Below are 139,092 nucleotides of genomic sequence, written 5' to 3'. Positions count from 1 at the left end.
TTGGAATGGTATTACTAGCATCGCTCATACCTCAGTCACTTTCATACTGTCAAAGCCAAGGATGAGAATGAGACAAGTCAATGAAAGTAACAAATTTATTCTAGCCCATACCAGAAGACATACTGCACTGTAAACACTACATCTCGCCAATAGGCTCAGTAATAACAGCGGACAATAAAACCTCTGTGGAAATACAAGAAAGGTTAACAAGTGGGAACCGATGCTTTTACATCTTGCAAAATATGTTTAAATCCAGGAATGTCAGCAGGAATACAAAAATAAAAATATACACAACAGTACTAAGACCTATAGTGATGTACAGCTCATAATGCTGGGTGATGACCACCAAAGAAGAACAGTGACTGTTATGGTGGGAGAGGAAGATATTGAGAATGATATTTGGAGCAGTTAGAGATCAGGATGGATGGAGAATGAGAACAAATGTAGAGTTGCAAGGATTGTTTGGCCAGCCAGATATTGTAGTTAAAATCAAGCAAGGAAGAATTAGGTTGGCAGGTCACGTCCAGAGAATGGAAGAAACCTGTACTCATAGGTTATAAACTTCATGGTTCTGATCCATATTGAATTGTAATTACAATATAATTATTTGGTGATGAACTACGGGATCAACATTTACCAGTTCCTGTTTACTATTGAATTATTAAAGATTAGCAGTATTAGAACTAACAGTTCTGTGTATATAAATTAATACATGAAGGAGTCTCAATGATGAGCATACTCAAGATGTTAGAACCTAGTTATTTTCAAATTTAATCATAATTTCATCCCAGTTTTTAATGTCAATTTGTATATATTTATTTCATTTGTTTTATGTCAATTGTGTGCATGTACATTTGTTTAGTTATTAGATGTTTTACATTAAGGCTGAAGATGGCCAGCCACAGCCAAAACTAGTCCCTAATTAATATAATTTAGAATATTGCATATTATATAGTATTGAAAGGTGGACTACTACCACATTAATTTAATAATAATATTGAAACTTGTACTGTCAAAAAGGTCTTTATAGGAAAACTTGAAGGAAGAAGGAGGACAGAAAGGCCCAGAAAAAGATGGATTGATGATGTTGAGGACGGCCTTAGAAAGATGAGACTTACATGATGGAGAAGGAAAGCTGAGTACCGAGATGCCAAGGACCTACATGGACTGTAGCGCTGACCAGTAAGTAGTAGGAGTAATCAGTGCTTGTATTAATCATCATCATCATATGCAGTTTCCAGTTGTTGACCAGGTCTACTTGGAACATAAGCCTCTCCATCTCCTCTTGTCTTCCCACCACTTCTCCCTTGTCACTCTTGCCCAGTCCTCTCCTTTTCTCTGTAAACACTCTTCCACGCCTTTTATCCACCTGTCTCTTGGTCATTTTCCCGTTATCTCCATTTCATGCAAACTCCTCTATATCCCTTCCTCTGTCATTCCCTTCATGTGTCCATACCATCTAAGTCTAGATGCCTTTATCCAGTTCTGTAGCAGATCTTTTACTATATCTCTTTTCTCATTTTATCTATTCTTCTCACTCCTATCCTGCTTCTCTGAAATTTCATTTCCCTTGCCTGTATTCTAGTCACAGCTCTCTGCCTCATTACCCAAGTTTCTGCTGCGTAAGTCAGAATAGTCCTTGCTCCAAACCAGGCTTCTGACACTTTTCAGGAATGCTCCTGCTTGTCTTCCATGCTTGATTAATTCCTTAATTTCTTCCACTTTTCTCTATGATACTTCCCAGGTACTTGAAACTCTCTACCTTCCTAAGTTGTTCCTCTTGAAGCATTATCCCTCTCATAGCTCTCTCCTCCTTTCTAGTTATGATCACTATCTCGCTCTTTTTGGCATTAAATTTCATTCCATATTGTTCCACCTCATCTTCCCATGCATCTAACTGTTCCTGGATATCTTCTTCCTTTTCCCCTCAGACTAACAAGTCATCTGCAAACATCATCATTTTCATTTTTCTGACCCCTATTTTCCTTGCCACTTTTGTCATTAGCTCGTCCATTACTACAATGAAGAGCAAAGGTGACAGAGCACTTCCTTGTCTTAATCCACTCTCCCTTCATCCGTTCTCACCCCTCTGCCGATTGGGGCTGAATTTAATCTTAAACGGATGAATATTATCTGTTTACTGACACTTCATCCCTCCAAGAACCTCTGAAAATTTCACCGGTGCCCAAAATCTTAATAATAATGTTATTTGGCTTTACGTCCCTCCAACTACTTTTATGGTTTTTGGAGATGCTGAGGTCCTGCAGGAGTTGTTTTATGTACCAGTAAATCTACTGACACGAGGCTGAATTATATGAGCACCTTCAAATACCACCGGACTGAGCCAGGATTGAACCTGCCAAGTTTGGGTGAGATGGCCAACGCCTCAACATCTGAGCCACTAAGCTCAGCCCCAAAATCTTCCTTGTCTGCAGAGCCAGATGGAAAGTAAGTTCTAGGTGATGTCATTCTCAACTAGTTGTGAAGACTTACTGTACTTTTCACAACAAGATCAACATATTGAGAGATATAGGGCATGTTGTTTAAGCATGAAACCTAGAAGCTGAAACACCAATCACCTTTTCTACAACACGTCTGGTCCGTGAAAGACGATAATTATGAACCCTTTCTTGCAGGGAGAGATTATGATAAGAATATGGTTTTAGTAAATTTTTAGTAAATTTGATCGGAGAGGGAATGCATCATCCCCAAGGAAAACTCCTTCATCTAGCCAGTTGAGTTGGTTTCTTTCCATAGTGGTATTCAGTGTTGAAAAACGGAATATTGTGCTGCCATTTATCCTTCCATTGCTCCCAGTGTCTATGTACCAAAAACAATAATCACCATCTGTCAGTGTAAACAAGATAACAATGTAGGTTCCCTTGTAGTTGTAATACATTGAGCAGCTTTTAGGGGGACGCCTTATTTCAATATGCTTCCAAACCTGAGAATCGCAACAATTGGGAAAGTTCCATTTCTTGTGAAAGCATTGTTGGAATTATTCTCCATTCTTCTTCAGTATCTGGGACCTGAAAACAAGTGTATGTAATTACAACGATGGTGTATACTGAGGGCTACCAAGGCTATCGTTGAAGCCCAAACCTCAAATGAGAATGATGGAAATCTAAAGCACATTATAATGTAAACATCTGACACTTTGTTCCATTTACGAAACTTGAAAGCAAAGAGAAAAAACGTCACACATATTTCTGAGAGCAAAGCATCAGAAACTGATATTGCAGTCCAAGCGCAGCATCTCTCTCCCCCTCGCCTCACCTCGAGTGTCTGCTACTGGACATCCGATAAGTGCAGGGCAGGAGGAAAGGAGGGTTGGGCTTCGGTCCGTCATATCGCCACTGCTAGCTATCAACCATGTGTTCATCATCGTACAGTATATACTTCCTCACCTTATACTCATAGATAACAGAGTGCTGGTATTTCAATCCTGTTTACTTCTACATCCTTGTAGGAAGACACTGCAGGGCTGCTGTCATAGAAGTAATATAGTTTTCTTTTTATAGGTAGATCTAATTTTAAGGATTTCCTAAGATGTGCAGTGTTTTAATATGTTTTAGCTCCATTCTATTGAACAACACACATTCTTTAATACTCCAGCAGGCGAGCATAAAAATTATACATGACCAGGCACGCGGTGTGCTTTATACCTTAGACCTTAACATCACATAATAATGGGAAATACCTCATTTTCACCACATTTTATTTACCCACATCACTAATAATTGTAAATTTTACCTTATCATACTCTGTAGCAAGTGAAAATACAATCATAAAACATATCTGCATGATTAAAATCTTTTTGATGAAGATCTGTTTCACACAAGCAACTGCTAATATAAATTAGACTATGCACAGCACAATTTATAATGTTCTCTGTTTGTCTATCAAGTCCATAAACTAACTTAAGGATGAGTATTTACTTTCTTTGCTCTTGAAAGAATCACATGTTTACTTTTACATGTTTATTGCAAGCAAACTGTTTACAAGAAGTACACTGAATGGTAGCACAAATGTATTTTGCATGACCACATAAGCAACATCTTCCATGTTTCTTCTTCACTGGTCCATCAGGGTTTACTTCATCTACTGCAGGTCTATGATATATATCGAGGAGTGCTCTGACATTAGATGGCAGTGACTTTACGGTTGCTCTTTCTATAAGGTGTGGTTTCATAGCAGATGGGGACCATAATTTCAGGAGGTTCCTCCTGGTTACCTTAAAATCTTCAGGATTTGAACAGTGGAGAACTTGAGCTTTTATACCAGCTATGTTCAACAATGAGTAAAATATTACCTTAGGCCACCTTGTAATGTATGAAACATTGCTTATTTGGTCAATTATGTCTATGCCTCCCTTGGTCATATACAGTAATAATGCATTATAATCACAGTCTTGCCAGTCTCAGAATCAATTTCCGGTGTCTCATGCCTTTTAGATATCAGAATTACAGCTTGATTCTTTTTATGAAGTGAGTATATTTTGTTCTATCAAATGAATTTATCGTATTATTTCAATGACAGAATTAGATAACCCCAAATTTAATGGGGAAACCGAATGCCAATATCCTTTTCCCAGAACTTATATGTTATGTTGTCAAAAGTCAGCTTATTACCCCACACCCTTGTAGTATTAAATATTCGATGCCCTTTATTCGGTGATCTAACCTCTATGGTCTCTGTGTGAGCCTGGGTGGTTCTGACCCTTGGATCCGTGATACCTTTTGTGTCTAATTTACTTATTTATTATTCGTTTCACATTGCGATCATTGGCTTTCTTTACCTATTTTCTAGTTTAATACGTTTTATTCTTTACGGTGACGCAAGTGCAATAAACGGGTACAACTTGAAAACAACAGTCTCACACCCATGGGTAACGAATGCAGATATCGAGCTCGAATTATTATGGTCATTATTATTTTGATCGTGATTATTATTATTACTTGTATATATAGCTATGAAGTGTACATCCATTTAGTATTTGTATTAATTATTATTATGATAAGATTGCGTTGTCTGTGAGGTTATGTCATGAACGGTGTTGTACATAAATATTCATATGAGTTCTGTTAATGTAAATACCTATATTATGTAATTTATTCTTACCTGTATATTTTAATTCATAATTGTGAAACACACTAACTTCCACAGAATGGTATAGACACGGCAACAATGGAGAATATTCTGTACATTGTATTCTGTGTATTCATGCACTCTAGAAGTTTCACGAAGATACATCATTATCATTATAGACTGTTATGCCTTTCAGCGTTCAGTCTGCAAGCCTCTGAGAATTTACTAAACGTCGCCACAATCCTCGATTTGCAACTAGTGTTGTGGCCTCATTTAGTTCTATACCTCTCATCTTTAAATTGTTAGAAATCGAGTCTAACCATCATCATCATCTTGGTCTCCCTCTACTTCTCTTACCCTCCATAGCAGAGTCCATTATTCTCCTAGGTAACCTATCCTCCTCCATTCGCCTCACATGACCCCACCACCGAAGCCGGTTTATGTGTACAGCTTCATCCAACGAGTTAATTCCTAAATTAGCCTTTATCTCCTCATTCTGAGTACCCTCCTGCCATTGCTCCCACCTGTTTCTACCAGCAATCATTCTTGCTAATTTCATGTCTGTTACTTCTAACTTATGAATAAGATATACTGAGTCCACCCAGCTTTTGCTCTCGTAAAGCAAAGTTGGGTCTGAAAACAGACCGATGTAAAGATAGTTTCGTCTGGGAGCAGACTTCCTTCTTACAGAATACTGCTGATCGCAACTGTGAGCTCACTGCATTAGCTTTACTACACCTTGATTCAATCTCACTTATTATATTACCATCCTGGGAGAACACACAACCTAAATACTTGAAATTATCGACCTGTTCTAGCTTTGTATCACCAATCTGACATTCAATTCTGTTGAATTTCTTACCTACTGACATCAATTTAGTCTTCGAGAGGCTAATTTTCATACCATACTCATTGCACCTAATTTCAAGTACCAAGATATTAGACTGCAGGCTTTCGGCACAGTCTGCCATTAAGACCAAGTCGTCAGCATTGGCCAAACTGCTTACTACATTTCCATCTAAGTGAATCCCTCCCTGCTATGTTATACCTTTCAGCAGATGATCCATGTAAACTACGAACAGCAAAGGTCAAAGATTACAGCCTTGTCTAACCCCTCTAAGTACCCTGAACCAAGAACTCATTCTATCATCAATTCTCACTGAATCCCAATTGTCAACATAAATGCCTTTGATTGATTTTAATAATCTACATTTAATTCCATAGTCCCCCAGTATAGTGAACATCTTTTCACTCAGTCCCTGTCATATGCTTTCTCTAGATCTATGAAATATAAACACAACTGCCTATTCCTCTCGTAGCATTTTTCAATTACCTGGTGCATACTGAAAATCTGATCCTGACAGCCTCTCTGTGGTCTGAAACCACACTGGTTTTCATCCAACTTCCTCTCAACGACTGATCACACCCTCCCTTCCAAGATGCCAGTGAATACTTTGCCTGGTATAATAATCAATGAGATACCTCGATAGTTGTTGCAATCCTTCCTGTTCCCTTGCTTATAGATAGGTGCAATTACTGCTTTTGTCCAATCTGAAAGTACCTTACCAACACTCCATGCTAATTTTACTACTCTATGAAGCCATTTCATCCCTGCCTTCCCACTATACTTCACCATTTCAGGTCTAATTTCATCTATTCCTGCTGCCTTGTGACAATGGAGTTTTTTCACCATCCTTTCCACTTCCTCAAGCATAATTTCACCAACATCATTTTCCTCCTCCCCATGAGCTTGGCTGTTTGCAACACCGCCAGGATGATGTTCAAAGTATTCCCTCCACCTCTCCAGTGATTCCCTCGGATCTATTATGAGTTCACCTGAATTAGTCAAAACACTGTTCATTTCCTTTTACCCTCCCTTCCTAAGATTCTTTATTACTGTCCAGAAAGGTTTTCCTTCTGCTTGACCTAGCCTTTCCACGTTGTTACCAAAATTTCCCACGACTTCTTTTTGGATTCAACAACTATTTGTTTCGCTGTTTCTTTCATCTACGTTTGGAGCCATTTCTGATAAGCCTTCTTTTTACGTTTACAGGCTGCTCTCACTTCATCATTCCACCAAGATGTTCGCCTTTTCCCATCTTTACACACAGTTGTTCCTAGGCATTCCCTTGCTGTTTCTACTACAGCATCCCTGTATGCCACCCATTCACTTTCTATATCCTGAACCTGCTTACTGTCTACTGTTCAAAACTTCTCACTAATCATATCCATGTACTTCTAATTTCCTCATCCTGGAGATTTTCTACCCTTATTCATTTGCAGACAGATTTCACTTTACCCTAGGCCTAGAGATACTTAGTTCACTACAGATCAGATAGTGGTCTGTATCATCGAAAAATCCGCTAAAAACTCGTACATTCCTAACAGATTTCCTGAATTCAAAGTGTGTTAAGGTATAGTCTATTATGGATCTGGTACCCCTAGCCTCCCATGTGTAGCGGTGAATAGCCTTATGCTTGAAGAATGTATTCGTAACAGCTAAACCCAAACTAGCACAGAAGTCCAGCAAATGCTTCCCATTCCCATTAGCTTCCATATCTTCCCCACATTTACCAATCACCCTTTCATATCCTTCAGTTCTATTCCCAAGTCTCGCATTGAAATCGCCCATTAGCACTATTCTATCCTTGCTGTTGACCCTGACCACGATGTCACTCCATGCTTCATAGAACTTGTCAACTTCATCCTCATCTGCACCCTCACATGGTGAATACACAGACACAATTCTTGTCCTAATTCCTCCAACTGACAAATCTACCCACATCTTTCGCTCATTTACGTGCCTAATAGAAACTATTTTCGTGCAATGGTATTCCTGATAAAGAGCCCTACCCCAGACTCTGCCCTTCCCTTTCTAACACCCATCAAGTACACTTTATAATCACCTATCTCTTCCTCATTATCTCCCCTTACACGAATATCACTTACTCCTAGCACATCCAGATGCATCCTCTTTGCTGACTCAGCCAGTTTCACAAAGATATTTTTTTGTAATGTATCTTTCTAGACGCCTGGCCAATCACGTATATAAAGATATGATCTTGATGGTGAAGTTAGTTACTGTTGAGGCACTGAAGTAGTTGTTTGGAAGTGATTGTTTAGTAGCACATGGCTGACATGCCAAGCTAGGCAGTCTCCATGTTGAGTTGATTGGTAGTCATCTGTTTTCAACTGTGTCTAAAAGTTGTAACCTCAGTGGTATTCGGTGTCAGTTGTCAACTGTTTAAAGATGGTGGCTTTGTTGATATTCTACAAGTGAAGTGTTTTTATTTTGTGATACAGTGATTAAGTTTATGCGAGTGTGTAATTTGTGAATAGATGTGAAAATATAATTATCAAGTGACAGCATCTCGTGTGCATCTGTGTGGATACGTTATTTCTATGTTATTTTAGTTATTTGGCGTGTAACCATGGGAACCTCCCTTTTTCTCTTTGCTTTAATTTTATATGCTTGATGCACCCTTCCCACTTCTCCTGTTTTAAGCTCTTTTACTCAATGATCTTGTATTCTCGGGGGACGTGGATTTTTACTGCTGAGAGCGTTGTCTTACCTTATGAATCGCAAGGGAGAATGTTATGATAACGTGCCGTTTCTCCTTTATCCTATGGTTGTTTAGACCTGACGTACATAAAGAAATACTTCGTACCCACCTGAATTTATGTTCTTCATCTAATGGTGGTAGATGCCAAGCCCTTGTACCTAACTTTTCATCACGTCTTATATCAAGGTAAGAGAGTGAGAGAAGGTGTAATAACTGTGAATCTTGTGTATTTTGATTTTGGGCCATGTATAATTAATATAATCTATTTGATTTTTGGCCCCCTTGTTTTTTGATTTTTCTCTTTTTGCCCTTATTCCTGTTATATTTTTATTTCTCTGTGTCTCTTATATGAGTGTTACCTGTGTAAGAGGCCCGGGTCCAGTTCCTGGCAGTCTTTGCTAGTTTTGACCAAATCCATCGCATTGGGTCTTCGTTGTGTTCTTAGTGTCAGTTCAATAGGCAGATGAAAACCTAGTACCACAATGGAGACAATCATCTGATTCTTAAACAGGAATGGAATAAAAAAAGATGTTAAATGTGAAGAAATAAACACAAGAGGAGTAACAAAGGCATTTAAAGTCGGAATTCCCTTCATTTATCTAATGAGGGGAACCCACCAAGTGTAACAACTCGATTTTCCGGAAACTTGCTTAGTGAAAGAGGGGCTGAAATAAGCAGAAAACACGTTTTGGCTTGTCCGTAGACACTCGACCGTTTACGAGAAAATGACAGTCGAATTTTCCGACATGCATTATGTGTCTATTAGCACGTACCAAGTTAGCAAGTTCAACTGATGCGGTGGTGCAGTGGCTTCCGCTGCAACTTCACTTTTGCGCCCCATGTTTAAATCCCAATGATTTTATTTTTGGTTTCATTTATTTACTTTTGTCCAATGATGATTACTACACAAATGGTTTTGTTCAATATCGTCCTTTTTAGTCTATTAATGTTCTGTCTGGTAAATGAATTGTAAAACATCAATAGTTCTACACTCATTGCACAGCAAAGGGATGTCACGACTAGACGCAATGCATAATCAGTGAAATAGGGGCTGAAATATGCAAACACATTTCAGCTTATCCTTAGACACTCGACCGTTTACGAGAAAATGACAGTTTATCACACTTGTATCAATATCCACCCTATAACATGAAACAATTTTCACAGTATGCCACACTCATCGACTTTGCCTTGGTCGTAGATTGTATCTTCTCTCTTCCTCGACGTTGGTGGGTATGTTTCCTCCTTTTGACCGGAACGTGCCGTGTCGAAGGTCAGGGTTGCCTCACTGCCAGACTCTTCCTCGATGATAATCGATGCATTCTCCTCATGACCAGACTGAGCTGTGTCATCAGTAGCCTCTCCTCCAGGTGGACTCACGGTAGTACCAGGCTTACTCTGTATGCGCAGCGGTTGGTTGACTTGCCACAACTCCGATTCATGGAACTTGAGAGGAGGGTTGGTCCCATCAAGGTGGATAAGCAGCTGGGTCATGGGGTCTACTTGCTAAAGACCAACCCTCCTCTCAAGGTCCATGAATCGGAGTTGTGGCGAGTCACCCAACCACTGCGCATACAGAGTAAGTCTAGTACTACCGTGGGTCCACCTGGAGGAGAGGCTAGTGATGACACAGCTGAGACCTGCATGAAACACTCCAATCTTATTACTGACTGGGTGGTTACGTTGCAGTACTTGTTGGCCTGGTAGGAAGATCTGGGTCTCTTCGACATCTTGAAACTTGGCCTGGGTAAGGGATCTCTTCTTGGCCAAAGCTTGCATCTCCTTGATGCCTTGCTGTTGCTGCTGCTGCCACTCTGCTAGGGAACCAGCTGCATCATCTTGGCCAGAAGTGGGCGGTGGACAAATCTCCCAATCCCCGGTGCTGTATAGCTGTCGACCAAGGAACAGCTCAGTTGGGGAATAGCCGGTGACACGGTTGGTGTGTTGTCGCAGGGCAAAGAGTGACTGCGGTATCTGATGGTCCCACAGTCGATGTTCTCTGTCTATCAGGTGGACCCGTAGCATCCTTTTCAGCGTCTAGTTCCATCAGATTGGCCCTTGGGTTGTAGATAGAGGTGGTCCAGTACTCCATACCCCATTCTGCCACCATTTGCTGCCACTTCCTTGATATGAACTGACTCCCGTTTTCTGACAGAATGCACCGTGGATAACCGTAGCAGCTGAATACCTCATCTTGTAGCAGGCTGGTAATGCATCCCGTTGTGGCTTCAGGTATCGGAAAGGCCTCAGTCCATCTTGTGAAGAGGTCGGTGATTACTAGGAGTCCTGTTCTACCCCGCGGTGTTCTAGGATAAGGACCCATCATGTCCAGGGTTACGACCACCCAAGGGCGTTGCGGCCATCTTCCTTGCTGACTGAAAACTGCCTTCCTGTTGCTCGCCTTGGTGCAGGCACAGATGTAGCACCCCTTCAAATAGTCCAGGATGTCTTTGCGCATGTTGACCCAGAAGAATCTTTGTCGGATAGCTCGATCTTTCTTGGGTTGTCTTTCAAAGCATTCAGATGTTAGGACATGGCCAAGATATTCTACGCGGGTCTGGGTGAAGTGGCACTTCTCCAGTCGGCAAGTCAGTCCATGAATCTTCAGTCATTCCAGTACTTTCCTCAGATGTACAAGGTGTTCTTGAAAATTCTTGCTGTGAATTAAAATGTCGTCGAGATACACGTGGCAAAAAACTCCAAGATATCCTGATAATACCTTATCCATCAGTCACATGAAGGTGGCAGGAGCATTCTTCAATCCAAAAGGCATTGCTGCAAACTGGTACAATCCTCTCAGTGTCATGAAGGCGGTCAGTGGTCTAGAACCTTCCTCGACCTCCACTTGCCAGTATCCAGAGTTGAGATGCAGCGTGCTGAAAACCCTAGACTCACTTGTTTCAGTGAGTCTTTCAGGTCAGGCATGGGATAGGCATCACTAACGGTCTTCTCGTTCAACCTGCGGAAGTCCACACATATTTGACACTCCCCATTCTTCTTCTTCTTCCGTAGGACGATAGGTTAAGCTCAACATGATGTAGAGGGTTCGATGAGACCTTGCCCTTCCATCTCTTGAATCTTCCAGATGACGAAGTTGCACTTATTCGGGTTGATTGTATATGGACGTTGCTCGATGGGTGAGGAAGCGCTGCATTCAATGGTGCGTGTTACAGTGGTAGTCCGTTCTATTTTATTGGTGATGACTTCCAGAAAGTCCTTTAAGGTGTGTCTCAGCTCCTCTTCTTCACTCGGTCGAAGATGCGTTAACTGGATATCTCTCAGGTCTATGTTGACTTCTGTATCCTTGCGAATCCAGAGATTTCCATCGTTCCAGGCGACCCTCAGACGTCTGTGTTTTCCCAAAAGACTTCATGAGCTGCATAGTTGGATTACCTTGTATTCCACGAGAAAGTCATGACCTAATATGATGTCAGGTATCAGGTTCTGAATCACTACAACGTCAATTACAATAGGCATGTTCATGCATTTATCGGTTAGGTTAGTCTGTCCTTGAATAGAAAAGGTTACCCCGTCCGCTGCTCCCACTACCTTTCCGAGATGATGAGACTTCATAGGCGGTAGTAATCTGGCGACAGTCCCGTTGACAAATGAATGGCTTGCTTGGCTGTTGAGTATGACTGAAAAATTCTCGTTGCCTATCCTTAAGACGATAGCAGGGTGGGGTTGGCCTGCTCTAATCACAATCTGACCAATCCCTCTCCTACTTGACTAGGGTTGCTAGTCTGTCATAACTTGAGGCGCTTTTCTGTTGCCGGTCCCATCTCCCCCTCAATCCAGAATGGATCGGACCTAGTTTTCCGACGTCAAGGCTGGGCACTTGTTCTTCAGTTGTCCCTCTCTTCCACACTGGTAGCACTTCTTTTATTGTTTGTTCTACAGGTGCATCGCTTAATACGACATCGCAGTAATAAATTATAGGAAAAATGAGAGTTTGAGTAAGTTTTATTTTCATGCTATGTGGAAAAAGGAGATAAGAAAATGGAAATAACAGATGGAGAAAATGAAAAGAACCCGATAACATGGTTGGAACTTGAATAGGTAGTGAAAGCAATGACCAAAGGTAAAGCAAGTGGAAAAGACTAATTCAATGCTGATATGATTAAGGCAGCAGGAAGCATTGGAATATAGTGGCCTCAATGCCATATGGAAGGATGAAAGAATACCTGAAAACTGGCAACAAAGAAGCACTCTACCATTGTTCAAAAAAGTAAATAGGAATAAATGTGAAAATTATAGATGTATAAGCCTATTATCACAAGGGCTAAAAGTAATGGAGAAAGTCATAGACTGAAGACTAAGGGATATAATAGAAATACAGTTAGAGGAAGAACAATATTGGCTTTAGACTGAATAGATCAACAACAGACTTGATATTTACAGTGCAAACGATAATGGAAAAACATCTGGAAAGGAACAAGGAAATCATCTTTGTATTTTTGGATTTGGAAAAAGCTTACAATACAGTTAAGAGAAAACATGTATGGGAATGCCTACTGAAAAGGAGTGTACCAAAAACATTAATTAACAAGATAAAAATGTTGTAACATGAGAGTAAAAGCAGTGTATAAGTGGTGATTCTGAAACATTTTATACATTAAAAAAACTCTCAAGCAAGGAAGTGCACTGTCACCATTATTGTTTATTATATTGATGGATGAAATCATAAAACGTGTAAAACAGATTATCAGTAGTGATGAAGTGAATGCTTTGTATTTGCAGATGATGTGGTGATTTGGAGAAAGGGAGAAAAGGATGTACAAAGGAAATTGGACATTTGGAATGAAAATCTGAAGGAGTTTGGAATGGTAATTAGTAAAAAGAAAACTGCAGCCATGCACTGTGGAAAAGAGAAGCCAAGTGAACATAGACTGAGAACTGTTAGAGAATGTAGAACTGTTTACATAGATGGGTAGCATTATTAATGGAAGTAATGAAATCAATGCTGAAATTAATAACAGACTAAGTAAAGGTACAACATTTTATCATCAAGTCAGAGAGCTTTTATGGGATGACAAAGTACCCAAGAGAACGAAATTTACATTATACCAATTGTAACATACGGACTAGAAATGCTGGTAACTAATAAGAGACAAGATAGTAAGATCCAAGCAGTAGAAATTAAATTTTTATGAACATCGGTTAAAAATACAAGAGATAGAATTCAAAATATTAGAATTGGAGAAGAGCTAAATATAGAACCGTTACTACAGAAAACAAGAGTGCCATGGTTCGGACATATAAAAAGAATGGGAAAGGAACGGGTAGCAAGAAGGGAATTGGAAAGTGAAGTTAAGGGAAGGAGACCAGTTGGAAGACCGAGAAGAAGGTGGATGGATCCGATTTGGAAGGACATTAGAGAAGCTGGATTGGATGTGGTGGAGGTAATGGAGCAGGAAAAGCAGAAGGACAGAAAGGAGTGGAGGAGGCTTGTTAACTACACTCGGGCGACTGCAGTGGGACACTTGATGATGACGACGACGACGAGTGAGAGCTCATGAGATGGCATGGTTTTCAGTGCCCACTGATTCGGTCATTCCATCAGTGAAATTTCTGGCACGTTTCAGACACCATGGTCAAGATTGAGTGATGAAATTAAAATGCCAGGGAGTTATAAAAACCCCACCTTAACCAGGGAATCCAAAACAATTATCAGATATTAACCATCAATACCTTTGACATGTGCTGCAGTCAAACCAGCAAGCTCCATTTGATACTATGGCCACAGTGGCATCTGGAAATGATGCTACTACTTGTACCATTTGTTGGAAGTGTTGGCATTTGGATTTCTAAGCAAACTGTGGCATATAATCCAAGGTCTACTAACTGCAAACTGAACACTGGCTGCCTATTACAGTACTGCATCATGTAGTGTGAAAAATTACACTACATATTGTGGCAGTCCGATGCATGTGTATGGACAAAATCTGACAAATGTAAGGTGAGCATTACTTACCAGAGTGCATTGTTTCCACTGTGAAATTTAGCAGAGACATTATCATGTTGTGGGCCTGTTTTTGTGGTTTCGTCGTGGTCCACTGGTTTCACTTTCTTGAGCTATGGATGCCAAAGCCTATCAGGCTACATTGGACAATTCTATGTGGTAAAAATGAGGAACTGGCCTTTTACTTTTTCAGCATGACAAAGCACCCATTCATACAGCAAAGACCAAAAGAGAGTAGTTTGTTGAAATGGAAGTGAATTAAATCAAAGAGCCAGCCTAAAGTACTGATCTAAATGAAAAAGAGCATCTTTGTGACGAGTTACAGTAAAGGATGATAACCAGATTAGACCGCCCCAAAATGGCTACAAAACTGTTTGCCATGTTGCAGGAAGAATGGAAGAAAATACCTGCAGACATCTACCGAAACTTGGTGGGTAGCGGCAAAGAGTAGACCTGTGTCATACAAGACATCATAGAAGCTCCAGTTATGTACCTATGGGTGTCCTGTCCCCCGTGGATTCGGGAGGTAGAATAAATCCATGGTATCCCCTGCTTGCCATCTTCTACTTGCGTTAGGCTCGTCAACTTTCATCTTTCATACCTGGCTTCCCTCGCTCAATCCCTGTTTGAAAGGAGGCCATTTTCACACCCTCTAGGCCCTTCCCTATTTATTTTACTGATACAATTATTCTTCACAGGATTAGACTTCTTCCATTTTTCCCTCTGATCTGTGTTGAGAGGATGGTTGCCCACTTGTACTTATTCTTGAAACAATAGTAACTACTACATCAGATATGGAGATTGATTGTCTTCTCTTTCTGCTGCTGACCTGTTGATCTTATTATGTGTTCCTATTACAACTTATAAATTTCATTTTTGGTTCCTTATTGACATTAACAATATTTATACAAAATTCTTGGAAAGAATTATTATAAGGGTCCACCTATTCAGTACTTAATTGAGGCAATCGCATTAAATAGCTGTGGTAAAACTAGTACATGTTTCAGTCCCCATTAAGACGGCTTCACAAGTTACATAACTGTGCGATTTAACTGCACCAACCGAACTGCGGAGATTTATCTCGCGTGTGGATGGTAAATCATTGCAGTTATTTCTGCTTGCACAGTTTGTCGGAGCAAGTTCATTTTTCTAACCAATAAAACTGTGTCGATTGCGTTTGCACAGTTTTATCGCAACGTGTGGAGCGTGGCGACTGCCGATCGCTCAGTTCAAGTGAGTCACTCGTTAAGATAGTGCGCACTACAAGTTATCACAACATGTCTCAGGAAGACCAAAGCAGATATCGTAGCATTTAGAAGCTTTCATTGAATGCTATAGAAATGAATCTTGTCTCTGGCAGATGAAGTCTAAAGATTATCACAGAACAGAAACAGAAAAGATGCCGCCTACAGTAAGTTGATTGCAAAATATAAATTAATTGACTGGAAAGCCAACAGAGATATAGTTGTAAAAAAGATTAATAATCTTAGGAGTTCTTACAAAATGGAGTTAAACAAAGTCAAACAATCTAGAATAATGGGGTCAGGCACCGACGAGATATACACTCCGCGTTTGTGGTACTTTCATCTATTGGACTTCTTATATGAACAAGAGACCCCAACTTCGGTACGAAGCGTAACTCACTTAATAAATTTACGTTTGAATATTGCTTTCTCTGTAGTAGCCAATCTTTAGACCACACACTGCTTGTCTTCTTTTGCTTTTTCATTATACACACACATACGCCCAACGCCGCTCGTACGTCATCATCGTCCACTGCTTTGACAAATGTCTGATGAGTTCTGTCGATCGACACAGTTATCTGTAACAGATCAGATGTAAGGCTTTTCAGTCGTTTGCTCTATTAACCAGCGTTTCGTCTTAGGTCTGACACTAGACTCATCAGAGTGGGATGTGTCAGACCCTACCCACTGACGCTGGGGTGTATGCAGGTGAACTTATCAGAAGCCCATTATAAGAGGCACAGTCTGATAACTGTATACGGGAGATAAATCTCCACAATGGAATTATTGCCCGCCTAGCAATTCCGAATGGAAATTCTAAGTTCCCATGGAGGGAATTAGATATTTTTCACCAATAGAGCATGTCAAAAACAGATCAAATGTAAGGCTTTTTAGGCGTTTGCTCTATTAACCAGCGTTTCGTCTTAGGTGTGACACTAGACTCATCAGAGTGGGATGTGTCAGACCCTACCCACTGACGCTGAGGTGTATGCAGGTGAACTTATCAGAAGCCCATTATAAGAGGCACAGTCTGATAACTGCATACGGGAGATAAACCTCCACAATGGAATTATTGCCCGCCTAGCAATTTCGAATGGAAATTCTAAGTTCCCATGGAGGGAATTAGATATTTTTCACCAATAGAGCATGTCAAAAACAGACCAGATGTAAGGCTTTTCAGGCATTTGCTCTATTAACCAGCGTTCCATCTTAGGTCTGACACTAGACTCCATGGGAACTTAAAAATTTCCATTCGGAATTGCTAGGCGGGCAATAATTCCATTGTGGAGATTTATCTCCTGTATGCAGTTATCAGACTGTGCCTCTTATAATGGGCTTCTGATAAGTTCACCTGAATACACCCTGGCATCAGTGGGTAGGATCTGACACATCCAACACTCTGATGAGTCTAGTGTCAGACCTAAGATGAAATGCTGGTTAATAGAGCAAACACCTGATAAGACTTGCATCTGATCTGTTTTTGACATGCTCTATTGGTGAAAAATATCTATTCCCTCCATGGGAACTCAGAATTTCCATAGCAGTTATCTGTACCGTGTGAAGGCTACAGGGCTTTCAGTTTTACTGTGCAGTTCATTGTTGCAATTAAATCGCACAGTTATACAGTAACGTGTGTAGCTGTCTTTAGGGCCATTTTCAGTTAGAATTCTAAAAATTTATTGACCACATAGTTGTGACACATTAAAAACCACTGATGCATATTGAGACATGTAAACACACCGTTCATTAAAGACTATGTAAGAAAATTTGCTTGAAAAATGTTCTTGGTTCCTGCTTTTATCAGTGGTAATTATGGATTTCAGAAATGCTTCTCCTTCAGCTTCAAACTCTATGAGTTGACTGGCATCCTATATGTGGGTCCAGTTTTGTTTTCGTCGGTCAGCAAGTTGGAGCCAATGAGTGTTTACTTTCTACACTAACATTAAAGGCCTGATCTAAACGAAAATGAACATCTCTGGGACGAGTTACAGTGCCGGCTGACAACCAGTCCAAATTTCCCTAAAGTGGCTACAGAACTGTTTGCCATATTGCAGGAGGAGTGGAAGGGAATACATTGAAGCAAGTTCTTTGATACTAACGCACCTGTATAAGCACATTAGCTCAATCAATGTTGGATGAGATGATTGAAGTTTGCAGCTGACGATCATTCTCTACACTATCTCTATCTCTCTCTGAAGGTTTTACACCATTCAAACATGCACATTTTCAAGAGACATGATTTTTCCAAACTTCCTCAATCATGGAAAATTTCTTATGGTTGGACCTCGTCTCCAATAAGAAATTTGATCATAACATGCTGTTACACATTGCATGGCATTTTCTGTTCATTTATCTCTCAGACAAGACTGAACAAGCTCCTAACTATGTGAGGGAGAGAAAGGTTGCAGCTTCACCATTCCAAAGTCATTAACTTGTTGGGTAGGGTTGGTTGGTTGGTTGGTTGTGAAAGAAAATCAGTCCTGGTTATATTTGTGCCAGCTTGTACACTAGGGTCTTGGAATATTTCTCAATTAATTTAAATACCAGTATATTAAAAATTTATTCAAAAAAGAAAACTTGTACTTGCTCAAGAAAAAATATTTAAATATCACTTGATACTTATAACATTTCACCCACATAGTATATTCTAGAAACCACAACAAGGTCTAGCACGATAAAAAATAAGCATATATGACAATGAATTTCCACTGAATACTAAATTATCCCTCCTTAACAAAGGATAGAAAACTGCATATACAAAAGCAGTATATTTTTGTTGGAACATGGTGGAGGCACTATTGAACAGTATTCTTCAGAACTACTTATATAATAAATCTTTCTAGTATCAAGAATACTGGGCACACATTGGTGTTTGTACAGTATGGTCTACCTGGAAGCACAAATATCTTAATATTTCCACAAACAATGGTGTTCAAAATCAAACCTTTGGTAGTAGGCAATCACCCTGAAGTTCAAATCAAGTATCTGATATTCACTAATGACAAGAGATTTTCCTGATATGTTTAAAACATTTAAAAGCAAACAATATATTTGTGGGAAATGGATATGAATTAATCAACATGCAAGCAAATAGCAAAGTTCAGCTTTGAACTCAGTCATCTTGTACTCAGAGATCTTAGAAATCACAACACAATGCGACTAGAAAAAAATAAAAAATATATGCTTTACAATATTAGTCATAGAATCATATTTCTGGGGTGCTTACACAGTCACCAATTACATACAAAATATCTGTATCTTACAAAAACCGAGTGGTATATTGCACAGTAAATACTAAATCTGTGGTGATTTATATTTAATGAAAATTCATTTTCCATAGTCAAATTTTAAATTTCCATTATTCTATTTATTTATTTACATTCTTCTTAATACTGAATATCTCTTCAATTTAACAGCTGTAATTAACTTTAGGCAACAGAATATCAGCGTCGATTTACGTATAAAACATTTCCTATTATAAACAAATGACAACAAGTTGGGGAATTGAAGGGCGTCAATAGGTCTCTCGATCATTGATCTCCTTCTGGAGGCTTCTTCATGAAAACTGAGAAGTCAAAATTAGGCATTTCAAGGGGAGCGAGGACAGGCAGTTCTCTAGTCACATGGGTCTCGACCACGTCTGGACTGAGCTCACCACACGGAGAGAATACAAACGGAGAGGAGTTGCCACCAGTTGAGTCCGTGATGACATGCAAACTAGTCTTCCGTTTTGGTACAGCTGCTTCTACTTGCTCTTCCTGTTCTGTGTGTCCTGCCTCTGCTTCCAAGACTCGAATGCGATCTCGCAGCCTCTCAGCCTCCCCTTGGCAAGCATCCAACTGTACCACTAGCTGGATCACTAGGGTACGTAATTGTGCGTTGAGTGTTCGCAGTTCCTCGATCACCATACGATCATCTTTGGGATGTTTTCTGCCCTCCACTACTGCAGAAAGAACTTCCTGGTCCATACTCTCCAGAGAGTCCACCTCACTGTCAGTGCTTCGCCTCACAAGAAGTTCTAGCAGTGAGTCAGCTTCTTCAACATTCCTAAGGGAAGATAACAGCAAATTATCATGAACTCAAAATTAGATAACTTACAATGTAAGATAGTATTCAGCTTCCATAATATAATATCAATAACTATATTATCATTAGGAATTTCTGAGAATGATATAATATACTTTTACACACTAATGGAAGGAGTTACATCAATCTCAGCTGTGATCTCTATCATTATTGACAGCCCTCCCATTACTCAAAATACCCAGCTCGATAGCTGCAGTCGCTTAAGTGCGGCCAGTATCCAGTATTCGGGAGATAGTAGGTTCGAACCCCACTATCGGCAGCCCTGAAAATGGTTTTCCGTGATTTTCCATTTTCACACTAGGCAAATGCTGGGGCTGTACCTTAATTAAAGCCACGGCCGCTCCTTCCCACTCCTAGCCCTTTCCTGTCCCATCGTCGCCATAAGACCTATCTCTGTCAGTGCGACGTAAAGCAACTAGCAAAAAAATTACTCAGAATGACTGAGTAACTCAGCTGTAACAGGGGCTAGCCTTGGTAGTCATCCTCAGCATAGCCATAATCTAGATTTTTATGCATACTCTAAATAATGATATATCTATATAAGTAAAATTATAATTTATCCCACTTTAAAACTTTGCCTCATACTTGACTTTTATCTCAGATTATGTGTAAAAAGCTGACAATGGTTCAGTTTGTCTGTCTGTTTCTGTTGACATCACAGAGAAACTGCTTAACAGAATTTCCGAAAACTTGGTACTGAGTTTAGGGATAGCCAGAGTATACAGTAAGCTATATATACAGTATTATTAAATTAGTATACAGTGGCATAGCAATATTAAGGGGACTGAAATAGGAAATTTCTATAAATATTAGCTGTACACAAGAACCTCATTCATCTGGATTCAGTGGGATCGGAACTGATTTGGATTATCGAAAATCTGAATAATCCGGAAAAACTAAAAAAATAAGTACAGTACATGTTATGTAATGTATTAACATAAGTTGTACAGTAACACCTTTTTTCAATTGTACAAAAAATTATAAGAACACTTTTCTTACATTTACGACTCTGTTTTATGCACTAAAATAATCAATCAATCAATCAATCAATCAATCAATCAATCAATCAATACTGATCTGCATTTTAAGGCAGTCGCCTAGGTGGCAGATTCCCTATCTGCTGTGTTCTGTTGTGTGAGCCTTTTCTGTTTTACATTAATTTATATAGTGTTAGTTCTGCCGGCATGGTTTCAGTCTGGGATTCTAAACAGGCCATCAGTTTGTCAAGCTGCATTGTTGCATCTCTATGAGGCATTGTTTCTTCTGATGGAGTGCCGGTTTCATTTTCAAATTCATCATCACTCTCATCATTACCTGCTGAGGAACAAGAGGCAATAATTTATTCATCTGTCACTATGCCGTAGCCTGAATTACAGTCATTTTTCAACCAGTCATTTACGTTGTTCACATCTACATCCAAGCATCCGGGAATGCATGCAAATGTGTCAAGGAACTCAGAGGAGTCCACAGGTTCTCAGTCTCATTTCCACGCTCCTTCATAATCTCTGCGTCCAGGGCATGGAATTTACTACCTGCGAACATTAGGGACAATCCCCCTCATCGCAAGTTTAAAGTGGCGTGCCGCGGGTATTTGCTGGGTAGATCCTGCTGACTTGAACGGATTATTGCAGTTACATCACTTTAGTGTATTTTATAATTAAGGATTCTTTTATTGTCATTTTGTTTTTGCTATTAATATTATTAGTGTTATTTGTATTTGTAAGTACTGTATAAGTTATGAACATGTATACTCTTCTAGTGGTTAAGTGTAAGAGAGGGCCTTGAGCCCTAACTTTGCCACCAATAAAGGCATTATCTATCTACCTACTTTTGATAGAATGCGGCCATCTTACTTCCAATTCCTGCCTTAAATATCCTTGGCGGAAAAGACATTCAAGAAGAATCAACCCCGTAAAAGAAATACTGTACAAGTAAAAACAAATTTTTATTATTTTTGATCCACATAAACCAGAGATCCGGATGAGGGCCGAATAAATGAGGTTCTTGTGTATCTAAAAACAGCACTCCATAAAAGTTGTGCATAATATTATTCTCAATCTTTCATGTCTCAAGCCCTTTTACTTAACGAGCAATAATAACAAAGATTCTAAATACGCTATTAGTACAATCCAAAACCTGTACATAACAAAAGATAAAGAAACTATAATCGCCAATCATTTATCACTTGTACATTTTTACTGTATCAGTTATGATAACAGACATATTCATGAATTTATATTTTTGGTGCTAAGTTCAACAATGACACGGAAACATTGCTTAATACAGTAATGAGTTAAGGCCGACACTCCGGAGAAAATAAACTCAATATTTTGGTCATTCTGACTTCAGGAGATTCTCGTAGGAAAATGACAGAACACAGGCCATTGGTAAACGTTGTTTTATTATGGTATAGACAGCAAATACACAAGACTACATACAAAGGACAGGTCTCCACTGGTTACAGACTTTCAAAATAATCACCCAAGGTTTCCACTGTGCATTGCCCGCGGTGGGGCAGGCGCTGAATACCATTCGCTGCATGTGGATCGCTAATGTGTGACACCTCTCTCTGAAATGCTGTTACGATGTCCTCTTTGTTAGCAAACCGTTGTCCAAGTAATGGCTTCTTAACTTTGGGGATTGGATCATAGTCACATGGGCTCAGATTCAGGCGAATAAGGCGGGTGTGGACGAACCTACGATTGTAGCCCCTGCTTGTTGACTTCCATTTTGTGACACTCTCACTCAGACATTGAACTTGGGGGCACGCTTAGACCCACACTGTTGTTTACATACACCATCTAGTGGCATCACACGCAAGTACATACCGTACGTTTCCAAATGCATATCTTAGATTTTCCGTGTTGTCTCCTGTTCACGAGAAAAAAACTAGTTGCCATGACTTATGACTCGACCTACGTATTTATACAGAATCCAGTTGTAAAATCTACCATATTTCTGAATGAATTTATAAAGCTTGTAACAGACTAATATTTTAGTACTCGACTGTCACTGAGCAACAATGTATGCTTGTATTTGTATTCCTGATGGTACTACAATAGTGCCGACAACTATAAGTTTTGTTCTTCTTGTATGTTTAATCTTTTTTGTAAGTTCCGTGGTGGTAGCCAGTCTGTTTACTTTTGTGAAGTACGCGTGCAAGTAAGCTCTTGTAGTTGTGTATCAAGGTACTATTATTATTGAAAGATAGTGTGCTGTAATAATTGATAGCTTGTATCCAAGGGAATAAACAATATGCGGCAACGTAAATCAGCCTTAGCTAAGCGACGAACTACTGAACTTTCGATAGGAAAAAGATGGGGATCAGCTATTACCGAACAGGAGTCTCCATTGAAGAAACCAGGGCCAAAGGTCATGAAATGTTATCGGAATCCGACTGTTCCCATCAGAAAAGTGTCGCATCAACTTCAAGCCATGTAAGTCCTGCACCTATAGCCAACAATCATAACATGACAGAAACTACAATCCCCATAACTTCGACTCAGGAGAAGTTGCATTGTGAAAAACAAAATGCAGGTGAATAATTTTCTGTTCTTTGGAGAAGAAGAAGAAGAAGAAGAAGAGACACGCTTCCAGAGTTACCAGTATTCGTACAGAAGCTGCTAAGAAAGAAAAGGAAGGAAAAACACACAATTCTGGTGACTTTTAGGTAAAAAATCAGGGAAAAAAGTCACTTGAACTTTGCTTTAATTTTCCCGCCTATTGTAATTTTACATTTAAATCCAATTTTTCTCCCATAATATTCTTCCAAATGTAACAAAATTTGTATGGTATATGTATCACAGTTATATTAGGAAACCTGCATATGGAATTTTTGATTGCAGAATTGTTTTCAAGTAGTAGGGATTTTTAAGTCCAAAATTTTAGAACATAACTATTACACAAAATTTAGTAAGATATATCTCCTTATATAAACTATGTACAGAAAAATCGATATGTAGTGTTTTTTAAAGAAGTATTATCTACCTAATTACAAATTTTCATTAACATGTTAATTAAATTTCTTGAAAAAAATGGAATTAAAAATTTGAAAATAAATTTCAAAAAAATTATTTTGGAAAAGCTATTAATTGTATATAAAAGAAATATTTGTAATATCTCTACTTTTATATAGGTGACATTCCCACAAAGTTTCATGAAAATCCATGCATTAGGTAAAAATATCTGCTTATCTCACTGCCGGTGGCTCCAGTTAGCCTACGCAGTGGCCTCCACGGTATGCACTAGCCAGCGTATTGGTAGGTGTGCTAGGTACCAACTGATGAGCCCACCCTAGCACACGAGGGCGAAACGCTGGCAACCAAGAATGAGTTAGCTGGAAAATTTATAATGTCCAATAATGGACCATTTATATTGGTATTATCTCAGGAGTGTCGCCTTACCTGGAGATGATGGAGATTAAATCACTGAAAGTGGCAAACAGTTGACCAACACAACAAATTTATTCATGCAACATTGTCATCTTCACTGACGTTTCTAGCATAATTTTGTCCACAGTAAATCACTAAAATTTCCCAATGTTGTGGTCTACATTTATGGCTTTTGCCGTACAAGATTAGTCTGAATGCAGAGGCCATGCTAGGATTAGCAGATTTTTCAACATCTGCTGAAATCACCAGAACATATTTGAACAATGAAACCCTAATAGTATTAAGTCAGGCACATTTTTCAATACGGTATACTCGGGATTTCTGTCAAGCACCATGCTTACATTGTTGTATTTTAAAATAGTGTAAGCGTTTGTCGACTACGTTCTGAAATAAGTTTTTACTGAGGTGTATTCGAAGGATTTTTAAAATTGGGTACAATGAGCATTGAAAGCTTCTTAGTATGAAAAATGACCTGTCCTAAAGATTTTAAATAATGTTTTATGAGTATATAGAAAATTACCAAAACTTCAATTTAATATTGCAAAAGTAAACAAATGACAACTCCAGAACAGTGGTTTCCAACACAGTCCATGAAAGCTTATCACAATTAAAAGAAAAAAGAAATATTAAGAAAATGTACAAAAAAAAATAAATTCATAGCTCAAAACGTTATTAATTTTCATATCCATTACATACCAATTCATTCTTTAATATCATTTCCTATTTTTATGTATTTAATTGTTCTAAATAGAGTACATTTGATTGATTTTAAAAATTTAAGTCCCAAATTTGGGGGAAGATGAATCCTCACAAATGTTTTCAGGTCTTAACCATTATAAAAAATGCTTATAGGATCCATTCCAAATTATGAACTCCGTGCCAACCTCACCCTTGAAAAGTTTATGCAACCGAGCATTAAAAAAACCCAACTTTTATTTCCATTGGTGCAGGAGGTGATTTCAGTTTTTCATTCTTCTCTTGTTGGCAGTGCAGGGTAATACACAGTGCTATGCATCTGAATACATTTTCAGGGAAATACATTGCTAGGATTTTAGGCTCTCGAAACTGAATACCAATGTTCTCCTCACAAGGAAGATATTTGGTTTTAGACCAGACAAGAAAAGGGATCACATTTTTAAAAACTTCTATCCAGCAAAAGATACCCAACTTAACACAATTTAGACAAAAAAATTACTTCAGTGTTTGGGAGCACGTACATACATGAAAGTGTTTTTTCTTCCTATGAAACATACACTAAGTAATAAATTTCATTGGGGTCCATATTAATGATTGATCACTATCCAAGAAGGGGATGTGTGCACCATCCCATTCCCTTCTTGGATAGTACTTCCTATGAAATTCATTAAAAATGAGTACAGAAGTAGACTTGCAGATTCTTCCTTGTTCCACATTATGAGATTAGCAACAACAGAGCTGGAGGTGGACATTCATTCATTGGTAGATGCAACTGATTGACCTACAGTACTACCACTAAACTCTTCTTTTTAAAGTTTTATTTTGACTATATTATTTATAGAAATGATATAGCCTTTTGGGGTATGCCGTGTCAAGAAAACAAGGTGAAATTCTTTACGTTTTAAAGAGAACTTTGCTCCATGTCTTCAGAAGGAAATCTCAACTGTTCACCTCTCACCTTCTTTTTTTTTTTTTTTTAATGGCATAGCCCAAAAGCCTATCATGTCTACAAATACAGGCCATGAAAGCATCAATGTTTACATTATTCATTTCAGTTTGTCTTTAGTTTTTTTTTCCTTCCCCTTTTGCCATTTGTCAAATATTAATTCAAATAAACTGACAATGTTGAGTATTCTTCTTCAAAATGAAAATGTTCCAGGTCCAATTGTTTTTGTTTATTTCACTGGTTTTTTTTTTTGCTAGTGGCTTTACGTCGCACCGACACAGATAGGTCTTATGACGATGATGGGATAGGAAAGGCCCAGGAGTTGGAAGGAAGCGGCCGTGGTCTTAATTAAGGTACAGCCCCAGCATTTTCCTGGTGTGAAAATGGGAAACCACGGAAAACCATTTTCAGGGCTGCAGATAGTGGGATTTGAACCTACTATCTCCCGGATGAAAATTTCACTGTTTTAGGGGCTGCCTGGCCGAGGCGGTAAAGGCGTGTTCGGTCCGCCCGGAAGGATGTGGGTTCGAATCTCCGCCAGGAAGTCGTAAAATTTATGAAACGAGATTTCCACTTCCGGAGGTGCATATGGCTCTGAGGTTCACTCAGCCTACACCAAAAATGAGTACCAGGTTAATTCCTGGGGGCAAAGGCGGCCGGGCGTAGAGCCAACCACTCTACCCCATCACATGCCGAGGTTAACAATGGTGGAAGCCTTTACCTTCCGTTCCTCCAAGGGCCTTCATGGCCTGTACGGAGGTGACTTTGCTTTGCTTTTTTTTATTTATTTCACTGTTTTATGCAATTGTAAAATAGTGTTTTAAGCAAGTAAAATGATTAAAACTTTGTTTCAATAAAACTGTGCATATTATTTCAACTGTTTTTTGTACCTTCGTTCTATTTACAAAATTTTATGAAAATTGGCCTGTTATTAAATTGTGGCCAGCAATCATGCCTAAGGTTTCCAATATGGCCTTCAAGCCCTTACAACTTGGACACCCCTGCTCTAGAACATTGCTTCAGATGTCTACTGCTAAATGAAACAGCATAACAAAGTAAGTATTTAAATGTAGTCGATTGTAGAGTCTGGTAGTTGACAAATGCCTCTTTACTGCTAAAATTTACACTTGCATAGGCTATGGCATTGGAAATATAAGGTCGATGTAATTTATGAAAAGAAGAAAAAGAAACATCTACTTAATCTATGAAATAAGAAAACAGGTTATATTTCAAATATTTACATTTACCTCTTTGTTGCACGGTCGGCATAAATTAAAGTTTCCATCTACCGTTAAAAACGGAAAATCTGCAATTCACTGCCTTATTAATGCAGAGTTACAAGTTGGCTTAGGAATTTTTGCAAAACTAGCACAATATTAAAAGAAAACTAGCACTTTGTTTGAGTTTCAAGCTTCAACTGTTTTAATCAGATCTGTAAAGAAAAAGAAATCGCCAATACCGATGGTTGTTGGAAATTGACAAATTCCTTACTATCATCATCCTTAATCTGGAAATGTTGCCTGTCCATGGCTTCTGTGACATTCCAGTAGAAGCACAGGGATAACAGTAAAAACCCATCACTTCCTGGTTCCAGGCTTCCATCAAAACCCCCACACCCGCCCTCATGGCTGCTTGGCTGACATCTGTATCTTAGATACATACTGTGAAAAATTAATAGCTATAATAAATTAATAATATTAATGGTTGGATTGCATCTTTATCTTACATGCGTACTTGAAAACTTAATAATAAATTAATCATACTATTGCTTAGTTTATTAAATATATGATTTAAAGTGAAATAAAAGGTTCTCAAAGACTCAGAAAGGCAAAAATAGGCCGCAACGTCGAAACAGATGCATATAGGCGCAATAAAACTTCATTTACTATGACGGTAGGTACACAATATGGATAATTGTCTCAGATAGGTTTGATAGGGTCTTCCAGAAAACAATAGGTAAAAACCCAAAGATCTGATGTCTAATAATAAAAAATCAATCTGCTTTAATATCCTGAGCCAGAAGAAAGCAAAATGTGAAGGCATTCAATGTCCTAAGCCCTTGAAATGATCGCTCCAAGGAGCAGAAAAGGAATGATATAAAGGGGTGTCAAAAGTCTAGGCGCCGAATGAAGTAGTATGGACATTCTGGAAGAAAACAAAATGTAATGGCCTACAATGTACTAAGCTCCTAAAACGTATCAATGAGATTAAGACATGGGAAACTCAAACATGAGTGAACTTGTAATAACTGTACATAGTATTTTAATAAATTTAATGGATAGTAAAACACGCTACCTCTCTGTGTAATAATTTTAGTTTTAAGGACTCTGATAACCTGTCACATTATGAACTTCCATCCATGTGACAAGGTTCATCAGCTTATAGTGCAAGATGTGCAAGTATAACTCTGAATCTATGGTAGGGTTACAAGTTCCATACCACTGATTTTTCTGTAGTAATTCCAGAAGTTGTCAACAAGGAGGTACTCTTCTGCAATTTGAGAGGGTTTTATGAGTAAGAGATAGTGGAAGGAACTTCCATAATGGCAACTGTAAAGCAATGATTGTAAGTGGAATGTCCTTTTTTGCTAGCTGTTTAATATTGTCCTGACATATACAGGTTTTTGGCAACAATGCACTGGAGAAAGTAGCAATCATGGCCTTCAATACGGTACAACCCCAAAATTTTCTTGGGAGAAAATGGGTGAAACTATGGAACACCATCCTCAGGCCTGGCAATGGTGGGGTTTCAAACCCACTAGCTCTCAAATGCAAGCTTACAGTACAATACCTCTACCATGCAGCCATCTTGCCTTGTTGAAGTGGATTAAAGTTAAATTTGATTCTTATAAGAATTCGAGGCATATCTGATCAAAAGTATCCGGACACCCTTCTGTACATGCAAACTGCTGATGCTAGAAAAGGTGGATGAGGACTCGATGTTGGTTACTGCTATGAGATATTTGCAGAATGGGTACAGCAAGTGAGCTTAATGACTTCTAATGTAAGGAATCAGTCAGGGCCCTTCTGAAATTGCCCAAGTTGACTGTCAAAAACATGATTATGAAATGGAAATGGGATGATACAACATAACCACAGTCAGGTAGGCTATATATTGACCAACAGGGACTGTCACACGTTGAAGATGGTGGTACGGGAAAATCATATAACAACATAATAATATAATTCTGCAAGTACCACTAATTGTACCATGATAGTCCCGCTCTAGGGATGCCATGACCTTGACATCTGTGTGGAGCTTGTGTGCTTGTTGATCCTGAGATCTCTGCCAGCTAAGGATTATTCTGCTGGATTGGCAATGGAGTAGAGTCAACAGTTCCAAAGTGTCCGCCATGTTTATGAGCTCTTTTCCTTCATTTCTATTCCTTCCAACCTCTCCACCTCAGGTAGTGTGTCTGTTTAGTGTGGGATTTTATCCTCCCCCAATCACAAGTTTTAGGTTGCGACAAGTTGATGAAAGTTGAGTAAAAGTTAACGTAAGAAATTTTACTTTTTGTCCGTATTGAACTGAGATTACAATGAATAAACATTTTAATGTCCACCTATTCAATATGATAATAATGTTGTTTCTTCTTCTTTTATGACCACATAGGATCACTTTAGTCAGTCCATCGTTCAGGTCTCTTTGAAGGGATTGTTCGGGCTTTGCGGTCCTCCCAGTACTTCTTCAGATGCTCCGATCTTCGTGCCCTTTCCTCAGTTGAAATTATGCGTGTTGTTGGTTTGTTTCGTGTAAGGGTAAAGCGGAGGTTTGTATTCTTGAGTTTTGTATCCAATTTTATCTTATTTGTGGTGTCTTCTGTTGTAAGGCCTATTTCCTTCAGATCCTCTCATACTTCTCTGATCCATTTACATCCTGTTGTGGTATTTTTTGAGACGAGATTGTGTTGTATTAGTTGTTTCAGAAGTCTTGAATCCTACATCCTCATGATATGTCCAAAGAATCCCAGTCTCCTCTTATGCATAGTATCTCTAATGGGTTCTAGCTCTTTGTACAAGACTTTGTTAGGTATGTAATTACAACATTTATTATATTCAGCACTAGTACGCAACAATGCGCCGAAATTAGTAGGGAAGATAATTAGAATGTTGTAATTACATCTATAAACAACATTATTAATGTATTGAATAGGTGGACATTAAAAAGTTTATTCACTGGAAAGTTGAGTAGTCGGTGGCGGCCCACCTCCAGATACCAGGCATCCTCTGGAGAATCTAGCACTGTCTCGTCATGCAGGGCTTTATTACATGTTATTGTATCGTGTGTCTGACGGTACACTCCGGCCCCAATAAGGTGCTACGGAGGGTTGCCCCAGTTAAGTTTGGTCGATTTTGACGTACTTTTGTCCTAGGCGATTCCTTTTCTCCAGACCTGGTTGTGCTCGTTGTGATAGCCATGTGCACGGACTATTGCTCTACATCTCAATTTCCACTGCAGAAGACTGACGGAGCACTGGAAGAGGAATATTTTCCCCATACCTCCTTGCACACTTTTCAAAGACCCTCAACAGTGGCAAGACATCTAGAAGAAAGCCCTCTTTACAGGAGACCAAAGGCACAGAAATCCATTGGTGAAGCATCTGCAGATTTGACAGGGATATCCCTAAATGGTATGCTTCTTTTCTTTTGTAGTAGGTGACTGATGATCTGGCAGTATGACTGGATGCTTTATCCATGTGGATCCAGACATTTGAAGCATTCTCACCGTACAGCCGAGGGATATCTTCGTCGAAACAGGGAAGTAGGTAGCATTGATCTTCACATTTTTCAGCTCTCTGAGGATTCTGAGTTTACCCCGGGCACAATATCTTGTCACTACCACGAAAATAAAGAATTTCAAGTTACCCAATTGCAACAGTCAAGTTTTAGGGAGGAAGGGAGTCTGAGATTGCTCTTGGTAAAGTGTCAGAGTGTAATAAATAAACAATTAAAATTCGGTACAATGATTGAATCTTATGAGACTGATGTGGTGACAGAAGTAGATTTGTGGTTGAGAGAAGGGGTGGATAATAGAGAAGTATTTCCAGAAGGGTATAAAGACTATCATAGAGACCGAGAAGATAAAATGGGAGGGGCATGTGTGTGTGTTTATTCTGGTAAAGGAAACTTATTGCTCACATGAATGGTTTACCAATGAAAGGGATGAAATATTAGGGATAAAATTAGTTTGTGGTAATATGAAGGAAGTGGGAATTATAGGAACATACAGGCCTGGAAGAGAGGAAAGAGACATGGAAATATTTGAGAAAATAGATTATACTCATAAAAACAATAATAATGATATGGTAATAATTGGGGGAGATCTAAACTTACCTGCAGTTAAATGGATTGGAGCTGCAAGTGAAGCCCATGAACAGAAACTGGCAAATAAGTTAATTTGGGAGGGAGGATTTGCACAAATAGTACAAGAACCAACTCGTCTCAATAACTTGCTAGATGTATTCTTGGTTCAACCATGGAAAATTGTTGATAAAACTGAGGTAACTGAAGGAATAGGTGACCATAAGGCTGTAATAATGGATTTAGAACTGGTACCAAAAAGGCTTAATAAGAGGGTCACACAAGACAAGAAATTGTACAGAAAAACTAAAGTTGATTAATTTAGGACCTACCTTAAATCACAATTCAGTTGCTGGATAAGTGAAGGGAGTAACGTGGATACACTTTGGGCTAAATTTAAAGGAATCATTTGGGTAGGGGAGAAGAGATTTGTACCAGTTAAGAAGGGTAAAATGACCTCAGACCCTGCTTATTATACAATGGAAATAAGAAAATAAAAAAGAAAATGTAGTATAGTAAACAGGAAAATCAAAGAGGGTAGGGAGAGTAGAGAAACTAGAAAACAGCTAATGAGGGAACTTAACAGACTGAAGAAGGAAGCAAAAGAGAATTATATGAATGGCATACTTCTAGAGGGTAACGATCACAAAGGGAAATGGAAAAAGCTGTATTCATATATTAGGAATCAAAAAGGAAAAGGAATCCAAATTCCCACAATGGTTGGAGAAGGGGGTGAACACTTTATAACAGATATTGAGAAAGCAAATCTATTTAGTAGGGAGTTTAGAGATCAGTAGAAGATTGTCAGGAGTTGGAAACCGAAACAGAAGATAGAGAGGGAGAGACACATAAGGAAACAAGAAGCTTCTCATTCACAAATGAGGATATTTTCAGAGAAATCCAACTGCTCCAGCAAGGAAAAGCAGCAGGGAGTGATCAAATTACTGGGGAGGTGTTAAAGACAATGGGGTGATTATTTAAAATTTATCTTTGACTATGCCATAAATAATAGTGTAATACCAAAGGAATGGAAGAAATCTATAATAATACCCATTTATAAAGGAAAGGTTGATAAAAGGAAACCTGAGAACTACAGACCAATCAGCCTGACCAGTGTAGTTTGTAAAATACTGGAGAGTTTAATAGCAAAGTACATCAGAGGGGTATCTGATGATAAAAATTGGTTCATGAGGAGCCAGTATGGACTTAGAAAGAAATTTTCTTCTGAGGCACAACTGGTGGGATTTCAGCAGGACTTAACAGATCAGTTGGATTCAGGAGGCCAGATAGATTGCATAACCTTTCCAAAGACTTTGACAGAGTGGAACCATGGAATATTATTAAGTAATTGGAGGGAATAGGATTGGACATAAGGGTTATACATTGGATAAGAGTATTTCTAAATTCAAGAGTTCAGGAAGTCAAAGTAGGAAATCATGTATCACAGGAAGAGAAAGTTTGGAAGGGAATTGCACAGGGTAGTATAATCGGTCCATTACTTTTCTTAATATATATGCAAACAATTTAGGGAACAATATAACATCAAAAATAATATTGTATGCAAATGACATAATTGTTTATAGGGAAATAAATAACATTGAGGATTGTTCAGAATTACAAAGGGACCCTGACAGTATCCAACAATGGGTTGAAGAGAATAATGAAGGTTAATAGTGGCAAATCAAGTGCTACAACATTTACAAACAAGAGCTTTAAAACTGAATTTAAATATATTTTGGATGAGGTAATTATCCCAAAAGATGGCAAGTGCAAATACTTAGGTGTGAAATTTAAAAGTAATCTGCACTGGATGGGTCATATTGATGATATTGTTGGGAAAGCATACAGATCATTACATGTCATAATGAGGTTACTTAAGGGATGTAACAAAGAATTAAAAGGGAAAAGTTACTCAAGTATGGTTCGTCCATTATTGGAATATGCAAAAAGTGTTTGGGATCCTCACCAGGAATACCTAATAAAAGAAATAGATAGCGTGCAGAGGAAAGCAGCAAGATTTGTAACAGGGGATTTCAGGAGAAAATGTAGTGTATCAGAAATGTTAGAGAAACTTGGGTGGGAAACTTTTAGTAAGAGAAGGGAGAAAACTAAACTTATAGGATTATGTAGAGCCTATACAGGAGAGGAAGCATGGGGAGAAATCTGCGAGAGGCTTCAGTTGGAAAATAATTATATCGGCAGGACTGACCTCAAGTATAAAATTAGAAGGGATTTTAGCAGAAGTGACTGGGGTAAAGTTTCATTCATTGGGAAGGGCGTGAAGGAGTGGAACAGTTTACCAGGGGTAGTGTTTGATCCTTTTCCAAAATCTGTACAGATATTCAAGAAGAGAATAAACAGCAACAGAGAAAAGAAATGAAATGTTAAGAGGGCATTCGACCAGTGCAGGATATTATAAATAAAAACATTTTGTGAATAAATTAATTCCATTCCCTGCTCTATGGAGATTGGACAGCCAAAGTAGGGGACTGCCTGTAAGGGTGAAGTACAGTGGGGACTTTGAGGGCCCTGGGACTGCTACGGTAGCTCTGAAAGCCCTTCAGGAACTCTGAAAAGCGGTGGCAAAAGGGGCTCTGGTTAAGACGCAGCAGGTCGTTATGCTACTTAGGTTCCAAAATGAGTAAGGAAAAGAAAAAATGCAATGTAAATTCTAATCTTATAGCAGTTGTATAGTATAATGGGTGTATACTTCCCACCAGACACCCATGAAAGTATCAAAATAGATGAATGTAGCACAGCCTTCAGTAACATAAACAAGAATGAGCCTTTCATAATGACTGGTGATCTGAACTGTAGAATAGATTATCAGACTACGAAGACAAAACTCGTTCTAGATTTCCTAGAAACAGAAGGTTTACACCCTCTTAATGATCCAGAGAAGGAAACGTATTTTTCACATAACAGGAGCAGCACAATCGACCTCGTCTTCTCAAACATGAAGGGACTCAACCTCAAGAAACAGACAGTTCTTGAAGATGTAAATGTCAGGAAGCACTTACCAGTAGAGATGACCTTCGTCATAGAGGATGCGATAGGGTTTTACACACACGACAAGAGATGAATTTGAGGATGTTTGATAGCGCCCTCCTAGATGAGGAATTAGCAAGAACACTGGATCTCTTAAAGAGGATACGTTTGGGAAATCTGAACGAAGCAGTACATGTCATAGAAAATATGCTGGAAAACTCAAAGGTAACAGAATGATCAAACAAACGTAGAGCTAAACCATGGTTCAATGTTGCTTGCTACCAGGCAAGGAGGAATGCATTAGATGCTCTACATAAAGTGACCAAATTTCAAACAGAAACAAATGTACAAACATATTCAACACTAAGGAGGCTTTACAAGAAGGTGATTAAAGAATCCAAGGAAGCATTCCAACGTATAACTGAAATTAAATTGATAGAAAGAGCAGAACAAAATCCCTACAGGGTTCTGCAACCAAGGCAACCAAAATTCTCAAGACACATGACAATGGAAACATGGACATCACATTTCAGTAAGGTACTACAGGCCAAGGACTCCAGACCATGACAACATTACCATTACCCGGCTGTTCACTGAAGACAAGGTAGAGGAGGCAATTCGGAAAAGTAAAGACCACAAGGCTTGTGGTCCAGATAACCTATTCAATGAACACTTGAAACAGAGCATTACAGAGCTCAAAGCAGCTTTACCATCTGTCATGAATCAATGCCTCATAAGAGAATCCATTCTGGACAGATGGAGATACACCACACTACAGGTACTATACAAGGGGAAAGGAAATCATGAGGACCCACAAGCTTACAGGGGTATTGCATTAGAATGCATTCCATTTAAAATACTGAAGAAAGACTAACATAACTAGTGGACCGTGTGATACCGGAAGAGCAATTTGGGTTTCGAAGGGGCAGATCTACTCTACACGCTATTCAGTGCTTACAAAATGACATACTAGAAACAACAGGGAGACAGAAGCAGAAACTACAGTTGCTTTCATCGATTTCTCAAAAGACTTTTACTCGGTCAACAGAACATTACTGATAGAAAAACTTGGGCTGCTTATTGGAAGTGATAATGCCCTATTTGTTCTGATACTAAATATACTTGCAGAGAACTACGTACAAATTGACAACAACTTGACAATGTCCTTTCCAATAGAAAAAACAACAGGACTGCTTCAGGGGGATCTGTTGAGCCCAATCTTGTGAAAATTTAGATTTTATAATTCCACCTTTACAATACTGTAATATAATTATAATTATAAAATCTATATTTTCACAAGTTGATACTTTGACAATATGGGCTCTAATATGAAATTTATAACGTGCAGAGCCCAATCTTGTTCAACACACCGACCATGGACGCAGTCAGGAGAGTAAGTGCGAGAATGCAAAAATTTATGTCTATGCGGATGATATGGCAATTGCGTCTTCGTCCAGTGAAGATTAGTGGAATGGGCAGGTAGAAACGATTTACAGCTGAATGCAAGTAAAACAGTAGTCTTGACATTCAGACGAGGAGGGAAAATTGCATTGAAAGACACAATTTATTATAAGAGTGACAGATTATCGACGCCCGCCTCCTTTAAGTACCTGGGAATGACTCTACAGGCCACGGGTACCAGTTTCACACTACATATAAAAGACAAGGTCACTGCTGCAGTAATAGCCATGAATGAAATCAAGCATCTGCGGGAGTCTCTCAGTGGATACAGCGATGAAGCTCTTTAAAATGAAGACTTTTTTTTTTTGCTATTTGCTTTACGTTGCACCGACACAGATAGGTCTTATGGTGACGATGGGATAGGAAAGGTCTAGGAATTGGAAGGAAGCGGCCGTGGCCTTAATTAAGGTACAGCCCCGGTATTCGCCTGGTGTGAAAATGGGAAACTATGGAAAACCATCTTCAGGGCTGCCAACAGTGGGGCTCGAACCCATTATCTCCCCGATTACTGGATAATGGCCACACTTAAGCGACTGCAGCTATTGAGCTCGGTAAAGTGAAGATCTCGCCAATACTGAGTTACGGACTACATTTAATATGGGACCATCTTACCAAGAGTAATTTAAGAGATTTAGAGAAGATGAAAGCCGTTTATCTAAAGAAAGTAAGCCTATCAAAATTTACTCCCTCACAATTGGTATACAAACTAGTAAGAGAAAGGTTTTTCATAGAGGACCTGCGAGAGTGGATGCTACTACATTCTACACCTACCTACAACAGTGTTCTACAAAAACTTCATTCAAAGAAAAAGGAAATATGGAGCATGTTTTATACCACGGATGCCTTGATGACTCAAGACGGGAAACAATCAAATTATGAGCTACGACATGACATGATTTATGGTACATGGTTTCCATCACAGAATACGTGACAATACAAAACATCATGATCCGCAGGAGGATTGTATGTGTCGGCTGTACAGGAATCGTAATCGCTATCACTTCCAGGAATGTGGGAAAAGAGTGGTGTCCTTGACCAAATTTTGTAGTGACTAACACAGAGAACTACATATGGTATCCTAAGTGAACATTTATTCCATGTATTTATGTATATAACTATCCCATGGCCATTGGCTGCATTAAATTATAGTATTATTTGAAGGAATTCCACATACTGTATATGAGTTGACTATGTTTGTAAGTACAGGAGATATTATAAGTAGAAATTTGTGAACAATATAAACTTATTAAGGATGAGCTGCGTGTTTAACAGAAAAATATTGTTAGTGTAAACTGAATAATACTGTATTCTAGGAAAATGTCTTCTTCTTTAGTTAATTTAAAATTTAGTGCTTGATAATAATGTATTTTAGTGTACCATTTGCTACTGAGGTAGACACCCCATTTGCAAATAAAGTGATTTTGATTTGATTTCGAAAGCCCTACAAACTTTTCTTAAGTTTTCCTTGATGAAGTTTGAGTGACCCTTTTGGTCTTTTGGATGATAGTAAATTGCTCGGGGCTTGTTGCTGTCATCCAAATAAACCAAAGCTTCATCCAGCATAACAAGAGACTGCCATTTATCCCCTGCTAGGTAGTTTTTGTATAATTTTCTGGCATTAGTGAACCATTCTTTAAAGAGCCTTGCTTTCAAAGCATGTCCACGTGCCTTATGCCACTTTACCAGGTACAGATCTTCTTTAATTATACGGTACACTGTATCTTTAGTTGTGCTTGTGTGGCTGACAAGGTGTCTTTGAGTTGGTGGATTTTCCTTCAGGACAGCAGCCTTCACCTTCAATGATGTCTGGAGTTTTGGAGGGTTGAATTCTCTTCCGCGGTACATTTTTTGAAGTAGTTGTTTCTGGTGGGAAACCATTCTGATAACATTTTATCACATTACCTACAGAGAACTTACTAGTGTTGAGATCTTTCATTTTACATTGTTGTACAATCTTCGATAATGAGAAATTAGCATCGGAAGCCAACAATGTAGCCTTGCCATACATCTGCAATTCGGCAGGCCATGAAGCAACAATGGTATGATATGACTGTACGTGGCATTTCTCTAAATCACAATGACCGGACAAAACAAAAAAAGACAGAGCGGCACGTGCGCTCAAGGTCGCGTCCTGTTAACTGGGGCAACCCTCCGTTCAACTGCCAGAAATTTGGTCACACCTCACTGAGATATCGAGGATTGTCAACTTGTGGGATTTGTGAAAAATGTGAGCATGCTGGTGTCAAGTGCAGATGACCACAAATGTATGTCAAACATACAAGTAAGCATGTTCCAAAGTCCAAGAATATCCCATTTTCAGGGAGGAGAGAAAGATTCAGGAGATCAAAACTGGATAAACTTTCTTATCCAGATGCTCGCAGAAAGTTCAAATACATGGCTTCTCTGAAAAGGACACAAAAGTACAGATCTCACCAGAAAGCTTTGTGCCTGCTACCAGTATCCAGCAAGCATTGAAAAGTCTAAATAGCCACCAAGAACATTCTGTAAGTAAGGACAAGGAAGGTCCCCCGCCTCCTCCTGGGGGACATTCGCCTAGGAAGTGCTTCCCTACTGGGGGGGTGGGAGAGGGGGTAGGGGAAAGACTTCCACAACCAGGGCTGAAAAATTTTCTTCCAGACTTCTTACCAAAGCAAAAAAAAAAAAAAAAAAAAAGAGGAAGCCGCCAATATTAAATGTAGAAATATAAATATAGTTAAATGTTATGTTAGGAAGCACATACGGTGAGAAAATGCATGTGAATATGTAGAAGAATGAATGAGGGAGTGAAAGGTTGTATAAATGAGAAATATGTATATATTAGGCTATACTTTGTTACTTTACCAGTAAATAGTGTATATGAATGTTTTAGTTTAGGATTTAGGTACTTATTTCAAAGATCAGGGGGTACTACATGTAGGGGGCTTGTCCTTTTCCCCTGGCTTTCCATAGATACCGTAAAGGTTTATGGTAAATAAATAATGAATGAATGAAGCCTCAGCATTCCATTCCCTATACTTCTCCAACCCAATTGGGGATCACTCCATTCCCAATGAAGGTTGGCAAACCATCTGCTGGCCTCTCAAGTACAAAAACGGTGGGTGAGAGTGGGATTTAACATCATCTTACTTGCTCCCTTTCTGGGGAATCTCTAGTTCTCCCAGGAAGTAGGCCCGTCATTCCCGATCAGTGAGCTCATCATTTGCTGAATGCTAAGCCGCTATCTCTCTCTCTGCTGAGGAGAATATGGAGGCAGAGCCAATAATAAACATAGATGGTGAAGATGATAATGGTAAACACTGCAGCGAGCTGGAAGAAAGCAGGACAAGAACTGTCCTAATTTCATTGTCCTTTTGATCTGGTGTAACAGACCATACATGTATACTGAAACAGGAATGCCCATACTTTAGTTCAGTGGAGAGCATGGATTGACGCCAGGGCGTGTACAGCCCATGCTCAGAGAGTAAGAGAGAGATGGGTAGTACAACAAGTTCTTATTAAGTGGAAACTTGTGTTTATTTAAAAATCGACAAATTATATCACCTTTTACAGACGAACAGTTGAGACTTTGAATGTCCAGGTAGAGGTAGGGAGAGACGTTGTCCCTCAGCCTCATGATATCCCACGTTGTCGAACTCCTTCCCCCTGTAACGGACTCTTCACCTCACCGGCAACTACTGTTATCAACCTCGCCACGCACATAACCTTTTTCTACAATTAATATGGACTTACCTTCATCTGGATACACACCGCATTTTCTCTTCAACTGGAATTTACATACTTATGTGGATTTGCACACATCATACCTTGCACGAACTCTGCCTTATCCACCTTTCCGACCGACGATAAACTAACCTCCCTTTCGCTGCCTGACGTCATGTGACATCGTCCGCTTTGTCACGCATGCTCCACTAACTTCTGGAATATTCCAGACATATGTCTCATTATTCCACACTATAAATACCCGGCCTTCCTCTGAATGTGTTGAGATGGACTTTGGCCTGTGTGGAGGGAGGAACCTTTAACATCATCTCCGTCTTTAGCGACATGTGCCCTGGACTCCCCATTTTTGGGCAGAACTACTTGGTTCAAGATGAGGTATGACAAACTAAAAATGTCCTTATTGTAAATAATGCTGTGTTGCATTTGGAGCTATTTTATTTGCAAATTTTGACTGGGAGCAGTGCATTTCCAGGCCGAGATTTTACTTGCATTTTCAATTTCAAAGCCTCTATTGACTATCCAGTGACTGTTTGCTTTCAAAATGTGCGTGTGGTATATCCGCAACTCTGCGACTCCTATACACACTTGTGGTTAATTAATGCTTCACCATGTATGTTTTGGTACACTTGGAGACTGTTTCATTATTGTATACAGTGACTTAAGCCAGTAGGACAATCTTTATTTGTGCCTATTTCGGGTGTTAATTGAAGAGGTGGCAACTTTCACATGACATTAGACTTTGCTTAGTAGACTTCATGTTGGTATACTTCAATCTGGTAACTGCGAACATTCTTTCTTATTCTCGTTGTTCAACATTTTTCTTTAAACTGTATTCATCCCCTTTTTGTCCATCCCTTTCCTCTCCTGGCCCCTTCTCTTATTTGCTTTCATTTTCTTGAATATTTTACTCTTGATGTAACTATTTGTATTATTTCTGGTTGGGAAAATTCCGTATTTGTACTGACTTCTATTCTTCTAATATTGTAAGAGTTTGATTTGATTTTTCTAATATATATATATTTCCAAATTTTTATCTTGGTTTCTCATCTAATTTTCACCTGTCATGTCCCTTATTTCTCCTGCCGTTTTCTTTTAATTTTTTTTGAAAATTATCTAGCATAGTTTCCACTGCGCTATCTGCGCTTACTCTGGAATGTTTATTAGGAGAAGCCCTTTTACCACGGCCTCAATTCTCAATTTGGCATTTTTCTCATCGCGTAAATTTATTCCCTACTGTTTGTAAGCACTCGGTGTCACCGATACTTTGGATTTCCCTTGGCTGGATTTATGAATAAATATATTCATATATGCATATACCCCCATTGAGGGGTTCTACACCCCTCACCATAGAACTCCTCTCAGCACCATGGCACCACATTATCCCACGGCAGTTGACGACCTTCGAAGTTTGGATGAGACGTCGAACCTGGGAGTCTGACGTCTGGTGATGTCTGCGTGCCGCGTGGAATATTTAATTAGTTTTTATTCCATCGAAATCCCATGAAGGGAGTAGAGAATTGCGTGGACTTCGCACAGAATGTCAACAGAATCTGACATGACACTTCTTTACCGCACTGCACAAAAGACTGTTCGAAAATTTACAAGTTCCACGGTTAGTAGGGTTGGACGCAAACACTTCGAAGAAATTCAAATAAATTTAGTATCACAGTTTGTGACGATGAGAAAAATTAGCACAGTTCAAAATATGAAAGTAATTATCGTCTGATACACTCGTCGATGAACTCGAAATTAATGGGGTAATACAATAATCTGGAACATTCTATGTCTTTAAGATTCAGTCCCACGAAATGAAATGACTACCATTACTTTGGCACAGTTCAATGAAAAGAAATAAATTAAGTCGCTAGGACACAGTCTCACGCAATGTTTGAACATGATAAAAAGAACGTACAGTTCTAAGAATGCAAGTTATAGCACACACAATCTTATGCACAAAATTACGTTCTTTCACGAAGGCACAGTCTTATGGAAAGAAACTAAGTTTCACGAAGGCACAGTCTTATGAAATGAGACGCACAGTTTTATGGAAAGAAAATGAGTTTTCACTGAGGCACAGTCTTTATGAATTGAGTCAAACTCAGTCTCTCGAAAAGCACAGTCTTTATATAATGAGTTAAGCACTGTCTTGTGGAAAACACAGTCTTCCGAGAAAAGTTCATGCAGAACAGTCCTGTAAAATAAATTAAGGAACAGTCTTTGCAAACTGAAATGAAATTCATACGCCACTTCGTGATTAATCAATATATCAATCATCTAAGTCCTTTCAGTTCGACACTTTACGAAAACCGACTATCGCTCTTGTATTACTGTATGTACAAATTCGTCGCTATCAATAACTCGAGATAATTCGCCTCCTTCAATCCCACATGAAGTTAAAGTCCTAAGATCATACTTCTAACACTTGCATGCATGCACACACACACAATGAATTCTACTGAGCCAGCATGCTTCTTTTATACGCGTGGGTCGGACTGCGAGGTTTCAAATACAAAATTCTTCAATCTCTAGTAACTCGGCTATTCTTCTGCCGGTTTTTGTGAAATTTGGTATATTATTATCTGTTATAAGGATCTACATGATGACATGGTTAACATTTTGATCGGACATTCCACTCTGGAGATAACAAAATGGAAGCAATGGAATGTTCGATCGTGACGTCACTTGGCCTTGGCTGCTTCTCTGCTGCGAGCGTTCACCTGCCTCGCTGTCACATCCACTGCCAGAGTGCTCAGTGGTCTTTTTAAATCACAGTAGACGGGTGTTAGCGCGAGTTGCATAAGAAATACTTTGACGGCAAATGTTGACAGGGCATTCCCGTTTCAATATATAACCATTGTCATATGACCACATAAGAATGAGTGTCTTTCCCCCCTCTATGTGTTTTCTTGGCTATGTTTTTTGAAGATAGAAACTTCAAGAATAACTTCTCATACTCTTTTTTTAATGTTGTGTTTTTAGTGTTAATGTCACATGGTAGTTTTTAAAAATTATACTTTTTAAATACGGATGAAGAAGGCCCAAAGGGAGCGAAACATTTACCTTTTATGTCTTAAAGTATCCTCAGACATACTGTGTATTGACTACAGTGGAACGTTTAGGTGTATATTTTCTTATATGTGCTGTGTTTGTTAACATGGTGCCAGGATCTGTTGACATTCATATTTGTACAATATACATTGGAAATTTGGCAGCAGCAGAGGAAACAATAACTTCCTCCTCCAGCATACCTCACCGAAGACAGGTCCCGTGGGGACTGATGAAACTGCAACAGCCATACATGATCATCGGCGGACTTTTAAGTGGTAGACACCTGCAGGTTTCAGGACTCCACTTTGATAAGAGAGTGATGAGACAGTGAAGGTTGGCTGCATGAAGAGACTCAATATGATTAACCCTTTTGCTACTGTATTTCTACATGTGTGGGTGCAACACCAATGCTGAATTATTTTAGTCAAACTCTTGTCTCCATCATCAGAAATAATGACCTAAGTTACATGTTCTAACTATAAAAGTTATTTGAAAATATAGTTTAACTCACCAAAAGGTGTACAGGAGCTGAGGGGAAGTCCATTACTGGGTCCAGGGTTTGAATTTTATTTCCAAATACCAACATTTTTCAAGCCGTGTCAATGCAGTTCACCCCCCACCCACTCTCTCTCTAAGTACTGAAACATTGAACTAAATATATTAACTCCCTGTCATTTTGCTGAGCAGGCCTATATTCAGAAGAAAGTCTGGTAACCTAAAGGAACAAGATATAAGAAAACTAAAAACACAAACTTATTGACTGAGGGTAATAAACATCTGGTTAATAGAAGTATACAAGGAGAAGGAAAACCAAGTTAACACATTTCTTGACCAAGTCATTCTTATGGGTGTGGTACTCTTGAAAGCACAAACCACAAGGTTGACACATGTATCCTCGACTCCTTACTCTTCATCTCTCTTCTAACATTATTGTTGCATGTGCAGCAATGATGGGTTCGATTTTTTGTCTAGGTGGTACTATAATCTAGGGAAATGTCTTCCAGATGATCAGACAGAGAACTGGATCTGTAGATGATGTAAATGGCCTAACAGGATTTGATTTTCTTGGCCTGTTGTATTTCTGTAGAATTTACTGAATGATTTGGAGCTGAAAACCTGCTGCCAATGAGAGTTACTTGCCTGACGAGAGGCAATAGAAGGAATCAGAATTTAGAAGTGCCAAATGCAAAAAAGAAAAAATATTTATACCACTTAATACTTTTACAACATTGTGTAATGAGCTATCTGACTTATGTAAAGTTCCTATTATAATCAATTATGGCCTGATGAGGTTTCATAATAATGCCTCCAGATTTGCAATCCCTCTTTTCTGTCATGTCAAATACATTTTCATGCATGATTCAGAGAATACATCCCTTCAATCATACTACTCACAAACATCAATTTGTCATTACATGTGATAAACTACAGTACATGATCTGATCCATATTGACTTACACTATTTTTTTACAAGAAATTTTGGCCAACCATCAATCAGTCATTGGACGTCATCTCCATTTCCCCTTACCCCAGTTTAGTTTTCAGAAGAGCACATCTTTTCTGCTTCTGTGGACAGTTCCGCATGCATTTGTACATCCTTCACAAAGTACTTGAAACAGATGCAGACTACAAATTGTCTACAAAGAGATTATGTCCCCTGTCAAAATACTCTTCGAGAAGAGTTGTTGCGACTGCCCCAGAAGAGCTTCCTCTGGGTGTAGAGCAAAAGAATAACACACACGGTAACCACCGCCTGTCGTAAGAGGCAACTAAAAGGGGCCCCAGGAGCATGGGTAGGCGATCATGGGGCCCTTAGCTGAGCCCTGGTACTGCTTCCACTTACTTGTGCCAGGCCCCTCACTTTGATCTATTCTATCCGACCTCCCTTGGTCAACTCTTGTTCTTTTCTGACCCCGACGGTATTAAGTATGGAGGCGTAGGGAGTCTTTAATTTCCACGCCCTTTATGCACCTTGTCTTCCTTTGACCAATACTTCCATTTCTTTGAAGTGTCGGACCCCTTCCATTTTTCCTCTCTGATTTGTGTTACAGTATATAGAGGATGGTTGCCCAGTTGTACGTCCTCTTAAAACAATAATCACCACCATCAGAAGAAGTTAATTTATAGTGGTCTGTAATTTCAATGGATGAGCCTGTATAGGTGATAGAATCTATAATATATCCTGCCTTACCATCACAGAGAATAAATAGTTTGATTCAAAAGTAATGGTGCTGTGTTTTTATATATGCTTGAAAGCAAGGTGTCCTTTGAACAACACTAGACTCTCATCCACACACAAATTAGCAAATGGTACAATATGGGTTTGAGAGTTGCCTTGAAAGGGTCAATTATCAAACGAATTTTTTTAAGGCTATCACCTTTGTTGTGGTTTTCATAGTCAGTAAAATGGAGAACGCCGAGTAAAATTAGATACCTGTCAAATGACGTATCTGCAGGAAAATAGGGGCATGCAGAAGGGGATCACGGGACCAATGTTCCTGAATAGATAAATGTTTATTTCAAACCTTTAACAGAGTCATAGCAATCGGCATGAACATTTCTCTAGAATTTGTATTCACCTGTACATTTGTATTTAGTCTGGAAAACAAAATGGGGGGCTTAGCCTCGACTATTTCTCTGTAAAATGTATTTGTTTCATCTGCCACCTTAGTTAATATTTCATCATTGATAAATAGTTCAAAATAATCCTGTTCAGGGGATTTCTCAGTTGAGAGTGGTATTAATCATCATACCCGATTATGGATAGGAACAAATTTATTATTAGTTCATGTAAATGGTAATCATAATACTGGATAATATTTTCTTCTCCCCGAAGGAATATTTTCCCCACTATTGCTATCTGAAGATTCATCAACACCTCCACTAACTCTTCCATCACTAGCAAAATCAACACTGTACTCTTAAGCTATGCATATAAAATTTGAAAAATAAATGGGGAATACCAGGGTAAGACCCTGACGGATGTAACGCATGCCTCAGACTGTGTGATGCCTTTTTGTGACAACCTCCATGCCAGACCAACACAAGATGAATTATAATACGTGTGACAATTAAAATTAACATGGTTCAAACCTAACAACATTTTATGGCCACAGAGTCCCTATGTTGGAATGGTGGCCCACTCTCTGCGGGAGAATAAAATAACAACTGGAAGAAGAAGAAGAAGCGACTACTAAATGCATTAGCCATGTGTCTTGGTAGGTGTGCTATACTGAGAGTCAACTCAAGACCTTAGCGGTCCCTTTGATGTTAGTCAGACTTCTGGTCGGTGAAAAGGCTTCCGCAGCGCCAAATAGTTCCCTAGGTTTGTTACTTGTTCCTGAAGTCAGGAGATTCCTTCAGTTTGGTTAGGTATTCTGGTGAACAGACTTGACGAATTAAAAATTTTTGCCCTGTATAAATATGGAAAATATATCACAGGTTGTATGTTATTCAGGTTCGTTACCAACTCTTCTATTTCATACGTAGATGGCTATGAATAGTTATTGTTCTCAGTGGTGCATGTAGCAACATAATTATTTAATATGAGATTGATATCTTATTACACTGTGTATTTAGTAAGCTTTGTTCGAGTTCATTCAATTGCTGATAAGTTCGCATAATATTTGCGACGTTGAAGATGGATCCAAGAAAACTGTTGGCAGTACTGGTTGCAACAGCATGTCCATTGTCCAGTATTCATAATGGCTGCCAGTTGTAACACGTGTGTGATGCTGTGGCGCTTGAGTCCCCTGTGAAATACTTTAAAGCTAACAAAAGTGGAGAAAAAATAAGTAGGAAATCTAAACAAATTGTTTTAAACATTTACAGTAGCCTACGAGATTAGAATCCGCTGTGGACTGTGGAAGACTTGGTGAAAAAACTGCGCAGCTGACCGGCGTTTCTGTGTACCGGTACAGTGTTTACGTTGCTCGCGTGGAATTTAAACTTCACGGAAAATCCAAGTCTCCAACGAAAGGTCGAAAGGGAATTCTTATGTTTCCTTGTGGTACTATACCGTATACTCTTCTGTGGCTGTTTATATATGTCGTGAGTCTTACCGATGACACGTTTCTGTAGAGTCGCTGAACATTTAGTTTTAAGAAGTGTCTCAATATGTAAACAAGCAATCAGGGTGATAAAGAAAATGTCACTCAACTAAGGTGCATGCAACATTTATGTGATAGAAAACGTTTGCTCGTTTGGCTGTTCATCAGTAGGCCTACGTGTCAGCTTAGTTCGAACTATGCACTCGCCGTAAATAAAACAGGAAGGGCCTTAACACGGAATGGGAATCGGATCCTTGGCATATTCGCTGATAATAATAATAATAATAATAATAATAATAATAATAATAATAACAACAACAACTTGTACTTTACTTTATATTCGTAACCGCCTTCTACCTGCAGAAATGTTGTCATGAAGGGATCATGAGTTCATTTTTACCTTCCGAATGGCGAGACTACAATACACAGCATTCCTGGAAACATTGCATTTTGCAATCTCACTCACGGGTGGGTTTTTCTGCTTGTTGAACTGTGAGAAACTGCCACTGACAGTTGTAGCACGAGAGCGGAATCATATGCTTACGTTGTAAGTCCCCATGTGCCTCACACAAATTGCTTTATGAAATAAAAATAAACCTTGCTTCTCTTGCCTCGGTATTCGTCAGTAATCTGTAGGTAAGTAAGTAAACTCGTGTCCTCATCCAGAGGGGTTGCAGCTCTTTTCAGGCACACCCCCATTGGAGGTGAGCTGCATGTACCATTTCAACCACATACCAGCCCTCCCGCCATTCTTAAATTTCTGGCAGTACCGGGAATCGAACCCAGGCCCCCGAGGACGGCCGCTATTAACACTAACCGTTACACTACGGAGGCGGACAATCTGTAGGTTTTACATGGTAAATAAAGGAATAAATATGTACGGTACGTAATCAAAATACAGCTATGTGAAAGGAAGTGATTTCTTTTGATGCTTCACTATTTGAGAATAAAGTACTTGTCAGATAGACGCACAACGTTAATAAGAAGCTGGTTGTGGCGGAGATGGAGAACGGAGACGGCAAGGGGGAACAGGGGACGTACTCACATGCGGAAGAATACTTTTCCTAAGCTCTTGACTTGACTTTCAGTATAGTTACCAACTGATGAGCCCAAATTGGCACAATGGGGCGAAATGCTGGCAGCCAAGAATGAGTTAGCTGGAAAATGTATACTGTAATTTCCAATAATGGATCAATGTTATTTGAATTATGAATTTTTCTCATTTGGGACAAATATTTCAAGTTCCCATTGAAATCTATATCAATATCTGGATGTACGACTTGTTTTCACAGACAGTTCTAAGATTGAAAACAATATTGGATGCTCATTCATTTCCAAGAATGTAAGCATCAAGACCTTGCTTCCTAGTGTGTTAAGCGTATATACTGCAGAGCTCTTCATCATGTTAGAATCTGCAGTTCCTGTTGAGGCATGAAGAAGGCCATTTTCTCATGCGTACCAACTTCTTAAGCTTTCTGCAGTCAATTGATTCATATTTCCTGCAACATCTGCTGATGCAGCAGATCTATGATCTTCCAACCAGGTAATGTGATGCTGGCACACCTAGCCATGTGGAGATTGGAGGCAATGAACTTGTGGATTAAGCTGTGAAAGAAGCTGTACTTCCACCACCTAGACCTATGAACGTACCTGCTAGGGATATTTGCTCTCAACTACGCTGAATCATCCTGGCGTCCTGGAAATCAGATTGGCTAGCTATCTGAACTCTCGACAAGCTGAGAGCAATAAGGAGACAACTGCCATGTAGCGGTCCTCTTTCTGGCCTTCACAGAGAGAGGTTGTTTTGTGCAGGCTGAGAACAGGTTATGGAAGATCTTCACACTCTTCCCTCTTAAAGAGGGGAAGACCCTCACTGTGTTCATGTGATGCCAAATTCACTATGGCCTACATCCTCACACAGTGTGTCAAATGCTCTAGCCTAGGATGGAACTTTGGCCTACAGTAAACACTCATATATACTAGCTGATGAAGAGAATACTGTAGATTTTGTTATTCACTTTGTGTGTGACAGTGGATTAATCAATCATATATAAATTTCAAGTGTTCTGTTACTTGGGGAACTTACATTCCCTTTTGATGTGTTTGTGTCCTTTATGCCTTAAAATATATTTTGTTTTATTTTTAATTCATTTTCAAATCTCCTTGAATAATCATTTTAAAAAACATTGTCTCTACTTGATTTGTTCAGAGAGGATAGTTACCTAACTCTACTCTCTCTTAAAACAAAAATCACCACCACCACAACAGGGCGCTCGGAGATAACAAGGACTGGGATTCAAAGCTCAGATACCTGCCATAAACTGCAAGTTTGGCCATGTTCAGTGGTGAAAAGAGCGCCACCACTGGTTCATGGGTGACTGGAGATGCATGATATGGCGTGAAGAATGACGCTACTGTATACCACGTGGCAGTCAGATAGAAGGGTCTGGGTGTGGCAAACACCAGGTAAACAATACATGCCAGCCTGTACCATGTTCAAAGTGAAATGGCAGATGTGGGGTGACGGAGAAAGTGAGAGTGTGTGTTCATGAGTGCGTGGGCAGGGTTAGCGACAGGAACTTGACCCTATTGTAATACTATATAGCAGGGTTGGCCACTAACGTTACTTCTGGGAGCCGCAAATTTAGGAGACAAAAAATTGGGAGCATGTTTAGAAAATGGTTTATAAAATGAAGACACGTTTTTAATTTTATAACAAATGAAGGAACATTTATTTTCGACACTACACAGAACATTATTTTTCAGATAAACATCAAGGAATGATATTTTACTTTTGAGAATTGATTTTTCTGAGTGTTCATTTTTGCTGTTAGTTTTTTTTAATCTGGCTGATAATTGGCAAGCGCAGTTCGCACAATTTCACTTAAATGTTCATCAGTTTGTTCAGATCGATATGTAAATTTAATTAATTTAATCGTTGAGTACAGTGATTCACACACACACATTAGTAGTCCCAAAGATTGAGATTAGTCTTTTGGTACACTGTTTTGTTAGTGTGTATTTTTCTTCTGGAACATTCTTCCAAAATTCTATGGTAGAAATGCCACTTCGTTTGAGTCCTTTTAATCCTTCGTCCTCTTGCAGTTCTTGTAGCTCCAACTCTACAGCTGCTGTATCCTTTGTTATTGGTGATGAAACAGGACTGCCATCGCTCACAACATCAACAGAAAAAGGATTTTCCAGGAATGATCTCAAATCATTAACTCTGCCATTGATTTCTTCAGCACAGCACACGACTGCCTATACGTGAACGCAACTGGCTTCACCTCATGACACTGGCTCACTGACACACTCTCCCGCTCACAGCACTATCAAATGAAAGGCGCCGGAACTATCTTCACCTCCCATGTCTTACCACTGATCTACAGCGCTAATAACATTAAGCCGCACATCACTGCTACTGACTGACGCCAGCCGCGAGATGTTGTTAGATTCCATTAATTATATCATCTAATTTAACTCTAAGGTTGGTGTCAAGAGCCGCACAAGACCGACTCAAGAGCCGCATGCGGCTCGCGAGCCTCGTTATGGCCAGCCCTGCTATATAGAGTATATTTAAAAGACAGGAGGATATAAGGACGTTGTGATCAGCTGTGAGTTGTCTATGGTAGAAGATCACTTTGGAGTTGATCGCTGCGTATTTCAGCACAATAATACTCAATGCCATTAAACCAGATCTGTTTGTAAATGATTTATGGGTAATTAGGTTAAAGAAATGGACTGGCCAGCCCATAACCCCAACCTCAATCCTAGTGAACACCTCTGGGATGAACTAGAAAAGCGACTTTGCTCCAGACCTCAATGACCCACATTACTAACTATGCTTGTTACAGTGCTGCAGGAAGAATTTCTACGACTTTCACAAAATAAATACTAAGTATACTAATTTGTGAGTTATCTGTTCTTCACTTTTGTGCAAAACACAGGTGTGGCAATGCTTCTTTAGGAGGTATTCTCAGTGTTAGTGTGTGGGTATAACAGTTTAAGAATCCTCAGTAAATGATAGGGAACAACACTTCAAGCACATGAATAACAGCAAGAATTAAAATACTCACTTCTTTGTTGTCTAAACAACCATCCATTAAATTATATAAATGAGCAAAAATGTCCCCTAGTCTAAGAAAATATTGTTGAAGACTAACAGAAGACTAACATAATATGGGAAGACATCGTAATACAATTACACAAAGAAAAAATTTGACAACAAAAGGAAAAACACTGCTGCAAAGCAATTTAAATGACATTAAGATCACTACAATGGAAACTGTTCCAGGCAGATCTTTAGAAAAGCTACAGAGGAAAATAAACATATGCCCACATCATGGGACCTTGTATATCAAATGAATAACTTGAGGAGCAATAAACACCATAGAATTGGTTCTTAACTGTTGATGAACTCAAAGAAGTCCATGGTGTATATCTCCAAATAAACAAACATTAAACATTAAACTCAAAGAAGTCCATGGTGTATATCTCCAAATAAACAAACATTAAAAGTTACAGAGAGGAATATTTTATACAGTGGCACTCCTCTTTAAGCTGCAATAAATGGTGACTGTCAAAGAGCAAAAACATAAAACTTAGGAGTAGCAGAGTTCAACTATACAACCAGTGCACAGTGCGTAATTTCAGGAATCTAGCCGGCCAAAAATCGTATCTCGGAAACTAATGGACCGATTTACATAAAACTTTGTATGTAACTGCTATTATTGGAGATAATTAAGTGTGTGGTCAATCAAGTACAAAGAACAAATTACTACGCCAGGAATAGAATTAGTAATCTTTGTAATTTTAATCTTTTTACGTTATAGCTTTAAGAAATTAAACAGATGTTAATAGTGGGACATGCTATTTAGAATGTTTAAAAACAGATATAGGAATACATGTACTTAGTCATTAGATGCAGTTACACCAGAATCCCTAACTTAATTGTAATTATCTCCTTCAGCAGAACCACATACAGGAGACTCATACAGTAAGTTGAGCACTTCTCGTGAAAGCGGAATCAACTTTCTCCTCCCTGATTTCCTTAATCTGGCAATGCAAGTGTCCGATGATATAAGCAGCCTATGGAAAAGGTCAGTATTTGTGTCCTTTCTGGAAGTTTTCCTGTTATCTTTATTCCTGGTCTCCTGGGCTTCCACGGAGAGTTGTCCAATAGGTATAATACAGTGCCTAATTACCTCCTCTCCATGAACCAAGGGTTTGTGCAAAGTTACAGGCATGTAGTACGATTTGTATTTTTGTAAGTACAATTGTATAGTTTCCTTTGCGTACGTTCCAAATGTTACTTTATCAATGGCGTACCGACATGAAGGAGTTTCTAAGATGACACGTAGATGGTTTATTAAATTTAGATCTACTCCAGTAATATCCGCAGAAGTGAAAGCCTCTCTGAAGAATCTTCTAGCGTTTTCCATCATTGGTATTGCCAGCACTTTACATCGGATATCAACCAATAGACCCGTTTCCTCCCTGAACCGAATCTGTATATTCTTCTTTCTTCAACCAGTTTCTTCTCCTCGGCATCTCTCATTTGCCACTTTCTTACGTCGAGTCTGTACACTATATGTAAAAGGCATTCGAAACATCGAATCCATGCATTATGTGGTCATAACCCAAACTTAAGCGTTGTTGGGTTAATTACTCTTTCAGTCACTTCAGGAATATTATTCATCCCTTTGGGGGACACACCACATATATAGCACCTTTGGGAAGACTGATAGGAAGACAATGCACTGCAGACTTTTCCATCCACCACAGTGAAGTGTAGCTCATGTTCAACCGCTCTGTGAACCGCTTATATCTCACTTCTGTAGTGAAGTCATTTACAGTATTTATTTATTATGTGTGTATTTTAGGCTTTAAATCAGTGTGTAATTGTATTGTGTTGAGTGAGGGTTATGCGATAAGCCTACGTGTACGATTTCTTTCTTTAACATTAATACTGTGATCTTTTATAGTCATCTGCTGTATTTGTTTATTGCGTCTTTTCTCTAGCTTTTATTGTCTGGATACATTTATTAAATGCAATTAAATACATCCCCCGTTCCTCGAGCCCATAAAATTATTTATCTATTTTCTCCCTCAATTTGCCTTATATCTCAGTCATGAGGTTTCTTATGTGCCGTAGTTTTCCTCTGATTCTGTACAAACCAAAAGTGGCTCCTGTAAACCCCGTGTCCCCTTTAGTTCATAAAAATAATTTGTAGCTTAGTTTCTTCAGCCTTTTGTCTTGAACTTACATACTGAATTTCACAAATTTATGTGCGGCTGTTTTCCCATGATAGCGTTTCTCAATGCCATTCGATATGGCAACCCTGTTTTTCTTAACATGGAATGAGCTATAGTACTGGCAGGCTCATCCTGACGTTGTGATGCACGTCCTCCTGCAAGGCTCATTCTCTGCTCGAACCAACTTTTATTGTACTTCAGCAATTTGTCCCTTTTTCTACTATATTTTGTCCAGCGTGATCGAATTTTAGCGCGCAAAATACTGACAGACTTCCTTATTGACTTGGATATATCCTCGGAACAATCCTCAAAGCCTAAATGTTCAATTACAACATTCGCAATATCATCGTTCCGCTTATATTCCCTGCTGTTCCTCAACAGCTCGAAAACTGACCTCCGGGTTAGAGTACATGGCTTCTGAAAAAATTAATTACTCTCGTGGTCGTGCCTGGTCGCAGCAAAAAGTCACAATTTTCTATTCATTAAACTATAGATAACTCCTCAAAATACTTTCATTGTGGAAATCAAAGGCAATCCATTTTGAAAGTCAGCTCTGTATAATTAGATAGCTCTTGGACACCCCTGTACCTGAATTTTAAGTGCATATTCCGGACAAAAATATAGTAATTTTCAGAAAATGCTACACACTATATAAAATGCATACCTTCATCTACTGTAATCACATTTCAAGCTAAAGAAATATTTAGTTCTGACGTCCTTACTGAGCCCTCACATAATAATAACTGCGCGCTCGCCTCGCCAGAATATGATGCCCTAACGGAGGAGAGCCACTTTAGGCCTTCGGTGAGATTAGATAATCAGACAGCGCGACTTTCCAATACTTAATTACTGTACCCAAGAGCCTTATAAACACAATTCACAGAAAATGCGCACCAAAGTAAAGGGTTGAAAATCTTATTTTTGGCCGGCTGGATGCTAGAAATTACCCACTGTGCAGTGTAGGCAGCTATTACGTATGCCATATTCTTGATCTTGATTAAAGATGTCATCCATTTCTTAATATTCTATTTTTCATTTTAGATCTATTGTATATGTATGCAATAAAAATTTGGGATCTTAAGAATCTCGTACAAACCATTATTCCCTTTATCCAAACAACGGTTGGGCCACATTGGCCTAGACTGCTAATAAAGAAGATTTAATGAAAAGCTCCACAAATTCCAACATAATCCCAGGCAATATGAGAGTGACTTTAATTTTAAGGATTTGAAGAAATTATAAAAATGGGCAAGCTTCTTGCTGGCAGCACTATAAAGAGTGCATTTTGATAAGCATTATGAAAGCATAAAATGCACAGCTCTCATTGTAGCAGCAGTAACCAGGTCAATATTACCATCAGATCTTTACTGCCAGCAGTTCTAACATGGTGGTGATTAGACAGAATTTTAGTGCTATAATTCTGTACAGGCTCAATCAACAGTATAATGTCTGCAGGGATTACAGGGAGGTTTTATGGTCCACTACTTCATACACTACAGTTTATAACTGGTTTGCAGAGTTCTGGTGAGGAATAATAACTCTCAAAGATGAAGAGCATACATTTGCCCTGCAACAGTAGCAATTTCAGAAATCATTACTTGTGTGCAAGTCATGGTGAAGAAGGATTATCATGTGTCTTACAAGGAGTCGGAAGTATCTCTGAACTTTCATATGCTGCAAGCCTTTCCTGTTGTTTCAATAACTAAGGTGATTTAAAGTTGCATATATATCAATATGACCCACAATCGAAGTGGCTAATGACAATTTTGGTCTCTCAAATGGTGCCCCTTGTCAAGGCAAAGCATGGTGAGAGTTTTTTCTTAAAAGAGACAATTTAACTTCAGCAACAGAAAACAGTCACCGCCAAGTGGAATACCACAGTCTACCTCCTCAAAGCTTTCAGAGCCTGACAGAAAAAAATCAAATTCTAGGTTGAGAGTATTTCTGTCCCACCACGGCAATACCCAGGTGCAAATGCTAAGAAAACAATGGAATTTTTGCAAAAAAATCAGGAGTGGAGCTTCTAAACAATCTACCATTAAGTCCAGATCTGGTTCCCTGAGACCCTTTCCTTGTTATAAGCTACAGAGGGGGCCATCAGTTTGGAAGTTGGGAAGAATCTGTTGCATCCTAGACCAAGGTGGTGTCATCTCTAGAGAAAGAAGAGAAGGCCTATATAAAAACATGGTTAGGTTTAAGATGCAGGTGGTTCTGAAGGCTGCAACTTTGTATCCACAGTGGGGAAACTACTTTGAAAAGTAATAAGCATAGTTGGCAAGTTATGAATTAAGAAGTTATCAAGTTATGAATTAAGAAGTTATGAATATAGAACTTGGAATATTAGATATCTTTGTCATCATCATCATCATCATTTTCCAGCTCCAGTTTCCTGGGTGTGGTGTACAAGCGCTTGCCACTTCTTCCTGTCAAAGTATAGTTTCTGTTCCCCTACGTCCTCCCACTTGGCATTCACCTTGCTGACTTCCGATTTCACTGTGTCTATCCATCTATTCCTTGGTTTTCCTACTGGCCTCTCCTCTTTCACTTCTCTGTCAAAGTAATTCCTTGCTGTTCTTGTTCCGTTCATTCTCATAACATGTCCAAACCATTGTAGCCTGTGTCTTCCTAAAAACTCGGTAACAGGTATTTTGATGCCAGCCTCCTTCCTGTTTGCTTCATTTCTAATCTTGTCCTTCCTGGTCTGTTGGTTCACTGATCTGATGAATTTCATTTCTCTTGACTGGACTTTACTATTTGCCTTGTTATGCAGGATACACGTTGAAAATAAAATTGAGAAGCTTTCTGAGTCCTATTAAGTATTTCCTGGTTTACTGTGTTAGCTTTTGAAATGATATTTTGAAGGTATTTGAAGTTAGAAACAGACTGCAATAGAGTTCCTTTTAGATTTTTTTTTTTACAAAGATTAGATATCTCTGTATAGTCAAAAAAATCTCACATTTAATTTAAATTAATATTTTTCAGGACTCGATTTTGTAAGCTATCAGCCGATGGCAAGTTTAACAACCATCATTTTGATGGTAACAATAAGCACACTAGTATTCATAAAACATCCTGAATTAAAATGAGCTCTATGTGCAAACGGGCTTCATTAATTATTATTTTTTTTAGATCTTGAAACATCTTACAATCTGCATCTAATAAAACGTAAGCAAAAGCAAGCTTGTAGTTTTACGTAACTGGTGATATCATGATCAAAGCCACAGGACCTCCAGTTTTACGTGGAATCCCAACCAAAGGGATGTGACCTTTCATTTCAAAAGTCCTACGTGCACTGGCTGGGATTTGAATCATTGCTGCCTCGTTGAGAAGCCAATGACTATGCCATTCGGCTATCACGCCCTCTGATTATATGTGGATGATACAGTTGATAATTATGAGTAAGGAGATAAAATAAATAAGGCTTATTAACAAAGTCATCAAGAACATACCAATGAAGAAAACATCTGACCCTCTCAATCACTGCACTATCAAAGAATAAATGTTTTAGGTACCTCTCACGCAGCTTGGCAGACACACTGTATTAAATATTAAAGGACAATTGAAAAAATATAAAGGGACCAGAAAAGTATAATAAGACAGCTATACAATGAGAAGTGATTTACCTTACTTACAGAATAAATGTTAGGCTATATATTTTCCAACAATGACTGATGTTAAGATTAAGGACCATCACTTATAGATTACAAGCTCTATGAAGGAATAAGAGATCAATCATTCATATCATCACATGGTAAGGACTGAAATGAAGAAAGGAAAGCAATACATATAATCAACATAGAAAATATATGAAAAGGACTAATATAGCCCATCTGTCCCAGAATCATTATATCTCAACACATAGGTAGTGTAACCCAGAAAAAGAAGCAGCCTATTTAGAGTTGCCCATAGTTACTCCTTGTCTCACCATCTCTTATTTCAGGAACAGAATGCCGTAAGTCTGTCCAAAAAAAAAAAAAAAAAGAAGAGAAAGGTCTAATGTTAGCAAAAGCAATATCACTCAGCTTGAGAATGTGTGGTCACAAAAGTTATTAATTTGCAACATGCTGTATGGACCAATCAGCCATTTCTAAACACAGGCTGTCTTATAAGAGTGCTTTATATAAGTTATCACAATAGACAGTGAAAATGGGGAGGAAAAAGCACTGGTGCTTGTTGAGCATGCTGGGGAGATACCTGAGTTACTGACCTGTAGATTGCAATCTGCAAACTACTTGTTTCAGCTTCTTTTGTCCCAAATGTAAGGTGGTCTGGTTTACCTGACACGTGGGCTATTTTCTGATGTTGGTTTTCTAATGCTTTCCTGTACATCTCGAACTGCACTTTCTTTAATCTGAAATCATTTAATTCATCTTTCTTAACTGTACCACCAATTCTAAGGTTGCAATCTCTAGTTAAATATACTATGAACATAAACAAAGAAAAAAAAACAAACTTGAAGAGTAGTCAATGATTGAAAATACCATAGAGCCATTAACTGCGGACATCTCTAATAAAGTGTATGTATAGGGAGCAAAGTCCAGAAATGGCCATTAGTGTTAATTTTGACCAAATCTAGGTTTGGATGTTTCATATTTGCTAAAGCTTGAAATGTGTCTCTTCTCTGGACTTTGAACTTAGGATTGTGCAAATGAGGAAAGTACAAAGTACTTATGTTTAGGACGTTGATAGCAATAAATACAACAGTTTTGCTGTATTGAACAGGTGTGTAGCACAATGTCTATAGTTTCTAGACAAGTTAAAAGAAAATGAATGTATACTAGTCTGAATACCGATACCAGTAATATGTTTTTGTTAACATCCTCCAAGTACAATGAGGTACTAGCTGAATTAAAATTAGCTCAAGGGAAACGGAAAAAAAAAAGGACTCCTCAATTCACTGGATTATCGCTGTATTAGAAATTATGACATCTGGACTATCTTGTTGAGAAATTTTAGAAAGAAATTCTAAAAATACTGACCAGATTACTGTAGATACTTCTGTTAAAATGTTGACTTATATAGCCCTAATTCATAAAGCACACACAGACACACACCATAAATGCAAAAGATGTACAGATAAGGAACTAAAAAGAAAATATTTAAGAATAATTTTAAGCAAGTAGATCTCATCGATAGGCAAACAGAATTGCAAGTAATCAGCTTCATTTTCCGTATCAAAATTTAGTAGGCAAACAGAACCTGGAATGGGAATTAAAAATCCATGCTGAATTACTAGGACTATTTGGAAAAAAATATTCCTGAAGCCTTCAAAGATGAAGAGATTGGAGAAAATGGTGTAATTTTCTGTATAATCACAGCAGCCTGTATTTTTCAAAGTGAGTGGTAGGGAATTCACTGCATCTGTGACTAAGGAAATGACTGAAAAGTTTCACGATAAAATAGTACATGCAAAACCTCCCTACTCACAAAGTGTGAAACACAGATGTGAGGGACTTAAGGCGACACTCTGGAGATAAAAATATATTTTTACCTAATGCATGGATTTTCAGGAAACTTTGTGGGAATGTCACCTACATAAAGGTAGAGATATCACAAACATTTCTTTCATATACAATTAATGGTTTTTCCAAAATACATTTTTTCTTTTGAAATTTTTAATTCCATTTTTTCATGAAATTTAATTAACCTGTTAATGTAAATATGTAATTAGGTAGATAATACTTCTTTTAAAAGCACTTTGTATCTATTTTTCTATACATACTTTATATAAGGATATATATATCATACTAAAGTTTGTGTAATTTTTACATTCTAAAATTGTTGACTTAAAAATCCCTACCACTTGAAAAAATTCTGCAATAAAAAATTCCATATGCAGGTTTCATAATATAGCTGTAGTACATGCACCATAGAAATTTTGTTACATTTGACAGAATATTATGGGAGAAAAATGGGATTTAAATGTAAAATTACAAAGCATTATTAAAGTGATAAATTGTTTGAATTCAGCAGAATAACTTCATGACAAGAGAAAACTAAATCCTTTCAATTTCAGTCATAAAAAAATTTCAGCAAAATGACCAAACTATAGATTTTTACCTCCCGAGTGTTGTCTTAATACTTTCTTGGATGGCAGATTACAAAACCACCTCTTGGGCTCCAGGACCTTGATTTGTATAATTGAAGAAATATAGGTCCATTCATAGAGGAATTGGAAGAATTCCATATGAAGTTAAGTTTGAAGTTTCTGTCCCCTATGGCATCGCTGATTCTTATTTCCCACTGGATTGACTTTGAAACGTTCAATCAGATGAAGTTGTTGAAGGATGTTAGGATGGGGGACAACCAACAGTTCCCAAGAAACTAAGGACGAACAATACTCTTCATATTCTTAGTACACAGATATGTCACAACTGAAGAGGAAAAATCAATTGAATTGTGCAGATGAAAGGAAAACAGAATATTCAAACTGGCTTCTTATAAAGTCTTTGAAAAGACAAGCTTATGGAATGTTAATTGAGATCCAGTACATGCTTTCCACCAGAATAAGTTGGAAATATAATTATGGTTAAATCCCTGAAGTTCACAGAGGATATTCAGCACCTAGGAACTTAATGGCTGTGAAGAACATACAAGACACGGAACTCTATCAGCTAGGTAAAATGTTAGGGGTGATTCAGATAATGTATCCAAGGAATGAGTTTCAAGTAGTGTTTCAGACATTTCTAATAAAGTAAACAAAGTAACAGCAGCTGCAGCACTAGCTTTATATAGTCAAAACAAGATTTCATTAGATGTAGGTTGTTCAAGCAAGAAGTGTCACTGTGTCATGTCAAGAGTGTTGTGCAACTTAAAATGCCATTTTTCTTTCAGCTGCAGAAATAATAATAATAATAACAATAATTAATAAGGAATTAAAATGAAGGTCCACCTATTCAATACCATTTCATATGATGTCAAATCACTTACACAATAGGACCAGTTTTGACCCCATCACGGGTCATCTTCAGCCATGGACTAAAACTGACAATATATAGCGCAAATACAATCAAATGAACACTTTAAAAACATTATGTACATATTACAAATTATTGTACTTTAGAAGAGGCAAAAAAAAAAATCTCTCATTCTATAATACTATGATTAGTGAATTTTAAGTCCACTAGCCAAATTTTGTCATGTGTTACATTGCCATTGGTTTGAAGTTTGTATCATATGAAATTAATGGCATGTTTTCTTTTTTTTCCCCCTATAATTCTTCTGATTTTTGTTGAGGTTACACTTTGTTTCAACATTCATGTATTAGTTTTGTAACTTATATAAACATTACTGAGAAATGAGCTAAATTTATTATAAAATTCATGGGTGTAATTTAATAAATTATTATTTATTTATTTCTAACAAAAAAATAACCTTGCTTTTTTCCCCCCAAAAGTCATGTACATATAAATTTTTATGTAAATTCTATCCAGTCGTTCATTTTCAGTCACAGATAAATTGTTCTGAAATTTAAGGAACATGAATCACAGTCACAATTTAAAATGCATGCAGTTAACTTTTGATGAGAATACAGGGTGCAGCAGAAATAACTTGAATGTTAAATATAAATAATGAGCAACACTAGAAGCTATTCAAAAATGTATTACAGTTTGACAGACCTGTTGCTTCAAAACACACATACATCATTACTTGGTTTTGAAAATGATATCCACCAAATGCCAATTGTCTTTATCTATGCAAGTCTGAAGGCTCTCCCTGCAGTTCCACCATACAAAGTAGAAGAGAAAGTGCGAGCTCTTGAGTTGTTTTCTGCTGATTGGTATACAGACTGATAGACTTGAGGGTTGGTACCTATACTTTTAATATGTTTATGATCAGTAGTATTGTTCTGTGAAGGCAAGAACCTAAGAGTAGTGTATAATTGTCAAGTAAAAGTGAAGAGCATGTGATATGGATAACATACCCAAGAACATGGGAAAAATAAACTCTCAAATATTATATGTTGGTGTTTATGTCACCGGGCGAGTTGGCTGTGCAGTTAGGGCCGCGCAGCTGTGAGCTTGCATCCGGGAGACAGTGGGTTCGAACCGCACTGTCAGCAGCCCTGAAGATGGTTTTCCATGTTTTCCCATTTTCACACCAGGCAAATGCTGGGGCTGTACCTTAATTAAGGTCATGGCCAATTCCTTCCCATTCCTAGGTCTTTCCTATCCCATCGTTGCCATAAAACCTATCTGTGTCGGCGCGACGTAAAAAAAAAAAAAAAAAGTTCAAATGGTTGCTGTTTATGCAAGCCAGAATTTCACACATGATCATACTTCATCACAAATTTTAATCCACGCCTTACAACTGGAGCAAATTGACACCAGAATGATTGGTTTCATCTCAGATGGGGAGTCAGTCTAATAAAAAGGTGTGGAAATATTTAGGAATAAATGGAAAAGAAGGGAAGGTCATAAGCTCTATTCCTAACCCTTTTGATGGAAGTGGGAGACCTGAGCTTTTTCAGATGCTGTACATATAATTAAGAGCATCAGAAATAATTCCCACAAAACAAAGCAAGTCTATTACAATAATGGAGTTATGGACTTCAAATTGTACAGACAGATTTTTGAAATGGATAAATTTGCAGGTTTGAAAGTTTGCTACAAGCTAATGTCTGCACATATAGACCCCCCACTTCAATTCACTGCATGAACGCAAGATTTCCTTTTCAGTTATTTAGGTTTTTCTTTTTCTGTTTTGCTAGTTGCTTTATGTCGCACCGACACAGATAGGTCTTATGGCGACGATGGGGGAGAAAAGGCCTAGGAATGGGAAGGAAGTGGCCGTGGCCTTAATTAAGGTACAGCCCCGGCATTTGCCTGGTGTAAAAATGGGAAACCACGGAAAACCATCTTCAGGGCTGCCGACAGTGGGGTTCGAATCCACTATCTCCTGGATGAAAGCTCACAGCTGCACGGCCAACTAACCTGGTCAGTTGTTTAGTAGGGGAGAGTCCTATAGTACCGGCCATCTTAACTTTTTCCCTTATAAAAAATAAAATGCTGTACGGTATGAGATTTTAATACAATAATCTTGTACTTCATTAAATTCTTTTGCAATGTCAGAGTGTGATTTCCATAAAATCTTATCAGAATTTTATAATATTTAAAAATACAACAAAATTTAAATTCCAAGGACTACAAAAATCATCTTCCAGTACCGGCCAGTTACTTTTTTCTAAGATATATATGTCTAATAAATTACTAACATCAAGCAAATACAGAATGAACTCGAAAGCACATAATTATTGGAATTGACATCCACTAATTTCAAGTTTGGTTTAATTTTTGCAATAATTACAAGTAAAATACAAAATATTCCCTTGATCTACACATCCAACATGCGCCCAGTCTTTGCATTTGGTACACTGCACCCATTCTTCATCCAATGATTCACAACAAACAATGCATAATGTGTTTTCTTCTGTTTCCTTAGTATTTACAGAATAACCATAATAAAACTGCTTTCCGGCAGTTTTGTTTTCCTTGTTGAACTGGTGAGGTACTTTTGAATGCTCGGCCAAAGCGAATGCTAATTGTAAACATTTTTCCTGCTCAGGGATACGAAGATTATCTAGATCCTCCATGTATGTATGTTGTTGTATGTATGTTGGGTATTCAGCCCAAAGGCTGGTTGGATCCCCAACAGGTTCACCGTTAGCTGTCATAGATGGCCTAGGTGTCACTGAAGAGACGTACTAGGGAAATGAGGAGTGAGGTAGTTTCCAGTTGCTTTCCTCTCTGAGCCAGAAGTTGCCATTGCACATCAGTCTGCCAAGCTCACTGAAATGCCTGCACCAACCGACCCTATGAGCGACATTTTCACACCATTCATAGCAGGGACTGGCTGCACAAGGAATGACATTACTAGCGTCACTCATACATCAGCCACATTCATATCGTCAAAGCCAAGGATGAGACTCAGACAGGTCAATGAAAGTAACAATTTTATTCTAGCCCATACCAGAAGACACAGCGCACTGAAAACACTACATCTTGCCAGCAAAGGCATAGATCCTCCATATAAGTAACCAATTGATTTTACGTATCGTAATCAAAGGTTCTTGTTAATTCTTCCTATCTGAGGAGTTAGATCCACAGCCACACCAGACGATCTCCTAGCGTACTTCTTGGCGCACAAAAACCCTCAGCCTCAGCAGCCTTGCAGTAATTTTGTTAGAAATAATTTAGTTTAGTGTCAACTTCATCCCGTCCTTCGTCCACTTTCATTTTATTTTAGCCCTTTTCTCGGTCATTTCACTCTGGAAAGTGATAATAAGTGGATATTATTTTATTTCTTTAACAGTCCTATTGGCCGGTAATGGAAGACATATGGTTGGCCGGTACTGTACGACACTCTCGTGAAGGAACTTCCCCAACTCCATATTGTTTAACAGACGATGTCGTAAAACTTTTACCAGCTATAGAATCCTCAAAGAATGTATATAATATATAAGTTAAAACAAAATCAACAGCTTATGCGGAAATGGAGTACCTGGGGCGTGAAAATAACTTCTCGCACGCGATCGTAAGCCAGCCAACGTTCAATACTCACATCTCAAACAAGACTTAACGCTAAGCGAAACCCCCAAAGTATGACACGCGTCAATGTAGCATCTTTCTTAAGCCACCTGTAAGCTACTAACATATAGCACCTGAAGAGAGAACCAGCAATGGCCGGTACTGGAAGCCGGCCGGTACAGTAGGACTCTCCCCTAATCCTGTTCCAAATGATATAAAGTTTCTCAGGCAGGCAAACTCAGAGGGACTTGAAGACAGTGAACTGACAGATACTCTCACTTGGGTACATTATCTAATCAATATACTAAATACACTGACTGACAGAGCAAATGCAACACCAAGAAGGAGTGGTCAGAACTTTATGCCAATTGCAGGGTAGACTGACGTCACTGAGGTATGCTCATGATGTGAAATGCGCCGCTGTGCTGCGCACGTAGCGAACGATAAATGGGACACGGCGTTGGCGAATGGCCCACTTCGTACCGTGATTTCTCAGCAGTCATTGTAGAACGTGTTGTCGTGTGCCACAGGACACGTGTATAGCTAAGAATGCCAGGCCGCCGTCAACGGAGGCATTTCCAGCAGACAGACGACTTTACGAGGGGTATGGTGATCGGGCTGATAAGGGCAGGTTGGTCGCTTCGTCAAATCGCAGCCGATACCCATAGGGATGTGTCCACAGTGCAGCGCCTGTGGCGAAGATGGTTGGCGCAGGGACATGTGGCACGTGCGAGGGGTCCAGGCGCAGCCCGAGTGACGTCAGTACGCGAGGATTGGCGCGTCCGCCGCCAAGCGGTGGCAGCCCCGCACGCCACGTCAACCGCTATTCTTCAGCATGTGCAAGACACCCTGGCTGTTCCAATATCGACCAGAACAATTTCCCGTCGATTGGTTGAAGGAGGCCTGCACTTCCGGCGTCCGCTCAGAAGACTACCATTGACTCCACAGCATAGACGTGCACGCCTGGCATGGTGCCGGGCTAGAGCGACTTGGATGAGGGAATGGCGGAACGTCGTGTTCTCCGATGAGTCACGCTTCTGTTCTGTCAGTGATAGTCACCGCAGACGAGTGTGGCGTCGGCGTGGAGAAAGGTCAAATCCGGCAGTAACTGTGGAGCGCCCTACCGCTAGACAACGCGGCATCATGGTTTGGGGCGCTATTGCGTATGATTCCACGTCACCTCTAGTGCGTATTCAAGGCACGTTAAATGCCCACCGCTACGTGCAGCATGTGCTGCGGCCGGTGGCACTCCCGTACCTTCAGGGGCTGCCCAATGCTCTGTTTCAGCAGGATAATGCCCGCCCACACACTGCTCGCATCTCCCAACAGGCTCTACGAGGTGTACAGATGCTTCCGTGGCCAGCGTACTCTCCGGATCTCTCACCAATCGAACACGTGTGGGATCTCATTGGACGCCGTTTGCAAACTCTGCCCCAGCCTCGTACGGACGACCAACTGTGGCAAATGGTTGACAGAGAATGGAGAACCATCCCTCAGGACACCATCTGCACTCTTATTGACTCTGTACCTCGACGTGTTTCTGCGTGCATCGCCGCTCGCGGTGGTCCTACATCCTACTGAGTCGATGCCGTGCGCATTGTGTAACCTGCATATCGGTTTGAAATAAACATCAATTATTCGTCCGTGCCGTCTCTGTTTTTTCCCCAACTTTCATCCCTTTCGAACCACTCCTTCTTGGTGTTGCATTTGCTCTGTCAGTCAGTGTACTTCTACACCAGCAGGGGCTCATCATGAAGATTCAATATGGCATCAAACCTAAATTAAATGAACAGATAACTATAGCAAGAACAAGAATACTTTTACTTCAGAAAGAACTCTTGAGTAACAATTGTGAGCACCACACCAGTTTTCGAGTAATTATGGAATATTTATGGAATGATGAATTTCTGAATTTATACGTGTTACAGTCTGTTATACCTCAACAAAACTTGCACTACCATCACGTAGTAAATCATGAATTATAATTGATCTGCATTTAGATAGTTGGGAGAGATTCTGTAGCAGTTGTTTCCCTAGTCCTTTCTTAAATGACTTCAAAGAACTTAGAAATTTATCACATTTCCCTCAGTAAATTTTTACAATAATTTTTACAATTGGCTTTACGTCGCATCAGCACAGATGGGTCTTATGGTGATGATGGGATAGGAAAGGGCTAGGAGTTGGAAGGAAGCAGCCGTGGCCTTAATTAAACCACACACTGAACTCGATAGCTGCAGTCGCGTAAGTGCGGCCAGTATCCAGTATTTGGGAGATAGCGAGTTCGAACCCCACTGTTGGCAGCCCTGAAGATAGTTTTCTGTGGTTTCCCATTTTCACACCAGGCAAATACTGGGGCTGTACCTTAATTAAGGCCACAGGCGCTTCCTTCCCGCTCCTAGCCCTTCCCTGTCAATCGTCGCCGTAAGACTTATCTGTGTTGGTGTGATGTAAAACAACTTGAAAAAAAAATAAAAAATAAAAAAATAATAATAAAGCCAACCATGGAATATCATCTTCAGGGCTGACGAGACAGTGAAGCTCACACCCACTATCTCCTGAATGTAAGCTCAAAGCTGTGCACCCCTAACCATACAGCCAACATTATTCCAATTCCTAACTCCCCTTATTATAAATTAATCATCATCATCAATGTCCCACTCCAGTCGCCCGGGTGTGATTAACAAGCCTCCTCCACTCCTTTCTGTCCTTCCACTTTACCTACTCAATTATTTCTGCCACATCCAGTCCAGCTTCTCCAATGTCCCTCCAAATCTGGTCCATCTACATTCTTCTCGGTTTTCCAACTGGTCTCTTTCCCTTAACTTCTCTTTCTAATTCCCTTCTTGCTACCCGTTCCTTTCCCATTCTTTTTACATGTCCGAACCATCTGTCTTGCTTTCTGTATATTCTGTACTAACGGTTCTATATTTAACTCTTCTCTGATTTTAGTATTCTGAATTCTATCTCTTCTTGTCTTTTTAACCAATGTTCTTAAAAATTTCATTTCTACAGCTTGGATCTTACTATCTTGTCTCTTATTAGTTACCAGCGTTTCTAGTCCGTATGTTACAATTGGAATGCAATACTGTTTATATAATGTTAATTTCATTCTCTTGGGTACTTTGTCATCCCATAAAAGCTCACTGACTTGGTGATAAAATATTGTACCTTCACTTAGTCTGTCATTAATTTCAGGGTTGATTTCATTACTTCCATTAATAATGTTACCCAGATATGTAAATTGTTCTACATTCTCTAACCGTTCTCTGCCTATGTTCAATTGGCTTCTCTTTTTCTCTTTTCCACAGTGCATGACTAAGTTTAATTTTTACTAATTACCATTCCAAGTGCCGGCCCCGCAGTGTAGGGGTAGCTTGCCTGTCTGTTACCCAGAGGCCTCAGGTTCAATTCCTGGCACCTGAGGGCTGGTTCGAGGTCTACTCAGCCTACGTGATTACAATCGAGGAGGTATCTGATGGTGAGATGGCGGCCCCGGTCTATAAAGCCAAGAATAACGGCCGAGGGTAGGTACATCTCTCAGCTTATTAATCCGTGCAGAATTAGGACAACCAGGTTATTTAATTGGTGATGACCAAATTTATAACGTAATTGTAACTGCCCACGCATTTGTAATAATTTTCTTTGCAGTAATGCCCATCATAATTGGAGGATTTGGAAATTGATTAGTCCCCACCGTGCTGACCACATGACACCTCGTAATCTGCAGGCCTTCGGGCTGAGAAGCGGTCGCTTGGTAGGCCATGGTCCTTCGGGGCTGTTGCGCCATGGAGTTTGGTTTAATTACCATTCCAAACTCCTTCAGATTTTCATTCCAAATGCCCAGTCTCCTTTGTACTTCCTTTTCTCCCTTTCCCCAAATCACCACATCATTCGCAAATACCAAATCATTCACTTAATCACTACTGATACTCTGTTTTACACATTTTAATTTCATCCTTCAATATAATAAACAATAATGGCGATAGTGCACTTCCTTGCTTGAGATATTTTTTTGTATAAAATGTTTCAGTCACCACTCCCCACTTGTACACTGTTTTTACTCTCATGATAAAACATTTTTATCTTGTTAATTAATGATTTTGATACATTCCTTTTCGGTAGGCATTCCCATACATGTTTTCTCTTAACTGTATCATAAGCTTTTTCCAAATCCAAAAATAGGAATATGATTTCCTTGTTCCTTTCCAGATGTTTTTACATTATCGTTCGCACTGTAAATATTCAAGTCTATTGTTGATCTATTCGGTCTAAAGCCATATTGTTCTTCCTCTAATGGTTTTTCTATTATATCCCTGAGTCTTTTGTCTGACTTTCTCTGTTATTTTTAGCCCATGTGATAATAGGGTTGTACCTCTTTAATTTTCACATTGCTTCCTATTTCCTTTTTTTGAACAGTGGTACTGAGCCATCCCATAGATGCCTCAATTAATAAATTATAACACTGTGGAAACATCTATTATATGCAAGGAGCTGGGTATGAAGTCAGGGAATCCGTTGAGCAGTGATGTAGGCTAGGCACACCCAGTATTTTTCCACCAAGCAGCGAACTTTTCAAATTCAAATCGAGCCGTTGGCTTGGTATCTAGGCATGCCGACCCCACTCCACCTTTCATATTAAAACGATACAAGCTAGGAGGAGGTTGTATTTGAACGTTGGTAACCCCGAGACAAGTAATTCAGCTTGACCAACTTTATCTTTGCAGGACTGGGATCTCTGAATTCATACAGAAATATTCGCCACCAAACTAAAATTCCATAGATCCGAATTAATGAGAAATTGGAAGTAGATTTATCATTCACTTCTGTGTGAAAATAATGGCTACTTGAGCGCTCTGGTATTAAACTCATTTGAACGTAAATCCGTTGGACTGAAGGAGAGCCGTAAGCAAGCCATCGTCTCTGTTACTCGGGGAATCACTTGATGCTACAAAGGGACTGCAAGTCTATTTAAACACCCGTGGTAGGGGAAGCAGCCCCATTTGCCAGAAGTACTTTTAGTGAACTTCACGTTGTGCGTGAGAGGTGATATTGCTTTGTGTAGATCAAAAACAGTTACACGCTATGTGCGCGTTCGGAGTTAACATCTTGCTTATCTCTAACAGTACTTTCAAAGGATAGTTACTTCTATCCTAGTCTTATTTCAAATACTTTGAATCACCAAGTGCGGTTTTTACCGTGCGGATGTAATAACTTCATTAATCTGAGATCGGTAACAGCTCGAGACCTGCGAGTGAAATAGAAGCATAATTCAAACAGTAACCAGTATCTCAAGTCGGTACGCGCTCGCGGGTTATAAATCTATTGTGTGCATTTCGCTTATGCTGAGCTGCAAGGAAAGATTAATGTTGATCGAGCCCAGATCCTTAATCTAATGACGCCTGAGTCAGAACTAATTACTTGCGCATAGACTAAGCCAATTGTAGCCTAGTATTAGAATCAATATTCTGTACTCGTGCACGCATAAACGGTGAAGAGGAGATCATAATCCACAGCATCATTGCAGACTTTTCCAGGGACGTGAAGAAGACACCATGGCTGTACGCGGAGTCGACGCCAGGACCAGGCAACCTTCGCTCACCCTTGTCACGACAAGCTAAGCAGTCGTGACACAGCAGATATACAATCCGTGGTGAATAACGGCTAGTTGCAAAAGTTAAGTACGATTTCCATTTAAAGGGGAACACAACACAAAAACACATAGTTCGTTATTCATTGCTAAAGATGTATTATGGGAATGTAATAACAATGCCGTTAATCCGATGCCTCTATGTTCAACCATTCTCAAGTTATGTGCGGAAGTAGTAACTGGCCGTGACGTCACTGCGCTGTAGAGTCTACCTGGCAGCCTTGACGCTGGGAGTAAACTCAAGCAGTCTTTTCCCGCACTCCATCTGCTACTGCCGTGTTCTTCTGTTGCCAGTGTTAGTGGGCTTATTTTTATTTATAATGCATGTAAATATCATTCGTCCGTATCAGTATGAGCCAGAACAAACGACGTTTACTGATGTCCATTCAGATAGCGATCTTGACATGGATATGCTAAACACTACAGGCCGTGCCGGCACGCGAATTTGGTGTAAATGTAATGAGTGTACCGTCATGGATACGGATGAAGAAAGTGTATGCTGTTGTGAATTAGACAATGTAAAAGCAGTGAAATCTGAGAAATTTATGTGTATAACAAGAAATCCCTCGTTTACAAGGCTTATTTTAGACTGTGAAGTATTGACAATGACAAGGCATAACATGAGCTTAAAAACAAAGAACATGGCAAGGAAACGTTTACTGACAGCTTTAAATCCATCAAATAGAACTTGGCATTTTATTTGTTACAAACAGTTCACTTCGTGGGTAAATTCATGGACTGCGATTGGTAAAAAGAAAAGAGTTGTCATACCATCATGTGTTGTCAACACCATAAGGAACACATTTCCGGAACCCGATGGCACCTATGTGGGCTTCAAGCTGTAAATGAAAAAATGAAATTAAAACAGTAGAATTATGTAAGAGTTTCCTAAGCTTGTTTGTATGATATATATAATGTATTATTTTAACATGAAGAACGGTACCTCATTTATTGCTGTGAGTGAAATCGTGAGAAGTGCTTCTTGATCAGGTCGTCATTGGAAGTTCGAGGTACTGGAGCAATGTTTTCAGGCAGTGACAGATCCATTGCTTGATCTTCAGGTGAGGCTCTACTATAGTTAGTTTGCAAGAGATTTATTTTGTTCATTATTGCCTTCTTCCATCCATCGCTTGACACTTCATATTTCTGTTTTATCACCCAGGCTCCTGTTGATTTTTAGTACTGAGTTTTGATACCAGCTTTCAATTTATTGTTCCAATTATAGTCCAATGCAGCAATCACTGACTTGAGCTTTAAGACACTGTACGAGAAATGAACTCTTTTTAGGAGCGTATTTCAAACGAAGGTTGTGATAACTTTCTAGGCTTCCGGTGTGAACGTAGTGTTTTATATGTTCCACATCTTTTAAAAAAGATTTGTCTAAAACTATTTTCTTCACGGCTTCATATGAACTTGAATTTCCTTTAATCCACATTTTCTTTCTCTCTTCCTCCTCCATTAATGTATCGTGCTTACAGGATTTCCATTCACCGTTTTCTAACCACTTTTTTTTACGTGGTGCAAAATTGACGTAAATTTGTCAATTAACACAGAACTGTTTCCATTACATGTTTGTGCTGCCCACCATAAATGATTATTTATACTGGCCTTCCACGCTTGAACTTCTGGATGATTTTTACCGAGAGCTTTCATCTTTTTCATTAGACTTTTTGATATGTGCCAAACATCAAATTCATGTTCAATATCAGGATACTGCGTTCTCAGTAAATACCTTACTCCTTTGTGTCTATCGGAAAGGAAGAGTTTTATATTACAATTTTCTTCCTGTACAATCTTCCTCATCGCGATTTCCCACGCAGCCCTTTCAAGATCACCTTTCACCACCACTTTCTGAACAAGTTCCAAATGAGCTATGCGACCTGTATTTATATCCATTAGTGAATTCACTAAACATTTGGCTGAAAAGTCGGGAGAATCATACTGGCCATCTCCGGCTAACCAAATGGGTTTGGCACTGCTTTTCAAATAATCAATAACATTAGTCCTTTCTTGAACCCAAGCACCCTCCACTATCGGACCAGTTACTCTATGAATAATTCTATCATATACAGTTCGTGACATCATATGTAAGTTAATGGACTTGCAGAATGACCGAAATGGTTCAAACAGAATGCCTGACAACAATAATGCTGATGATATTACGACATTTGCTTCCGGTTTCTTTCCTTCCATAGGTTGAGAATACCAACGGACTTTATTACCACAATCGCAAAGTGATTTTACGCACAACATAGTCCCTTTAATGTAATGTGAAATATTTTTCACTTTACTTTTACAAAGGTAACAAATTTCAAAGAGTGTGAGCAAACTTGTCCCCACTACAAAGAAATATGAACCTGTAATATGTACATCGTCCTGAGTGTGTTCGTTATCAGTATCACTAATATAACTTTCAATGTCACTTTCATCTAGTTCATAGAAACTGTCATTCAACTGTTCTCCCATAACGTCACTGTTCAAGGCTGTGCCGGAAGTTGCAATGTCAAAGTATTTTCTAGCTATTTCACTGCCTAACTCACACTGTATTTCTACACTACATTCGCGTCTGTCTAGTGAAATATTTTCTCTCATATCATTCTGAACGTCGTGTACATCATTATCGTTATCACTTCCGTTTAATACTGTGTCACCAATCTCCCTTGTCTTTTAGCCTCATACCTTTCCGTCCTGCTCTTTTTAGTTTCTGACGAGTACTCCCACAGTGTATTTTGTGAAGCGGCTTCCGTATGAATTAGCATTCCTGCCTGAGAAGTATCTCCATCTGTCGACGCCAGACATCTTATTGAAGGAACAGACCCTGGCTTCAATTTCGGACCTTGCAGCCTTTCCGTAGGCATCACCTTCATTTTCAAAAGTTGCGTTTCATCATAGTCTGTATTTTTGAAATGCACTGAGCACACAGTAGCTCCCTTACCGGGAGAAAAGTGTTTCCTCTTGCAAAATTGTACCCAACTACTAAACCTTCGAGGCGACTTACTTCGATTTGGAAACCTATGGAAATGTATTTCTTTCTCTCTACACTTTTGGTTTCTACTCGTTGTGTTGTTATAGCCGTACACACTACAGGAAGGCATTTCGACAAACAGTCACCGCACTATTATAATAAACAACACTTCAAGTAAACGGAAGAGCGGCTGAGCGCGTACTGCAATAATCAACTGGATGGCTCGCTCAGCGCTTACAGTGCAGTGACGTCACAGCTACTCGTGTTTCCTTAGTTCACCAGCCTACGGAGCAGCGCGCAGCAAAAGCAAATATATAGTTGAACACTGTCCGATACACTCTTTGATTCTGAGGCAACTTGATTTTTGTGTTGTGTTGTCCTTTAAGCATGTTTCCGGAAGACTAATATATTAGGATAGGGAAATGTTCAATATGTTTTGTTTAATTAATTGTCAGCCAGATTGGCGAGAGTAGTTCCAGTTTAGTTAACGTTAAATGTTTGGCCAGGGCTGGAGTGCATGTAATAGCCCAGGTGATGTGTATATATATTGTACGTAGGTGGATCAAAAGGTTAGTTGCACTAACGCGCCACAGCAGTGCGCTGTGTGTCGCAAACGTGGGCACAGTGGAGAAAGGGACAGACACTGCCCACACGTCTGTTAGGCAGGTCGCTGTGGTGTCTCGTCTAGTATTGTGTGAATAGCGGCCAAATGCAATGGCACATCAACTGGACGTTCACTCCAAATATGAGGTGCGTGCGATAATCCGATTCCTATGGGCCAAAAGGAAGAACTGCATGGACCATTTATCATGAAATTAGTGCTGTGTATGGGGAGCGAGCCATTTCCCGGCAAGGTATTGTAATTACAAGTCATTAATTTCATTTTTTGGTCCGTACTGACTACAGTGATCACATTCAATTTACAAAGTATACATTTATTGTTCACCTATTCAATACCTACAGTACCACGTTTTGTGGTTAAATAATCATAAAAGTTTGAAAAGTTGTGGACATGTTTTGCCCTTCTTATTGGGTATCATCAGCACATTAGTTAATCTTAAAACAAACAATTTTTTTTAAAAATGATTACACTATTGTTTATGAAAAACTGAGATGAGATATGTTGTGATATTAAAAAAATGTTTCTATGATACAGTAGTTAAGAAATTTGACATGGGAAATACGAGCACATGATAAAATTATTGTAGTATATTTTACAATATTGTCTAAAAATTAAGTGTAATTATAAGAGGTTTTTAAAATTGGCATGTATCTGGAATTGAAATGGATCCTCTTCTTAGTGAAAGTCAATAATATTTGCCGCGATCGCTGGTAAGTAGATCAAAGGATGAATTTTGTTTTAAATTATATATTCCAACTGTTAAATTTAGGGTGAAAAGAAGCAATCGGTGTTTCTTCGTTGGGTTGAATTGATTTAAGATACACTCTGACGTAATCGTTGAAATGGAGTATAAGCTGGAGATTTATTTGTGTTTGATAGTTATGTTGATTTTCAAATATAAGAGTAGTTTTCCAGATGGTTTTTTTTTTTTTTGCTACTTGCTTTACGTCGCACCGACACAGGTAGGTCTTGTGGCGACGATGGGACAGGGAAGGGCTAGGAGTGGGAAGGAAGCGGCCGTGGCCTTAATTAAGGTACAGCTCCAGCATTTGCCTGGTGTGAAAATGGGAAACCACGGAAAACCATTTTCAGGGCTGCCGACAGTGGGGTTCGAACCTACTATCTCCCGAATACTGGATACTGGCCGCACTTAAGCGACTGCAGCTATCGAGCTTGGTTTTCCAGATGTTGTAGGAAATCTTAACGGGTAGAGTGTTGTTAAACTGCAAAAGAATAAAAAGACATATTTAGTGTGTGTGTTTAAAGCGTATGTGATTGTACAGTGTTGTGGATTGTGTAAAATTGGATATTTACTCAAATGCCGTGTGAGTGTTTATCTTATTATCTTACATTTTTTTTTACAAACACTTAAGATATTCAGACCAATTTAAAGTTTTGTTCATTGTCACTCCAAGATTTCTCACAGTTTGGCTGAATGGAATAACTCTGCCATTCTGTGTAACTGAAGGAATAGTTTTGTATCGTAGTGTGGTCAACAATTTTTGAGAGTCGTCATTGTAATGATTATAGCTTTTGTTATTCGTGAATAGGTCTAACTTATCTATTACACTAATGTGTCACCAGGCGAGTTGGCTGTGCGGTTATGGGCACACAGCTGTGAGCTTGCATCTGGGAGATAGTGGATTCAAATTCCACTGTCGGAAGCCCTGAAGATAGTTTCCGTGGTTTCCCATTTTTACACCAGGCAAATGCTGGGGCTGGACCTTAATTAAGGCCACGACCGCTACCTTCCCATTCCTAGGCCTTTCCTGTCCCATCGTCGCCGTAAGATCTATCTGTGTCGGTGCGATGTAAAGCAAAAAAAAACACCACTAATGTGTAATGATGGTTGCTCATAGAAGGAAGCCTACAATTTGCCTTCTGTGGAAGAGAATTTCCTCTGGCCACAGTGCCCAGGTAAAATTCATCTCTTAAAACTGAATGGTTCAAATGTATTGTACTTGACAACGCTCCAACATTACACAAGAGGTATAACTTCTTTAATGAATGGTTAGTTCAATGTAAAGAGAGCTTTACCCTGTACTCATCACATGTACTAAGAACAGCAATGTATACTAAAAAGAGAGTTGCGAGATGCTGTGAACTGAAATGAACTGTGTTTGAGTTTGTTTTGAATTGTGCGTACTTTAAACGGATGGTAATTATCATCATTCTGGAAACATAATTGGATATTTAACTTGTCTGCCTGCTAATGTGGCGAGCGATTCTTATAACAAAATCGTGGTTTAATTCTATATTTTATTTTTCCACTTATGTAAGTTACTTACTGAATAGAAATAATAGGCTAACTCTCAAATTGGTATTGGTCTACTTGATTTGGCAATGCAGCTCAGCTGTTCTACTCTTGCATCATACCTGTCAGTTCTTTCTTATGAATATCTGACTATATCTGCAGGCTTTCATGGCTGTGTCAATTGTCATGTGATGAATCTCTCTCAGGATACTAGGCTGTGTTGAAGTTTCAACTGCTTGTCAGTAGGTAATCCTTGTCAAGACAACATGACTGTCAGTATAGCCTAATATCCCAAAATAAATCCATTACTTGTCAGATAATGTTATTGGTTTTACCCTTAAACAACAACACTCACCACTACCACCAGAAAACCACTAGAATCACACAAACAGTTAAATACTATGCAACAGAACAGGCAAAATATCAAAGCAGCTATTTCAAATTTATTCCAATAATAACAAATTAGATGGTTGAAGAACGAACTGTTTGAGTGACAACTCATTACATATTAGAGAATAAGAATGGAGACTTACATAAAGGGGATCAGAAGTATAGGAAACTTTTTCTATATTATGAAAGTAGCCAATAGCTAGATATTGCCTCAGTTTCTCATCCAAAGTGTTAAAAATTGTTCTTGATTATTTCAACAATATTAGAATGAAATCTTTATCAACGCCCGTTTTCAACCACCGTAATCACTGCATGAGTAAATGGAAATATGCATCCTTACACCTCCGAAGAAGGTTACCATCTTACTTGATAATTTCTTGCTGACGAATATGATAATCTTGCTGTAAGTGTAGACTCTCTAAAGACCTAGGGACTCGGGTGAGTTTCATTGCTTCCTCAAGTTTATCTGCTGCCTTTTGATGGCACTGTATAGCATCATCATATCTTCTGCAACGTAAATGACCCTCTGCCCTTCGGTGCAATTGGTGAGCCTTTGGAATAAAATTTTAAAAATGAGAAATACAATAAACACTCAGATGTGATGAATAATAAGATGTAGCCTAAAAGCAATATCAACCTATACTCAAAGGACTTTTTTTTCTTCTCAAATTAGGCCTATATACCTTCCTTTTTCTCATGCTATTATTGTATGTACAGAGTTCACTAACACAACTGTAAAGCTGAATTCGAGCGGAGCAAATATTTCCAGAGAAAGTCACTTTTAACATATAAGATTGTCCTCTCCAGCAATTCTATGAACATGACACTGAAACAGCTGACACGTCTCAACCAGACTAACCTACCAGGTTCAGGATTATTTATAATTCACATTAACCAGAACGAAAATGAAATGCATATATTCTACACAAAATTATAATATCTGATACATGTTATTCATGAAATAATAGAATACTTAACTTACCACATTCAACGCCGATGAGTCCATATTTGTTACATTTTCTTTCAATGGCATTACGAGTGACTACCAAATACAGAACTCCAGCACAGCCATTAAATCAATATCATTCAACTATAGAAGTTAAAAAAAAAAAAAAATTACACACTAATGACATTACAAATCAACGTAGTTAATATTTACAATATCTCTAACAACGCAGTAAGTAATGTTTTTGTTCAGGATTCGTAATTATAACTTTCGGCAATAGATGGCGGTGGTTGTCTTGTCTTGTCTTGTCTTGCGGATATTTATTTGGGATTCAATAAATTCTTTCCCAGTCACGAGACCGTTTATATATTACACTTATATCACAAAAGCACACGATTACATCACTAATGCCCGATTTTAACATGATCACACGTAGATAGATGCACTTAAAGAAGCAATATTATATCGGGTATAAGTAGGTTCATGGAAGTATTACATTCGGTACTGAGCAGAGACACAAATAACTTAGTAAGCTGGAATAGGAGTAACGTGTTACACTGTACAAGATCGGAAAGTAATAAAAACCTTGATACAGTATCCACTCACCAGGAACATATAGAAGTGCCACCTCACAAACATGTCGGAACAAACCAACTGAAAAAACTAGATCATAATTACAATTTGATGTGAGTGTTATCAAGGTATTCGTTTAAAATAGTAATGATCGTAGGCGAAGGTTGATGCAACAAAACTGAAAGTCGTGTAGGGAAAGATACGTGAACTTTAAGTAATTTCTGCATTAAAATGGCCTGGTGATGTGCATATTGGGGGCAATGAAAAAACAAGTGGTCACTATCGCCCTGAGATTCTCCGCAGGAACAGGTTGGGTCGTTCGTAATGTGAAATCGAGTTAAATATACTGGGGTTAAGGCATGATTAAAACGTAGTCGGATGATATTGGTAATGTGACGTCGTGTATACGTACCATTTGCAAACCACGGCAGTTTGGGAATACTCGGTTGAATTTGATAGTAATGTTGGCCTTTCGTACGAGCGGATAATCGCCATTGTGTGCACCATGTGTGTTGAGCTGCAGTTTTGATATGTGGAAAGAAGTCGGGATCGGAATTTTGATTTGTAATATATTCGCGGTATCTGCACTGGCGTCTTTCGCTGCTATATCGGCCATATCGTTGCCTACGTGCCGATTATGCCCTTTAATCCATATTAGCGTTATAACAAAACCGGATGTTTCAAGTCGAAATAGAAGAGACTTAACTTCGTAGACATATGTATTTGTATGAGGGGCGAGTGATTGCAGAGCTTGTAAAACACTTTGAGAATCGCTGAATATATTTATTTTTTTGGATTGCAACTGTTGAACATATACGAGGGCTTGGTATATGGCATATAATTCTGCTGTAAAGATAGTTAAATTATTAGGTAACGGATATTTAAAGCTAGTGTGTAGTTGTGGATCGTAAAATGCTGCTCCGACTCCAGTATTTGATTTTGACCCATCGGTAAATAGGTGGTAATCTGATGAGGTTATGGGACTTTTAAATTTCTTATGAGCGTATAATGTGGGATAAGGTGCAGACATTGATTAGTTTGATGCATCAGAAGGGGCAATGATAATAGAAGGACGGAATGTTGGAATATCATAGTGGTATGAATACGTATTAACGCGTGGTGTACGAAGTATAGTCTCAGTAAGATGGTGGATTTCAGCATAAGCCATATATATGGCGGGATACCGATGATTGGGAGGAGGACGCTGTTGATAATATTCATATAGTAATTGTAGATGGCGGCGGTTCTTTTGATAACAACAAAGAGTACTTAACGTCTAGCGCCTGTCGATGAAATGAAATTGCGTATATGGCTTCTCGTCTACTGGATGCGTACATCTGCGCCTGCGACGTTGAGCGTGTACGCGCGACGTGAAGCAATCCTGTGTCGTACGACAGTGCATCGTCCTTTGCACGCGTTTTTCGTCTGATAGCAGCGGAGTCAATCTTAGCTCTGTGATGTGATCATGGCCTTCCATGATGATGAAGTTAATGAAGCTCAATATTTTGGTTATTTTCGGATGAGGAAAGAAACTTTTCAGTACATATTATCCAAGGTGGAGGATCGTCTGCAGAAGTACAGTAATTTTAGGGACACCATTGCACCCGCAGAACGTCTAGCACTAACATTAAGGTAGTATTTATACAAGACAAGAGAACTAAGTACCTGTATTACAAATCGGAATCGTACAATAAATCATTACAAGATGCAATTAATGCGGTAACTAATACATTAATTAAGAAAGCATGTCACTGAAAAATAAACGGTTGAAACCACCAATGCCCTATTACCGAGGATCAAATTTTTCAGAGTACGGAGCAGTGCTAGAATCAGTGAAAGTGAAATCATTAATTTGACAATATGAAGCTTGAGATGATGAACCTGTTGAAGACTGATTACGTCTCTGTCTTTCTGCCTGTTCTACTAAGAGAACATTCATTAATTCCATCCGTATACGTAACTTGTTTTCCTGTGGTACTTCACGTATATGTGGGAGAAGACTAACCAAAAACTGGTACCGTAGTCACTGTCTCCATCATTTTGTGCTCTTGTCTGAAAGAAAGAAAGTTTCTTGTTTTCAATCTCAAGAAGTTTTTCGTCATAATTAACTTTTTTGTTCTTCTTCTTACGAGGGCTCTGAAATGTTCTATTTCCTGTAACTTTGGTTGTTTCTTTACTCGACTGTGAACATTCCCCTTCGCGATCATTGGCATCCGGTTGTGCATTATCCTCCTGATGTGAGTCTGTACGGGCTCTACTGGAGGTACTAGGACCGTCGAACATTTCATCTCTTGTGTTATTTGTAATATCAGGAACACTGCTTTGCATGCTTTTTGGTTACATAGTATCAGTAAGAAAACTAATTTGGTTGAAGAAAGCCCATTATTTGACGATTCTCTACCACTGCCAGATTTTGTTTCGTTCATTTTATTTTCAATTCTCCTAAACGAATCCCTGAGATTCCTCCATCTTTTCTTAAGTTCCTCAACTGCAATAAAAAGGAAAACGCAGCGAAATTATACAACAGTCAAGTGAAAAGAAAAGGACCTGTTGTAACAGATCCTTTGAGGTCCTGAAATTTACTTTACTACAACTCAAACTTCTATGTTAATCATCGACACAAAGAAAATCAAAAAAATTAATTTAATTAAATCACAACAAAAAACCTATGAAAACTTTGGACACAGTAATTTTTAAATAATAGCTGTTAAGTTGTTTAATTAAATTATGTTGTAACTAGCTCACTGTGGATGCATTTTATTACAACATAATCACGTGCTTTGTATTTTGCAGGTACTTAGCAACTGGTTCATCTTTCAAAGCACTGGGTTATTCTTATCGGATATCAGATGTTACAATCGGAAGAATTAATCTTGAAACGTGTTCTGTGTTATGGGAAACATTACACAGTGACCATATACCATTCCCTTCTGGCGAGCTAATTGATGAGATTGAATCACAGTTTTGGAGAAAATGGAAATGTCCGAATTGTGTTGGGTCATAAGAATCAAGTGTACGAAGCAGTCTGGAAGTATGTATTACAACTACAAAACTTTTTCTCTATCGTACTGCAAGCAGTGGTAGGAACAGACTACAAATTCATTTGCATTGGTACAGGGGCCCATGGAAAACAGAGTGACGGGTATTCAAACTTGAATAAACAGCTGGATCATGGTGCGTTAAAGGTGACATGCTTGAAATAACTTCCTGGTAGTGATGTAACTGTACCGCATTTTCTGATAGGGGACGGAGGATATCCCCTGAAACCCAATTTGATGCGCCCTTATCCTATGAGACATTTAACACCCGAACAAGACGTGTATAATAAACGTTTATCGCATGCAAGGCAAGTGGTCGAGTGTGCCTTCGGTATAATAAGCAATAAATGGCGCATATTAATGAAAGCAATAGAAGTTACCCCCGAGAGAGCGGAAAACATTGCGTAATGTATTTGTTTATTGCACAATGTGATAATAGACAGAGAAGGCTCACCAGAAATACATCCTTCAACAGAATCGACTAAAAACCACTCTAGGTTTGCAAGCAGGGGTGCAGGAGCAGTCTTAAAGCTACTGATGTGAGGGAAAAATTAAAGACCTAAAAATATATGATCGCAACTGTAAGCCTACTTGAATCAGAATTGTTAATACAAACATAATAATGTAAATAAATATAAATATGAAATTAATAACATGGTAATTACATAATATAATGTACCCGATTCTTCCATTTCAAGTGCAACTTCCTTCCACAACTTCAATTGCACATTCCTCATGTGATACTGAGGCTCCTTCTGGTCCCACAGATATTTTCGTTCTTGAATTAAATTAACGAGTTTCTCACAATCCATTGCTGTCATGCGTTGTCGCACAGAAAATCCAAACTGGACAGGATGTAATGCGGCGTCGCACGTGTACGTACTACCAACCCGCTTCCTGTGGACGAGCTCCCACCCTCTCCATCTGTTTGCGTTGTCGTGCGTATACAGACGACACGTCATCGCTACTTGTCGCATAATTACGCATCCAAAGGACGAGAGGCCTATGGCTTTTAGTGCCGGGAGTGTCCAAGGACATGTTCGGCTCGCCAGATGTAGGTCTTTCGTTTTGACACCCATAGGCGACCTGCGCGTCGTGATGAAGATGAAATGATTATGAAGACGACACATACATCCAGCTCTCGTGCCAGCGAAATTAACCAATGATGGTTAAAATTCCCGACCCTACCGGGAATCAAACCCGCGACCCCTGTGGCCAAAGGCCAACACGCTAACCATTTAGCCATGGAGCCGGACAGCGCCTGGCGATATTGTGCAGCCACTCGGAGTAACTCGGCTGAGTCTAAGTTCGCTCGGGGATCGAGCTGTCTAAAACCGATGTTCAACCGGTCATGTTGCCGAGAGCACTGTTTCACCTCAAACGAGAGGAGTGAATCACAATAAGAGGTTATGTACCATGAAATATGTCATATGTATTATCATGTTGAGACGATTCCGGGAAGAAAGGTTAGTCCGACGGCCTCTCTGTGGGTCGCCCGCTGCTAAATCGCAGCAATTCGTTTGACATGCACGGGGAAATAGATCTTAAAATAAGGTTTCGCTTTTCGAGATTTGTTTCTTGATACTGACAGAGTAACAGTCCGGTAACTGTCAACTTGAATTCAATTCTTGGCAACCGATACATTTTATTATATATATGGGGTAATTTCCACGGAATTAGAGGTCATTTCGACTGCATACGGTACACATCAGAATTACATGTCCCGATCGTCAGAGGGCTACGGTATCACATACATCAACCGGGAGGGATTCACTTATATTTACTGCTAGGTAAACACACATAATAGTAAAAACTAACAAGTAGGTTTTATCGGGTTTTATATATATATATATATTTGGCAACTATCAGATAGGAAAAGGCAAGTGGTGGTGATGATTGTTTAAAGAGGACTGGCCACAATAACAGCCCTAGTATTTGCGTGGTGTAAAAATATGGAAACTACGGAAAACAATTTTCACGGCTGCCGATGATCCGTTTCGAACCTACGATCTCCAGAATGCAAGCTACATCTATATGGCCCGTACAATACACTCGGTTACACATTACTGTTGCTTCATCTTCCCTTCGTCGAAGTACCGTATTTATGAGTAGATTACACTCACTGTAACAACCCTATAATCAAAGCTACACTTACCCGTACGGTGGAGTGTCGCTTTAGTGTCGATAATATTGTGAGATTTAATTTCCACCGAAAGCGATACTCTTATCTATGGGCAAGTCATGCTCAGCCATATTTGAGTAATTTGTAGGAAGACAAACAGCTGACTGGCGTCTGGCGCGCGCACCGACGAATTTCATTGGTTGCGACAAGCAAAGAGTTGCATGAAAGATACTTCTGTTTCCATTTTCAAACCAAAATTGAAACTTTAAGCGATGTCTAGTTAAACATCGACTGAACAATGTTTATACAATGGAAGATCATGCTTGATTTAGACGTTGTTTAGGTATCCGATGTCTAAGGCTTAAAACTAGTCATCGTTTCTGCAATCGGCCCAATATGCCCGGCAGATAAGCAGCTGACGGTAGTCGGCAGTAGACGGCAACACGGCAAGCTAATTGATCGACAATCACTCACTAGTTTGCAGTTAAGCTCCCTATTTCTTCAACTTTTAAATGCACACCGTTCGCAGAAATTAAGTATTTCATCTAAAATCCCCTCATACTTCTCACCGATATTTTTAAAAATATTAATTTCCACACTACCTACCTTCTTAAATCGAACATGCAATTTGAGTATGCCAAGGTTTTTGAAAGTAGATAAATAAATAGTTGCCACGTTAAGGATGCATATATTTCGTAGATAAAAATCGCGCCCCTTTCTTGGTTTCGCCGTTAAGATTTCACTGAAGTTTTAAAACTTTCCTGTTAAAAGGTTTCTTGTTGAGTTTTATAAATCGCTCACAGTTCTGTAAATGATTTGTGACAACGTTACTTAAAAATGTGGATTTAGAAATATTTCTAAAAAGAGCTGTGGGAAACCCATCATTACAAGTGAATTTCTCTTGTGAATTTGATATCATGAGATTGGGGCAACTTAGTAAGTCAATGCATAGCTGCAAAAATAAAATCAGTGAAAATTGTCAGAAGCAATACAAAAGATGACATTTTTTTGCTAGTGGCTTTACGTCGCACCGACACAGATAGATAGGTCTTCTGGCGACGATAAAAGATGACTTGGGTCATTGCAAAGAAACAGTGACCTTTCTTTATCAGATGGATGTATTATTGCATGCTTCAAAGAACCTCACCCCCCACATAATGTTTCAAACATTAAATTATTAACCTGGTAATTATCGGTTACTATTCGAAGAACATGAAAACCATCGAGAGAGTTGGCCGCGCGGTTAGGGACGCGCAGCAGTTTGTTTGTGTTCGGGACAGAGCCATCTACAGTTAAAGCTGGAAGGTACGCTTGGCAATGCTGTAAGTATCTGTCAAGCGGAGGCCGAGAGGAAAGGGGGCGTGTCCGATTTTCAATGACTTCAACCATATTCACTACATTTAGAAGAACACGATGATTGCGATAAATACAACTCTTCATAAAATGGTACTAAGAAACACACACATCAGTAAATGCATTCACTAAAGTTAGAAATATGGTACACATTTTACATGAATGGAAACAAAACACTTTAAGAACAGTACTCACAAGCTCGATTATTGTGAAGCGTTGACAGCTTCCTCTGCTTAGTGTTTTTATCTTCACTGCTGATATAACTCGTGTTCTTCACCTGCTTTCAGCACTTATTTAACACAACATTGGAAAATGAAGACAATAAACTATCTATCGCACCATTATTGTCACACCCACAATGACGGCGTTCAAACCAGAACTGTTGATTGTTATCTGTTCCTAAAGCAGCTCAGGATAGAGAAAACAGAAATTCTTTATAATTTTCACAATCCAGATTGTCTTCGTTTATCTGTTCTGCAGACACACACAATACAATGTGATGACACCCCTCACCCACCTCTCTGAAGTTCTTCAAAACAGGGATCACCTGTTTCAATACTCTGCAGGAGACCTAAACAGGTGTCACAGCTTATCCTTCTGGATATTGTCCTTATTGTATAGGCCTACCCACACGTGTACAGCATATTACCGCTGACATCTCGAAATGCCCACCAAAAACATTCACATGATAAATGTGAGTCTAACTTGTTTATATTCAGCCCAATAACAACTGTCTTGATGGAATCAGACATATCTCGTGTCTGTCAAGTTCAAAATCAAATCAAAATCTCTTTATTTGCAAATGAGGTGTCTACTTCGGTGGCAAATGGTACACTAAAATACATTATTGTAAAGCACTAAATATTAAATTAACAAGATAAGAAGATTTTCCTATAATACACTGACTGACAGAGCAAATGCAACACCAAGAAGGAGTGGTCAGAACTTTATGCCAATTGCAGGGTAGACTGACGTCACTGAGGTATGCTCATGATGTGAAATGCGCCGCTGTGCTGCGCACGTAGCGAACGATAAATGGGACACGGCGTTGGCGAATGGCCCACTTCGTACCGTGATTTCTCAGCCGACAGTCATTGTAGAACGTGTTGTCGTGTGCCACAGGACACGTGTATAGCTAAGAATGCCAGGCCACCGTCAACGGAGGCATTTCCAGCAGACAGACGACTTTACGAGGGGTATGGTGATCGGGCTGATAAGGGCAGGTTGGTCGCTTCGTCAAATCGCAGCCGATACCCATAGGGATGTGTCCACGGTGCAGCGCCTGTGGCGAAGATGGTTGGCGCAGGGACATGTGGCACGTGCGAGGGGTCCAGGCGCAGCCCGAGTGACGTCAGCACGCGAGGATCGGCGCATCCGCCGCCAAGCGGTGGCAGCCCCGCGCGCCACGTCAACCGCCATTCTTCAGCATGTGGAAGACACCCTGGCTGTTCCAATATCGACCAGAACAATTTCCCGTCGATTGGTTGAAGGAGGCCTGCACTCCCGGCGTCCGCTCAGAAGACTACCATTGACTCCACAGCATAGACGTGTACGCCTGGCATGGTGCCGGGCTAGAGCGACTTGGATGAGGGAATGGCGGAACGTCGTGTTCTCCGATGAGTCACGCTTCTGTTCTGTCAGTGATAGTCACCGCAGACGAGTGTGGCGTCGGCGTGGAGAAAGGTCAAATCCGGCAGTAACTGTGGAGCGCCCTACCGCTAGACAACGCGGCATCATGGTTTGGGGCGCTATTGCGTATGATTCCACGCCACCTTTAGTGCGTATTCAAGGCACGTTAAATGCCCACCGCTACGTGCAGCATGTGCTGCGGCCGGTGGCACTCCCGTACCTTCAGGGGCTGCCCAATGCTCTGTTTCAGCAGGATAATGCCCGCCCACACACTGCTCGCATCTCCCAACAGGCTCTACGAGGTGTACAGATGCTTCCGTGGCCAGCGTACTCTCCGGATCTCTCACCAATCGAACACGTGTGGGATCTCATTGGACGCCGTTTGCAAACTCTGCCCCAGCCTCGTACGGACGACCAACTGTGGCAAATGGTTGACAGAGAATTGAGAACCATCCTTCAGGACACCATCCGCACTCTTATTGACTCTGTACCTCGACGTATTTCTGCGTGCATCGCCGCTCGCGGTGGTCCTACATCCTACTGAGTCGATGCCGTGCACATTGTGTAACCTGCATATCGGTTTGAAATAAACATCAATTATTCGTCCGTGCCGTCTCTGTTTTTTCCCCAACTTTCATCCCTTTCGAACCACTCCTTCTGGGTGTTGCCTTTGTTCTGTCAGTCAGTGTACAATATTATACAATTTACGCTAACAATGTTTTCTATTAAACACACAGCTCATCCTTAATAAATTTATATTGTTTACAAAATTCTACTTATAATATCTCCTGTACTACTTACAAATATAGTCATCTGATATACAGTATGTGGAATTACTTCAAATGATACTATACAACTGGCATAAGATTAATATTTACATTGCATTTATTTATTTATTTACTTTTTTTACCTGTTCTGGATCCTGAGTAGCATAACGACCTGCTGCGTCTTAACCAGAGCCCCTTTTGCCACCATTTTTCAGAGTTCCTGAAGGGCCTTCACAGCTACCGTAGCGGTCCCAGGGCCCTCGAAGTCCCCACTGTACTTAACCCCTACAGGCAGTCCCCTACAGGCAGTCCCCTACTTTGGCTGTCCAAACTCCTTAGACCAGGGGATGGAATTAATTTATTCACACACATTTTTTTATTTACAATAACCTGCACTGGTCGAATGCCCTCTAACACTTAATTTATTTTCTCTGTTGCTGTTTATTCTCTTCTTGAATATCTGTACAGATTTTGGAAAAGGATCAAACACTACCCCTGGTAAACTGTTCCACTCCTTCACACCCTTCCCAATGAATGAAAATTTACCCCAATCGCTTCTGCTAAAATTCCTTCTAATTTTATATTTGTGGTCAGTCCTGCCGATACAATTATTTTCCAACTGAAGCCTCTCACGGATATCTCCCCATGCTTCTTCTCCTGTATAGGCTCTATATAATCCTATTAGTCTAGTTTTCTCCCTTCTCTTACTTATAGCTTCCCACCCTAGTTCCTTTAACATTTCTGATACACTACTCTTTCTTCTAATTGGCTACAGCCAAACCTCACTTTTCCATACCATCACCACCACCACCGCAACCCTAGAACACCCTTAATCCTTATTTTCATCTCACTTTCTAGGACTTGAGGTGCAGTAACATTGTAGTTACAACCAATAAGCTATAAGTACTGACTAAACCTTCTTTGTAAGTTATCACTTTGAAAGTTTCTTGACAGTAAATAATCTGCTTGCACAGTTCCAAACAAAACTTTTTGAGTACGGCCTAACTCTTTTTCCTTCTAGTAATAATAATAATAATAATAATAATAATAATAATAATAATAATAATAATAATAATGATAATAATAATAATAATAATAATAATAATAATAATAATAATAATAATAATAATAATTGTACCGGGCGGTACACCTCCACGCCGCTAGTTCAAATATTGCGCCAATTGGAACTCCTCTACAGGAGAAAGCATGAACTTTAAAAAAACTGTATTAACTCAACAGTTTCTCCGAAGATGGCTCTGTGTGAATTTTGATGTGTTTTTGTTTATCATTGATCAAGAAGTGTGGACATTCTCTACCAGATGTATCTACATAAAAACTACGATTATGCACTCTAGTGCGAAGGAATGAACTTTCCTGGAGAAATTTTTTATTCATAAGTTTTGTCTTTCCTAAATTTTGTTCTTTTATTTTTGGATTGGCAATATTAATCCTTCCTTCCGCCAGGTTTGAACTTAGCCAATCCCGAATTTCTTTAATTAATTCTCAGCCAATCATGTATGTCTTCTTCGGTATGGATATGTAGCTTTAAGCTATCCAATAAAATTGGGGGATGTGTCTACTCATTCCTGAAAGGTCTCGAATTTTCCACGAGAGTATAAAACTGCTGATTTTCTTGTCTCGGTGCCACTAGTATAACATCTAACTCAGTATGTGAATATGTAGCAGGGGGCGGGAAGCGCCTCGTTCTTCAGTCAGCAGATCTTCAACAAGGTAATGGCCTTTTATCGTCTTTATTTCTTGCTAGCTCAGCAGTTTAAGTCTTGGGGAAGGTTCGAAACCTTTAATATGTAACCTACCATTTTAAAACGTAAATTCCTCTTCTGTCTATGTAAGAACTACTAATATCTTTTACTGTAAAGCGGGGATAGAGAGTGCTGTACCCTCTCGAGCTCCCCTTCATTTTGAAATTGAGGTGACTACGTTTTCATAACCGTTTCTTCTCTTCCTTAATGTATAAAAGTTTTCTTATACGAGTCACCTCCCTGGCTTGGGATTAGCCCCTGTATTATCGGCCTAGCGCCACATGGGTTTTAAAAAGAAAACTTTAGTGTAGGAGTGCAAGTAATCACCTGCATTCAGTTTTGTATTTTGGGCCATTTGTTTAACTCGTTTTGTTTTCCTTCCTGAGAAGGCCCAGTAGATTGGGTACGAGGTACCCCTGTACCATTATATGTGTGCCTTGAGGGCAGTTAGTGTGAAGTCTGCTTATGGCCTCCTGATAGGCTTGAACTTTGAGAGCGGGTCTGCTCTTTCCTAAATTTGATCTCTGTGTGCCTCTAGGAGGCTTAACATTGTAATTAGGGGCAAGTGCGCCTTGGCATGATGGGGTTTTCTGCCCCTTTGTTCAATTTTGTACCTTGGTAAAGTTGGGCTAATAGCTCAAGGATTGTGATTGTGGGGCTCGAAGCCCAGACCTTGTAATAATCCCCTAACACTTGTAATATCTTTGTATCTGATTTTGGCTTGTTGTTGACTTGTTAAATTTTCAAATTCTATGTTACCATTGTTAAGTTTTGAAAATATAACCTTTGTTGAAATTTTAATTCATTTTTCGAACTTGTAGTTAGACCCATTCCAGCCCGCACCTTCTTTCACCTCTGCTGTTCCACAGATACCTCGGAACAATAATAATAATAATAATTAATTATTTGCGTGTGGACCCTGTTGGATCACGCATTACATTTATGATTCGCCTTTCTAACAGAACATATTGCTTTCATTTTTTCGCTGTGTGCCTGTTTTCTTTCTTCTGACCACTTAGTCCCCGATCTTTTAGGGACTTCATTCTCTGGCTTTACTACCCATCTATGTATCTTGTGACGGTAAATGTTTCTGTCCACTATTTCTGATGGTTCTATCTGGGCCTTTTCCAGATCATTTTTTACATCTTGTATCCATGGTAGTTCTTCAGTTTTTCGGTATATGTCAAAATCTTGTGGGTTAGCCTTGAAGACGATAGTCTGTGAACGTGTCCATAGAATTTCAGTCTTCGTTTCCTGACGTGTGCGGCAAGGTTAGACAGTCTTTCCGTAGCTTTGCGTGATTTGAGCCTATACCCTTCTTCCCTTTTATCTGGGCCCAGAATTTTCCTCAAGATCTTCCTTTCCTCCTTCAAGATGTTTTCCAGATCACCTTTATTATTAAGAACCAAGATTTCACTTGCATACAGCACTTCAGGTTTAATCACCGTATTATAATGTTTGATTTTTGTATGTATGGACATGCACTTCTTGTTGTAGATGTCACGGGTTCTCCAATATGCTCTTTTGAGTTTTTGTAATCGAACTTTCTGTGCTTCCTTTTCCAACCCTGTTGGTTCTAGGTTCTCACAGAGATATTTAAAGTATGGAACTCGTTTGATGTGTCCATATTTTGTTTGCAATTCCTGAATGTCGAATTTAGTGCAAATAAACTTGGTCTTCTCGAATGAGATTTTTAGTCCAGTTTTCTCAGCGCATTCCTTGAGGATTTCAATCTGTTTGATCGTTGAAATATCACTGTCTGTTAGTATCGCTAGGTCGTCTGAGAAAGCTAAACATCTGACCGTGATGTCATCGTTCTTTCGGCCAAGTTGAATGGGTTTCCAGTGCTTCTGAACTCTTAATTCCTTCTCCCATTCCCGAATGACTTTGTCTAGAACACGATTGAAAAGCAGTGGTGACAGTCCTTCACCCTGTCGCACGCCGGTCTTAATGGCAAAGGGCTCCGATATTTCACCCATGAATTTAACTTTTGACTTTGTGTCCGTGAGTGTTACCTTGATGAGTCTTAATGTCTTTTAACCGAGCTCGATAGCTGTAGTCGCTTAAGTGCGGCCAGTATACAGTATTCGGGAGATAGTAGGTTCGAACCCCACTGTCGGCAGCCCTGAAAATGGTTTTCCGTGGTTTCCTATTTTCACACCTGGAAAATAATTACCTGTACCTTAATTAAGACCACGGCCGCTTCCTTTCCACTCCTAGCCCTTTCCTGTCCCATCGTCGCCGTAAGACCTATCTGTGTCGATGCGACGTAAAACAATTAGCAAAAAAAAGTCTTTGGATCAAGCCCTTGTTCTTCTAAGGTGTTAAAGAGAGACTGTCGATCGACCGAATCGTACGCTTTCTTGAAGTCGACGAAACTACAAATAATCGGAGAGTTTCGGGTTGCTCTATATTTCAATATCATCTTCAAGTTAAAAATTTGTTCAACACAGGACCGCCCAGGTCGGAGACCGGCTTGATATTCTCCAATTTTGTGTTCAAGCTGTTCTTGTACTCTTGGAAGAAGACACGCGGAGAGAATCTTGTAGGTGACTTGAACGAGAGAAATCCCTCTGTAGTTATTTACATCGGTTTTGTCACCTTTCTTGTGTACCGGATGGATAAGTGCACATTTCCATTCTTCAGGTAGCTTTTCTTTTTTCCAGATGTCCATGATTATTAGTGTGAGCTCCTCAAGTGTATTTGGGCCTATGTTCTTTAAGAGTTCTGCAACTATGCCTTCTTCTCCAGGCGCCCTGTTATTTTTGAGTCTGAAGATGTGTCTCTGGATTTCTTCTTTGGTAGGTGGTGGAGACTCAGGGTTTACGTGTACAGGAGTTTCTTTGGGCCATCGTAATGTTGGCTCCTGGCAATTCAGTAATTCAGAGAAATATCGAGCCAACTCCTTACAATTATCCTAGTTAGCCAGCGCGAGTTTTCTGTCTTGTTTTCTGAAGCATAAATTCTGTGGGGTGTATCCACGGATTCTTCCTGCGAAAGTCCTGTAGAAGTCTCGCATATTGTGATCTTGGAAATCTTTTTCTATAGATTCCAGTTGGTCCTTCATGTATCTCCTCTTCGTTTGCCTGATTACTTTTGACGTTTCCGTCCTTGTCTGAAGATAGTGTCGTTGAGCCTCGAGTGACTTCTTACAGTTATATTTCTGAAAGGCTCTCTTCCGCTTTTCCAGTGCTTCTTCACATGCAGAGTCCCACCACGGGTATTTCGTATTCTTCTTCAATGGAATCGTCTCTTTAGCTCTTGTAATGATCTTGTCATGGAACTGTTCCCACTTGTCCGCCTTTTCCTTTTCCCATTCTTCTTTTATGTTAGTCTCCCTTATCATTTTCGTGTCGAACTTCTGAAGATGACATTTCTTGTAGTGGATTCTTTTCGGGGTAAATTTCACTTTGATACGCACTAAATAGTGGTCAGAATCAATATTGGCTCCTCTTCGAACTTGAACATCATGAATTTCTTTCTGTAAAGGATGTGTGATTGCTACATGGTCAAACTGATATTCTTCAAGAGATTGTAAAGGTGATTCCCAGGTCTTCTGTTTTCGAGGATGCTTCCTCAGAGAGGTGGACATTACCTTCAAGTTGTTCTGTTGACAGAGCTCAATAAGTCTCATGCCATTCTTGTTGGTGATTTTATGAGCTGGATATTTGCCTACGGTCTTTTGATATTCTTTTTCCCTACCAATCTGTGCATTGAAATCACCTAGCAATATCTTTGTATTTTCTCTGGGGACTGCTGCCAAGATTTTTTCGAGATTAGACCAGAATTGTTCTACTTTCTGCAAGTCCTTCTTATTTTCGATGTTCGTGGGGGCATGTACATTAATTATTGTGTATCTTTTGTTTGCACATTGTACGCGCATCGTCATTACTCTATTACTTATGGGAGTGACTTCTTTGATCGAATCAACAATGCTTTTGTGGACTACAAAAGCCATGCCCAAAAGAGGGGTGCCAGCTCTTCCTATTCGTTTGTCTGTTTTACTTTTGAAAATACGACAATTACCATAGTCTAGTGTGTTTTCATCCGTAAGGCGTGTTTCCTGAAGAGCTAGTATCTGTATCCTTTGTCGATCTAGTTCTGATGTTAAGGTGTGTAGTTTGCCTGGTTGTAGTAACGTGTTAATGTTGAAGGTCCCGATGTATGTGGGTTTCTTTGATGGTAGTTTGCCAGAGAACTCCGACTTTCTCTGTGATCGTGGTAGTCCAGGTCCCGCAGAATCCGAAGACGTGGTTGCCGTCCATTGACGGGTGGATTGGTTACCACCTGGGGTAATTCTCTAATTACTCTCACGAATCATAATTGCTTGTAATCAAGGATTAGTCCAGTGTTTCCACTGAGAGTTTAGGACCAGGGATTGCAGTTCCTGGAACGTAATTTGTACAGCCGTACCTACTAGGTAAACAGACGCTGACCACTTTGCCGCTCGATCCAAGTCAGACGCGAAGTGGATTTCATTTTTGGTTCTTCCGCCCTCTCTGCCATTGAGACATAAGTCCTTTTCTGCCATCGAAGCCGTTGACCACAGTTCTATTCAGCTCAGTTGGTCCGCGAGTGCTTATTTGACTAGGTCTTATTCGCACCTGTCCTGTATTTTTTTTTACAAGGGATTGTGGAAAATCTTCAAAAGACACTTGTGAAGGGTCCGCACTCCACAAGTGTGTGGGATTCTTACCCACTAAAAACCACACAACCTTTTCCCACGATGTGTATCATCACCCCGGAACCGCTCTCGTATTACTTCAGGGTGATATCGTGCTTTATCTTTCAGACGTCTTCTTTCTTCATTTCTCCTTTACGAACGTTCGTATGCTTCCAAATCCTTCTTCTTCTGACGAAGGACATCCTCCACATACACTGCCACGCGATCCCAAGATTCCTGGTTTCGTAGCATCGCAGAAATAATGTTATCTGGTTTCAGTTCTCCTAGTTCAGTTTCCACACATCTTCTCTGTATCATCCAATGGCCGCACACAGAGAAGGTGTGAAATACGTCGCCGATGTCATCACAGTATATACATGCTGCGTCACTCGCTCTGCCCACTTTATGTAGGAATTTCCGGAAATACCCATGTCCTGTTAGAAGCTGCGTGAGGTAGTCATTTACTTCACCATGGGCCCTTTCAACCCAGATATCCAAGCGTGGTATCAGTCGCCTGGTCCATTTGCCTCGAGGGTCACTTTCCCATCTGAGCTGTCATCGCCTCATCCGTTGACGCTTCTTTGCACATTTCTTTCCCAGCTCTCCTTGGGTACGCCAGATTTCATGTCGCTCCAATGCAGGTAGGTCTATTGGGGCTATTGTTGCCACCGTGGGGATTGCAGGTTCGGAAACCGTGCGGTATGCACATGCAATACGTAAAGCCGCTCTCCGTTGTACGGCAGCTATCCTTCTCCGATACCAAGCAAATCTCAAGGATTCAGCCCAGATTTCAGAGCCATATAGGAGCACTGACTGAACTGTCGACATGAGAAGACGTCGTTTACTGGATTTCGGACCTTTAATATTTCCCATTAGTCTCCTAAGTGCAGTCATGTATTTTACTGCCTTGTCTGTCGCTCTCTAAATATGATACCAGAATGTGAGCTTGGAGTCAAGTGTCACTCCTAGATATTTTGTGCTCGCAGATGTTTCTATCACTAACTCTCCAACAGTCATTGGTACAAGAGTTTCGATCCTTTTCCTCGTCAGAAGAACTATCTCCGTTTTGTGTTCGGCTAATGTTAGACTGTGGCTCATCATCCATTCTTTTACGCGCCGCATCACCTGGTTCAGTTTGATTTTAGCCATTTCAACATTACGAGCTACTATCAAGGCGGCCACATCATCAGCGTAGCCCACAAGCTTCGTGTCCTCTGGCATGTCCAAACGTAACAAGCCATTTTACATTATGTTCCAAAGATCTGGACCAAGGATCGATCCCTGCGCTGAACCAGCCGTCAGATGTTTTGTCTTTTGTCCATCTTCTGTATCATACAGCAGAGTGCGATCTTTGAAGTAATCTCTTATTATGCACATAAGATATTGTGGTAGCTTGAAAGTTTCTTCAAGAGCTACCAACATGTCGCTCCATCTTGCCGAATTGAAGGCATTCTTCACATCCAGGGTCACAAGAAGTGTCAATTTACGGGAATGATGGTTGCCCGTTTGTGCTCTTTCTGCTGTATTCACAAACTCCCACACTGCATCTAGTATCGAGTGTCCTCTCCGAAATCCATGTTGGCGAACAGATAGATCCCCTGCTAGTTGAACTGCTGAGAGGATTCTGGGCTGCAGAAGTTTCTCCAGGCCTTTTCCAGCAGTGTCCAACGTCCATAAATGTCTATAACCACCAAGTTTTCCTTTGCTGATCAAAACCAAACGAGCCATTTTCCATCAGGGACTAAAAGCACCCGCTTGCAGGCAATGATTGTACATATTCAGCAACAGTTCTGGACATAGTTCTGATATTATCTTTAGCACTTCTGTAGGTATACCATCTGGTCCTGGAGTTTTCTTGTTTCTAAGAGAGCTAATAGCTCTATTCTGCTCTTCTACTGTGAAGAGGGGTATCATCCAGTTCTTTTTCATCGTCACAGTCAATCCTCTCTGGATGGTCTGGGAATATTGTATTCACAATTTGTTCAATGGTTTGCGGATCCGCACTCGGGGTTGAAAATGTCCCGAGTTTCTTCATTACAATCTTATAACCTAGTCCCCATGGATCATCTTCTACTTCTTTATCCAGTGCCCACCTTTTATCGGCTTTACTTTTTCTAATTGCATTACGGAGTTCCTTCTTCGCTGACTTGTACTCCGCTGTGACTGAGGTATTCTCTGGACTGCCTCTCATCCTCTGAGCCCTGCGTCGAAGTCGCAGACAATTCCTTCTCAGTTCAGCAATCTCTTCGGTCCACCAGTACGCTGGACGCTTGCTATTTTGCGGTCTCCTTCGGGACATTGAGGCATTGCATGCTTGATGGATTAGCTGCATAGTGAGTTCAACACATACACCAGCTGCTTCTTTCCCTCTACGAGCAAAACATTTTACAGTTATGTTCTCCATTCCCTTCCGTATTACATCAATGAACTTTTCCTTGTCGATACCGACTACGTTCCACTGTGCTGGTCTGCGCAAGATGTTTCTTTCTTGAGGAGATTCTTGGAGCAGTCGAAAGATGATATATTGGTGATCACTCCCCGTGTAGTTTTCGATCACTTGCCATTCAGTAATCTTAGGCACGATATCCTCTGATGAGAAGGTTACATCCGGTATTGTTCCCTGGCATTCTGGTCGTCGAAATGTTGGCACATTTCCAATGTTGTTGACCACCAAACCCGTTCTGGCTGCCATCTCCATTATACGCCGTCCTCTGGAGTCTGTTTGTGGCATGCCCCATTCCGACGCTTGAGCATTTACGTTACCAGCGATCACTAGTTTTTTTTTTCCATTCTGCGTATTACATCCTCAAGGCCATCAAGTTGCATCTGAAAGTTGGAAACAGATTCATTTGTTATAAAATAACAACTTACAATAATAATAATAATAATAATAATAATAATAATAATAATAATAATAATAATAATAATAATAATAATAATAATAATAATAATAATAATAATAATAATAATAATAATAATAATAATAATAATAATAATAATAATAATTGTTACGGAGTTATCCGTGGTAGTTAGAGGTGGAAGAAGGTGCGGGCGGGAATAGGTCTCAACTACAAAATTAAAGTTAATTTAAAACTTTAACAAAGGTTATATTTTCAAAACTTAACAATGATGACATAGAATTTGTTAACTTAACAAGTCAACAACAAGCCAAAATTAGATACAAACCCAGATTTAGGGGGTTATTACAAGATCTGGGCTTCGAGCCCCAAAAATAATTTCTGAGCTCTTAGCTCACAATAACAAGATACCAAAGAGCAGAACACCCTTAATTACATGGAGCATTAGCTCCCAATTTTACATCTCAAGCCTCTCTAAGGCACTTTTACCACAACACTATAACGAGCTGTCCCGCTCTCGATTTTACAAGCCTATCAAAGGCTACAACAAACTTAATTTCTATCTGCCCTTAAGGCACACAAGGAAACAGGGGTAATTAATACCCAACCTACGGGGCCTTCTCATGAAGAAAACAAATAGGTTAAGAAAAATGGCCCAAAATATAGAAAATGAATGGAGGCGATAACTTGCACTCCTACACCAAGTTTTTGTCTAAAAACCAATGTGGCGCTAGGCCTATGATACAGGGGCTAATCCCAGTCTATGGAGGTGACTAGTCGGCAAATAAGTTTAAGACTTTAAGAAGGAAGAGAAAAACGGTTACGAAAACATAGTCACCTCAAATTCAAAATGAAGGGGAGTTCGAGAGGGTGAAGCACTCTCTATCCCCGCTTTACAGATTTGTAATTTGTAAATAGACAGAAAAGAATTTACATTTTAAAAGGGTAGGTTACATACTAAATGTTTTGAACCCTCCCCGAGAGTTAAACTGCTGAGCTAGCAAGAAATGAAGATGTTAACAGGCCATTACCTTGTAGATGAACTGCTGCTTGGAGAAAGAGGCGCTTCCCGCCCCCTGCTACATATCCACCCACTAAGAAAGATGTTACAGAAGTGGCACCGAGACAAGAAAATCAGCAGTTTTTATACCCTCGTGGAGAATTCGAGACCTTTCAAGAATGAGTAGACACACCCCCTCAATTTTATTGGCTCGCTAAAAGTTACACATCAACATCGAGAAGGAAAGACACTATTGGTCAGAAATTAATTACAAAAATTAGTTATTGGTTAAATTCAAAACAGGCGGAAAGAAGGATAACTGTTGCCAACCGCCAAACCACAGAACAAAATTTAGTAAAAACAAAACTTATGAATGCTAAATTTCTTCAAGAAAGTTCATTCCTTTACACCAGAGTGTGTTATCAAAGTTTTGGTAGAGACATCTGTTAGAGAATGTCCAAACTTCTTGATACGGAGCAAACAAACACAAATCAAAATAGACACAGTTCAGAACATTTCAAAATTACCAAATTTACAGTAGTGACATCTTCCGAAAAACCGTTGAGTTAATTCAGTTTGTTAAAGTTCAGGCTTTCTCCTGTAGAGGAGTTTCCACTGGCGCAATATTTGAATTAGCGGCGTGGAGGTGTACCACCCGGTACAATAATAATAATAATAATAATAATAATAATAATAATAATAATAATAATAATAATAATAATAATAATAATAATAATAATAATAATAATAATAATAATAATAATAATAATAATAATAATAATAATAATAATAATAATAATGCCGACATCAGGAGAAATGTCACGCAGCAATACATAACACGCCTCAACAAAGTACTATCATCAAAACTGACAGCTAAACATCTTACCAAAGCAGTCAATATGTACGCCATACCACTGCTCACATACTCCTTTGGTGTCATAAAATGGACCCAAACAGAACTTCAGCAGTTACAAACGAAAACAGCAGTTTCACTCACCCGGTACCATATGCACCATCCTAAATCTGCAACCGAACGTCTTACACTCCCGAGATCAGAAGGTGGTAGGGGCTTCTTATCCATTGTCAATTTACACAGCAATCTGATATCAAGTCTAAGAGAATATTAATGAAGGGTCCAAAGGAAAAACCAGCTAACCCAATAGAATTTAAATATTCAGGAGAGCCATTTGAAAGTTAAAAATGTTATAACTATATCGGTTTCAACAATTTCTCAATGAAGATGAATTTAACACTTGACTATGAATGTATGGAGGACGTTAAGGATGGAATTAACTTAAAAGTTGTTTTTGCACTTAGAATTTTTTTTATTGTGCCTTAGATACAAGGTATCCTAAGGAAAAACAGGCTAATCGGCAAGTACACAAGAGAGAAACTTAACTTTCCTTGGTAAACATTAAAACTTCACACAATGTACGTTACTTCCGTACTTTGCAGGAGTCCTTTCCGAGTTACTGCACCCATTAGAATCACTACAAAGTTTCACAATGAATCATGTCGAGCTTCATTTCTTTGCGCTCTTTGTATATTTGAGCCTGTCGAAGTATACCTTGGCTTTTTGTCACTACAGAAAGTCTTCAGATGCTGAAGATCTCTAAATTTTTCCTCAGGTACTGGGAGTGTATCTGAAATAAAATAAGAATATATGAAAGAGTGCTTATGAAACATTAAAATAAGAAGGCAGGAAAAAAGATAAAATATTAGTAAATTCCAAAGACACCAGCGAAAACACTCTTACCATTATATGCTCTGTCTGGAAAGAGGAACTCTTTTGTTGGCTGTGTAGGCCTCTGATAAATTCTCTTCTTTGAAATTGTCAGTGCAGACGAATTCCACGCTGCGTTGTAGGTGGCCCTGTGCTGAATAAAGAGAGGATGATCATTGGTGATTCTCGCCTCTTTGATGGAACATGTCGGGAAAGGACATTGGCAGGCACCTGGGTCCTCAAAGAAAGACGACCAGTTCCTTACAATGCTTTAGTCTACCTGCACTACCACAAACAGTTCTGGTTTGCTTCTGGCTGCAGATATTGCTTCGGCCCATTCACAAGGTACTTCAACTCTTTTCTTGCTGTCTACTAGACCCATGTTCTTATCGCACTCCAAAAAGGAGTGACCTCTCACAGGGAATGTGATGCACACTGTTTCTAACCTCTTGAGAACATGAACCACATAGTGAAGATAGTGAAATACATTGTAGTACTTATTTTGTCCAGCACAGGAATCACAGAACACGGCGAGATGTTTTACTCTGGGATCTAGGAAGTTTGTAATGTAGTAATGGAGAGAGCTCACAATTTAATTTCAGCCTTTCTTAGCAACTTCTTCACTGTATCCAAACCAAAATGATCTTCCTGTAGAAAGTTCATGTATATTGAAGGTGCAGTACAACAACTGTCTTCTGTAATAAACGTCATTCGTTGTGATGTTAGGTAATGGAATATTTCATTGGTAATCAATACATACAGCTTCCTTCATAACATCCTTCTGACTTGCCTTTCTTGAAGCGCGCTTTCTTGTATAGAATGTCTCTGCTCGCCTCAAATGAAGCTCCTGCAATATTTTAAGGGATTTTAGCTGTGTTGAAATACCATTCCTTTCTTCTGTAGTCAGACTACCATCCACCAGTTGTTTAATTAGTGCTTCAACTTCAGATGTATGTTTGTCACAGGTAGAACATGTATCAGACCTTGGATAGCCAAAGGCTAAATTGAACTCAGTATTGAAAATCAGTCTGTATTTTTCATACGAAATCTTGATTTCATGGTGTAGTTATGGAACATGTCACACATTTTCTGTACACTAAGGTCTTCAGATAGATAGATTTTCAAAGACTTATTTAAACAGTAATGGCTCTTATGACCCTTAAAAGAGGCTATATGATCAAGTTTTGCCTTTTTGCATGATATGTCATCTTCTTAGGTCTGTTATTATGTTTTCCCATTTGGTCTTCTGGTGCTGAACATGTTGCCTTCAGTGAAGTTTGAATAGTGAATACTCTCCCCTTTGTAATGCCAGGTAAACTTATGAAGCCCTTCCTGCACACTTCTACCTCTTCGTATCCATCCCTTGTCTCACTCTAACTCTGTAGTAAAACGAGCAGTCACGGAAATTAACCTCATTTTTAGGTCCCTTACAGTATCTTCGTTTAATCAGAATAATCGTCATTAGACCGGTAAGATGCGCTGTTGCTTATTCCAGTCACCTACCGGTAGTTGATTGAACTGTGTAATCAGAGCTGACCTCATATCTGGAGAAATGTTCCGAAAACACTGAAGAGTCTTACATTTACAGTCCGGTCCTGTTTCGAATGTTGAAGCACGCAGTTTTTTCATCACGTCCCTCATTGTTCTTAATGCCTTCTGTTTCTTTGTTGATTTTGATCCAGACGGTCTGCACCCATCTTCTTGTGACAAACTTTCTTCACAATACTCATCCATGTTTTCAAAATACTAATACCGTTAATGTTTTACAGTTTGATTTACTCTCCTCTAACTCAATAATAATATGGTTTGTCCCATTTGTAACCTGTAGCATTGTAGAAGGGTAGAGTATTGTAGTAATGTTTATTAGACAACAATGTAAGGTAAACCAATAATGCATTAATTATAATTATTGTATAATAAGACAGTCATAATGTGGAAGTATGAACATAATAAGTAAGTCATGATGAGGGTTAGCTGGTTCTTCCCTTGAGGCACTGTGGGTTAGCTGCTTTTTTCATTGGACACTGATTTTTCAAAATGCGATAACTTAGTGGATTGGCTTGCTTTTCTGGTTTGATACTGGGGATATTGCAGTACTCTAAAGTGACTAACAGAGGGCGCAGAAATCCCAATTTCTGAAATTTTGAGGGTTAGCTGGTTTTTCCTTTGGACTCTTCTTCCATTCGAGAGCTGATACATCGTGTCTTCATCAAGCTGTTTGCAGAGCTGATATGAACTATACACCTCTCAATCTGTCATCGCCAGAAATGCCTGTTTCTACCCCACCTACAAAGGAGATGAATTTGGCCACGTGGAAGCCGAAACCTCTTCACGGGAAATACCCCCATGAACTGGATCAGCCTCATATCGACAAACCTGCATTGCACGCTTGGCTGACCTACTCTGGTCTTTTCCCAGAAACAGAAGGATTTGTTCTGGCCATCCAAGATCAAGTAATTTTTACACAGAACTACCGTAGATTTATCATGAATGATCCAACAGTTATCTCAGACAACTGCCGCCACTGTTCCAGAACTACAGAGAGCATACAGCACGTCATCTCTGGCTGCCCACATTTGGCCAACACCGATTATAAGCACTGACATGATCAGGTAGCAAAAATCATTCACCTGAAACTTTCTGTAAAATGTGTATTTCATCAGTCATCAACTGCATATTGGATATACACACCTCCACCCATTCTCGAAAACTCTTCATACAAACTACTACGAGACCGAGAAGTCATAACCGATGTCATGCTCAGCAACAATAGGCCAGATATTATTCTAATCGATAAATCAAAAAGGTCCGCATCCCTTATAGAAATTGCTTGTCAAACACCTCCAATCTGCAAACAACAATAGCCACAAAGATATCAAAATACACAGAACTGGCAATAGAAATATGCCTGTGGAAACTAGAATCAGTCGCCACAGTTCCAATAGTAATATCATGTACCAGTGTTATTCCAAAAAGCTTGCACAGCTCTCTGGCCGCATTAAACCTGCATCATCACACGTACGTTGAACTACAGAAAGCCACCCTCCTGAGCGCTACCACATTGTGAGAAAGTTCCTAGGAACGACTTTTCTTCTGTCTTACGCCAAACAGCATGAAGTTCCAGGCCGCAGTTCCAGTAATACTGAAGAACAGATTCCCAAAACGGGGAGATAAGAAGTTGTTTGAAGCTATTTGTACCATATTTATTGTATAAATGTATATGCTGTAATTATTTCTGTTGTAAATATTTGTAGATGTATGTACCTATAGTTTCATAATCAAGAGGGTGACTACTTACTTAGGTTGAGTCAGCCCATTATGTTACCAGCACAAGTCGAGCCTTCCTAAATAGATATAATAATAATAATAATAATAATAATAATAATAATAATAATAATAATAATAATAATAATAATAATAATAATAATAATAATAATAATAATAATAATAATATTTTTTTACGAGGGATTGTGGGAAACTGCTCTCGCATTACTTCAGGGTGATATTGTGCTTTGTCTTTCAGACGTCTTCTTTCTTCATTTCTCCTTTATGAACATTCGTATGCTTCCAAATTCTTCTTCTTCTGACGAAGGACATCCTCTACATACACTGCCACACGATCCCAGGATTCCTGGTTTCGCAGTATCGCAGAAATAATATTATCTGGTTTCAGTTCTCCTAGTTCAGTTTCCACACATCTTCTCTGTATCATCCAATGGCCGTACACAAAGAAGGTGTGAAATACGTCGTCGATGTCATCACAGTATATACATGCTGCGTCACTCGCTCTGTCCACTTTATGTAGGAATTTCCGGAAATATCCATGTCGTGTTAGAAGCTATGTGAGGTAGTCATTTACTTCACCATGGGCCCTTTCAACCCAGATATCCAAGCGTGGTATCAGTCGCCTGGTCCATTTGCCTCGAGGGTCACTTTCCCATTTGAGCTGTCATCGCCTCATCCGTTGACGCTTCTTTGCACATTTCTTTCCCAGCTCTCCTTGGGTACGCCAGATTTCATGTCGCTCCAATGCAGGTTGGTCTATTGGGGCTATTGTTGCCACCGTGAGGATTGCAGGTTCGGAAACCGTGCGGTATGCACATGCAATACGTAAAGCCGCTCTCCGTTGTACGGCAGCTATCCTTCTCCGATACCAAGCAAATCTCAAGGATTCAGCCCAGATTTCAGAGCCATATAGGAGCACTGACTGAACCGTCGACATGAGAAGATGTCGTTTACTGGATTTTGGACCTTTAATATTTCCCATTAGTCTGCTAAGTGCAGTCATGTATTTTACTGCCTTGTCTGTCGCTCTCTAAATATGATTCCAGAATGTGAGCTTGGAGTCAAGTGTCACTCCTAGATATTTTGTGCTCGCAGATGTTTCTATCACTAACTCTCCAACAGTCATTGGTACAAGAGTTTCGATCCTTTTCCTCGTCAGAAGAACTATCTTCGTTTTGTATTCGCCTAATGTTAGACTGTGGCTCATCATCCATTCTTTTATGCACCGCATCACCTGGTTCAGTTTGATTTTAGCCATTTCAACATTACGAGCTACTATCAAGGCGGCCACATCATCAGCGTAGCCCACAAGCTTCATGTCCTCTGGCATCTCCAAACGTAACAAGCCATCATACATTATGTTCCAAAGATCTGGACCAAGGATCGATCCCTGCGCTGAACCAGCTGTCAGATGCTTTGTCTTTTCTCCATCTTCCGTATCATACAATAATAATAATAATAATAATAATAATAATAATAATAATAATAATAATAATAATAATAATAATAATAATAATAATAATAATAATAATAATAATAATAATAATAATACACCACTCCTGGGGAACGAGTCGATTAAGCTTTATTGGGACACTACTGTAGTGACAGACAAAACAGCCAACCATAACAGACCAGACATCATACTGGTAAACAAGAAAACTGGGACAACTTTTGTTATTGAATCGCTATCCCCAATGACACCAACATTTACATGAAGTATCATGAAAAACTCTACAAGTACAAAGAATTTGCAGAAGAGATCAAGAGGATCTGGAAGATGAAATGGGTACAGATAGTTTCTGTGATTCTGTCAGACAACGGCTTCATTCCACACACACTTCACGAGAGTCTGCAAGAACTGAGTCTTCCACCGAACATCTACAAAATTATGCAACATTTTGTCCTCCTGTCAACATGTAACATTGTGCAATCGTTCCTCTTGCAAGAATGAAGATCCCGTGATCTATAGAGTTTTGTATATACCTGTACATCAATATTTGTATTATAATATGTAAATACTTCAATTATTGTAAGGCACTTGGTGCATCCCGTGCCCTGTTACTACCCATGTTTTCTGTGGAGAAGTGTATGAATAATCATAATAATAATAATAATAATAATAATAATAATAATAATAATAATAATAATAATAATAATAATAATAATAATAATAATAATAATAATAATAATAATAATAATAATAATAATAATAATAATAATAATAATAATAATAATAATCACCTAATGACCATGAGGATTCAGTGTGCCAATAAAAAAATATACATTAATAAATGCACACGCCCCTGCAAATATAGACAACAAGAAGAATCCTCAAAATATGGACAAATTTTGGAACAAACTTGAAAAGGTAATCTCAAAAATTCCAAAGGATGACGTCAAAATCCTCTTAGGTGATTTCAATGCACAAATCGACCGAGAAAAGGAACACAGGAAAACTGTCGGACTCTACCCGGCACACAAATTTACCAACAAAAACGGTTCAAGACTCATTGAACTATGTCAACAGTGCAACCTTAAAATCATATCCACATCCCTCAGGAAGCATCCCAAGAAACAAAAAACCTGGAGGTCGCCCATTGAATCCATTGGCGAATTTCAGATTGATCATGTAGCTATCTCATATCCGGTACAGAAAGAGATACACGATGTACAAGCGAGAAGAGGAGCAAACATCGACTCTGATCACTATCTCACAAGAGTTAAAGTAAAATTTACTCCAAGAAAATACCACCCCAAGAAAATCCAACAACAGAAATTTGACATAAAAAGGATTCCTGTTACGGATCTAAAAGAAGCATGGGAAAATCAACCAGCAAAAACATGGGAAGAATTCCACACCAAAATCATACAGAAGTCATGAGAAATGGTACCCTTAAAAAAGAATACAAAACACCCCTGGTGGAACTCAACATGCAACCAAGACCTAGAATGAAGAAAATCTCATTTCAGAAATACAACAGTAGAAAATCCCAGAAAACTTAACGAGAATTTAATGAGACCAGAAAACAAGTATCCAAAACCATCAGGCAAGAAAAATGAAAGCACCTGAAAGAGCAACTGGACTCAAGTGAAGAAAACTTTAGAAACAACAACACAAGGGATTTCTGCAGAACATTCACAGAAAAAAATCAAGGATTCATTCCACAGAACTTATCTTTCAGGAAACAAGATGGAAAATTGGCACTTACTAATAAAGAAAACTGCCAAGAACTTGCACGGTACTTCTCAGAACTTCTTAACTGCCCCGAATCCACTGAAAGGTTTCTTGTAGAAGCATCCAGTTTCACTCACCCGGAATCACCTCTACCAAACCAGGAAGAAATTCAAAGCCATATTAAATGACTAAAGAACAACAGAACCTCAGGAAGAGATGGGATTGTTGCAGAATTCCTTAAGAATTTTGGTCCAAATTCACTCAAGGAACTTACAGAAATCATACAGAAAATCTGGAAAAACGAAAAACTCCCAAAAGACTGGAAATGTGCCTTGATTCACCCACTTCACAAAAAAGGAGACAAAACCAATGTCAACAACTATAGGGGAATCTCCTTCCTTGAAGTCGGCTACAAAATTTTCTCTGCATGCCTGTTGAAAAGGATACAAGAACAACTCAAGCTGGGTTCTGTCCTCACTGAACAGATCTTCAAATTCAAAACTGCTCTAAAATTCAGGGCTCTCAGAAACCTTCCAATCATCTGTACCTTCGTAGATTTCAAGAAGGCTCATGATTCAATTGATCATCAATCTCTGTTCATTATCCTGAAAGAACAGGGACTAGACTCCAAAACGCTAAACTTGACCAAACAGACCCTCACTGATACGAAGTCACAAGTGAAATTCATGGGAGAAATCTCAGACGAATTCCTGATAAAAACTGCTGTCCGGCAAGGAGATGGACTATCACCCCTCCTCTTCAACCCCTCCTCGTCCTAGATAAGGTGATGAAGGAATGGGAAAAAGAACTGGAAGCACAAAATAGCTGGAACCCAGAAAACATTGGGACACAAAAAAGAAAAAAAAACAAGCTTGAAATTCCATGCTTAGCCTTTGCGGATGACCTGGCCCCTTTGTCCCGCGATGGAGTCACAGTAATAAAGCAAGTTGAAATTCTCCAAGAATGTGCCAGAAAGGCCGGACTTCATATCTCCTTCCAGAAAACTGAATTTTTCTGAGCAAAACTAGATATCCATAGTCTCAATACAAAATACTTCAAATACCTGGGCGAAATCCTTGAACCAACCAGACAAGAGAAAAGAGCCCAAAACAACTGTGTCAAAAAACTCAGAAGAGCATATGGGAGAACAAGAGAAATCTACAACAAAAAATGTATGCCTCTCCACATTAAAATTAAACATTACACTACTGTAATCAAACCTGAAAATTTTGGGACCAAGACACACGGAAGAAGGGTACCACCTCCAAACCCGAAAATCCACAGAAAAATTATCTAATATTGCGGCAGACCTCAGGAAAAGAAGGCTAAAATTTTATGGACATGTTAAGAGGCTTCCAGAAACCAGACTAACCCACCAAGTTCTTGAAAGAGTTGATAAACTGAAGAATTTTCCTTGGATACAACAAACAAAAGCGGACATGGAGAATGCACAAATTCAACCTGAAGAAACTTTGAATCGAAATATATATAGAAAGAAAATTGATAAGTGGGAAGTTACTCCAGAGAATGAAGTACCAAAATGAAGAGGTACCAAGTGGATGGAAGAAAGGAAGAGGATCTTTAGTCAACAGATGAAAGCATCCTGGATCCTCTGCAAATGAAATCATAATAAAGCTTCGTGTGTTCCGAAAGGGACTATTCACGCATAATAATAATAATAATAATAATAATAATAATAATAATAATAATAATAATAATAATAATAATAATAATTGTTACCGTGTTTTTGCGGTAGTTAGAGGTGAAAGAAGGTGCGGGTGTGAACGGGTCTCAAACTACGAAATTAAAGTTACTGTAAAATTTAACAAGGTTATATTCTCTTTCCAAAATTCAGAAATAACACGAAAGACAGGTACAGAGTAGCAAGGCAATAAAAATACTCGAGCCCCAGCCTCACAATTCTTGAGCAATTAGCCCAGTTTTACCCCAAACACAAGTTTCAACAGAGGGGCAGAAAACCCCATTCATGCCTAGGAGCACTTGCTCCAAATTACACAGTAAGGCCTCCTTGAGGCGCGCAGAAAACAAAATTTTCGAGAAAAGAGCAACTTGCTCTCAAAATTCAGGCCTGTCAAAGGCCACACCTAATTCCACTTTCAAGCTGTCCTCTAAGGACATATACACAGGGGTAAAATACCCAACCTACTGAGGTCTATTAAATGAGAAGAAGGTTAATTACATGACCTCTAAAATAACAATTTGAGAGGAGGCGATCTGCACTCCTAATGCATTTCTTTTAAAACCTAATCTGGCTCTAGGCCACTAATGCAAGGGCTAATCCCATACTACAGAGGTGACTTTAGAAAAGAACAATTTGCTTTACTTTAATGAAGAATCGGTTGTGAGAAATAAGTTCACCTCAAAACAAAATGAGTGGGAGCTCGAGAGGGTTAAGCACTCTCTATCCCAATATGTAGCCTTAAAAGATAATTGATGCTAAGAGTAGTTACATTTTAGGAAAAGGTTACATGGTAGAAACGCTTCGGACCCGCCCCGAGAGTTAAACTGCTGAGCTAGCAAAGAAAGAAGTTATTAATCGGCCATTACCTTGTTGTTGACCGCTGCCGAAGAAAGAGGCGCTTCCCGCCCCCTGCTATGTACTTTACACACTGAAAGATGGAACAGAAGTGGCGCAGAGACCCAAAAATCAGCAGTTTATATACTCTCGCGGAAAGTTCGAGGCGTTTTAGGGAAGAAAACACCCGCCCACAATCACTTTATTGGTTAGGGATAAGCAGCATATTCAAGTTGGGGGAAGATACATCAGATTGGTCAGAAATTAATTAAAGAAATTCGGGATTGGCTAAATACAAAACAAGGGGAAAGAGAGGGGTATACAGCCAACTTAAACAATAACAGAAAGAAATTTAACAAGAAACAAACTTTTGAAATAAAAATTTCTCCAAAAACAAAAAAACAAAAACAGTTCTTTCACATCGCACTAGGGTGCACCATTGTAGTTTTTCAGTAGTGTCCTCTAGAAGAGAAAGTTCACACTTCTTACTACCGGTAAAACAAAATACATCAAAAGTGGCACAGTTCAAAAACTCCAAACTTTCCACGTAGTGACATCTTCTGAGAAACTTGAAAATTAATACCGTCGATAAAGTTCAGACTTCCTCCAGCAGAGGAGTTTCAACTGGCGCACATTTTGAATTAGCGGTGTGGAGGTGTACCGCCCGGTACAGACCTCCCCCCCCAAAAGTTCCTCCAGGGGTGACACATGCAATTTGTTTGGAAACAAGGTCCAAGTTTTGATGTTGATATGAAGATTAATTGCAGAAGTATTTATAAGATTTTCTTAATTTGGTTTGATTCAGTTTCAAAATTTTTGTTGTAACTGGTGAAGTAAAGTCTTTATGTTTGTAGAAGTTGAATTCAGAAGGAAAACTTTAGTTTTTAAAGTTGAGGAAAATTTTCTAAGTCCACCAAATATTGCAGTAGAATACCCAAGAAAAGGTAGTAAAGTTGAACTGGAGTGTCCATATAGCTGGATATGTACTTCAAACGTTGATGATTTTAACGGCCAGACCAGCCGCCACTGCTTGCATTCAGAGGAGGCTGCCCGGGCCCCTCAAGTACCCTGAGATACCGCTCGCCCGCACTATGAGGGGAGCAGAGGTGTAGAAGCACGCCGCGCCCGCGGTGAACATATACAGGCTGCGGGCCAGTAGCAGGTCGTGCGCCGCACATCAGCCTTGGCCGGGAGGAGAGCTCCGGCTTGCCGTGCACATGTCGTCCTCGCTGGGGTCGAGGGGGCCCTTCCTCTATCCCAGTCGCGGCCCGGCGCCGCACGGCTGCGAGGGCACTGAAACATTAAAGCTAGGCGGCAGAATTTGTTGGACCATCATCTTTTTTTTGAGGGCACAGGCTTGTGGAGAGGTTGAGGGGCTAGTGGCGTGCAGATATCCATGGCATTAATTAAGCCACTGTGTAGAGTGGAGCAGGAGACGGGAGCGTGGTAATTGCCGTGGCAAGGACAGGATGGCAGTTTAACGGTTCGGGGCAGGTTTTACAAAAATGCTTACATATAAAACAAAATACTATAGAAGGGGGTGCTATTTGAATTTGGGCAATTTTTGGCGATATGTGAGAAAGCCCCACATTTAAAACAGCCTTGTGATGAACCAGCCCCATTCCTTGTCCCGCTCGACTTGATCAGTGGACACTTATTGCGAAGATGGTCGGGCGACCCGCAAGCATAACATTTACGGGGTGTGACTGGTCGGCGAGGTGGAGGCCGAAGATTACTAAAAGAGGGAGGGGGTTCTTTCGCGACACGCAAAGAGTCGGCGTATCTAACTCCTTCCGCTGAGACGGCCAATGCTTCAAGTTCAGAGAAGGTTTGCGGGCACGCCGCGAAACACAAATATGACCTATAGGATGGTGAAATTCCTTCTACAATAGCCTGTACAATCTGATCTTCAGGAAAATGAAGGGCAAACACCCTAGTATAGAATTTAATATCTTGGATGATGTCTGCTAAGTTTTCATCCAAACGCTGTACACGATAATAGTACTTCTGAATAAGGGAGGACCTGGCCCTAGCCGGGATGAAGTTAGCTAGCAAGTGGGCGTGGAAATCCTCAATAGATGATTGCTCGGCAATGGCTCTTACTATTTTGTCTGAGAGAATACCAATTGCATAGGGATAGATGATTTGCAAAATCTGACATGGGGAAAGAGAAAAAACAAGGGCATGATCCTGAAATTCAACTAAAAATCTTAAAAATGAAATTACGTCACTGGTGGTATTAACGGAAAACTTAGAGATACCTCTGAGCAACATTGCCAATGGATGAGGCAAGCTGCTAAACCCGGGTGACATAGTAGGTAAAGGTTTCAGTGGCAAGGAAGTTAATTCAGAACGTATATTATTCAACGATGCACGGCGTCCAGACTCGTTGTCCAATGGGGCAGAGATAGTTTGAGCAGCAACGGTTATCCTATTGGCTTCTCCCTTAGGAGGCTCTTCCTCGCTACCTACATTCATCGTGGTGGGTTGATCAAATTTGGGAGGAACTTCCCCAGTTAACAATTGAGTGACCTTGCTAGATAATTCAGAAATACTTTCAAGCAACGTACTAGCTTCCTTCCTCTGAACGTCATTCAACTTCAGAGACAACAGATTGTTAACTCTATTTGAAAAATGATATAGCCTGGCTTGCACACGCTTAATTTGATTAGGAGAAGGATCATTTTCGTCAAAAAAACTAACTACCGATGCTAGCCCAGTAGTATTCTCGGTGATAGTGGAAAGAGAGTCGTCAATTTCTTTCTCTCCCAAATTGGGGATGGAAATGGGCAAATCAAGGGACTCTCTAAGCTTGTTGGTGTCTATCGCAACCGTGCCTCCAGATTGCACATTTCTGATAGTTAACTCATAGATCAACTCCTCCTTGCGCAAATAGTTAAGATGGAGAACATCGCGAGGGCCGGGCATGATGACAGAACAATTTTGAAACAGGAAAGATCAAAAATTCCAGCAACTGAGAAAATTGTTAGAGTTTGAATCAAAGCAATGTTTAGCCGTCAAAAGGGGATAAATTGAGACCCATTCAACCACGCTCTGCTACCACTAATTACCGTGTTTTTGCGGTAGTTAGAGGTGAAAGAAGGTGCGGGTGTGAACGGGTCTCAAACTACGAAATTAAAGTTACTGTAAAATTTAACAAGGTTATATTCTCTTTCCAAAATTCAGAAATAACACGAAAGACAGGTACAGAGTAGCAAGGCAATAAAAATACTCGAGCCCCAGCCTCACAATTCTTGAGCAATTAGCCCAGTTTTACCCCAAACACAAGTTTCAACAGAGGGGCAGAAAACCCCATTCATGCCTAGGAGCACTTGCTCCAAATTACACAGTAAGGCCTCCTTGAGGCGCGCAGAAAACAAAATTTTCGAGAAAAGAGCAACTTGCTCTCAAAATTCAGGCCTGTCAAAGGCCACACCTAATTCCACTTTCAAGCTGTCCTCTAAGGACATATACACAGGGGTAAAATACCCAACCTACTAAGGTCTATTAAATGAGAAGAAGGTTAATTACATGACCTCTAAAATAACAATTTGAGAGGAGGCGATCTGCACTCCTAATGCATTTCTTTTAAAACCTAATCTGGCTCTAGGCCACTAATGCAAGGGCTAATCCCATACTACAGAGGTGACTTTAGAAAAGAACAATTTGCTTTACTTTAATGAAGAATCGGTTGTGAGAAATAAGTTCACCTCAAAACAAAATGAGTGGGAGCTCGAGAGGGTTAAGCACTCTCTATCCCAATATGTAGCCTTAAAAGATAATTGATGCTAAGAGTAGTTACATTTTAGGAAAAGGTTACATGGTAGAAACGCTTCGGACCCGCCCCGAGAGTTAAACTGCTGAGCTAGCAAAGAAAGAAGTTATTAATCGGCCATTACCTTGTTGTTGACCGCTGCCGAAGAAAGAGGCGCTTCCCGCCCCCTGCTATGTACTTTACACACTGAAAGATGGAACAGAAGTGGCGCAGAGACCCAAAAATCAGCAGTTTATATACTCTCGCGGAAAGTTCGAGGCGTTTTAGGGAAGAAAACACCCGCCCACAATCACTTTATTGGTTAGGGATAAGCAGCATATTCAAGTTGGGGGAAGATACATCAGATTGGTCAGAAATTAATTAAAGAAATTCGGGATTGGCTAAATACAAAACAAGGGGAAAGAGAGGGGTATACAGCCAACTTAAACAATAACAGAAAGAAATTTAACAAGAAACAAACTTTTGAAATAAAAATATCTCCAAAAAAAAAAAAAAACAGTTCTTTCACATCGCACTAGGGTGCACCATTGTAGTTTTTCAGTAGTGTCCTCTAGAAGAGAAAGTTCACACTTCTTACTACCGGTAAAACAAAATACATCAAAAGTGGCACAGTTCAAAAACTCCAAACTTTCCACGTAGTGACATCTTCTGAGAAACTTGAAAATTAATACCGTCGATAAAGTTCAGACTTCCTCCAGCAGAGGAGTTTCAACTGGCGCACATTTTGAATTAGCGGCGTGGAGGTGTACCGCCCGGTACAATAATAATAATAATAATAATAATAATAATAATAATAATAATAATAATAATAATAATAATAATAATAATAATAATAATAATAATAATAATAATAATAATAATAATAATAATAATAATAATAATTGTACCATGAGGGTACACCCGCCCCGTGGATTCAGATCAAGCACCTTTGTGAACTGACATCTTACTCTTAAAACTGGAAACAACTAGTGCAAGAAGTTCGGATGTCACTACTAAAGTGATAAAGTAATTTTGTATTCCTAATTTAATAAACTGAGTTGATGTGTTTTTGTTTTTGGTGTACCACAGTTGTCAACACTTCAATCTCTTTCCGTCAACTTCAAAATTATACATATACAGATAAGAAAGGATTTCCACCTTATCAGTACTGTTTATTGTAAAAATTTTTATCTTTCAGCACTGGTTTTGACCTTATCTGGTTGTCATCAGCTTAACATAGTTTTGTAACTTTACATATACGTTAGGCAATAATTGACATTACTCTGTCTAAAGGGAAATGCTGTAAGGAAACAACATATCTGAATGTGTCCAAATTGGGCATACTAAATGTAAATTGAATATGTGTTATCATTCAGGGTACGTGTGTATAAAACTGTCTTCTTTAAGACTTGAATTATGACTATGCAACCTATTCTAATGCTTAAATCTAAGTTGTATACACAAATACAATAAACACATTAAAATACACTGAACATATTAAAATACATTAAAACAACATAGTAAAAACACTTCAAAACTTAGAATATGCATGTCTTGCGTATATCTTCATTTGACTCCCGTGTTAGAGTTTATATCCATAGTTGTGCATCAATTGGTGCTTGTGATCGTAGGCAATGATATAGGTCTCTTAAAATGTCCTATTATTTGATTAAAAATGTCTTTATGTGCACATATAATAAAACACTTTCATTGTTGACAAGATCCGGTTATGTGGATAGAGGTAGGTATGTGCAGCTCTGCTGTAAGTGGAGTCTTGTTCTTTAAGTTAAAAGCAGGAGATGTGGTCCTGGTCATTCATGAGTTGTTTAATATTAGACTATGGTGGAGGCTCTTTCCTCATCTATATCTGTGTTGTGGTGTTATAGTTATTTGTGAAAGATAAAATAAAATGTAAGTAATGAATTGTAAATTGAAGGAATACGCAAGACACGCATATTCAAACTTATGAAGTGTTTTTACACTTGTTGTTGTAATGTATTTTAATATGTTCAGTGTATTTTAATGTGTTTATTGTATTTGTATATACAACTTAGATTTAAGCATTAGAATAGGTTGCAGAGTCAAATTTCAAGTCTTAAAGGAGACAGTTTTATACCCATGTTCCCTAAATGATAACACATATTCAATTTACATTTAGTATGCCCAATTTTGACACATTCAGATATGTTGTTTCCTTACAGAATTTCCCTTTAGACAGAGTAATGTCAATTATTGCCTAACATATATATATATATATATAAAGGTACAAAACTATGTTCACCTGATGATGACCAGATAAGGTCAAAACCGGTACTGTAAGATAATTTTTTTAATGATAAACAGTATTGATAAGGTGGAAATCCTCTCTTATCTGTATATGTGTAATCTGTCAATACGGATATGAAACTCATAAATCACGAAACTTCTAAATTAACAAATTAGAAATGTTGGGTATTTAATTTTCAATCAATCAGGGTTTTCTAGTACATATTTAATTAGTCAATAAGATGTCGGGTGTGTCGGGCGTTAGTCCAGATCTCTCTTGAACCTTCTTCTCGGGTATAAAAGCCGGCAATTTTTCGAGCTACTTTGCCTTCTTGATCGTCGAGTGTACTGAGTGTGTGCTAATAGTGGAGGCGGGGACATTTTGCCCTTCATCGAGCAGTTCAGCGCAATAAGGTAATGGCAGCCATGCTCGAACTAGGTGATAGCCTCTGAAAGCTAACCCCAGGGGAAGGTTTCTTGTTTTTCAGAATGTAACTTTAATTTCCAATCTTCAATAATGTAAACTTCTTCTTAAAATGTAAATCTAACTAGCCTAAAAACTTAGCCGAAAGTGCAACACCTTCTCGACTTCCCTATCAACTTGTATTTGAGGCGACTAGGGTTTTGTAACAGTTTCCTATCTGTAGCCTTGTAATTTAAATTTTCTCCATCTAGTCACCTCAGTAGTATGGGATTAGTCTCTGTAACATCGAGCAGTGAGCCCTACTAGGGTTTTAAACTTCTAAGTGTCAGTGTCAAGGAGTACAAGTGTCTGTTTCTGCATCATTTGGAGTTTTGGGCCAGTAACTTTAACCTGTGTTTTTTTCCTTCCCACAAGGCCCGGTAGAATGGGTATTCGATACCCCTGTATCATTCAATTTCTTAGTTTTAGGTTTAGTAGTCATATTGTTGTGTATCTGAGACAGTAAATACTGTTTGAATTGTAATATGTAGGTGGTGCCTTCGTTAGGCCTAAAACCTTTCTAAAACTAGGTGTCCTATTGTAAAGTTTTAATACAGCAAAGATGCTCTTTGTCTTTTGATGGTTAAATTATGTCTTTTGGAAGGCAGTAATGTTGTGGTGGAGCAAAAGTGCCCTTAGAAGAATTGTACCTTGTAAAATGAAATTGGGAGATCTATCTCCTTGAGTGTGTTAGAAAGGAACCTCAGTGCTCTTGGGAATTGTCAATTTAAAGAGCGACAAGCTCAGGTTCCTAATGTGTTACTTGTTGAATATGTTTCTTGATGTTACCTATGTTGTACCTGATCTAACTAACTATTTCTGTAAGCGAAATCCTGTTTTCACTAAGCGAATTGATTGTTAAAATTTAATTTCTGAAAAGAAAACCAAAAGAGAGAGAAAAAAGAGAAATATAACTTTGATTTTTAAAACTTTTAATTAACCTTTTGATAGTAGTAGATAGACCCATTCATGCCTGCACCTTCTTTCACCTCAGTCCACCACAAAACACCATAACAAGTGGTAGCAGAGCATGGTTGAATGGGTCTAGATAAAGCCCCTTTGGACAGCTAAACATATACTATGTGATCAAAAGTATCCGGACACCCCCAAAAACATACGTTTTTTCATCTTAGGTGCATTGTGCTGCCATCTACTGCCAGGTACTCCAGAGCAGCGACTTAAGTATTCATGCAACATCATGAGAAACCAGAATGGGGTGATCCGCTGAACTCATGGACTTCGAACATGGTCAGGTGATCGGGTGTCACTTGTGTCAGAAGTCTGTACGCGAGATTTCCATACTCCTAAACATCCCTAGATCCACTGTTTCTGATGTGATAGTGAAGTGGAAATGTGAAGGGACACATATAGCACAAAAGCGTACAGACCGACCTTGTCTGTTGACTGACAGACAGTTGAAGAGGGTCGTCAAGTGTAATAGGCAGGCATCTATCCAGACCATCACACAGGAATTCCAAACTGCATCAGGATCCACTTCAAGTACTATGACAGTTTGGCGGGAGGTGAGAAAACTTGGATTTCATGGTTGAGCGGCTGCCTGTATGCCACACATCATGCAGGTCAATGCCAAACGATGCCTCGCTTGGTGTAAGGAGCTTAAACATTGAATGATTGAACAGTGGAAAAACGTTGTGTGGAGTGATGAATCACGGTACACAATGTGGCGATCCGATGGCAGGGTATGGGTATGGCAAATGCCCGGTGAACGTCATCTGCCAGCGTGTGTAGTGCCAAAAGTAAAATTCAGAGGCGGTGGTGTTATGGTGTGGTCGTGCTTCCAGTGAGGGGGCTTGCACCCCTTCTTGTTTTGTGTGGCAGTATCACACCACAGGCCTACATTGATGTTTTAAGCACCTTCTTGCTTCCCACTGTTGAAGAGCACTTCGGGGATGGTGATTGCATCTTTCAACACATTAAAATTGAATAATTGAAAAAGAGGTTCAACCTATTCAATACATAAGAGAAAGAAATGTAGTGATTACATTCTTATTTAATAGTAATTAGAAATGGGACCAGTTTCAACCCTAGTCCAGGTCATCGTCAGCCGTTCAAAACATAAAAACATGAAAAACAATGCATATGAAAAAGAAAAAGATTAAGTGAACTCTGGATCGGTATAAGATGAAATATAAAATGATGATGGGGGTAGACACTGTGAGTCACTTAAAAGAAAACACTACGTAATATTATGAATGGTAGTACGGCACACGTAATGATAGGTAAAGTCTCACAATGTTTATGAACAGTGAGGAACGGTCAAATGGGTCAGTTTTTACACACCGTCAGGTACAAAGTCACAACACTATCGAACAACATATGAAGATCCATAAATATGTTGAAGTCGAAGACGAATAGATTTATAGAAGCAAACTGCCAGCTCCCGGTGATCAGCGCGGCATACTCAAGGTCATGCGCTGTGGTCTCGAACGCCAAAGTAGAATGGAGAATATTCTGAAGATCTAGTATTTGCCTCGGTTGCAGGAAGTTAAGTACGTATATATAGATATATACAATGCAATTCAGTATAATTGAATGAGTAATTGTGCTCCTGCTGAGTTCTTTCAACACACTCGAGCACCTGTTCTTAATGCACAGCCTGTGACAGAGTGGTTACACAACATTAACATCCCTGTAATGGACTGGCTTACACAGAGTCCCGACCTGAATCCTATAGAACACCTTTGGGATGTTTTGGAACGCCGACTTCGTACCAGGCCTCACCGACCGACATCGCTACCTCTCCTCAGTGCAGCACTCTGTGAAGAATGGGTTGCCATTCCCCAAGCAACCTTGCAGCACCTGATTGAACGTATGCCTGTGAGAGTGGAAGCTGTCATCAAGGCTAAGGGTGGGCCAACACCATATTGAATTCCAGCATTACCGTTGGAGGGCACCATGAACTTGTACATCATGTTCAGCCAGGTTTCCGGATACTTTTGATCGCATAGTGTAGAAATCTACATCAAACTCTAAAAATTTTCTCGATTGCTGGAAATTTTTCAAAACTGTTACATTTTTCTGCCAATATGTCTGGTTCTTCATGAAGTCCTTGCAGCTGGGTACATGCGCAAGGAGGAATTAATGTATGAACTCCTAATTAGGAAGGTCCAATCTGGAGGCACGGTTGTGGCAGATATTGCCAAACTTAAGGAATCTTTAGAACTCCCTATTTGTATCCTGGTATTTGGGGAGAAAGAAATTGATGAGACTCTATCCACTATCACAGATAATACCACTGAGATAGCTTCTGTGGTTAGTTTTTTTTTTTTAAGTACGTGATCCATCTGCTAACCAACTTAAGAGAGTTCAGGCTAGGCTATTTGGCTTCTACAATAGGGCTAGGGACCTATTTTCTCTAAAATTGAAGGAGGATCATGCTAAGGAAGCCAGTAATCTATTGGAACACCTCTCTGATATGTCAAATAGAGTTAGTCAATTGTTGTCCGGGCTGCTACTCCTAAAAGGGACCAGTTTCCTATGGTGAACTTGTCCACAGAGGAAGAATCTAGTAGAGTGATTGAGAGTAGGAAATCTGTGGCTACTCAATGAACATCTGCGCCATCGGAAACAGAATCTGGTCATCCAAGACAACTTCCATTGTTCTTCATGACTAATGCTGTGTTCGAACCTTCTCCACCTTCAATGCAGTCCCCTGTTATGACACCCAGTTTCAGCAGCTTACCACACCCCTTAGCCATGTTGTTTAAAGGGATATCCAAGTTTTCCATTAACTCAACTAATGAAGTCATTTCGTTTTTAAGATTTTTAATTGAATTCAAGATCATGCTCTAGTGTTTGCTCTCTCTCACCCCCAAATACTTCAAATTATTTACCCATATTCCGTAGGTGTCCTCTCGGACAAAATAGTAAAAGCAATAGCTGATAGATCTTCAATAGAAGACTTCCATGCCCACCTTTTGGCTAACTTCTTTCTGGTTAGAGCTATGTTATTTTTAATTCAGAAGTATTATTTTAGAGTACAGAGGTTGGATGAGAACCTGGCAGACTTTATTTAGGATATTAAGTTTTACACCATGGTATTCCCTCTTCATTTCTCTGAAGATCAAATTGTTCAAACTATAGTAGAAGGAATCTCTCCTCCCTATAGGTCATACCTATGTTTTACATCTCGGCCTCAAACCTTCTCGGAACTCGAGGCAATGGCAGTGGCAGCCAAAGGCGTGAGGTATACTGACACCTTACGAGTCGCCAAGGAGCCCCCTCGTTCATCTAACAGTTCTTGGCCACCACCTTGCCGAACCTTTCTCACACGCAAGTGTTATGCATGTGGATCAACTGAACACCTTAGGAGTAAGTGTCCCTTGGTCAAATCAAGCGGAACTAGGAACGGAGCTGGTCCAGCTCAAGGTCGCTTCAAGTGCGGGTCATTTTCACATCTGGCTAAGAATTGCAAGTAACAGCACACAATCTTGTTCAACTTCTGGTGCTGCCTTCACAAATCCAAGTGATAAGAAGTGACTAGTGTTCCTGGCTGAGTCACAATGTCCACCTTCCCTAGGCTCAGCCCCTATTAGATCAGGGAACGAATCACTCAAGGATAAAACTTCATCTAATTTATGATTTGAAGGTCCTAGAGAATGCCTCAGAATTGCGGCAGAGACCCCAGGATTTGTGCCATTTCTGAAAATTGAAGTAAATAATGAACCAGTCATGGCTTTATTAGACTCAGGAAGTGTGAGTTCTATAATTTCTGAAGAGTGGTATTCCAAATTAAAAGCTTGTTGTAAATTTCTGGGCTATTGTTTCTCCTCTATGAAATATATTTCAGCAAACTCATCACCATTGGAAATTTTAGATTTTCTTTTTGTGAAAGTTCATATTTCAAAATTTATGTGGAAATTGAAGTTGTTTGTAGCTAAACAATTGTCTTGCCCTGTAATATTGGGGGCCGACATTCGGAGCAAGTCGTGCACTTTCAAGTTGGTTGTTAACTGTAACATTCCCTTTTGAAATGTAATGCTGTGTCATTTTCATCTATTTTGCCTACCCAGAGTGAGATGTCATTAGATCTTAGGCATCTGTCTGAGGATCAGGCTGAAAGTTTTAGAAGGTTGTGTCAGTCTTTCCATGATGTATTTTCAGATACCCTTAGTGTCATGGATCTTACTGAATATAAGACTGAGCTAACAGATTCTGTTCCAGTCAGATTTCCTCTGTGTGGAATATCGCCACCTAAAATGAAGGCTCTTAAGGAAATCATCAATCAGATGTTAAAGGATGGTATCATTCGATCTTTCTGACATCAAATTCGAATATCATTACCTTGATGATGTCGTCATGTTCTCAAAGACCTTCGAGGAGCACTTAGATTATCTGAAGAATGTCCTCAATCACCTTCGGAAGGCTGGGTTGACTGTTAAATTATGTAAGGTAGCTTTTGCTAAGCCTTCTATGTCGTTTGTAGGGCATATTGTGTCACCCGATGGTCTTTCCATAGACCGTTCCAGAACACAGGCTATGCTTGACTTCAAGCCTCCTAAGGACATCAAAGGAATCGCTAGATTCATAGGCATGGTGAATTTCTTCAGGAAATTTATTCCTAACTTTTCTAACAGAGTGGCATCCCTGAATCTACTGCGTAGGAAAGGTGTCAAAATTTGAATGGGGGCCGCCGCAGCAAGCTGCTTTTGAAGACCTTAAATTAGCTCTTTGTAATTCCTCTGTATTAGCTATACCAGATTTCTCTAAGAAATTCATTGTCCAAACTGATGCCTCTTCATCTGCTGTTGTTGCTGTCCTTCTTCAGGAAACGGAACTTGAAAAGCGGCCCATCGCCTATGCGTCTAGGACGTTATTGGCTCAAGAAGCCAAGTATTCTATCTATGAACTAGAGGGTTTGGCAATCTTGTTTGCTCTGGAGAAGTTCCGCCTTTATCTGGAACATGTAAAATTGAATTAGAAACAGACAATCAAGCCTTAAGTTGGAGTTTAGCTAGGTCTCGTTGTACAGGACGCAATGCCTGTTGGGCTATTAGGATTTCTGTACTTCAGTTCTTCTCTTCCTACATCCATACCTTCTAGTATTAATGCTATTTTGATGGATGTCCCTATGCTATTCCGTGACATTGAGAAATATCAGCGTGAAGATCCAGTGCTAGCTCCGATAATGGAAACCCTTTCTTCTGGGGAACATGTTGTCCCTTATGTATTGAGGAATGGGGTTCTGTGTTGCCCTTCGAGGCATGATCAAAAGATGAAAGTTGTGGTTCCAACCGTTCTCGTGGCAATGATCTTCAAATACTATCACAAGACCCCATTAGGGGATCATTTAGGCATCTTCAGAACAAGGGAAAAAATTATAGAAATGTTTATTTGGAAGAGTCAAAAAGACAAAGTCACCTCCATACAGGCCATGAAGGCCCTTGGAGGAGTGGAAGGTAAAGGCTTCCACCATTGTTAACCGCAGCACGTGATGGGGTAGAGTGGTTAGCTCTATACCCGGCTGCCTTTGCCCCCAGGAATTAACCTGATACTCATTTTTGGTGTAGGCTGAGTAAACCTCAGGGCCATATGCACCTCCAGAAGTGGAAATCTCGTTTCTTAAATTTTACGACTTCCTGACGGGGATTCGAACCCATGTCCTTCCGGGCGAACCGAGCACGCCTTTACCGCCTTGGCCAAGCAGCCCCTTTATTTGGAAGAGTATGGACGGTGAAATCTGAGAAATGGTTAAAGCTTGTAAATCTTGCTTGCTTAGTAAGCCCACCTTGTCTACTAAGCTAGGACTATTGTCATCACCAGGCATCTCGCCCCATGGAGCATTTATATATAGATTATGTCAGACACTTTCCCCAATCAAGGGGGAATGGGAATAAATTCATTCTTGTATGCGTAGATGGCTTCACTATATTTTCATGGTTGTTTCCAACTAAGATGGCTACCGCTCAGTCTACTGTTTATTGTCTTAATAATATCTTTGCTTCTTTTGGTCCCTGTCAATATATAGTTCAAAATCAAATCAAAAATCAAAATCTCTTTATTTGGTGGCAAATGGTACACTAAAATACATTATTGTCAAGCACTAAATATTAAATTAACAAGAGAAGAAAATTTTCCTATAATACAATATTATACAATTTATGCTAACAATTTTTTCTATTAAACACACAGCTCATCCTTAATAAATTTATATTGATTACAAAATTCTACTTATAATATCTCCTGTACTACTTACAAATATAGTCAACTGATATACAGTATGTGGAATTACTTCAAATGATACTATACAACTGGTATAAGATTAAACTTTACATTGCATTTATTTACTTATTTTTTTATTTTTTACTCATTCTGGAACCTAAGTAGCATAACGACCTGCTGCGTCTTAACCAGAGCCCCTTTTGCCACCACTTTTTAGAGTTCCTGAAGGGCCTTCACAGCTACCATAGCGGTCCCAGGGCTCTCGAAGTCCCCACTGTACTTCACTCCTACAGGCAGTCCCCTACTTTGGCTGTCCAAACTCCTTAGACCAGGGGATGGAATTAATTTATTCACACACATTTTTTTATTTATAATAACCTGCACTGGTCGAATGCCCTCTAACATTTCATTTATTTTCTCTCTTGCTGTTTATTCTGTTCTTGAATATCTGTACAGATTTTGGAAAAGGATCAAACACTACCCCTGGTAAACTGTTCCACTCCTTCACACCCTTCCCAATGAATGAAAATTTACCCCAATCGCTTCTGCTAAAATTCCTTCTAATTTTATATTTGTGGTTTGTCCTGCCGATATAATTATTTTCCAACTGAAGCCTCTCATGGATATCTCCCCATGCTTCTTCTCTTGTATAGACTCTATATAATCCTATTAGTCTAGTTTTCTCCCTTCTTTTACTTAAAGTTTCCCACCCAAGTTCCTTTAACATTTCTGATACACTACTCTTTCTCCTGAAATCCCCTGTTACAAATCTTGCTGCTTTCCTCTGCACACTATCTATTTCTTTTATTAGGTACGGTATTCTTGGTGAGGATCCCAAACACTGTTTCCATATTCCAATAATGGACGAATCATACTTAAGTAACTTTTTTCTTTTAATTCTTTATTGCATCCTTTAAGTAGCCTCATTATGACATGTAACAATCTGTATGCTTTCCCAACAATTTCATCTACATGACCCTTCCAGTACAAATTACTTTCAAATCTCACACCTAAGTATTTGCACTTCCATCTTTTGAGATAACTACCTCATCCAAAGTATATTCAAATTCAGTTTTAAAGCTCCAGTTTGTAAAAGTTCATTAACCTTCATATTATTTTCTTCAACCCATTGTTGGATACTTTCAAGGTCCCTTTGTAATTCTGAACAATCCTCAATGTTATTTATTTCTCTATAAACAATTATGTCATCTGCATACAATCTTATTTTGATGTTATATTGTTCCCTAAATCATTTGCATATATTAAGAAAAGTAACGGACTGATTATACTACCCTGTGCAATTCCCTTCCAAACTTTCTCTTCCTGCGATACATTATTTCCTACTTTGACTTTCTGAACCCTTGAATTTTGTTTTTATCCAACGTGTAACCTTATGTCCAATCCTATTCCCTCCAATTTCTTTAATAATATTCCATGTTCCACTCTATCAAATGCTTTGGAAAGATCTATGGCTATGCAATCTAACTGACCTCCTGAATCCAATTGATCTGATATGTCCTGCTGAAATCCCACCAGTTGTGCCTCACAAGAAAATTTCTTTCTAAATCCATACTGGCTCCTCATGAACCAATTTTGATCATCACATATCCCTCTGATGTACTTTGATATTAAACTCTCCAGTATTTTACAAACTATACTGGTCAGGCTGATTGGTCTGTAGTTTCTGATAATGCAAAGGTTTTCATGTCTAACTAATTCCGAAAATTTTATTTTGACCTGTCCATTTCTCATGTAACAACTTCTGCTTATTACCCTCAAAAATGTCTGGCTGAGCTGGTCAGTCGTAATCTTCGACTGGCGCTGATCGCTTTTCATCATGAAGATCATTCCAGATGGGATACTTCGCTGTATTGGTTAGCTTTTTTTAAAATTCGGTTCTTCATGAATCACACAAGTTCACCCCTACCTCTCTCATGTTCAAATTTGTTCCCAACACGCCGCTGTCTAATCTTTGGTCGGTCAGTGACATATTACTTGAGACAATAGATCCTGATAATATCAGAGACCTATGGAAGAAGGCGAGAAGTAATCTTAAAGCTTCTCATGAAAAGGTTAGAGAGATCGTGGACGGAGGCCCACCAATTTAAAGGTTGGAGATCAAGTTATGGTTAGGAATTTCGTACTGTAGGCAACCTTGCCCCCAGATTTCATGGGCCATGTATTATTTTGGATATCTTAACTCCTGTAACTCTTCTGGTCAGCAACCCTGCCTCTGAGAGAATATTTAGGGTGGATATCTCTCAAATTAAGCCCATATAAATTTCTCGATTTGCTATATAGGCCACTAAATCATGGCAGTAACAAAGGTTATATTCCTTTTTTAACACAATCTTGAATGTAAAAATTCATTAAGTATAATGTTAAACATGGAGGCCTTCTGCCCCACTAATAGATATAGTGTTTCCACCTCTTATTGTTCTACCTATCCACAAATATTCCCCTCTAATAAGGCTTAAGTTCCATTCTGCCATTACCTTATCCCTTGCCTCCAACACCAAGCCTACAATCACACACTCATCCTCTATGCCGCCTGCCTCATCTGAAACCAAAACGTAGAAAATTCACAACTCTCACTCTCCACAAAACAATCTCTGTCACCAAGTAAATTAATGTTTCACTGCCCTCTCCGACATCGGCAGCCGAGCCGTAACATCTGGTGAGCGATGCTAGCGTGGGGTAAGAGCTCACTCTGCTCTGGCCCAGTCTCCTTCATAACGGCATGTTGGAGCACCATCCTTCCGGCGAGGGCTGAGGAGTGGTAATTCAACCGCCTAAACGTCTTGGTGCAGTATCTCTACATCTGGTCTATGGCGACCATCACCATTGCTACCACTCTCAGGGTAGCAGGAGAGGTATATCTGGGGGTACTTGGGGGGTCCGAAGGACGTCACCCTGATATCGGCGGCGACGGCCGATCTTGCCATCGAACTTGAACTTTATACCACAGACTTCTACGACTTCAGGAAGACTTCAAGATTGGTTTTGGCTTAAAATTTTCTCCTAAAGGAACTTTCTCAAGAAAACCTCTATCTGCAAAAAATATGTTTCTCTAACAAGCAAATTTCAATGTTTAACTGTGATGAGAGATCTTTTGGGGCGGGGGGGAGGTTTGTACCATGAGAGTACACCCGCCCCGTGCATTCAAATCAAGTGCCTTTGTGAACTGACATCTTACTCTTAAAACTGGAAACAACTAGTGCAAGAAGTTCGGACTTTGGACAACAGGTGTCCCTACTAATGTGACAAAGTAATTTTGTATTCCTAGGTTTACTAAACTGAGTTGATGTGTTTTTGTTTTTAGTGTACCACAGTTGTCAACACTTCAGTCTCTTTCCGCCAACTTCAAAATTTTGTGTATTTAATTTTCAACCAATCAGGGTTTTCTTGTACCAATTTAATTAGCCAATAAAAGTGGTGGGAGGGGGGTGTCAGGCATTAGTCCAGATCTCTCTCAAACCTTCCTCCTGGGTATAAAAACTGGCAATTTTTCGAGCTACTTTGTCTTCTTTATTGTCGAGTGTTCCGAGTGTGTGCTAATGGTGGAGGCGAAGGCGTTTCCCCCTTCGTCGAACAGTTTAGCGCAATAAGGTAATGGCAGCCGTGCACTAACTAGTGATAGCCTCTGAAAGCTAACCCCAGGGAAAGGTTTCCTGTTTTTCAGAATGTAACTTTAATTTCCCACTTTTAATAATGTAAACTTCTTCTTCAAATGTAAATCTAACTAGCCTAAAAACTTAGCCAAAATTCGGGTATAGAGAGTGCAACACCTTCTCGACTTCCCTATCAACTTGTATTTGTAACAGTTTCCTATCTGTAGCCTTGTAACTTAAATTTTCTCCATCTGGTTACCTCAGTAGTATGGGATTAACCTCTGTAATGTTGGGCAGTAAGCCCTACTAGGGTTTTAAGCTTCTAAGTGTCAGTATCAAGGAGAGCAAGTGTCTGCCTCCGCACCATTTTTGAGTTTCGGGCCAGTAACCTTAACCTGTGTTTTTTCTTCCCACAAGGCCCAGTAGAATGGGTTTCGATACCCCTGTATCATTCAGTTTCTTACTTTTAGGTTAAGTAGTCAGATTGTTGTGTATCTAAGACAGTAAATACTGTTTGAATTGTAATATGTAGGTGGTGCCTTCGTTAGGCCTAAAACCTTTCTAAAACTAGGTGTCCTATTGTAAAGTTTCAATAGAGCAAAGATGCTCTTTGTCTTTTGATGGTTAAATGATGTCTTTTGGAAGGCGGTAACATTGTGGTGGAGCAAAAGTGCCCTTAGAAGAATTGTACCTTGTAAAAAGAAATTGGGAGATCTATCTCCTTGAGTGTGTTAGAAAGGAGCCTCAGTGCTCTTGGGAATTGTCAGTTTAAGAGCGACAAGCTCAGGTTCCTAATGTGTTACTTGTTGAATATGTTTTTTATGTTACCTATGTTGTACCTGATCTAACTAACTATTTCTGTAACTGAATTCCTGTTTTCGCTAAGCGAATTGATTGTTAAACTTTAATTTCTGAAAAGAAAACTAAAAGAGAGAGAGAAAAAAAAAAAAGAGAAATATAACTTTGATTTCTAACGCTTTTAATTAATCTTTTGATTGCAGTAGATAGATCCATCCACGCCTGCACCTTCTTTCACCTCTGTCCACCACAAAACACCGTAAAAACAATAATAACAATGTCATTTGCTTTACGTCCAACTAACTACTTTTACGATTTTTGGAGAGCAAAGGTACTGGAATTTAGCCCCTCAGGAGTTCTCTTAATGCCAGTAAACCTACTGACACGAGGCTGACATATTTGAGCACCTTCAAGTACTACTAGACTCAACCAGGATCGAACCTGCCACGTTGGGGTCAGCAGTCCAGCGCTGCTGCAACCGTCTGAGCCACACAGCCCAGCCCTTTTAGTGCAAAGTTCGAATTGTTCCCTTAAACATATGAGGCAAGACAAAGAGTGTGCTTTCACTGCTTACCCCATGATATTCTGAGATTGTGAAGCATTTTAATAGATTTATTTGTACACATTTAACGCTAACACTACAAGAAGTGGTTCCTATATAATTTAATAAATATGCATTTAGTTTAGGGTTGCCATAATTGTCTGCCACAAAACCGGGACAAATACATATTAGCAAATAAGTTCAAATGTAGGCTAGTATTTGGCATACTTTTAATGTGAAACTCTTTACAATATATTACAAGTTATGTTTTGTTATGGCAGTTGTACTTTTGTGATGACTGTACAGAGTCAAGGTATTTCAATATTTTGACACTGGTGATTAATGTATAGAATTCAGAACAACTTACATTTGTCATATTATATTGTACTAGCAAGATACCCGTACTTCGCTACGGTATTATACTGAAATTTATAATTGAATGCTTATTGTTTTGTATATAATCAGCCGAAATTCGCGATCTGACTGGTTTTCTGAGAGAATCCGCCAAATTTCACGATCTGACTCATTTTCTAATAGATTATGGCAAGTTTCCTCCCATTTTTCAATCTTTCTTTCCAGGAACCGATTTCGTTCTTCCCGGGCTAGGTCCAGGTATTCCACCCAGTCAGTTGGGTCCCTAAATCTTTGCCATCTTTTCCTATAAGCATTTTTAATATGGATCAAATCCTTCAGGAGATCCGGCGTGGTTTCGTCTTGGGTGCCTTGGCGGTACTGAACCCGCGGCCAGACTGCATTCTTAGTCATTACCCATCCAGGACCCGTTTATAGTGCGGTCCACACATTTGGCGATGGTCCAGAACATTATTATTATTATTTTAATAATAATAATAATTAAATTATTATTATTATTATTATTATTATTATTATTATTATTATTATTATTATTATTATTATTATTATTATTATTATTATTATTGTACCGGGCGGTACACCTCCACGCCGCTAATTTAAAATGTGCGCCAATTGAAACTCCTCTGCTGGAGGAAGTTTGAACTTTATCGACGGTATTAATTTTCAAGTTTCTCGGAAGATGTCACTACGTGGAAAGTTTGGAGTTTTTGAACTGTGCCACTTTTGATGTATTTTTGTTTTACCGGTAGTAAGAAGTGTGAACTTTCTCTTCTAGAGGACACTACTGAAGATCAACAATAGTGCACCCTAGTGCGGAGTGAAAGAACTGTTTTTTGGAGAAAATTTAATTTCAAAAGTTTGTTCGTTGCTAAATTTCTTTCAGTCATTGTTTAAGTTGGCAATATTAACCCTTTCTTTCCCCTTGTTTTGTATTTAGCCAATCCCGAATTTCTTTTATTAATTTCTGACCAATCGGATGTATCTTCCCCCAACTTGAATATGTTGCTGTATCCTACCCAATAAAGTGTTTGTGGGAGGGTGTTCTCATTCCCCTAACGCCTCGAACTTTCCGCGAGAGTATATAAACTGCTGATTTTAGGGTCTCCGGGCCACTTCTGTTCCATCTTTCTGGGTGTAAAGTACATAGCAGGGGGCGGGAAGCGCCTCTTTCTTCGGCGGCAGTCAACAACCAGGTAATGGCCGATTAATTACTTCTTTTCTTGCTTGCTCAGCAGTTTAACTCTCGGGGCGGGTCCGAAGTTTTTTCCATTATGTAACCTTCCTTAAAATGTAAAGAAACTTGTATCTATTCTATCTTTTAAACTACATATTGGGATAGAGAGTGTTTAACCCTCTCGAGCTCCCACTCATATTGTTTTGAGGTGAACTTATTTTCTCAACCTATTCTTCCTTAACATTATGTAAATTTGTTTCTTTTCTAAAGTCACCTCCGTAGTATGGGATTAGCCCTTGCATCAGTGGCCTAGAGCCAAATTAGGTTTTGAAACAAATACATTAGGAGTGCAGATCGCCTCCTCTCAAATTGTTACTTTAGAGGTCATTGTAATTACCCTTTTTCATTTAATTGACCTCAGTAGGTTGGGTATGTTACCCCTGTGTCTATGTCCTGAGAGGACAACTTGAAGGTGGAGTTTGGTGTGGCCTTTGAGAGGCTTAAAGTTTGAGAGCGTGTGGCTCTTTCTTGAAAATTAAGTGTTGTATGCCTCGAGGAGGCTTTTCTGTGTAATTTGGAGCAAGTGCTCTTGAACATGAATGGGGTTTTCTGCCCCTCTGGTAAAACTTATTTTGGAGTAAAGTTGGGCTAATTGCCCTATAAGTGTGAATTCGGGGCTCGAAGCCCAAATACTGTAAATACTGTAATTGCACCTTTTGTTGCCTTGCTACTCTGTACCTGCCGTACTTGTTATTTCTTAATTTTGAAAAGAAAATATAACCTTGTTAAATTTTAAATTAATTTTACTTTCGTAGCTTGAGACCTGTTCACCACCCCGCACCTTCTTTCACGCATAACTACCACAAAAACACGGTAACAATTATTATTATTATTATTATTATTATTATTATTATTATTATTATTATTATTATTATTATAGATGTTCTGGACCCCATAGCAAGATGCAAGACCGCTAGTTGGCGGTAAATTACATCTGCTGCCATTGTCATTGTTGACATTGTGACCAGCACCATCATCGCGCGTAGGCAAGTGTGCGGGATTTCTGGCGATACGAATGACATACTTCCGTGTATTATTGACCTTATTATAGAGGTGAACAATTGGACGGTCAATCTCATTCCTATCGTTTATTTCAAAGGTGTTTACATTTTTATTTATATGCCAGGAGAATCTACTGTAATCTAAGAACGTTCTCCGAAGAAAAAGATGGCTCTTGAAAACGAACCCAGGAAAGATTAAAAATAATCCGTTTATGATCAGAATAAGTACATCGAAAATCTACAGCCTGTTTCCAGTCATTCGACAGGGTCAGGAATGGAATGAATAAAGCCCCCATCTAGCGGCGACAATTGGAATCGTGCCGGCTGCCGAAGCCTGTCGCACTCCTCTGGGGCAATGGATAATGAATGACAAATGAAATGAAATGATATTGGACAGTGTGCTGGAATGAATGATGACAGGAAAAACCGGAGTATCCTGAGAAAATCTGTCTCGCCTCCGTTTTGTCCAGCACGAATGTCACGTGGAGCGACCGGGATTTGAACCACGGAACCGAGCTGTGAGAGGCCGGCGTGCTGCCACCTGAGCAACGGAGGCTCCTTATAAGTACATTTTGAACAGTAAAATCAACTGGACTCACCTCGTTTTACACCCCACCGCCGTCAAGTTTATTTACCCCCCCCCCCCACAAAAAATTAAAAGAAGGCATGTTTCTTTATGTTTAAAGGAGATTCCAAACACCAATTTTCACATCTATTACCTTCAGCTTTGGGATATAAGTATCCCCATAAAAATAACTCACTTTATTTCACTCCTTTTCACACTCCTCCGGCAAAAATCTTGTTTCTTTAATAGTAAAGGATCTTCTAAATACCAATTATCATGACTCTAACTTCTTCAGTTTTTGATTTCTGTGTCCTCATGAAAGGAATTCAACTCCATTTTACTCCCGCCCCCCAAGATGATTTCCCCCCCCCCAAAAAACGCGTTTTTCTTTGTTTTTAAAGGAGATACAAATACCAATTATCACGTCTGTAACAACTTTAGTTTTTATTAGATGAAAATATTCTTATACAATTAAGTCAATTAATTTTTCAATTCTTTCACCTCTTTGGATTTTCCGAGAATAGGTGTTTCTTTACTTTTAAAGCAGATTCCAAATACTAAATTTCATGTCTGTAACATCTTCATTCTTGAGATATCAGTAGCCTAATTAAAATAATTTAACACCATTTTCAGACACTTTACCCCCCCCCCCCCCCTCCACCCAAGTGGTATTTCGGAAAACTAAAAATACACGTTTCTTGATTTTTAATAGAGATAAAAAATACCATTTTTCACTTCTGTAACATGTTAAGTTTTTTGAGATATACTGTACAAATTCTCATTTTAAAATTTCATCCCCTTTTTAGTTCCCCTTAAGTGGAGTTTCCAAAAACAAATCACCTATGTTTCTTTACATTTACAGGAGATTCCAAATACCACTTTTTACGTCTCTAACATTTTACGTTTCTCAGGTATTCTGTAGATATAATCTTTCAAAAACTTCACCCCAATTTGTCACTCCTGTTTAACTGCCATTAACTGGATTTTCCAAAAACAAAAAAACATGTGTTTCTTTATTTTTAAAGAAGATCCCATATACAAATTTTCAATTCTGTAATATCTTCAGTTTCTGAGATATATGTATCCACCGGGCAAGTTGGCCGTGCGCGTAGAGGCGCGCGGCTGTGAGCTTGCATCCGGGAGATAGTAGGTTCGAATCCCACTATCGGCAGCCCTGAAAATGGTTTTCCGTGGTTTCCCATTTTCACACCAGGCAAATGCTGGGGCTGTACCTTAATTAAGGCCACGGCCGCTTCCTTCCAACTCCTAGGCCTTTCCTATCCCATCGTCGCCATATGACCTATCTGTGTCGGTGCGACGTAAAGCCCATAGCAAAAAAAAAAAAAAAAAAAATATGTATCCTCATTAAAGGCATTCAACCCATTATTCACCCTTTTACACCCCTCCTATCGGGATTTACAGAACACAAAAAAATACGTGTTCCTTTATTTTTAAAGGATATTCTAAATATCAATTTTTACATGTGCAGACTTTTTAAGTTTTGAGATATAGATACAGACATTTTAAAAATTCACCCCCTTTTCACCCCCATTAATTGGATTTTCCAAAAACAAAAAAATATGTATTTCTTTATTTTTAAAGGAGATCCCAAACACCAATTTTCAGGTCTGTAATATCTTCAGTTTCTGAGATATATGCATCCTCATTAAAGGCATTCAACCCGTTTTTCACCCCTTTTCATCCCTCCTATTGGGATTTCCTGAAAACAAAAAAAAAATTGTGTTTATTTTTAATGAAGATACTAAATACCAATTTTTACATCTGTAAACTTTCAAAATTTTGAGCTATAGATACATTCATTTTAAAAATTCACCCTCCTTTTCACCCTACCATTAATTGGATTTTCCGAAAACCAAAAAATACGTGTTTCTTTATTAAAAGAGATCAAAAGTACAAATTCTCAGGCCTGTAATATGTTCAGTTTCTGAGATTTGAGTACCGGTATCCTGATTAAAGGCATTCAACCCCTTTTTCACCCTTTTACACTCCTCCTATTGGGATTTTATGAAAACAAAAAAATACGTATTTCCTTATTTTTAAAGAAGATTCTAAGTGCCAATTTTTACATTTGTAAACTTTTAAAGTTTTGAGATATAGATACACTCATTTTAAAATTTCACCCCCCCCTTTTCACCCCCTTAGCGACGGAATATCCAAAAATCCTCTCTTAGCAAGCACCTACATGTTAATATGAATGTATCCCCAAAATTTCATTTCTGTATGTCCAATAGTTTTGGCTCGGCGATGATGAATCAGTCAGGACAAGTTACTTTATATAAGTTACTAGCAAGATACCCGTGCTTCGCTACGGTATTATACTGAAATTTAGAATTGAATGCTTATTGTTTTATATATAATCCGCAGAAATTCGTGATTTGACTCGTTTTCTAATAGATTATGGCAAGTTTCCTCCCATTTTTCAATCTTTCTTTCCAGCAATCGATTTCGTACTTCCCGGGCTAAGTCCAGGTATTCCACCCGGACAGTTGGATCCCTAAATCTTTGCCATCTTTTCCTATAAGCATTTTTAATATGGATCAAATCCTTCAGGAGATCCAGCGTGGTGTCGTCTTGGGTGCCTTGGCGATACTGAACGAGCGGCCGGACTGCATTCTTAGTCATTACCCGTCCAGGACCCGTTTCCAGCGAGGTCCGCACATATGACGACGGTCCAGAACATTATTATTATTATTTTAATAATAATAATAATAATTAAATTATTATTATTATTATTATTATTATTATTATTATTATTATTATTATTATTATTATTATTATTATTATTATTATTATTATAGATATTTTGGACCCCACAGCAAGATGCAAGACCGCTACTTGCCGGTAAATTACATCTGCTGCCATTGTCATTGTTGAGAATGTGACCAGCATCATTGTCGCGCGTAGGCAAGTGTGCGGGATTTCTGGCGATACGAATGACATACTTCCGTGCATTATTGACCTTATTATGGAGGCGAAAAATTAGGTGGTCAATCTCATTCCTATCGTTCATTTCAAATGTGTTTACATTTTTAATTTATATGCCAGGAGAATCTACTGTAATCTAAGAACGTTCTCCGAAGGAAAAGATGGCTCTTAAAAACGAACCCAGGAAAGATTAAAAATGATCGGTTTATGATCAGAATAAGTACATCGAAAATCTACAGCCTGTTTCCAGTCATTCGACAGGATCAGGAATGGAATGAATAACGCCCCCATCTAGCGGCGACAATAGGAATTGTGCCGGCTGCCGAAGCACTCCTCTGGGGCAATGATCGATGAATGGCAAATGAAATGAAATATTGGACAGTGTTGCTGGAATGAATGATGACAGGGAAAACCGGAGTATCCGGAGAAAAACCTGTCCCGCCTCCGTTTTGTCCAGCACGAATGTCACATGGAGAGACCGGGATTTGAACCACGGAACCCAGCTGTAAGAGGCCGGAGAGCACCCGCCTGAGCAACGGAGGCTCCTTATAAATACATAATGAACAGTAAAATCAATTGGTCTCACCTCTTTTTACACCCCACCGCCGTAAATTTTATTTACCTCCACCCCCCTAAAAACGAAAAGAAAGCGTGTTTCTTTATGTTTAAAGGAGATTCCAAACACCATTGTTTACGTCTATTACCTTCAGTTTTGAGATTACAATAATTAACTTTTTTTCACTTTCACACTCCTCCCTCCCCCATCCCCAAGTGAGTTTTCCGGCAAAAAATACTGGTACCTTTAATAGTAAAGGATCTTCTAAATACCAATCATCACTACTGTAACTCTGTAACTTCTTCAGTTTTTGATTTATGTGTCCTCATGAAAGGAATTCAACTCCTTTTCACTCCCGCCCCCAAGATGATTTGTTCCCCAAAACACGTTTTTCTTTGTTTTTAAAGGAGATCCAAATACCAATTTTCACGTCTGTAGGCCCTAACAACTTTAATTTTTAATAGATGTAAGTATTCTCATTCCATTAAGTCAATTAATTTTTCAATTGTTTCACCTCCCCCCCCCCCTCCTTCATTGGATTTTCCGAGAATACGCGTTTCTTTACTTTTAAAGCAGATTCCAAATATCAAATTTCACGTCTGTAACATCTTCATTTTTGAGATAACTGTAGCCTAATTAAAAGAATTCAACACCATTTTCAGTCACTTTTACCCCCCCCCCCCGCACACAAGTGGTATTTCCGAAAACTAAAAATACACGTTTCTTTATTTTAATAGAGAAAAAAAAATACCATTTTTCACTTCTGTAACATGTTCAGTTTTTTTTAGATATACTGTATAAACTCTCATTTTAAAATTTCACCCACTTTTTAATTCCCCTTAAGAGGAGTTTCCAAAAACAAATCACCTATGTTTCTTTACATTTACAGGAGATTTCAAATACCACTTTTCACGTCTGTAACATTCTACGTTTCTCTGATATTCTGTAGATATAGTCTTTCAAAAAACTCACACCAATATGTCACTCCTGTTTAAACGCCATTAATTGGAATTTCCAAAATCAAAAAAATACGCGTTTCTTTATTTTTAAAGGAGATCCCTTATACAAATTTTCAGTTCTGTAATATCTTCAGTTTCTGAGATATATGTATCCTCATTAAAGGCATTCAACCCATTATTCACCCTTTTACACCCCTCCTATTCGGATTTACAGAAAACAAAAAATACGTGTTCCTTTATTTTTAAAGGTGATTCTAAATATCAATTTTTACATGTACAAACTTTTAAAATTTTGAGATATAGATAAATTTTAAAAATGAATCCCCCTTTTCCCCCTCCCATTAATTGGATTTTCCAAAAACAAAAAAATACGTGTTTCTTTATTTTTGAAAGAGATCAAAAGTACCAATTTTCATGTCTGTAATTTCTAGAGTTTCTGAGATAGAAGTACCGGTATCCTGATTCAAGGCATTCAGCCCCTTTTTTCACCCCTTTTCACCTGTCCTATTGGGATTTCCTGAAAACAAAAAAATACATGTTTCTTTATTTTTAATGAAGATTCTAAATACCATTTTTTACATCTGTAAACTTTCAAAGTTTTGAGATATAGATACACTCATTTTAAAAATTCACCCCCCTTTTCCCCCTCCCATTAATTGGATTTTCCAAAAACAAAAAATACGTGTGTCTTTATTTTTAAAAGAGATCAAAAGTACCAATTTTCAGGTCTGTAATATCTTCAGTTTCTGAGATATAAGTACCGGTATCCTGATTAAAGGCATTCAACCACTTTTTCACCCTTTTTCACCTGTCCTATTGGGATTTTCTGAATACAAAAAAATACGTATTTCCTTATTTTCAAAGAAGATTCTAAATACCAATTTTTACATTTATCAACTTTTAAAGTTTTGAGATATAGGTGCACTCATTTTAAAATTTCACCCCCCTTTTCACCCCATTGGCAACGGAATATCCAAAAATCCTCTCTTAGCGAGCACCTACATCTTAATGTGAATGTATCCCCAAAATTTCATTTCATTATGTCCAGTAGTTTTGGCTCGGCGATGATGAATCAGTCAGTCAGTCAGTCAGTCAGTCAGTCAGTCAGTCAGTCAGTCAGTCAGTCAGGACAAGCTATTTTATATATATAGATATAGATGTCAAGAATGGCCCTAATTGATAACAAATGTAACCTATTTCTTTCTTCAGTCCAGTGAGCATTCATTAGTGAGAACACTCTCTCTACATTAGCATTGTGTGCAGGAAGAGAGAAGTAAAACTGGACTGTTTTCAGCAATTCGGAGCATTGCTCTTCTGACATACAGCTTTTAAAGAACAGTACCCACTTCTTGCTAGCTAAGAAACCACTGAATTCTACATTTGATTTATTTTCAGAAAAGACTTTAATTTCATGACCTGATCAAACAAAATGCTCTCATTCAATTTACAGTTACTATGCTCATGTAGCCATTTGAAAGAATATTCTTCCTGATCCCATGTAATCGTCATCTGTAGAAGCAACCAATCAAAATGTTGGAATTGTGACAGAGACTCACTCCATTTCAACAGATATTCAATAGTTGCTATTTTTTTTTTTTTTTGCTATTGGCTTTACGTCGCACCGACATCGATATGTCTTACGGCGACGATGGGACAGGAAAGGGCTAGAACTGGGAAGGAAACGGCCATGGACTTAATTAAGATACAGCTCCAGCATTTGCCTGGTGTGAAAATGGGAAACCACGGACAACCAGGGCTGCCGACAGTGGGGTTCGAACCTACTATCTCCCGAATACTGGGTACTGGCCACACTTAAGCGACTGCAGCTATCGAGCTCAGTTTCAATAGTTGTTTCATAAAATGACACACATTCATCTTGTAACATCTGACATTTTGCTTTTGGTAGGTCAGATAGAAAATCCTTCACTTTTGAACTAACAAAACCTGCATTCTGTCTTTCTGTTACAGTGTCAATTACTTCCTGTAGTACCATCCTAACCTCATTTATTGAAATCTCTTTCGTTTCAATCCTGGCAGTGGACTTCTGAAACAGATTCATCTGTGCCATGAGAAACCAGAAATAAGCCTCACCAACTTCATTTGAGAAAAAAACACTTCAGGAGAACTGGACATCTGTCTTGTGACATGAAATAAGATTTCAATGGCTGAAACATAGGTAAAAATCTTTCAGTTGCCAGAAATAAACTTAACCATCTTGTTTTTACATGTCTTTGAAGGTCTTGATATGTAACATTAAGAAATTCACAAAACTCCATGAGTGATGCAACTCTAACAGTATATATATATATATATACCGGTATAGAAAAGTAATTGTACCGGTACACTTTCACTATTAAAGCCTGAACATCTACAGAGAGACAGTCAGCACCAACTTGTAGGGCATTATGTAAAATATGGGCTGGACACCCAACCCCTACAATTGGTCTACTTGATTTAGACTTCAATTTTGTGAAAATATTGTTTTCACCTTTCCTAGCCAGACCCCCAAAATTTGTAGCCTATTTGTATTTTTGCCCCCATATGCACTAACTTTCTCACTGATGTTATTATGTCCTATAACATTATGAATTAATTCAGAATTAAGGAAGTTAGGGTCTCTTAGACAAAATTTAAATATTTCACAAGAACAGAAGAGTTATAATAACAAAATTGCATATACAAGTAAATTTAGTCCATCACTTGCTGTGGGCTCCAGTGAGAGATAGCTGTTGGCTGTCCCTGACTTCAATGACCATGTTGTCAACCACTTCGCAGAGCAGGAAAGGAAAATGGATTTTGTCTACAAGCAAGTCAGCTAAAATATCATTACCATTATTGGATTATAATTCTTATTATATAAATGGTGCTATTTCATCCAAAATATTGTGGTCCTGATAAGTGAAAACTGGTCTGGAGAGAAAGTTGACATGGCAGCAGAGCCCTACCAAAGTAAAATGTCATGAACCGCCACTGGTAGTTGGCCGTGCTGTTAGGGGCGCACAGCTGTGAGCTTGCATTCGGGAGATAGTATTCGAATCCACACAGTCGTTAACACTGAAGATGTTTTTCCATGGTTTCCTATTTTCATACCAGGAAAATGCTGGGGCTATACCTTATTTAAGGCCACGGCCGCTTCCTTCCCACTCCCAGCCCTTTCCTATCCCATCGTCGCTATAAGACCTACCTGTGATGGTGCGACGTAAAGCAAATTGTTAAAATATATATGTCGAGTACAACAGCGGCAGAGCGAAAGGGTCTTAACACGGGTATCACACAAGAATCTAGGAAACCGTATGTCCTTAAATAATCTGGAACAATGTTAAAAAAATATGCCTAATATATAAAGTAATTTACTAAAATGAAGTAGTACGTTGAAGAGTATTAATTAGAATCAATACTCTTAATTAGAATTATCATTTATACATTACTGCATTCTGTTCTGAAGTTAATGTCAACTTTCTTCAAGAAATTATGAAGGAAAGCTAAAACATGTGATTTCTCCATATCCATTACTAGGTGAATTTCAACTGGATCATGTAGCTATATCCATAAGAAACATGAAAGAAATTAAGAATGTCAAGGTAGTAAAAAGCAGAGAATTTGATTCTGATCAGTACTTGTCTAAAATCAAACTAAAATTCTTACTCAACAAAAATTACAGAAGAGGGGAAAGAGTAAACAAATATAACACAAATGGACTTCAAATTACACAAGAAACATTGGAAACATTTCAGGAAGAAATAAAAGTATCTCATCGTGGGAAGTGGCAAGATTTATCTAAAGAAATAACCAATGCAGTCCAGAAAACATTTGGGCTAGTAAAACCTAAAAAGAAACCTTGGTGGAATCAAATATGTGAATGCATTACAAGAGAGAATAAAACAATGGAAAAGGTTTAAATCCTCTGGAAGGCCTGAGCACAATGATCAATTCAAACAGCAAAGAAAATACACTGCTTGAATAATAAAGGGAGTTAAAAGATCATTTAAAAAATCACAACTTATTGACCTGCAAGACAGCTTTGTTGAAAATAACTCTCAAAACTTCTACCAGACTTTTAAGAGTCAGTTAAAGGGGTATAAAGTGCCTAGCATATGCTTCAAAGATGAAAATGGTAGACTTGGCCTAAGTAATGCTGAGAACTGTGAAATGCTTGTAAAGCATGGGAAGTGCCAAGAAACATGAAATAAATTATGAATGGCAAGGTAGTAAGAAGCAGAGAATTTGATTCTGATCACTACTTGTCTAAAATCAAACTAAAATTCTTACTCAACAAAAATTACCGTAAGTTGGAATTCTCTCAAACAACTTAAAATCTGGAAGAATCTGCTGAAGAAATTAAAGAAGTGATTAAAAACCTGAAAAATAATAAAGCTAGTGGAGAAGACTCTATAACAGCTGAACATTTGAAACGGTCTCAATCAAAAATCATTGAAGAGCTGCAGTTAATCTTTGAAGATATTTGGAGAACAAAGAGGATTCCAGAAGAATGGAAAGTGCCGGGTGGCTCTAATACACCCAATGGATACAAAAGGGGACAAACAAAATGTTGGTAACTATAGAGGCATCTATTGCTGAATAGAGTAGAAACATCACTTGACAAGCAACTGGGTGAGTATCATGCTAGATTTTGAAAAGGTAGGCTAGATCTTATTCAGAACAAATATTTAACTTAAAATCAATCATTCACCATAGGATATGGAATTCAAAGGACATTGTTGTGACTTGTGTAGGTTTTAAAAAGGCCTTTGACTTAGTTGATAGAGAAACCATAGATAAAACAATTCGTGAATTTGGAGTGAAAACTAAATTGGCAAACCTAATACGTGAAACACTTACTGACACCATTACAAAGTTGAAATTTATGGGTGAGATATCAAAACCTATTACAATAAATATGGGGGTACAGCAAGGTGATGATTTGTCACCCCCTTCTATTCAATGGTGTTCTAGAGAAAACTGTAGGAATTTGGAATGTAAAGATTAAAGAACATAACATTTTGCCAGTAATTTTGGGAAGAAAAAACAAAAGCATTGAAATAAATTGCCTAGCATTTGCAGATGATTTTGCTATATTGCCAGAAAACCTAACAAGTGCAACAGCAAAAATCAATCTCTTGGAAGAAATAACCAACAATACAGGTTTGAGAATCTCCACAGAAAAAACAAAATTTATTACAAACATCAAGAAGGCTCCAAATTTTTTGGCAACAGATATTGGTCCAGTGGAAAGAGTAACAAAATTCAAATATCTTGGAGAAATAATTCAAAAAAATGGTTTAGACAAATCTGCAGTAGAAAAAAAAAGGGTACACAAGATGGAAAGAGAATGTGGTATCACAAAGAATTTTTATAACAAAAAGAGTCTATTGAAAAATCTTAAAATAAGGCATTACACTACAGTGGTGAAACCAGAATGCCTATATGCAAGTGAATGCCTGGTACTAAACTATAGATTAGATAAACTTGAGATACTGTACTAGAAAGGAAAATCATGAGAAAAATTTTAGGCCCTGTGAAAACAACAGAAGTATGGAAATTAAGATCTAATGATGAAATGTAAAGGAACATAGAAAACATAACAGAAACCATAAGAATAAGTAGATAGCAATTTTTTGGACATATTTACAGAATGGATGATTCCAAATTAACAAAAAGGACTTTCAAGTACCTTTGGGACAAAAAGGCAACAGCTAGCTGGATTCAAGAAGTAAAGAAAGATTTAGAAATAAATAATATAAGGGAAGAAGAAACTATGGACAGAGAGATGTTTAGAAAGAGGGTAGTAAGCATAGAAGGATTGCAAGGAAGATTGATCACGAAACCTGGAGCGAAGAGGTCCGAGGACAGAAAGAAACAGCATAGTGAAAGACGAAAGAATATTGGAAGGAACAAAAGAGAAAACAAAGTATGAAGAACTGAATTGAAATTGGCATGTGGTCCTTAGCAGGCCTCATTAGAAAGAAGAAGAGAAAATTCTATAACTGAATAGCTTCCCACCATAAGTTCAATTTTGCTACATTTGTCTATCTCTGCATATAATAAATATTTAATTGTGCACAACGTGCATGAATACAAGTATACAAAGTATTACACTGACTTACAAAAGTTTCTCAGAGATTCTGTTCTCAATTTGCACTTTAGTACATGTCATCTCTCGCAGAGTTCACCACATCTTCTGCAATTACAGTCACGGCATGGTTCATGGAATCG

General features: G+C 39.0%; 1 protein-coding gene across 2 annotated transcripts; it reads right to left on the bottom strand.

The window, feature by feature from the left end:
* Nucleotides 1–18,398: 18,398 nt before the first annotated feature.
* Nucleotides 18,399–76,388, bottom strand: LOC136873948 (nuclear receptor-binding factor 2). 2 transcript variants are annotated; one of them, XM_068227604.1, is made up of 6 exons: nt 76,184–76,388; nt 75,568–75,752; nt 57,005–57,148; nt 40,788–40,896; nt 39,266–39,369; nt 18,399–19,904 (listed from the first exon to the last, which is right to left on the bottom strand). In XM_068227604.1, exons 1-6 carry the CDS (start codon nt 76,232–76,234, stop codon nt 19,388–19,390), a joined length of 1,110 nt encoding a protein of 369 aa, XP_068083705.1. In that variant the 5' UTR covers nt 76,235–76,388; the 3' UTR covers nt 18,399–19,387. The 2 variants fall into 2 exon arrangements, with proteins under 2 accessions (XP_068083705.1, XP_067003436.2); XM_067147335.2 differs by lacking the exons at nt 39,266–39,369; nt 40,788–40,896 and having other exon boundaries at nt 76,184–76,386.
* Nucleotides 76,389–139,092: the final 62,704 nt, after the last annotated feature.

The sequence above is a fragment of the Anabrus simplex genome, chromosome 5 (assembly GCF_040414725.1).
Source record: "Anabrus simplex isolate iqAnaSimp1 chromosome 5, ASM4041472v1, whole genome shotgun sequence".
NCBI classification, from domain to species: domain Eukaryota; kingdom Metazoa; phylum Arthropoda; class Insecta; order Orthoptera; family Tettigoniidae; genus Anabrus; species Anabrus simplex.
This window is presented reverse-complemented; position numbering and strand designations above follow the sequence as displayed.

Coding starts and splice junctions, on each gene's coding strand:
- LOC136873948 (XM_068227604.1), bottom strand. CDS start 76,234: ATGCCATTGAAAGAAAATGTAACAAATATGGACTCATCGGCGTTGAAT. Junction 40,897..57,004: donor TTGCAGATTGCAATCTACAG/GTCAGTAACTCA, acceptor CGCGGCACGCAG/ACATCACCAGACGTCAGACT. Junction 19,905..39,265: donor CAACTGTTCGTCTGTAAAAG/GTGATATAATTT, acceptor ATCTTCCCTTAG/GAATGTTGAAGAAGCTGACT.